The sequence below is a fragment of the Metopolophium dirhodum genome, chromosome 3 (genome assembly GCF_019925205.1).
Source record: "Metopolophium dirhodum isolate CAU chromosome 3, ASM1992520v1, whole genome shotgun sequence".
Classification (NCBI taxonomy): Eukaryota; Metazoa; Arthropoda; class Insecta; order Hemiptera; family Aphididae; genus Metopolophium; species Metopolophium dirhodum.
In genome coordinates this window covers 6,746,335-6,873,263 of record NC_083562.1, presented here as the reverse complement: position 1 = coordinate 6,873,263, position 126,929 = coordinate 6,746,335, and the positions used below count along the sequence as shown (strand labels likewise).

The 126,929-nt window shown below is 29.9% G+C and overlaps 4 protein-coding genes across 8 annotated transcripts; 2 read left to right on the top strand and 2 right to left on the bottom strand.

The window, feature by feature from the left end:
* The first annotated feature begins 53,930 nt into the window (after positions 1–53,930).
* On the top strand, positions 53,931–90,740 carry LOC132940970 (sodium- and chloride-dependent GABA transporter ine-like). 5 transcript variants are annotated; one of them, XM_061008800.1, is made up of 12 exons: positions 53,931–54,058; positions 61,255–61,717; positions 78,948–79,150; positions 79,739–79,873; positions 81,970–82,183; positions 84,573–84,843; positions 88,412–88,640; positions 89,039–89,151; positions 89,501–89,641; positions 89,779–89,979; positions 90,272–90,448; positions 90,565–90,740. In XM_061008800.1, exons 1-12 carry the CDS (start codon positions 54,049–54,051, stop codon positions 90,733–90,735), a joined length of 2,328 nt encoding a protein of 775 aa, XP_060864783.1. In that variant the 5' UTR covers positions 53,931–54,048; the 3' UTR covers positions 90,736–90,740. The 5 variants fall into 5 exon arrangements, with proteins under 5 accessions (XP_060864783.1, XP_060864784.1, XP_060864785.1 ...); XM_061008801.1 differs by having other exon boundaries at positions 54,034–54,058; positions 61,258–61,717; XM_061008799.1 differs by lacking the exon at positions 53,931–54,058 and adding an exon at positions 56,474–57,081 and having other exon boundaries at positions 61,258–61,717.
* Positions 90,741–94,166: 3,426 nt separating this feature from the next.
* On the bottom strand, positions 94,167–99,083 carry LOC132941823 (RNA-splicing ligase RtcB homolog). Its single transcript, XM_061010013.1, has 10 exons — positions 98,776–99,083; positions 98,518–98,713; positions 97,875–98,005; positions 97,667–97,793; positions 97,499–97,605; positions 96,171–96,330; positions 95,027–95,202; positions 94,824–94,958; positions 94,573–94,737; positions 94,167–94,497 (listed from the first exon to the last, which is right to left on the bottom strand). Exons 1-10 carry the CDS (start codon positions 98,869–98,871, stop codon positions 94,270–94,272), a joined length of 1,521 nt encoding a protein of 506 aa, XP_060865996.1. The 5' UTR covers positions 98,872–99,083; the 3' UTR covers positions 94,167–94,269.
* Positions 99,084–102,059: 2,976 nt separating this feature from the next.
* LOC132942104 (odorant receptor 43b-like) lies at positions 102,060–108,330 on the top strand. Its single transcript, XM_061010413.1, has 7 exons — positions 102,060–102,157; positions 102,789–103,522; positions 104,352–104,460; positions 105,872–105,976; positions 106,039–106,194; positions 107,461–107,557; positions 108,162–108,330. The coding sequence occupies exons 2-6, from the start codon at positions 102,861–102,863 to the stop codon at positions 107,521–107,523; spliced, it is 1,095 nt and encodes a 364-aa protein (XP_060866396.1). The 5' UTR covers positions 102,060–102,157; positions 102,789–102,860; the 3' UTR covers positions 107,524–107,557; positions 108,162–108,330.
* Positions 108,331–109,604: 1,274 nt separating this feature from the next.
* LOC132941779 (sodium- and chloride-dependent GABA transporter 1-like) lies at positions 109,605–119,315 on the bottom strand. Its single transcript, XM_061009947.1, has 12 exons — positions 118,924–119,315; positions 115,473–115,666; positions 113,984–114,118; positions 113,734–113,862; positions 113,297–113,669; positions 113,100–113,232; positions 112,765–113,003; positions 112,489–112,705; positions 112,251–112,403; positions 111,877–112,080; positions 111,639–111,809; positions 109,605–111,555 (listed from the first exon to the last, which is right to left on the bottom strand). The coding sequence occupies exons 2-12, from the start codon at positions 115,663–115,665 to the stop codon at positions 111,397–111,399; spliced, it is 2,106 nt and encodes a 701-aa protein (XP_060865930.1). The 5' UTR covers position 115,666; positions 118,924–119,315; the 3' UTR covers positions 109,605–111,396.
* Positions 119,316–126,929: the final 7,614 nt, after the last annotated feature.

The following is a 126,929-nucleotide window of genomic DNA, read 5'->3' as shown; positions in this document are numbered from 1 at the left end:
GTGGTCTATACACTCGACAATATTATATGGGTATATGGCCAGGTAAGTAAGCTCAAAACCAAAACTAATCGTATAAACCTTAATAGTTATGGGATATCGTTAAAGTTCATAAAATGAACAATGATAATAAATTATTCTATGTGGCTGGTACACTGCACGGTAACAATCTCTATTCTTTTTACTTTCCATTTGTAATGATTTGATGTTTTTGGCACCTAATATTATGACTTTCCCTTAATATAAACAAGTACATACAACTTTATAAACCAGATGTTTACTCTACGAAAATAAGATACATGACAATATACAGGGCGTAACAAAAAAAAAAAGACAAAAAAAATAATGATGCTACTTAAATGTATGACTAAAATTGTGAAAACTATATATGGTTAATAAATAATTTAGGAAAAATAATCATGTCAGGAAATTCCTAAATATAATATTTTGAGTTTTTGAGATCTAAATTAATTTACTCACAAAAATATTGATATTTAAAAAAATTCTAAAAATAAACTACTTGACTTAGATAAATGTTTTTACCATCAAAATTGTTCTTATAATAAGATTTACAAATTGGCTGTTTTGAATTTTTCCAAAAAGCTTTTAATTAAAATTAAATTTTTTTATTTACTGCATTAAAAAATAAAAATATATTTTTATATTATACGTGTAGTGCAAGTGACTATAAATTATATATAAAAAAAATTTTAATATTGATATTAGAAGCAAAGTTATTTCATATATCAGGTCTTCCTGTTACACTCTGTATATATGTATATAATTACTATAATTTGTTTATGACTTATACGGTATACCTATATATAATAATATATATACTTTTATGAATGAAAAATAACGCAATTTACCTACTTTTAGAAATAAGTTAATTTTGTTTAAATTCTATAGTATTGTGATATTTAGTCATAATAATTGAAACAAAACTTATTAAATTAAATATAATTTCAATCTCAAAACATGTAGCTTATAAATTAATAATAAAAACCGATGTTCAACGCATTCAATGGTAAAGTTACTAATACATTTTAAAAAACTTCAAATTTTAAATTTAATTTAGGTACCTATCTACATTATATTCACCTACTTTTATATAAATACTATATAAGTATGGAGTATATTATAATATGATGTAATTTATTCCTGATAATTATCACGCTATAGATTGTAAATACAACGTAATTATAACTTATACAAAATAAAAATATAAAATATAAGAATCAAATAGTATTGATATAGAATTTATTCATTGAATAAATTAAACACAATAAAAACAAAATGTCTAACCATTATAAAAGCGTTTTCACTTTTTATTATATGTATACCTAAGTATAGTGTATACTTATTTAAATAACCAAATTTATAATCCTTGTATGTATATATATAATATAATATCAAATGTATTATACATATACACTTAAATGATAGGTGTTTGTTGAGGTTACCGAATAAAATTGTTAATATTTTCTTAAAACCAGATTTAGTTGTGCCACAAATGTCAACATTTATTTTAAGCTAAATTATTTAACGCATAGGTATATCACTACTTAAAATTTTTTCGGCGCACCTACCTATATTTAGTATAGTTCAATGTACGTAATGGATCGTAGATATTTACCGAGTATTTTTAATAGATCAAAATTTTGCACATCTATTAGTACTACCTGTGTATAATAGGCATTAGGTAAGTTGTAATTTTCATGGCGAATATGATTACATCTTCATTTTAGAACTGTTCACGAGTTCATACAACTAATTTCGTTTAACGGCCAGTTCGTGTTAAATGTTATATTTAGAGTTCAGACGATTATACGTTATTTCAACCCAAATGGAATGTTGTACAGAAAATGTGTAAACATCTCTTCAATTTAAAAGTGCTTTAATAATATTTACAGCTTGTTTTGTATCATATAATAATGGTTCATTGACAGGAAAAATAATAAAATATAAGTCTTGTGTTCTATTCATTGATCAAACTGGTTACTAGAACTGTCCCTGAGTCATAATGATTCCAGTTAGTATTATTTTTTTTATAATATGTTAAATTATTGTTTTGACCTTCACATAATACGTACCTATACTGTCTTTTATCAGAAAAAAATTTATAATTGCCATCATTGAAAAAAATCAAACGTTTTGCTAAATTCATAAACTACACTAGGTATAGGTACTTCAGTACTTCAGTTTATTTGTATTGTGTTTAATACTGTTCATTGATTTAAATCGGTACCTAGACCACCAAGACATATTGTATAATACCTATATTGTTCTTATTCTGATCAAATCAATTTTACCTACTATAGGCAACTACAGTGCCGCAACTTAGTTATTTAGGGCCCTAAGGCAAAATTGAATTTCGGGCCCTATAGGGCCATAATAATATAATAATATAAAATGCTGCTAGACATTTTTTTTTTTTTTTGATAAAATTAAAAGGTATGATAAATGATTATTATTTTGTATAACTATTGTATTCTATAATGTATCTGTGGAAATAATATCTGTATTTATATAATTTATATTATATATTTAAATAATTTTAATAAACTTAACAATACATTAATTTATACTTAATCAAATTTCATTTTTCTTGCTTTCATATTAGAAAAATTTGTTAATATTTTGTCCATATCAATTTCTCTTGTACGACGTTGTTCGATATTTAAAACTGAAATATTGGACAGTCGTTCTTGTCCAATTAAATTCCTTAAATAGCTTTTTATTATCTTAAGTTTTGAAAAAGACCTTTCTGCTGTTGCACCCGTTACTGGCAATGTCAAATAAATTATACATGCTCCTAAAATATCAGAGTAACTCGTAGCAAAGTCGTTTTCGAGAATAAATGAGGCCGGTGCTTGGATACTATTCAAATTTTTATTTTTTTATTATTTCTTTGATTGATAGCAGTTGACTTGTTAAATCAGAACTTATATCAGATTGATACATTTTTATAAAATCATATAATCCTTTAATAGTAATTTTATCTGGTCCTAAAAGTGTTTGAGGTTTCAAAAAATTGAAAATGCTACAAACGTTATGTAAACCTTTAAAGCGATCTTTAAGTTAACATATTATTGTGTCAACAATTGGTAAAAATACTTTTACTATATAATAAATTAAACAATAAATGGAAATTACAAATTATAAACAAAAAAAGTATGCTAAAGCTATACTGAAATCACTAAGTAATAAATATCAACATAATTATAAATTATTCTACCTATTAAATATGATATGCTTATCCTCATAGTTGTTTGTATAGTTTACATTTTTACATTTTAATAATTTTGAAAAGTTTATTTAGGTTCCTGCCTGATTTATCAAATATGTCTGGATCAGTATCATCACATTTTCCAGACGATTCCACATCAGTATTTTCATTTGTTTTAATAATTACATTTTTAACACACTTGTCAAATAAAATATTTTAAAAAATATCACATATTCACATCATATTATTTACAGTTGTGTGCAGAATATAATGTTATAACTAGGTAAATGTGTAAATAGTAAACTAAGTTTTTAATAAACGACCTTCGTTTTAAGAAAATCTTAACTTCAGGAATTTTAACAACAACCCAGTATTTAATAATATATATTAATCACTCACCAGCATTATCCAAATTGTTTTTTACTACAAACATATTTAATGAACCTCTCAACTTCTTTATTTCTTTATCTTTCTTTATTCTCATTTTTCTTTTTGCTGAACCACTGAGATATTTTGACATTGTAAATATTATTAAAATAACTAATATAAGTCAAGTATTAAAGTATTAATACCAATGATTAATAAAAGTTTTTATTTATTAGTAATGCCAACTATTCAATGAAAAGTGAAAATTAAAAGTACCTAGTAGTAACTTCGTGATTATAAATGTGAAGTAATTTAAAATACATAGAGGCATAATCCATAAAGGTTAGTTAGGAAGATAATTGGTGAATTATTATTTTGTATGTAGGTACTAGGTACCTAAATATGTAAACAAAGAGATATTTTTATTCTATTTTTATTTTACACTTTTACAGTGCTTACTTTGGTTTATAAGACAAACTGAGTATTCAGTGTAGCCAACGCCACGATGATCGGTGATTTTTTCTTCATTAATCTTTTATCACAGAATAAATCTATGAAATTTAATTGATTTGCCGCCAAAGACCTTATACTTATACCACAGACTTTTCATATAGCTTGTGCCTAAATTATTTTTTAAACATAATGTCTATGTTTACCGCATTATTACTAATCGATTATGAACTATTTAATATTTAAAATATTTCAATTCAAAATATATTTTTACAAAATCAAAAACCAGAAAAAATACAATAAGATCCACCCATTATGGGCCCCATTTGAAAAATAAATTTGAGCCCTTTGGCAGGGCTTTTCCCAGCTTGCCCTGGTGGTAGTAGCGGCACTGGGAAACTATTAACTAATACTCATACATAAATACATAATACATATATATAATATATACCACGGATCATTGTTTTATCAAAAAGAATACTCATTATTTTAAAAACTAATAATATTTGTGAAAATACTTTATATAACTTGAAAAATAATAATCATAAAAAATCGTTTTTCAAAAACGCTGTTCTGCAACGATTTGAAATGATGTAAAAATATATTTTCAAACACGTATTAATAGTTTTTGATATAACTAACAAAGATTAAACTAACAATTTGATTTAAAAATAAATGTAATAATACGAAGTTCAAATGTTAAAATTAACCACCCACTTATCGGCACATATCAAATAATATTTTATACATATGTTATATTCAAAGCGGATAATATCCTACACACCATCCATATAATATCACTGTGAAAGTTACCGTTCTTGGAAGTTGGGCATCATTAGCCCAAAATATTTCATTTAAATTAAAATTATATGCAAATTTGACTGTAATACAATTTGTAAAAAAAATTGGCAACCATATGGTTGCGAGATGTATTATAGCTGAGTTTAGGGGACATACACCCAAACAGTACCTACTATATTATAATAAACAATTAATTTCCAACTTTCTAGAACGCGAGATAACTGCATGAATTTAAATTTAAAAGATAAACATAATATATTATACACTAAAAATTGTAGTTGATGTGCTTTAGGTCACAGCTGCCACTTTACTCTATACGTATATACGTTTATCGTCCAATAAATCCCATATGTGATATTAATTATTATTCATATAGGTACTCCTACTGCAGCAGTGCAACACGATAGGGTCGATGAAGTAAATTTTGATTCAAAATATTTTTCAATCAGTGGCGAATAAATTATAGTTTATACGTACACGATGCGTCCAATTATATACATCATTTAAATACCTAGTAAAACATTCGGTTTTTCTGTTCACGTTCGTTTATATAATAATAATATTACTATCATCATTAATCCGTGCAAATGCTAAACGTGTGAGGTGTAAAAGAGCGTTGAACATACTCAAACTGTGAGGGAAAAAAATAGATGAACACGCGTAACGAGTAACGGTTCTTTACACATGATCTTCGCAGATTACACCAGATTGTGTGACGATAGAAAAAAACTAAGAGCATGTCAAAAACGATAGGAGCACGTCCACTTTTAATTCGTGTGCACAGCTAGTATTCCTACCCGGCTCTCTTTGAACATTTTTGATAACGGTTTAGGCCGGTGTTTTTTTTTAATTTTTTTTTTTTTATGGTACCTACCTAAATGAACACTCCCACGTCGCATATTTATATACTTTACTGTTCGAAATGCGGATAAAAAAACACGGTAGGTATTTATTATTAAAATCACGTTATAAAAACGACCGTGGCGATTTGCAAGGTACCTACACCGGTGCAGATACGCAGGCATTAAAACACTTGATGCAGTTAACCAATCCTACAAACGCATAAAACTCGAGAAGGTTGTCGAGTGGGAGTCATTTTTTATTTCATCTTATGATTATTGATAATACTTATACATCACAATAGGTAATATCGTGCAGTTCTGCGTATGTCCTATATTTGTCTCGGTATGCACACAAGTATCTGCCTATATAATATTACTTATGTTTTAATCATATAATATAATAAGGAAAACTATCGAAATGTGGTTATCGAAATGATAATGATAATAGAATGATAATAAAAAACCCACAGTTGTGTAGATATGATATTTTGCTATTACAGAAATAAAAAGAACACATTTCGATTGTTCCACTACATATACTTCGAGTACGTATTATATTATGTATTATTTGTTTAATATTATATTATATCATGACCATGAAAGACTACCAGCCCACATAATATAGAATTAAATCCTATGACGTAATAAATTCGAGTCGGTGTTTTCGTATATAGATTATATCCGCATCGATCCGAATAATTCAATAATATAGTCCACAATAATGCTGCTCTATAATTTTCAATAATCGATGTATTTGTAACTCTAATCGCCACGTTAATCTCATACTTTCCATTACGAGTTATATATAATGCAGCACACCTTTTACCTACCGGACCTACCACACGCGCCCAACACTTAACTCTTTTAAGTTATAATGGGCATTGTCAAACTGCACTCCTCAGTCCTCACTCCTCGGTCAAACCAAAATGTTCGAACTGCACTCGGGTACAAAAAAAATTAATGTTAAGATTGCACTAGATCCGCTCATTCCTTACAAAATATTATTATACATTTACATTTCAATTGATAATTGCATGCATGTGTCGATCAATTTAGTATTTTAAAACGACTTTATATTAGGTGCAAGACGTAAATCATTTATTCATTTATAAATAAAACTGAATACCTACCCACATATTTTAATATTATTATTTTTAAATTGTAATTATATATTATAATAAAATAATAAACTTTCGATAATTTTATTCAAATTCAAATTATTCTTACAGACGTTCATTAATAAATAGGTTTTATGCAATGAACGGAATGAGTACCTACGCAGTTTAAACATAACCTTATTAAAAGCTAGTCCGATTCAAACAAAACTCTTTTTCTGTCCCGAGTGCTTTTCATATATACCTATTCCTATACCTGCAGAAACCAAACAATTTAGGCTAGATATTTTACATTGAAGGAACTTTATTTCTACAAACAAGTAGAGTTACAAGCTTCAGATAAGTGCGTGTATTATGCATACTGGTGTTAGTTGTATTTTAGCGATAGTAGCTAGGTACACATAATATGTTATTCAATTAAAAAATAATTATAATCAGGGCTTAAAACCGGTAACCGGTTTGTAACGAAAACCGGTAAAAAACCGTAAATTTGAGAACCGGAAACCGATAACCAATTTTAGTTTTGGAATGCTGAAAGCGGTTATTGATTATCGATAATCAAAGTAAATATCTAAATAATAACATCAAAGCGGTTACCTCGTATTTTCAATTCCGGTTTTATTACCAAAACTCTATTCCCGACCAATAAAATTAACGGTTTTTTGGTGGAATTTAATATTTGAATTATGTCATGAATCATGATTACATTATAGTTGAATTTAATTTTCCAGCTATTTTAAATTTTTTTCCCCAATTAATTGCCGTCGAGTATTGTTTATCTGTTGTGAATATCACACATATATATATATATATATAGGTATAAGTGTTTAACTATATATTATAAATACCGTCAGAAACGTCGTCGTTCATGATTATTTTTTTTTTTATCTTTATTTCTTAGAAATATACACATTTATATACAGTGCCACAACTTACTATAGATAGGGAACCTTCCAAGTTTAATTTTAAGCAATTTGTTTCAAAATTTTTAGGTTTTTATCACATTATACTTTGTTTTGCATACATTTATAAATAGTTTAGTATTCAATTATGACTACCAGAGCCTAAACCCTGATTCTGCATTTGTTATTTGTAGTGTTTGCTCCAAGGGTCGGTCCGAAGACTAGCGTAGAATGCTCGATCTGAAGACCTAGGTTTTGGGGGTACTGTAATATATACAATACAACCAAAAAGTTCCGTGTCAATGTATCACTCTTAGTGTCATTTTGAAAAGTTATTATATATTATTTTGGATTTTTACAGTTATAAATAAGAAAATTATAACATTAACATTTTTTTATGCAATTTATTTTTTTGATTTATGAAGATCGCCATCATCTTGATCATTTGTTTTAGACTTTAAAGCAGTTTGATAAAATAAATAATAAATATTTAAATTGTGGGAAATCGATCATTTTAAAGCATATTAAGTTATTGATTTTGTAATAATAGTAATCGTTATGTTATCAACCCACGAATGACCTGAATAAACTTTTTTAAAAATATGATTAAAAAATTGAAAAAAATTATTTTTAAAAACCGGTTTTAACCGGTAATCGATTACCAAAAAACCTTATCAACGGTTTTTAAACGATTAACGGTTATCATAGTGTTTGAAATATCTTTAAAGAAATGGCTACCGGTTACCAAAATATCAAAATTAAACGATAACCGGTTACCAAAATTTTTTTTTGCCGATTACCGACTTTATTGATAACGGTTTTAAGCTATTTATAACGATTTCGAAAAGGTGACCGATAAAGAAATACACATCATATAATTATTATTAGACCTATACGTTTTACAAGCACGGGATATGCACTGTACAGTTCACCGGTATTATTTGTTATCCGCGTGCCATTATTATATTGTTATTAAATTGTCTACCCGTTAAAAAAGTGAACTATTATATTGATTGTTTATAAGATGATCACGGCGGTTTGTTATATTATTTCTATTACTTTCCTGTGCGTTATTAAAAGTAATAAATCGCGCTTTGAAAAAAGTCTTTGTCGTGTATAGGTAATGCACGGCGCACGTCCATTATATTGTAAACGTTTAAATCATTTTTACATGGAAATAAATTTATAATAACTGTTTACCATTTGATCGAATTCACTGTGTGTGTGTTTATAATGGTCATCGTGCGCCGTATACTTAGTAGGTAGGTATATACACTGATTGGTATGCTGTATCGTTTGGCAGCCCAGGGGTCAAGCAACTCGCCGTAATTTTATATCCAATATACAGACGGCGTATACCTACTATAATATTATTATGAATATAATATAGTCTAGATAATGTTCATCCGAACGAATTTGAGCGTTGATTTTGCTTGTACCGCGATATACATTGAAATAAAATAAATATTAAGTTAAGCAAACAATTTATTATTTTCAAAAAATCGTTTTGAAAATGTTATGGTTTACGAATTTATATAAATGATTTAAAGAAATCGGGAGGTTATAAACGATGGAGACAATAATTATTCTACTTATAAGTCTTGTCCATAATTCTGGTCGGATAACAATATAGCATACGCGTCTAGGGTAATAAAAACTAACCGGATAGATTAAATAATATTATTAACTATGAAATAAAATAATATATTCTTATTTTAACATTTAACTTCAGTAAACTATCGATTACAAAGTATCGTTTTTTCATAGCACCTAAAAAAATGATATTATTATTCACCCACGTACTTATACACCTATTAAAACTAATAAACTATATATTATAATAGTTATATAGGGACTATAAGGACTTAAACGCAAGTAAATTATAATTTTATAAAATAATAAAAATATTGTTATTGGCAATTATTATTATCGTTATTGAGGAAGTATTGTAGTTCAAGAAAACAAGTAAATATCTGTACACAATATTATTTGAATTTCTGAAATTATATTATAACAAGATTGTACCTTTATAGGTCCATATATAGAAGGACAAGATTTTGAGAGCCAAAAGTTGATGAAATGGCTATTACTGAACTTATAAATTAGTTCTAGATATACTATAATTTGTTTAGTTATTTTTTTCTTGATAATTTTGTTTTTATTTTTAAAATAAGTAATGATAGGTTTAGAGGAGTTTGGATTTAAAATAGGTTTATAATATTATGCTATATGTTGATACTTCATAGGTACCTATGATATTATTTTGAAAACAATTTTGACCATGTACCTAATGAACATTAAAATCGTTGAAATTTTTATTTCATATGAACTCAATAAAAATAAATTGAAGTTTATATAATAATAAAATATACTAAACATACTATATTTCAATTATTTTAAAATAACCAAAAAAAAAGTTGAGATGCCTACTATAATTCTCTATGATTTTGCTTAAGTTTTCGTCTTAAACATACCGTAACCAAAATACTCGGTAATACTTTTTTCTAAATATATTTCATGAAAATGAGATGGAGTCAGTAGATATAATATAATCGCCGTCAATCGGGGAGCGTTCCTCTCGTTTGGAGAATTTTAACTTGTTCCTGCATCAATAATACGAAGGATACTGATATCTCAAATCATATTTTTTTACGTTCATTATAATATCGTAATATCATCGCAATGCAAATACAACTCCAATACGACTCGATCTCGACCTACTCATTCCAAAAGTACTTAACGTTACTGCATATCAACCCATATTGTGGCTTCATTCGAATATATTTTAATATCAATCGATTTTCCGGTTTTACAGTAAATATTTGTATGTCTCAATTATGTGGGTATGTATCTCGTATATGTTACACTTAATTACGGGTATATCTATATAATATTATATTGTAATGGATATAATATCATGGGAATTAATTATTAGTAAATTGTATTTAATAAGGAGCTATAAAATAAATGCTATACGTAGCATAATATGATAATGGTAAATTGTAATAAATTTTTGAACTGAATATTCAATAAAGTGAATACAAATTCAAGAACTAGTACAATTAACCTTTCAGGCTATAATTTAAAAGAGAAATAATGCTCCAGTCTGAACTTAATAATATATATTAATTGTTTTTGATCAGGTGCTGAGATAAAGTATGAGTACCTATGTATATACGTACAATTGATGTAATGATGTATTATGATTTTATATTATGATTGATCATGGATAGGAAGTTTTTTCATGCGAAATAAAGAATAAATGCATAATTACGACATTTATCTAATTTAAATAATTATTAATATGACGTAATGAATTGTACAATTTTGAAGGCTAATTTTAATTTTTAACATAAAAAGCATTTACTTAATATATTATTTATTATAAACTATTAGGATAGTAATTATAATTAGTTATTTATTTATCCTTAAATCAATTTTATCTTTAAGTTGATGCTAATACATTATAAGCAAGTGTCTATTTCGGTAATTGAGTCATAGTCATAACTTATTAATATTTTGCACAAAAAATGATTAATCAAACCCATTAATTAAATCTTCTCTTTTAAGTTAATTTATACTCAAATAAAGATTGAATGAATGTCATAACTCATTATAATAGTCATAACATTAAAAATATTATGCCTTTTAAGAGTTAAGACATGATGAGTTTTTAATTTTGTAAGAACTCAGTCTCTCGTTTAAATTAAATTAAAATATATTGTTCTAACGTTAAAATATTTATCGAATTTATATACTAAGAATATTTACTATTTTATTTAGTTTAAATTCCGAATTTTAAACTTAGCGTTATAATATGTCAAATATTTCGACATAATATCACCTAGTACCTGAATTTGTTTTTATAGGACTGTGATATATACCGACGAATCTCAATTTCAAAGTCCAATAAGATGATCAATTCACTTCTCAATATTGTAACAATACATACTGAATGAGACGTAACATATCAACGTTTGTGTATATATTAATGATGTAATAAGTAATAAACCCACAATGAAAATGAATACAATATACCATACATTATATATAGGTACCGCATAGTTAAATGAAATTGTTAGTTAATGTATTATCACTTACCATTGAAATGTATGACCACGTCCTTTATGCTAGATTCTAAATTACAGTATGATACGGTTTAATAGTCTACTTCAAATAACATATAATTACACTAAAATGTTTCTTCATACCTAAAGTAGTATAGATATCCGACAGTGGTCGGCATCTCTTGGTGTTCATTAAAGTATATAGAACTACTATTACAATGGACAAAAAAAAATATTACGATTCAAAAATAAGAATTATTATTTCCATTTTTTATTTTATTGCAGCATTAGATTGATTCACAATGCCATATCACTGCAAATTATAATAATATGTACAATGTAAAGTTATGACAAAAATAATATTATTATAAACCATATTATATGCAATGAAACAGCATAAACTATTACTAATTATTTACGTTACTAAAAAGTTTATCAGTTAAATTGTACTTATGGTGTCTAGCACAGACATACTTAGATGAGTTAGATGTAATTACTATTTTTTTTTATAAAATGCAACGTAGTGGTACCTATATGGCTATACATATATATATAATAATACGTGTGGTGCAAGTGGTGCAACATATTATTTTTTGCTCTGCAGAGCAACTTTTTACAGTGGCACTTGTTTACGGTTTTTTTTTGTTGATTCACTAATAATAAGACAAATATCTTAACAACACTTAAAGTTAGGTTTATATTAGAGTAATTTTAAAATATCCATAAACATAATATATTTTGGAAGATTTTTATTTTTTAGCAATTAATATAATATTAAATAGGTAGTATTTTATTGAAATATGTAAGCTCTTAAAGTTATTTTTCGGAAATATTATATAGGCGTTATGATTAATTCAATTTATAATATACCTAGTAAAAAAAACCTATCTTTAAATTAGATACATAATACATATTATAATATGTACCTATATTATATACATTTTAAATTTCATAAGAAAACTTAAAATAATTGCATAAACAAATTTGTTGTGTAAAAATATGTTTAATTTTTATTTTCAGGCTAGTAAAGTACTTAATACAGTACTTAGTATATTAGTATATTATTTCCCGCTGTTTACCTACCTATCTGCTTTAAACGTCAATTAAGGTAGTGCATTAATTAGATCAATTCAAAATAATCAGTAAAAATGTATGAAGCGCTTTGTCTCTGCGTGGTTTCTATTATGATATGTAGTCATTGTTAATAGACAAATTAACAATCACAATGTTTTATTAAATGAAACTTCAAATAATATAACAATACAATATAGTATATGACTGAAGCTTTTCACGAAGATACTGGCATTTTAGTAATCACACTACTTTGTAAATAATATCATAAAAATAAGTTTACACAAACATGATATTTAAATTATGTAACATTATAAATTATATTAACACCTTTAAAATACCGTTTCATATTACTAATTTCTCCTCATATTATCGTCACACCCTTTTATAATGCCATTTCGTATGTACCTACGTGTATTACACTTGTTTTTATAGAGATTTGCTCTCGGTAATTAGTTAATTAGAATTATTTCACTTGCAATAACATAGTATAAATATACGATTAGTTATTATGTTTACTGTACATAAATGATGATGATGAAAATCATTTGTATTAAATTATGTCATTATAATCAACTATGTTGATACTTGATAGTAAAATTAAAGTCATAAATGATTTTCTCTTTTATGAAACCCGCTTACATTTTATAATAATCGCTCAGTTTCAGTGTTCAATTATTGTATACTTGTTCATTTGTTCATTAAAACGAATCATTTTTAAGTTTTAACATGGTAACTTGGTTGTGAAATTAACAGGATATTTATCTTGGTTAACTTACAATAATAGGTACATTACAGTAGCAAACATTAAAAATTAAATTCATTAAAAATAAAATTAATATGAATTTATAAAAAGTACCTATACTTAAATAAATAAATATTTAATTTTATGCTGGTATACTATAATAGTCCTATTCTCTTAATACCAAAAAATTTTGTTTCGTATAATATGCAATATAAACGATCAATTTATAACATAATATGTCTTAGTTATGATCGTGCAATAAACACCAGATTCCCACTGTAAAATATACCAAACTGTAATCACATGCTACCTATGTTTGTATTGTAAAACATTTCACTCAATGCGCACTTAATACTCAGTACCTAATGACTAATTACCCAGCAATTTAAGCATAATATAGATTAATACAAAATATTATAAAAGTTAGTAATACAAGATCCTGCAGCTCTTAGTGTTATAATAACTTGTTGACGTTATGACACCGAACAAGAATACTAAACAAATAAGGAATAAATTGTACATAATATTATAGAACATGATGATGGTCAATGGTTTGTGACAGGATTCACAAACGTTCATTTTCAGTGGCACAAGTGACAGCAACAATTAGAAACCTAAGAGAATTATATAATAATTAATATACCTATAGTATTTCAGTGCAAGTCTGATGAGTCAAGACCGCGATCGTTCTTATTTAAAATTATGTCGACTTCGGTCCTTATATACTCAAAATAGTAATATTACTTAAAAAAAGTTTTGAACCGTTTAATAATTAGTGTGAATATATTAAACATAAATATTATATTGTACGCCTATACAGGCCTTGACATCTTTGTCATCGACAGCATTTAATAATATTAGACATTAAATCAGTCATAATATGATGCCACTATTCAAACATGACGAACGAATGTGTATAATGTATGCTTTATAGCATAACCTACGTACCTACGGCTTATAATTATTGTAAAGGTTAAAACAAACGTTCGACGACAAAACAATCGTATGCCACAGGAGAATAATATTTTATATTTTATATGTTTGAAAAGTGAAAATTATTTGTGGATAGTAAATTTAGTAATAAGCTCACGTTTCAATTCTATGATATCGTGCTAACAAAGGGCAATGCGTGTAATAGAATATTCACGGCCGCGTGAAAAAAAAATGTAAGTAATAATAATGATATTCTCTTTGTAATTATTGGAAAATTTTGATATTCTTGAATCTAAAGATTATTTCAGATATACTGTTTTGATATCGATCTCGCATATATTAATATTAATTTATATAAAAAATAAACATATGCGCATATTGACACGTTTATGGTTATTATATTATATCTTTCCTATAATAGGAAATTGTAATTAATATTTTACATACAATCATTATATTATTATATACCATGTAAAAATTATAATTTATAGGCTTTAATAATACATACTTTTTAAAATTATTTATTATTATGACTAAAATATTAGAATAATATCTAAATTATCATAATTTTAAAACTGCTATAATTATAATAAATATATTATTACCTATTTACTTATATTATGAAAGTATAGTAATATTTTACAATTAGTGGTTAATAAATATTAAAATAAAAATAACGTAACAAAATTTAAAAAATTAATTCGGAACCACTAAAAAGTTTGTACATTAATTATAATAGTACCTACCTAATTCTTGTTATAAGACATACAACTTATCTAACCAATTGTTGTAAATTGTAATGTAAAAAATATATATCAAGTATTGCTGCAATTATGTTGCATTGCGAATTGGGTGACGAGTTTTTCACGTTTTTCCATATAAGTATTACAATAAAACAAAAATATACGTTAACCCATCTAGTACGTCTTGTTTTATTAAATTTACTTAAAAGAAAAATATGTAGCATAAATAAATCATATGAATTTATTAATTTCAATTGTTATAATATACCATCGTCTTGTATTGTGAAAAATCGATTAAAAAATGTAATGCGGATGTTTATATAACGTTGTGGTCAATCTTACAATTTTTAACTTTTATGAATGCACTTTTATGGGCAATTTCATTGTTTGACGTATTGTTATGAAAGTTTCACTTCGTGCCATAAAAAATTTAGGACTACGGATTGCATGTTTTTGTGAAACAGTTGAAACATATGGTGTACTGTGTATAGCCTCGTGTGTTACCTAACAAATTTATATCTTAATATAAGTAGACGAGGGTTTTTATTTAAAATTTTATTTTATAAACAATTATGGATATTTCAAGCTTGATGTCTAGAATGCATTCTAATCTTAGATTTTGTAAGAGACGATTAATACATTTTGTAATCACTTTTTCGGTTAGAATAGTGTCTTAAAAATAAATTCGTGTAAATGTAACCATGTTACCGTATTATATCGATTGCATATATAGAGTATATTAATTAGTTCTTTGAAGAAACGATTTTTAATAATTGTCCTAATACAGTTTCTCTGAGAGCAAGGGATGGATACGAGTTTTGAAGAAACTTCAGATCGTCAGCAAGCGCTGTTATATAACAAAATCACACTCAGGATCGTATTTAAAATTCTGAAATCGTTTTAACATTTAATACCTATCGGCTATCATAATTCATAACACACCGATGGGGGGACAAACGCTATAACTATATAGCGAAACGAGTGTCCGACATCCGTGGTCTCTGTTGCAGTGCCCCGTCCGGGTTTTTGTAATTTTGTTTTCCAATCGAAATACACGACGGCAGAGTTCTTATACTCGGTCCGAACCATTGAATTTCAGCAAAAATATTATAATATATGTACATGGGTAGTCGGCGAATCGCTCGATCTGCAAATGATTCATTCGGTCTCGCGTGTGTATTTTCCATTCTTCGACTATACACGCCATGACAATACATGTGGTACCTGCCGTGCATGTTCTTCGCCCCACGCGTGCAGAGTTCGATTCCGTGCTCGGCTGCAAAGGTCGTTGTAAATTTATTTTTATAAATATTTTATTATTTTTTTTTTATTTAGCGAGGGCGATGAACGGGTGAATCACACGACGACCAAGGCAGTTCTTCCTTATAGAGTTCTCTCCGTTTAGGAAGATCCGCGCACCGGCAAACTGGTTCACCCACCGACGCTGGCGCAATAATGACCAATAAATATTATATAACTTTTTTTTTATTATTATTATTATTTTTAATGCGACATGTGGGCCTGCGTGTGTGTGTATAGCATAAAATTATAAATCTGATTAATTGAACCTTTGTCTCGCGAATCCCACGCGGCGTGGTCTATAGATAGCTCCGAAAATTGTCCGTCTGTGCCGTACACGTCGCATCAGTGGTAATATTGCCACACGATGAGAAATTGTCACCAATAGATCACCTCTTGGTTAATCGTCATATTAGGCATAGTTACCAACTATATGGTAGTATATACTATACGATTATAATTATATATTATACATTTATTACTGTGTGGCTATCTCTTCTTAAACTGTACACGTGCTTGTACACCAATGTTACTAATATTATATTTGATTGTCAGTTTTAACGAAATTGACGTGAATTCATCTGAAAAAAAAATGCTTCGTATCGTATAACCTAATAGACGAATAGAGATTTTCCTGGAAAAAATATAAACGCAAATACGAGTCAGTATTTTTATTTTTTTTTATTATTTATTCTGTTCCATAAAAGGGAAAATTCTTAGAGAAACCTGAATTCAGAAATATAGAAAAATTCTTTCATAATATTATATATCGTCGATCGGTAGTTATATTAATATTTACACGCATATTCAACCTTGAACACAAATTTCAAGTATTTTATTTCCATCACTACGACTAGCTAGTATTCTGAATGTTTATTATTATAAAATATATTTTTATTATTAAGATTATCATTTATATTTGTATGCATCAGTAGACGTGATTTTTATGACTGAAACTAAGTTCGTTTTTTACAATACAGATTTTTGAGCATGAGCCTAACACTTTTGTATTATATTATGTTTCTCATCTTTACCGGATTTTCCCCTTACTCGTTTACTTCACCATTACCAAATCATAAACTAGTATTATTTTATTCTAGTTGCTATTATATTATACATAATATATAACTTAACAACATTGTAGGATATAAGATATTTTCTCAGACAATTAATCATAATGTAGAGGGTATTTGCAGTGTTTCGGGGAATTGGTCAATGCACCCACATTAATATTTACTTGCATAATGTTGCATATTATACCGTTTCGGATACCGTCAAAAATGATGAATACTTAATAGTATCTAAATATTATGCTACATTATTAATATCTCTATGCGGAACATAACTTTGTAAAATCAACGTACGAACCTTAACGTAACATCATGAACGGAAATGAAAATATGTTCCGTTACATCATGCCCTGGTTATTACTGTTTTAATGATATTTTATTACTTATAATAATAATACTAACGATGGGTACCTACTATTTATACAACACTGCTGCCAATTCAAATCCGTACACATATACATATAGCTAGGCTATAACAGTACAACATATAAGTAGTATTTTAATTAAGTTAGCCCAAACAACTTTATTTTGTTTTTAAATGTGTTAAATTTCCAGCATCTACCTTTAATATTTTTTATAAATTAGTAAAATTTGATGGACCCGTGTTTATAGTACCTATTAAATTTAAAGGCGGCTGGTGGGTGCGACGACATTTTAAAGGTTTTCAATACAACATAACTATATGGATTACATTTTTTAAAATTTTACTTGATTTTCAAATTTCATAGTCATCGATTTTATTATTGAGTGTTTAAACTGAGGGTGGACCTACTCCAAAGGTACCTAGTAAGTACTTGAAGGTACTTACATAAAATAATTTATTTTGAAAATAAACCTATACTTAAACTGTAAACTCAGACATTTAAATAATAATATTTATAATAATATTAATTATTGCTAACTAAAGGAAAAATATCAGTGTGTATTTTATTAATAAAATATTTTTAAATTAAATTCAAAAATTCATTGTAATATTAAACTAAAACTTTTTATAAATATTGATAATTGCATCATATGGTATTATTATAAAAAACTATAATGCATATTATTTGAATGATAATAATATTATATTGACAATTTAAGATCATTATTCTTTAAAGGTTTCTTATAAAATTATAGTGTATCTAATAACTTTATGCTTGATTTAATTTATTTTTTTGTTTATATTATTGCGTGATATGCAAACGATTTCTCAAAAATAACTAGGTATAGATTTTCCTTTAATTTTTTAAAACTATTATTGTCACATATTTTTCACTCACGTATATATTTGTAATATAGGTAGGTACTTCAATAAATGTACCGACTCATAAATTATAAGACCTTTAAAGTTTAAAACATAATATAAATATTATATAATATATTATATAGATATGAAATAATAAGAATTATAAGTACCTATACGTATATAATATTATATACTGCTATACGCCACCAGCTATACCATTTATCAGTTTTTTGTATCAAAATAAATATAAAATGCATTACTATTAATCTAACTTCTTCATCTAAATGGTTTTGTATAATTGTATAGCTATCGTAAATAATTTAATAAAAAAAATTGTTTGAATTGATAATGTGTAATTCATTTTATTGACAATTTATACTACGCGTAGGTCGTTGGTATAGGTATAGGTATAGTTATTGGTAATAGGTACCTACTATATATTTTTTCAAACTTCCCAAATTTTGCTATTATACTATCATATATTTTATTTGTATATATCAAATACGTTTTATTAAACACAAAAGTAACCAAGTTGAATTATAATATTTAAGTTTATTCGTTCATGGTAATATTTCACAACACTGAATACAAATATAATAACGTTTAAATAAAATATGTCCGTTTTAAGCCATTTTTTTTTTATATTGTTTCCATTCTGGTTGTGTAGACCTATAATTCATCCGAGTATTTCATCATTGCGATTGTAATAATACGACGGTACTATATGAGCGTTAAGTAATGTCCTGAAATCCCAAAAATCTGACTTAAACCTAAGCAATAAATATTCCTGAAATAAAAACGATTTCCGAATCCATTGTACGTAGGTAGGTACTGTATGCAGGATCACGTATGGGGTGCCGTCCGACGAGTTCCCAAGGTGTACGATATGGACAATATACACACATCATATTTTATATTAAATAAATGATATATGTAGGTATATTAAACAGGAAATGAGAGACAGCGTTACGTGAGGAATACCAAGTGAATATCGTGTGCATTATATATTATGAAGTAATGGGAAACCAATAATCACCTGGACATCCGTCAACACATAATATATAAGTTTTATTGTATTCGCATACATCGATAAAAATAAAAACATTCAAACCCATATAGCAATGGCTATATTTAAAGACAAATCCTCCGTAGTTTTAATGTACAAATGCAGACAGATTTATGATTAGGTAAATAACATATTCAGACGGCCGAACAAAAAACAACCACTGTACCGCCAGTACCTACCTATATTATGCTGGCGTAATGCAACCAATAGTTTACCGAGGTAGGTACCTATATAGTATATTTAAACAGCGCAATAATCTAAGGTTTTAAATCTTCGTTTACATAAAATATAATATACAGACGTTTTATATTTGTACAACAAACAGGCAATTGGGTAGACATAACATGTAAGTCTCATAAACTTCTAACGCGATAGTCAGTTAATAACAACCCTCTGAGATTATTTTAAATAAATAATAATAACCAACACATGTATATATTTTACTTTTATATATCACGTCGGTATATATAGTTGGCAATTCTAATCTTTAATCGTAGAGCCAGTTAGACATAATAATCAATGATAGGTAATAGGTTGGTAACTTAACTTTACTTGACTCTTTGAAGTTAAATTAAATTTCATTATACCAGATTATATACGTCATATTAATAATTACTATAATAAGTAAAAAGTGAAAAGTAAATATTATGTTTCATGAACTTGATCGTAGTGAAACAAACAACTCATTGTCTGTAAACAACTTTTCATTATTTCAAAAAATAAAAAACAAGATTATCTTTTGCTCTTATAAGCTCTATATGCACTAAGAATGTAATAAAACAAAACGTTGAGTTAAACAAACAAATAACAATAGAACGAAACAGGCATTGATTCAACATTCTATATAAATTGTTGTGATATTTAAATAAAAATATAGGACCGGTCTTCAGAAGAAAATGCAATTCTATGAACGATGCGTGTGCTGCAGGTGATCACAATAACAGACCAGTTTTCCATTGTGGTATTTTTACTCGATATAAAATACTTTATTCGCACAAGTACATTTAGAAATGTAAAAAGTGCATAATTTTTATATTTTTTTATTGAATTTAAGAAAATTGTACATTACGTTTTATAAGCTTTTAAAAATATTTTATAATTATTATAAAACTGTACCTAATATTATTTATTCTGATATGAGTTATATGATAAATTAGATTTTGCACTTTTTAGTATCTCCCTATATCATATAAATCTTTAATGTTTATGTACCTATAAATTGTAAATAGTACGTTCATAAAACCTTACGACCATTCAAACTTCAAAGAAGTTTTTGATATTATCAGAAATATTTTATCTTACAATGTGTCTGATCGTACGTAGTATTTATCGATTTAACCATTTAGGTGTATCAACTTTTAATTTATATATTCTAGATGTATTTTACTATACTTTATTTTACCTAAAATATACATAAATTTAAATGTCTGACAACTTTAAGTTATGATACAGAAATCTATCATATTAAACTTAAATGTCACCTTTTCACAGAGAACTAAAACTCTACAAATCATAGTAGCACAATTATACAAACGATGTAGGTATTATTAAACTAACAGACACATGTCCCAATTAATTTACTTTCACTCACGACTATAACAACTGTCAACCTGAAGTGATCTAAATTGTAAATAGCGGCCAATGACAAAATTTTTTTTAATAGTTATGCAATCAATAATCATCAGTATTTTAATTACAAGGCCAAATTTATATTGTATTACGGTTTGCATATTCCTCATCAACATGTAAATAATAATAATAATAATAAAAATATGACATATTATGTAGAAATATGTAGAAATAAGTTGAAAAACTCAGACTTTTATTTAATTTAACTGTATTATAATTTTATAATATAACATAAAATAAACATTTGTATATATATAAAAAAAATAATGTAAAATATTGGAATGTTAAGTCTCGATTGTAGTTTGAATTGTGTATCTATTTGTGTCTATTATTTATGAAACGAGTACAGTCAAGAACAGAACTTAGACATTTTCTTCTAAAAAGCGAACAATTTATCCAAGCATTTAATATGCCACCTCAATAAGTATCCGGATTTCCGAAGTCCCGTGAAGTCGGACCTCCTGAATTTTAAATACTAAAAAAAAAAAATTAGAAAATAATATTATAGCAAATATTATATAGTATTGGTACCGTATATACCGTTATATATGTATTATGTATGTCATATATAGATTTATAAATTATAGGTACTTAATATATAATATAATATTATTGATTAACATATAGATAATCTGCAGATACACTAATACATAATACAACATATTTCCGTTTGTATACTATAATTTATTACTATATAAAATGTATGCGTGTATTATAATATATTAAACAATCATTATGTTTTAAAAATCAAATAGCTACTAAAGAATATAAAATATATTATTTCATTTTATTTTAATTACCAATTTATATTGAATAGAAGGTACATACATGTTTAGTATAACCATGATACACAATTAGTTTTCCATGTTTTTATAAAATTTATTACACAATACATTATTCTTAATAAAATATAAAATAATAAAAAGTAGAATATTCAATATGATTGAGTGAGGATTTGTATTTTACAGAAGCAGCAGGTCAACTAATTAAGATGTCATTTGACAAACCAGATTCTAGATAACAATTCTATTTTCTATAGGCACTATAGGTAGGTAGTTACTAGTTTTAAAGTATACAATATTCATATTACGCAACCTACATAGCTGCATAATATATTTTAAAGCATATTATGCATATTATTATGTTACATAAAACATTGCTAAGCTTAAAATATCACGTTATCAACACACGTTTTACTAAAATGATTTTTCTTATTCTTTTTTTCTGTTGGCAATTGAATATATACCCTTATTTATACACTCTTCATACACCAAGATGTGTCATCAATGTATACCAATCGCATTAGTGCATAATTTATGTTGGTAAGACTTACCAAATTGACAACTGAACGGCGACATAGGTACGTTTTTAATAAAAATTATAGGTATAGGTACATACAAATAATATGTTATTTTTTTAAAGTGTCATATATTAAATAGAATACCTAGTTATAAAATATAATACCTAATTGTACCTACATAGTATAGCTGTGTTGGCTGTGACAAGAGCCTTTTTATTGTATATGCGTCCGTGTGTGCCCCATTTCAAATTACACTGTATTTAGTTCTTTATTTTTCATATCACTCGGAAAATACACTGCTGAATATTATTACGGAGGGATCGTGGCGTTAAAAATTATATTATTATTACACGATCGTATAAGATAATAGTTCATAAATTTACAGCCGAAGTCTTGATATCGTGGTTTTAGATGGTAACTTTGTAGACGGTGGCAAAAACCGGTGAAATTCTAAGTCTGTGGTCTGCTGGCTACCGCTGTCAAATCAGCAGTGATACGGACTACGGAGTAGCGGCTGTCTCGGGAAAATCCAATGATGTTATACAGTATACAGTGACTATATACCCAAGGTAGCTTCCACCACAAAGTAAGTTTGTCAAAGATACTGTTAAGGCGCTATTACACTTCTCCCCGGTCGGTCAATTCGTCTGATCGACCAATAGATACCACAGGTCACCGCTAATTTGAAATATTCCAACTAGGTCGATGTATGGTTAAAGCATTTACCCAACGTAAAACAACTGTTACTAATAGGTATCAGACATAATATACCAAGCCACGAAAAAACGTCCCATACTCGACACAGTGATAGTGGAATTGCGACTTCAATACGTTGTAGGTATATAGGTATCAGCGAGTAGATTTTTATTATTTTCTATCTGTAAGCTCTAGTAGTTAGTCTTAAAAAAAAGGTCCGTGATCATTGGTTTTTTAACAGTTTTTGCGTCGCTGTCCAACGAGTGCGTACATACTTTAGTACTATACATAATATAGTGAAGTTGTGCAATGCGAATAAGAAATTTTGGTCGCGTTTGTTTGGTTGGCTTGAATCCATTAACATTTTGCGGGGAGGGGAGGCTAATAGTTTTAACATACATGTAAGACATGAAGAACTATGCCCAAAACCCCCTTAATCATCTAGAAAATCTAATATAATTTTGTAATATTTTAATTCTTTCATTACCTATAATATCTAGGTACTTACCTAAAATATTTTTGATAATGTTTTCATTATAAACACTTCTTGACAAGTGACTACTGTTTCTCAATATTAAGGATAAACGTTTGAATCCATTTTGAACCATTTAAGTTCTTAGCACTTTTTTAATACGCCTCATCATAGCGGTAAAGCTTCGTTAAAATGTGACTGAATTGATTGCCTTACTTGTATATTAAATAGTTTATATAGGTACATTTTGATCAATAATATTAGATATACATTCTGAATATCTCCTATAGCTTAAAGTATTTTACCGCAAGTAGGTAGGTTTGTTATAAAACTTTTAACTTATAATATAACTAATTACTCTAAGCTTCTATCACCGAATAATATAAAAAAAAATATTACATAGAATACTTGTATAATAATATTTAACTAATTATATATGTTTTAGGAATGTTACTTTAATGTCCATAATCAAGAATGTGATTTTAAAACACATAAAAAGTAATGTATATTAAACGTATAAATCTATATTGCATTAAATATCATAAAATATGCATTTAAAATAGCAAAATATAATGCACAGAAAATGATTAATTAACGAGATTCGACTAAAATCTGAATTGTGAATATCTACAAAATACTGAAAAAAATTAATTGATGCATCAATTTCAGCATTATTAGGTACCCAAACAAAATTAAAAATAATAACATATACTTTATAGATTTTATTTTTATTTAAAAAAAACATAATATTCGTTAGCTCGTTAAAATTAAATATCTATAGCATATTATCGTGTTGTCGATTACACGATGTTGCTCATGGATAGCTAAGAAAAAGATTGATTACTAAATCTAATACACCACATACTGCAACTATCGTTGACTCTAGCTTGATTCCTATGTAGGAAATATCATTACGTTATATTGTTGTATATTATGTATACGCATTTAGAACATACGAAGAAGGTTATTCTTAGGTAATTAAAATTGAAGAACGAGTTCAATTATATAGTTGTGTAGATCATGAGATGCATTACCAGATTACTTATAGGTACCTACATAGTATATATGTATTTTATAGTGGATGATATATTGTTTCATTATGTATCGCTAATAAATAATTAGGTATGATGTAGCCTGCATGATGACTGTCCGGATGTTCATAGTAATAATTTAAAATGTTCACCTGAAATAAACTATTAATTGATATCCTCGCTAACACACAAACATATTAGGTACCTACCTATACACATTAGCTATTAGGTATACGCATTGGCCGTACGTTAAAACAAGATGTATTTCCACTATATTATTATAATACATGATAGAACTGATATTTTTTGAGCGTTTAGGTATACAATAATTAATCAGTATAAAAAATGTCCAATATTTACATATTTTATTCATACGATTTCGCACATCGAGCCAGCTGCTAATGTATTATAATATGTGACGGTATAGGTACCTATATATTAATTTAAACTTGTAAACGATGGGTATATTATTATTTATGCACAGCTATAACTCTAAACATAATTTGTATATTATAATATTGTATACGATTAATATTTCATTTGTCATTTTGCATGACGTACGATGGTGTCCGCGGTAAGGGCGTTCTAAAACTCATCATAATATTATAATATGTGAGCACTAGAAAAGATAAATAGTATATATTTTATAATCAATGGTATATAAGTATAATAGCCATCTGGTATATTATTTGGTGGGAATAACAAATTATAGAGTTTTCCTCGTCGGGAACCTTAAACGCGCGTATTTCCAGTATATAGGTACTTACTGCAAAATCTATAGTTTACACAAATAGACACCATTACTAATCGCATTTTTGTGTAAAACATAATAATATATTTGAATATAATGATGACAATGATGACGAAAAACGTCGTTTATATACAATATTATAAAAAGGAATGAAAAAAAAAAATATATATATATATATATATAATAGCGTAGTGCTCGTTTTAGATTTTTCGCGTAGGGTGAACGCGTGACGGCTCGTCGCCCTCGTCGACTGCAATTTTAATAATAATCGTCGAAGCCATGCCGGTCGGTAAGACTCGTCGTCGTTGTCGGTCTCTCCGTCTCCCATATCATAATACATAAATTTTGCACGTGGTTAAGTATACCTACGGCACAAGACAGACGCGCCTCCTCTGCAACGGTCCTCGGGGCGCGGGCACGGGAAGTGGCCGATCGACGCCGCCCGGTCGACGGACGATATCCGGGAGCAGCCGCGCGCGCGATTTCGGCGCAAACGGTTACGAGGCCGACCGCGAAGGACGCGCGTTGAACCTATCCGCGCGTAGGACGACGCCTCTGGGAGGTCTTCCCACAGAGGCGAGTGTACGCGCCGCGACGACGACGACGAGTGTAGTACGACGCCTCGGCGGCAAACGCGCGCGTCAAACGCTGTGGCGCCCACGCACGCGAGGGATTGCGCATACTCTCGCAATTATTATCATTATTTATTGTTATTATTGTTATTATTATTATTATTTCGCCGTCGCGAGGCATTGTAATAATAATAATAATAATGATAATAATGATAATAATGATATTACACATGTGAGCGCAACACCCGATACAATTTGGTATTGAGGTTTTTATCCATTTTACTTTACACTAATAGTATGTCGATCATCTGTTGCTCACTCTCCCCCCACCCTATACGTCAGGAATAATGTAAAAAATAAACATGATATACGTAGGTAATGCGCGTATTGTTGTCATATGCTGTGCATAACCCTCACGACGGCCAACCCATCCCGAGAATTGTGTCTGTGACCAAGGTCGCGGTTATGGGGTATACGCTCATAAAATGTATGTCAATATTGTTGTATATGTGCCTATTATACGACGCACTTCACGTCCATTGTATAACAAGGATAAACAAATATCTACCGAATATTTTAATTTAGATATAACATTGTTTTACATAATAGGTATTATATACTGCGCAGTATCGTTTTACCTAGAGTTTTACCCCAGCGGTAAATATAACGTATATTTCTATAAAATATTTAGTTTATATGTTATATAATAACTATTATAATTACAACATAGAAACTATATTTAAATGATACATGTAAATAGATATTTAACTAATTTATTATACACACATATTATATAGTGACATGTACGATGGATATTCTATAAAGTATATTAGGTATATCGTATATGCAATTATAGACATTCATGTTGTCATTATGTTGTCTATTGGCGGCAAAAGTTGATTTTTACCTATTATGTATTTATGTGTAAATGAGTTATGACACATTCGGCGCCTTTAGATATATTGCACGCTCAATGCTCATACCTGCCGCTGTATGATTTATATAACACCTAAATGAAAACTATATGACAACTGCAAGCACGACCCAAAATTTACGCAAACGAGACAATGACAAAATATAATAGAGATGTGTACCTCTAAATGTACATCAAAATGTAAATATGCATCAATAAACATGCGAGTCACTATACATACATAGAAAATTCGGTGCGTTCAATATTTTATATAATGCTTATACTTAAAGTGCCTACTCATAAGTGTATAATGTAGTACCTATACCCACTGATGCCAAGAAGTAAATCGAAGCTCCGAAGACTTACCTACTTTTATTACCATATTAAAGTGAACCTTATTTTCTGGTTTCTTTCTTTTAACTATACTTATAATTATTGCGTTTAAAGGCGTTTTTAATTTTTTTCCCGACAGTGTCATTATATATTTCTATAAATCCGGAAAGCCATGTAACAATGACGCAGAGGAAAATTATAAAAACCTCCTGTCCCGCACCATCTGGCGCCTTGTCGCCCTATTGTTCTCGTCACATGTCGCACCTACACGAGACCAACTATACATATGTGGCGTATACATATACATACGCAGTATGCACACAAGTGTGTATATATATATATATATATAATAGTTTAATACTTAATTACGTAGGTGGGAGCAGCAATATCGCTGCCCACGTGGGTCAGACGCGACAAGACGATTGCCGCCGCCAAGAAAATTCACTGAACGCTGCATAATATACCCGTATAGATAATAACACCATTCTTGTTTCCCGGACGCTGAAAACAATATTATAAAAATAAGTTTGTAAAAACCAAACCGAAAAGTTCCAAAGTATCATGATAAATCGTAATGTCGTTATCAAATGTGGCGATGCGCTATAGTCTTGCGGGATATGCAAAATATTAAAGAGAGAGCTACTACGTGAACCCAACCCATCTCGATAATATCACCTACATCTTATAATATGATAATAATCGGTTCTTGCTCGCACTCTTATAAACCGACTATAATGTATAATGCGATGAGTGCGATTATCGGACGCCTCGCGCCGCCGCGTACAATGACAATCCCACGGCACACGCATTTGAAATATTGCACCTTTTTGCGAAACAACCCCGCCCAGGATTCATTGATGCAAACGTTGATTATAGTATATATATATATATAAATATAAATGTAGGCACTTCCGGAATAAACGGTTACACCTATACTTAGTCTTAAGAACATAATATAGGAGGTATATGCAGTTATTGCAATCAAAATTCGATTTCCAACAGAAAATAATACACAACATATGTATACCTATTGCTTATTGTTTTTTTTTAACTATTAGGCTTCTAGATATGTAATATATAGTTAATATAAATCATTATTATAATAGTTGTGTTGTTGTAGAATCATTTACAATTTTATAAAATATAGGTAATATAATATAATATGTTGTGACAGGATTGTGGAGGTGCCTATATTAATAAACTATATACAAATGTAGTTTTTAAAACATAAAAAAAAGTTAATGGATATTGTAGGGTGAGGTACTCAGGTTGTATAGGTTTAATAGTTGTTTAACCAAAAGGCAATAGCCAATAGGTTATTTCGTGACGGGGTTATTGTCCACTCTTTACGGTGGCACATTCTAGTTCATTACACACGAGTACATGACCATATTGTACAATATAACTATATAATAAGTCAATACAATATAATATAAATTATGTCACTTGTAACCATGATTAAACGGTCTCAGCGTGAGATACGTGTAACTACATAACCCATATAATTCTATATCTTTAAAGGTTAATTTTTAAACGGACAAAATAATAATATAATACGTATACCTTACACGCTATAAATACAACGCCACCTCTGCGCAGGACACGATTATAATATATTACCTACCTATCCAAAGTACCATAATACAGGACATTTAGATGTAAAACAAAAATAATCTTGATGTCAACGCGTCTAAGTATAATATTTACATATTATACATGTATATGTGGTTACTGCAGGTTATTATAAAATGCTACTTCGGGAGATAAAATTTAAAAGAATTAGGTATACAAGATTGTCGCGTACGCGTTCGAAAATAGTGCGATCGTTTTCGACGGGTTTTAAATTGTTTTCATGTCGCTCGCATAAAAAAAAACCAGTTCTCTTCGCCTATAAGGTTATTCTTTGATGACAAATGACTGGGGACCGATTCGACGTTGACATGTATAATAATAACAACTGTCCGCTTCCAACTGGTAGTCCGCCATATGAAATAAACGCCGTCAAATGAATTGCAATAACGCTGATAATAATAATAATGCGTCGAAGGTAGGCATGATGTGTTTTTTTTTTGTATGTTACCTACACACATCAAATAATATATTCGTATTATATCGTATGCGTGTAAGACCGTATAGGATAACCGCAATAGTGGTTGTGAACACGTCATGACATTCAAAAATGAATAATGTACGTATGCATAATGTATATACGAGTATATATTGTAATAGACATATAGTAATATACTTATAAGTAAGTGCTTTAGGTACTGGCTGTGGTTTATGAGCCTAAAAATGCATATTACTATCCACACGTTATTGGATATATCCTATATGAATCTATTGTTATTTACAGTAAGTAGGTAGGAGGTACCCACTACAACTATACAGTACTTCATATGATGTCCAAACTATTAAGAAAAAACCCCTTACACAGATTAATAGTACAATATAATGATTAATCATATTACGATGAAGTCGTACAATTAACATTGTCTAACGTTATAAATTATAATATAAACCTAATGTTCGTAGTGCATGTAACGATTAACCATCACTCGTCCCTTTATATAGGTAGCTGCAGGTATACCTATATATATAGTATACAAAGGCATTCTTGTCTCTCGACATCGCGTCTTGGATGATATGTACTCAAGTCTCTGGCCATTGTTGGCCAGACAACACCGTTATTATGTATCATACATAATAAACGTAAAACGAATCTTAATTTATTCGAATTGAATTCTGTTAATACGAGAAACACAAAAAATGGGTGGTTAATAAAAAAGACCTGCAAGACGGAAAGGTCAACATCCGACCAACCCAAGTGATCTGACATAATAGTAAAATTGGTTAGGTTCTATTTATAACATATAGATACGCATTCGAGCGTGTGTAAGTGTAGATTAAAAAATAGCTTACCAATTATTGTAGATTAATTAAAATTCAATAGCAACTTGAACAATTTTCATAAGACGACGTTTCATCGATACATTTTATTTTATTTTAATCAATATTAATACTCTAGTTAATACGTACTTTGCTGTATACATAAATATTTTTACAAATAACATTAAACTAATATGATGGCTGAGAGATAAACGAATATTTAAAAACAAGGTTTGTGGATTAAGATTTTAGTGTAAAGTTTTGTAGGTAGATAATTTAAACTGCTATAGGATTATAATTTAAATTATAGTCAGGTTTATCACGCGATAGAAGCCGGATTATCATTTATCGTTACAAAACTACTGCACTTAACCATTATGCACATTTATGACGAAACAAATTAACATCAAAACTTGGGAATTTTACATATTGTGCAAGACGTGTTTAATAAAATTTCTTAAACATAAAATTTGATACTCATAACATTTTGTAGTTAATGTCACTACATTAAATCCTATGTATACTGATAGATAATAATGATTTAACTTATTTTCCATAACTGTCTATAAACTATAGGTTAAGATAAAAAAATTAGTAAAATATATCTTCCTAGTTTTATCGTTAAATTTAGACAGCAAAATGATTTACAATTTATATGGGTATCTACCTAATATACTAATACAATGTTGTCAGTTTAACAAATAACCAGTCATTTCAACCCACGGACGACCACTTTCGTCTCTCATCTCACATCTATGAATGAATCTCAGATAGCACACAGAGTGCAAACCTTTGACTTTTGATCTCACTTACAATAAATTTGTTCAAAATAGTCTATACAAATATATAGGTAAATCAATGAGATACATTAATACGGCATAATTATAAAATATTATTGGTTAAATAACTTCAATTTCAAGAATTTTATATTTTTATTCAATTTAAACAACGTAAAATAATTCAAATTATAATACAACGTTACATTATTCGATGTGAAAAATTCAATCAAGTCCTTGTTCCAAGACCGGTAGTATTTCTAAATACTGAATAAAAATTAACAGTAAAAATTGTAACAGTGTAACACACACGTATAACTAGTTTTAAACTGATATTGGTTTTATTTTATCAATTGTACTTGAAAGTTGAAACTGTTTAAATATTAAAGATAATATACGATAGTATAAGTTACAAACTACGGTTGATTAATGGAGAAGCACACAATAATATTATATACTTTGATTTTATGTATTATTTATATGTACACCTAGTACTCATTTATACTTTCTTTTGTGTAACAATAATAATAATACGATTAAAAACAAAGAAATATACTGTAATTTAATATAGTATAATATAAAATTGAATAGGTTTAATATTATAGGAACCTATGGGTCAATAATTTACGAGTGAACGCAATATTATAACCGTGATTGTGAATACTATAGAATATGAAGTAATTTACCGTTGTTTATCACGATTTTTCAATACCTATATTTATAATTTATACCTTGTTATGTAAATATTTAAAAACAAATAGAATTTTAAAGATGTCTTTAATTAATATAATGTTAAAAATATAACAATAATAATTTGGATTTTTCTTACCGATGAAACTAATTAGTAACATTTCACGTAATAATAATATATAATCAACTAGAAAAATATACTATCAACCTTAGATATCAACTAATTGAAAGTATATTTCTATTTTGTTCAGATGAAGGTTTAATAGTATAGTCATGTTATATGCATAGTTACCTATTATATATTTTATTACAATTACGGAGTACATAAATACACTTTTTCAAAGGGGTACTCGGAGGTCATTAAACGATATTATTTAACAAAACGGTCTTATAGTACAATCAGTAAATTATACTTTTCTTTTACAGTTTGACGATGTTACTATCCAACCATGAATATTTAAACATACACTGGTGTTATAACAAATACAAATATTTTAAAGTCAATTAAATTATAAAGATAATTTTTTTTTATGGACCGTTTTTAATACAACTTTTATACGCGATGATTATCTACACAGCCAATCTAATAGTAATTATTACTGTTTTTATGAGGTTTTTGTTTACTACCTTATTTATTTAAAATACGTCAATTAATAGAAATAAATTACCAACATAATAATTATTATTTGTATTTATTGGTTATTATAAATTATTAACCGAGCTTGCTATTTATATATTGCACTAAAAATGAATATGATAGACCCCCAAATTATGGAAAAAATGCAACAAAAAATGATTTGTTTTTTAACTAATGATAGGTATTATTTATTAGGTACCAGACAAAACATATAAATAAAAACCGTAACAATCGCCAAGCCACGATAAGCTGCTGTGATAATTAATAAGTGATATCATTAAAACTGAAATAGGGTTAGATTTTTCTTCTGTTAATTTATTCTTTTAATACTTAACTTCCCTATGATTTATGAAAAACTTAAAACTTAAAATATAAACTTAAAATTAAAATAAAAAACGTAAAGTTTTTTGTACAATCTACAGACATTTTTCTGCTGAATTCAAATATTTTTTGAGCATTAAAATCAGATAACGTTAACTAACTTTAATTTTGTCAAAACAATAAGTAAGTGGTTGTAAAATTCGTATAATGAATTTTATATTGGTATTGAGTTATTTACTTATGCATGTGCGTACGAGAGAATTTCAATCACACTAAAATAATCATTTACAACTAACACATAGATCTTGGGCGGCTAAGGCGAAATTAGAAATTGCCTAATTGTTGCCCCTTAAATATATCCGTACCGAGGCTTCTTAATTGATTTTTGATGTTTTGTTATTCAACAAAATTCAAAACATATATATCGTGGAAAATTGGACATTCCACTGTCACCAAAACTATAATTTTCTATAGTCAATGAAATTTAAAAAAAATTTAAACTAATTTATTTATCTTACAAAGATGAAATACTATACGTAACAGAAGGTATACTTAATAGAACTGAACTGAAAAAAAATTCTTAAAAATAGAGGTTACAGTGTGACACACAGTCTCCACTCAGAATCGTTTTTCGTATGCAATGATTTATTCTTGAATTCAAAATTAACACATTAATTGATTAATTACAGTAACTTATAGGTAGGTACCTACTCAATGATAAAGGAGTCGATGTACACTCGAAAACTACTAAAGGCACATCAAAGCGATGTCCCAGGTTTTTTTTTTATCAGTATTCTACAATAATAAATTAGCAAATTAATACAAGGCTTAATTATTAATTATTTTCATATCTATATAGGGTCTTATATATTTTTTAATTAGAACTAATCTAAAATGTATTATTATTAAATTAATTGATGCAATAATATAATTTAGTCTTTATTCTCGGTATATAGAAATTGTAATTTACATAGTTGACTAAAACAATATGTATTATTATAGGTATTTGACTATATTCAAATTTAGATTGATTTATACTTTGAATGTATCAAAATCCATATGGCATATTATATATACTATGAAATATTTGGAAGATTCGCCGGCAAACAGTCAAAGTTATACTAATTGTGTTGTTTAAACTATCTATATTATTCACATGACAAATAAGGACGTCAAATAAGGTGGTAGGGTGTGATTAAATTTGAATTATTAATCGATATAAATTCTTTTTATAAGAAAATAAAATGTTGTAAGTTGTAGGTAGATAATAATTATTCTTAATCGTAAATTCGTAAACTACATACGCTGAAAATGGAAACTTGTTCTTTAGAAAACCACAAACCTCCAAAAGTACTTTTGTAGTTTTGTAGTATACAGTCAAATTTTACAAAGATTTTATGAAGCCCATAAAAATATTAAATAAAATTAATTCCATACAATTTTACTATCGATTTTGAGTCATTTTTTTAACGTGTATTTAAGTTTCAAGAATTAAAATAAATTATTCGTCATCTTATTATTTCATGTAGGTGCCTCCTAAACAGTGTTTTATTTTCCATAACATAACAAACACATTCTTTAATTCTTGTATACAGCTGGGATGTTAGAAATGATTTATTTCTTTTCTGACGATTTCCCTTTATTCGTTTAACTTATTTATATAACATCTACCTTCCTAAATAATATATTGTTTTATGGCATGATAAAATATTTCAGAAAAACATAATATGGCGCTATTCGTTCGAGGATACATTTATTTAATTATTTTAACGACATTTTTGTTATTAGTTTTTATCCGAAGAAGTACTATAATAAATTATCATTGATACATAACTGTGAAGGCAGACGTTTTAGAAAAAATTTCTAAGGTTTGTTAGTATATCAGTATGATATTAACTTAACTGCATAAAATGTTTAGATATTGTGTACCTATATATATACCTATTGCGTTCCTATCTCGACTTGAAAGCACAGTGCAAATTTCAAAAAAATTATCTCCGTCGATTCACTGCCCACTGGTATACTGATATTGAATTATATAGTATATTATTATTAACGCCATAGTAGAAACATTAATTGGTAGAATAATATGTTCCAGAATTAATTTAGCGTTGCAAAGCGCTGTTATACATTGGTAGGTACTAATGCCGGTTAGAGGTTCATTATTGTTTTCAACCGTCAATTATAAAATATTGAAAGTTGATTTAGATTAGTCAAGACTCAAGGATATGTATTTTATATACAAATTAACTGTGCGGTTTTTTCCTACCTAGATATATATAACGAGTGAAGAAAAACACTCAAGGTCGAAAGAGGACACTTATTTATTTATAGAATACATTTTATATATGTTTTGCAGCTACAGGTGTTTAAACGCGTTGTTTAAAATGTGACTTTATTTGAGACTTGTAAGTTATAACTCATAAGTATAAATGTAATAATATTATCGAGGTAATGAAGTGTTGAACAAAACAACAACTCGATTCGGCAATAATATTGATTACCATCATATACTCTAAATATTATGCTGCCTAATATATTATATTGAATAAGAATTAATACATAATAATATAACATAGGAAATACCCAATGCCAGGCGTTATTTTTCGGACTCTTCGCGGACGATTTATCTTTCCAATTTTTCACAATGCGCTCATCACATCATTAATAGGTACATGCGTTATGTTATTATTATATACTTATACCTACTCAACGTCCGACGTGTCTGCATTACCATGACCTTTATATAGGTATTAGGTATACCGTAAACGCGAATATATAATATGATGAGCATTAATAGTGTATAATATTGTATGTGTATAATTTATATACCCAATAATAATTACCGTCAAAAAACCTACGCGTTACACAACGTAATGCCACATCACTAAGTCGATATATATGTATAATAAGCATTTAAGTAATAAGAATCACGTACGTACACCATATTTACTAGCCACATAGCTATATACTACCTGTGTGATCGTACATACCGGTGTGTGGCGCTATAGCTGAAACTAAGTAAGTTCATATTATAGTCACTCGAGCGCAACGGTGGTACCCAATTATGTTACTCGTGGAACGTGGAAGTCTGCAATGTACCTATAAGTACGACAAAGATTATACTGTAGCTCCGATCGGATCGTTCGGTTTCTACAATTTTTTATTACTTTTTTTTTTAAAAAAAAATACAAAGAAAATTATGCTTTTGTATTTTGTTTGCAACTTCTGTTGGGACAATTGTTGACCCACTATGACCTTTTACCCGTGTTGCCGCAGCGTACGAACGTATTGTCTTTAATGTCTTAAAAATAATACAATAGTATATAGTAGTATACGGATTTTATTTTTCAAGAATCGATAAAATAATATTGTATAACTTTCATTAAATATAATAAACTGAAACCAGAAACCGTTCATGGTTACCAATATAACATAATGGTTTTTTACGAAATCACACTAACGTAGGTAATGATAATTATATCGGACGTTTCCAAAAAAAAAAAAATGTTTAAATAAATATTGTAACTGAATACCTAATCCTATAACTTATTTACCAATTTTTAAAACATAATAATATTATGTAAATATCAATTTACGGCCTAACTCTACATAATATAGGTGACTATAACCTAAAATCGTATACATATTATATGCCGTCACAGTGGCACTAAAACTCCTGAAGGTTCGAATAAATTTAAATACTGTAACAAGAATTAAATATATTAAACATAAAAAAACTTAAACAATTTTGCATAGTGTTCATTGAGCTATCCAGACAATAGTATTTATAATCAATTGTATTAAATTAATCAATTTTAAATATTTTAAAATAAGACTTCTATAACAATACAATACCTAATTGAGAAAACCAATTGAGCAGTCTATAAAACGTATAATCAATGGTATTTCAAAAGAAATAATAAAACGTAATAAAATATAACATTTAACTATAGGTACAATTTATGAAAACAACTTAATATCATGATGGATTATTCGAAATTAGGTAATAAACGATTTTATAGCCCGAACATAAATGATCAAGGTATAACGTATCTAAATTAGATGCCATGCATCACAATGGCGGATCCAGGGTTTAATTTTGGGGGGAGCCTCCTAAAAAAATTACTTCTAATCCATAAATACATTGCACACTTTAAAATATTTCTGTAAGTAAAAAGAGGAGCCTGTTGTCTGTTGAAGAGGTCTGGGGGGGAGACCCCTGTCCCCCCCTGAATCCATCTTTGATGCATCATCTATAACATTATAGTCATGGTAAATAGTTAGATGATTTTCTTTGATTAATAAATTATTTAATTTGTTTATTATTAATTACATAGGTAATAATAGCTAGTAATATACTATAGTAATTACTAATTAGTAGGTACCTATGATGTTAGCAGGAGTACCTACTTACTTGCCTAAAAACGAATTGAAACATTATTTATGTGTGTCAAGAACTAAAAATTACTCTGCACAAAATTAAAAGATCCATTATTTTATTAAAATAACTTTGGTTTTATGAATTTTCAAGGAAAAATTGTTTTAACCAAATTTTCGCAATGTGCATTTCCTGATAACATTTCCAATCGGTTTCTTGTTTTGCATAATGCGGTTTTCATGTCCTTCTATATTATAGTGCATTAATAATATTTAAATTTACTGTGTTATAATCTTAATGTTTTGAGCATTCGAGTTTCGGTACTTTTTCATTTTCTTGTATTTGATTTTATAGTTTTTTACCAAGAATAATTAGGTATGTGTACCTATAAAGTATCAACACTTATAAAAAAATAATTCATACATTTCAAATGCCCACAAATAGCTTATAATTAGTCTTAATAATTCCATCGTGTATAAGAAATAATAATTCAAGTTATAGTGGATTGCTTAAGTTTCTACGATTAAAATTTAAAACTTATTAAAAAGTATTAACAAAGTACATAACAAATAGCGATTTTATGAAAAATTATGTTCCCGTTTTTTCTTTAGTTTTATACCTGGTTAGTGGTTATTAAGAAAAGTATGAGGACATTTTTACTTTTTACCCCCTCAAGTAGCAACTAGATTCAAAATACATGAAAGCCCCCCTCAAAGTTGATTGTTGAAGAATTTTTAATGCTCCAAAATGTGATGAGAAAAAAATAACACACACACACATCAATAAAACCAATACATTCGTCGCTATTCGCTGCGCTCAGAATCTAAAAAAACGTTGACAGAAATAAAAAACTATAAAAATAGTTACAGAATATAACTACTATAACTATATACTAACATGTTTACATTCAACGGGCTTCGCTTAAAATATCTTATTATATAATATCCAATAGGTATATTTGAGAAGCTGATTTCTAATAAACATAAAATATATATTATATTATACGTATGTATAACAAACTCACATTTCATGTTCACCGCTATACAGATATTTTATATTTAATAACATATTATTAATTATGTTTTATCAATGTTTATAATTTTGTTAGTAATAAGGTATTCGTTTTTGACAAGTGCTCGAATCTCGACTTGTAAACATGCTTATACATATAAACAATTTACACCTAATTATAATAATTCCTTGGAGTTGGAGTATAAGGCGAGGGCTGAGGTTAAGCTAGGAAATATATTACAATTTATAGTATTTCAATTGCATAGTTTATTTTGAATGATGTAAAGGTATTTTTCTTTAGATTTTAATTACATTTTCTGAACACGTATTTTTTTACAACTTATAATATTTGAATCGCATAGGTAGTAAAATTAATTTTAAATGATGTAGGTATTCTTTTTTTAGATTTTAATTACATTTTATGTACACGTAATTTTTTTACCAATGCTCACAGTTTATTGTTTGGTATTGTGATTTTTGAAAGATGTATATTTTTATTACTAACTTAGACACAAAAGTACAAACTATTAATACTGCAAATACAACAACAATCGAAAAACCTGTTTTTCCAATAATTAATATTTGAGAATAATAATTCAAACAGATTGCAGTCTCCGGCTATATTCAATTTAAATTTATTATCACTGACGTGAATACCTACAATATTATGAATGAGCTAATATTTTACTATAAAATCTATTTTTACTAATATTTGTAATAGGAAATGAAATTGTGTATAACATAATATATTTCATAATATGTTTATATTTTATAACAGTCCAAAGTAATCCATGTATAAAAATATAATCAAATTACCTGGTAATTTACAGTGATCAATATTCAGTAAAATGTTGATAGGCGTCTGCAGCTGTGGGTAGGTACCTTCCGGAAATAGCAATGATAAATAAAAAAAACATTATACATTTTTGTGTTCAAGCACCTCAAACACACGAAAATAAAATAAAAAAAGACGTGTGATTAATAAAAGTAGACAAGATGACGTCGATTACTTGATAATAATGGTGGTCGTGTGGAAATATACGTCATCAAACGGTGGAACTTTTAGTCTAAACAGACCCGAATTAACTATTGTAAGTCTAAAAGACTTAGAGCACTAAAATTAAAAATCCATTTTTTCATTTATTGTAAGTCAAAATATACAATCTATATCAGTTGACATAATAAGTATATAACCTATATGGTACAAGACGGATAACATGAGTATGGAAAATATCGAGTAAAGAAGCCACCCTATGATAACACTTAATTGTTGATATTTAATGTTATAAAATTTATTTATTTATTTAGACATGTTTTTTTTGTTTTGTTTTTTTATTTTTTAAGTTAAAATCGTAAACGATCACTGCACCATTTGCGTTTTAAATGTCTGGGAAGGCTGCCTGAGATCGTTAGGGAGGAAAGGTTTTTAATTAAAGGGTTTGAGTGGGAGGAAAGACGGTTGTGGAATCTTTTATAAGAGCGTTTGGCTTCTTCGTGGATTAGTTAAAATAAAAAATTGAGTTGATTTAACAATCATTCTACCAGAATTTTTAACATTTAAAATAACGTTGGGAGCATCTGCGGTGTTGGCGTTCTGCATATTATATTATACAGCTCGTGCCTATAATAACTTTTATGTTTATACGAACCTATTATGTGAAGAGTCAAGATTCAAGAGTGTATTAAATGTTAATTACTAAAAAAACTACTTTTAATGTAGTTTTACAAGTACACATGATTATATGTATACAAATATACAATCATTTTTTAATTAGAACCAATCTTACATTCATAAACAAACAATGTAGACAGGTAAACAGTTATTGTTAGATGCCTACCTGCAGTATAATTACAAATGAGACGACCAGTAATAATTCCACAGGTCTTCTTAATGGTTAGGTATCGTTCGTATAGTATGCTTTATTAAATTTTTACAAAAATAATGAAATGTTTAACTCCGATCTCCCTAATTTAAAATAACCTCGTTGAACCATTATAATAACCAGGTACCTGCGTACTATATGTCTCTATAATCTATAATCTATAATATGCATGCTGCAGTAGTCTATAGGTATCTATGTTGCATTTTTATACAATAAACATTATATTTATGGTGATCAGAAGTACTTCTTTTTCGCAAGACAGTACTTTTTTTTATTGCATGTTCTTAGTGCGTGTTCAATAGTACATGAGATTATACTCTTTTATTGAAAGCATCACAGGCTTATATTATTATTTTCCATCATTTAATTATTCCTTTATATTTTATGATTCAACCTAATTCGTTTTCACATATTAGTACAATAAAATTAGAACCACATAATGTTTTTCCACCATAATACGCATGAGCCACTATAGCTGGTACTACAAGTTGTACTTGTACATTAAACATGTATACATAATATAAATAACTTCTTTTTTGTGACAGAGAAGCCGGAGAAGCTAAAATTGAAAATGTATTTATATTTTATACACTATATTATAATATGCATTTGTTAGTAATTCCTACGTCGATTTAAAACTTTTCTTTCTAGATTTAGTAAATATTTGAACAAATGAAAATAATATATCATTAATAATATTATTTAAATTGTTTATAATATCATTATTACATAATATTTATATATCATTACGTGTATGATGTATATAAATTTGTACTTACGTACAATCTAATAAGTGCCTACATAATACGTTTAAAATTAGTCAATAGGTTACTTGCCGTGTTATAAAATATATTTTAAAATGAAATAAACTGTGGTAAAAAGTGGAATTACCTATACTTAACATTCACTTCTGTCTTTTAAGTTCTAATGAGTGATGAATGATAGGTAATCAAACCTTTTACTTTTACATTTTAAGTTTCTAAGCGTAGGATTTCAATTATATTGTGAATTATTTAAATTTAGTAAGTCACCATTCATTACGCCATAAATCAAAATATTATATAGGTACCTACACATTATATACAGTCATGTAGGTACTTACGATGTATCTAAACATAAACATACGTAATATTATATACCATTACTGCAGTTTGTATGTATATGATTTGTATATTATTATGGTATATCACGAAAAAAACATTTAAACGTTGTTATATACGCGATATGTACACTAATTATTATTATTATTATTATTATTATTATTATTTATGCACTAACGCAAGCAGTAGCGTAGCCAGGGGGGCTGAGGGGGCTACAGCCTTCCAGAAATGTCAGGAAAGTTGAAAAATGCTTTTAGTGTTTGACGAATAAAAATTATGTAAAAGTTAACTAGGTAGGTATGTATTACAATTGTAATTTGTCTGAAGGTTGTTCCATAAATTTAAAATATTATAATATATACCAATGGCATCATAATACCAAATTTTTGAGGGATCACAATAGTTAAACCTTCTCTATGTAAAAAAATATCACCCCCTATAGTCTACATTTTCAAGCAAACTCAATGTCTATCACCAGAACGGTTTTGTGTCCAATATCTTTAATTACTCACCTTTTCGGATTCATACGATTTCCAATTTGAATTGTTTGTATATGTATGCACAGAATATAACAATTATGTATGCCTATTTTTGCTATAAACTATTTTGTAAAGGTTAATTAGTTTTTATTGTCACATAGTATGTACTATGTATAGGTACATTAGGTACAATATTAAAATCATCACATCATAATATTATCTAAATTTACGTTTCGGTTTTCACGATAACAGTAAATAAATATTGAACTATAGTATGTATTATATGAGTTATGGTCAATGTGTCGTATACATTTAGCTGTATAAATGAGCTGTACACTTCAGTAGCGACGTTCTAAATAAAAAAAATATATAAACGTTCAATTGAGATTTAAGATGTCTACAACAACAACCGGTACAGCCGTGTAGGTTCTTCAAATATAATACACGATGTACACCTACTCGCTATCGTAATCCAACCCACAATAATAGTTACCAAGGCCTGAGGGATTATTTATTTACCACCTACCTACCCCGTGTTTCACGTAAAGGTATATACATAGATATGTTTTGATTTTTAATTTACTACTGGTGCCTATGTTATTGATAATATTACTTGTACAAAAATTACAAATATATACCTTCCCATAGTAATATTGAACATTAATGGTAATTATATATTATTATTTATTACAATCATTCATCCACATCGTACATAATAATATGTACCTGCAAGCATTAATGCATTATAATGGGACGTATTGTATAGGTACATCATGTAATTATTTGTCCCTTTTCGATAGTATACAGCGGCGTTGTTTTGCAAAATGCTAAAAAATTAAGCACCTACCGTAAAATTCTATAACATACCTACATAATAAACTGTAATATGATATTATGTCGATCAAAATGCAAAAGTGTATTTATAGACTATAACTGCAACACTTAAGACAGCGTGTTGGATATAGGTGGTACGCATTCCTATAAATGGTAAAAGGAAACGAGCTGTAAATAATATATTATTACCCATATGCATATTATGTTGTACATATGCGGGACATTGCGGGATAAATGTCCGTTAACACCTTATACATACATAATGGGCAGTTCACAACAACTGTAAGTCTGCACTTGCATCCATCGTCTGCAGCTGAAGACATTAAATTATTTACGCGCAATCGGCGAGTGCATCTCGTCGCTTTTCAAACCGTAGTTAAGCACGAAGGTATCAGAGAATATACGTGCAATACCAATAAGTTATACACATATAGGGTGATTCATTTTAACAGTATATATGTATAGGAGACGATCCTCGCTGTCCCAGTCGGTTGTCGAGTTTTTTTTCTTCAAAATAATGTGTTTTACTACGAGTTCGGAGTATATACCTGTACTAAAACATTATATACTTGTGACGACAAGTTTTTGGAGAAAAAAATATAATTTTTTTATACTTTCTTTGATTTTTATCTATAAAACCCATCAAGACAATAATTTGTTGGCTAATAAAATATTCACCCTGTATCATATAATATGCACGTGTCGTGTCATATATACATATTATATGTGTATATACTTATTATATACATACGATTTAGATCTAAGCTGACCAGACAAGTCAAAACGGTGGTTATATTTAGGTACCGACGTCGGGTCAGATCGGGTCGTTCGTGTGTATGGTATAATAGGTGGTATATATACGTATTATAACGTTATGGTGTTTTTAGTCCGTCTCGACGTTACCTCGTTATACCAATCAATTTATGTGCTGCTTAATTAACGATAGAATAAATATATTATAATATCACATGCGCGTAAATAAATTGAATGATTGTATACCTATATATAATAAAAAATATACATTATATATAATGTTTATATTTTTAATATAAACAGAGTACATGCAGCTGCAGCATGCGTGACGTCCTAGGTATGTCGCGTTCTATACCTTCTACTCGTTTCATCGGTTCCATAATATATATTATTACCTTGGATATAGTTGGATCTAGATAATATAAAAAATTATAACCCGGCGCGTTTACAATATTATTATCTTAAAAATAACTGCATATCAATCATATTTTAAAAATCTCATCGGTACATTTATATAATAGTGTAAGTACCTATATATAAGTATGTATACTTTGCATTGATTATTGTCGACTTGACAGTGTTGTCGTCGCTTCTGATCCTTGTCGTATATTTTATAGTTGTATACTCGACCGTGTATACATGACACGCCGTAAACGTCATCGTACGCAGTACGTATACCCGACTGATATTTTTGTAAAATCGTCAACATTTCATCTGTCTATAGTTCGCTGCGGTTGCGGTGCACCATCCGTAGGATTTCGAGAGAGGGGAGCAGAAGCACCCTCGAACAACGGGCAACATTTCGATATTAATTTTATAGGATACATTATACATCATCAAACGGTATGGTACCGTAGCGACCTTGCGAACTAACATGTTAGGCATACATTTTAAATCGGACTCGTTCAATTTGATTAGGTTTTTAAAAAACGATTATTTCCATACATTTTCGAGATACCTTATACAAGTAATGAAACCGAAAAACGTGCATTAGCATTAAACAATTTGGAAAAAGCTGCAAACACGAAAATAATAACTTACTGGCCGAAAATAAAAACCCATGGTAAGGGAGGCAGCAGGCCTGGACACTGCGGCAAGAAATCATCTTCTAGATAGGCCTCCACCGGACTTGTGCAAAAATATATATATCATACATGTACAATATAATTTATAATTATGTATTACGTAAACACTATAATATATAACAAAACGAGTTAGGAAAGACCACTCTTCGAACGTGCTAAATTCCCGATTTCTAAACGAATTTTTAAGAATATACTTTAATTCCATACACAGTTCAAAAATAATTATTGGTATAACCTATAGTACCTATAGGCTATACGCTATAATAAATAGGTACTTAATATGTCTAGAAACGTAAATAAATGAAATATCTTAATTTGCGAATAATCGACAGGATATTTTTAAAATTCTTTAAGTGAAATATAATTTCATACTATAGCCAATATTAAAAAGTACCGGACAGGCTACTGCAGAGACCGGTTGTTGGCATCTCGATGCGTTTAAAATAAGCACCATTGTTCAACCACTTGATTACTATAGGTATTATAATTATATACTAGCTTCTCTGGCGTACTTTATGTAAAAAATAAAGTAAAGTTTAAAGCTGTAGAATATGACTGTCTGGTTGTCATTCATCTTCGGTGAAAACTAAAAATCGATGCCCGGCTCCCGACCTGCGGTGGATTGGGTACAGCACCACTGTACTTTTGACTTTGGTCTAAGTGCAATTCCGTTCGTTTGCAAGTGCATAGTTAATATTGTTAGTAAGAATATTTATCTCACAGTTAGTTGTTAACCAGATCAACAATCGTAACTATGTACCAGTAACTACTGACCGCCACAACGGGAATATAAGGTAGATAACTAAACTTATCCTTACAATTAAGTTTTTAATATAGGTCAGTAGTTTAGTATAAGTACAGTCTTGTTAAGGATACTTTTGAAATGTATTCAAAACACGTATATAAATACTTTGCGTAATTTAAATTTGAATTACGTATTCGAATACTGTCTTTTAAAAGTAAGTACTTATATTTGAATATAAATACAAATACTGAAATTCATTTTAAAAGTATTAAAAATACTTTACATGTACTTTTTTGTGGTACCTAATCAAAACGTTTTTACATTTATCACAAATGTACACTTAAAATTATTAGTAAGTATTTAAATGAAATAATTAACAAGTACATTATTTAATTGGTTTAAACATTTCAGATGTCACATACTTATTTTATTGTCAAGTTAAGCTTCAGCAAGGTGTGAATAAGAATAGGTAAAATATGAAGCTTATGTATTGTGTGATCTGCGTATTTAATAAAATCTTAGAAGCATTACAAAATAATATTTTAAGACCAATTTTTAAAATTGTAATACAATAAACAAAAATATTGTTCGTTGAAATACTTATTCGTTAAAAGTACTTTTTTAGTATACTTATACACTTCTCAAAAATTATTTGAAATACCAATAATGTATTTGAATACAAGTATGCGAGTACTTAAAAATACTGGACTTAGGTGCTTAGTACCTACATACGATCCTAGCAGGGGCGCTTATTAGGTGGGTACATTTAATATGAAAATTACAATTAATACAACAATAGTACAATACAATACGGTATACAATTTCCTAAATGTTAAAAAATATGCTTGTAGTTAAATATAATTTTCATCAATACGATTTTGGTTATTTCGATTGTACGAAATTTAATTCTGACGAAAACTGTTTAGTTTCGTTTTCATCCGTAAGCCAAGTACGTGATTTATGGTTGCCGGGCAGGTATATGAACAATACGATATTATTATTACCACCACAAGCAATATGGTTCGAGGGGAGTAACAATAAATTAATAATTATTTTTTTATATTTATTATTATTTAAATTATTATGACGTGTTACCACAGAATTGGTGAAATAATTATAGTAGGTACCTACTGTTATTGCTTGATAAATTATTATTATGATTAATATAATATTTCATTTGTTTCGGAACGCGCGGCGCCATCTGGCGGCACAACGCGGCGGTTGAACGGCGTCCCCGCACAGATGGCGCTCTCGGCGTCGTCACCGCCGAATCGGCCGGACGTCCTCGCTGTCGGTGAATATTTGGCGGTCTTTCTACCAGGGGATCATGCGTCGATAGCGCTCGTGCGGACCGCACGCCATAAAACGCGTACGCGGCAACTCGGCCGGTCCCCGCGGCCCGGCGGCCGTCGCTCCGCCGTTGCCATCGCGCACGCCCGTCCACGTCCGTTCATTAAATTAAACGAAATTTTCCCGTACACTCTCACGTCGTGTAAATAACAATAATAATAACAATACTGTTATAATAACGATGGCTTTTGCTGTGATTATTACTATATTATAATCAATCGAATAGAGGATTTGTATGCGCTAAAAAATACTGAGCCAACGGTATTGCCATAATATTGTATTCTAAAACGAGTCCCACGTACGAAATAAAAGTTTAAATGTGCACCGAATATGCACTCGATGGTATTGCAATATTTGCAACAATATGCTACTATGACATTGTATACCATTTAAACGATTTGTGCCGATAACTTTACTATAGTATATAACAATACCTAAACGTCCGAGAATACCGCCTAAAGTGTCCGAGTATGAATGTTTGCTAAAAAAAATTACAAAGCATAGATGAAGAAATGCATCGAAAAATTAAAAACGGCAATAATGTAAAAATGTTGTGCTACACCCTTACGAATGTCGAAAATTGCGTTAAAAATTTGTATTACCGTTATAGACAACAACGTCGTGAAATATTGTAAAGCATGTCTAATGATGGTGACGAAGTTTAAAATCCACATTTTGTCGTCGGACTCGAGTCAGTACTTGGCGATTTCCGAAGTCTGATTGCCGACGACGTCGCGGATGGGATAGCGACGGGCCGAACTCTGCTTTGAGCGCACGTGGCACGGCGACGGCGGCGTGACGACCGAATTTTCCCGCCGCGATCCGCGCGGGACCGTTTTGGACGGCGCCGTGACGCCGGCCGACCAGGATCCTATACCGCGCGCCATACGACGAGCGGTTTGAATTCGTTCTCGTCCCGTCGTCTTTCTTCTGGCGAGCGGCACATTCGAATGTCATAGGTAAATCTCATTGGTTTGATGTAATTTTTTCCGCATTTGATCGAAGCATGATGGAACTCAGAGCCTCTGCTGGTCGGTCGGTAAGGCGTTAAAATATGGTAATGTTTAGCTACGATCAGGGTAAATCATAGACGCACATCCGGACCGCCACTTCGTTATCTATGATGCGGACAGCCGACTCCAGACGACCACGACTGCGAACAGTGAACAGTGAACAGTGAGTAGACACCGAAAACGACGGGCATCGGTCGGAACACGACGCTACCCGTCGTCATCGCTTTGTGAAATACTTCGATCAGCGCCGCCGGCACCGGACCTGAATGCACGTCGACGGACGGGTCTGCCGGACTGGTTTCTGGGAGGAGGTGTGGCGCGGAGGTATTGCGCGTTACTTAATTTTTTTTTGTTAAATAGATGGACCCCTCGGATCGTTGTGTCGTGCGCGCCGGCAGGACCGGTGTCGGCGGCGCGGCGCGCGGCCCTCGTAACGCGCCCGTGTAACGAATGGTATCCTGGTACGGGACGCCACGTACGGCTCGCAACAGTTTGCTCGAGCGACCAAACGATGCGACGAATCGTATGGCAACGATGTAACGTTGTTCGTTGTTCGATGTTACGACGGTACACGTTACGATAGTTCTGTGACGCTCAATCGGTGTGTCGCCAAAAAAAAGTTATTCAGGATTTTGATGTTATCTATTTAAGTATTTTTGTTCCCGATGATTTAAGTGTGTCGCTATTTATTTGGATTTAAGTAAGGGTGTCGTCGCGAAAAAAAAGCACCATTGCGATTAGTTTACGCCGCAATTATTACTGTCGTCGGTTCAATAATTTTCGTTTATTCCACCGAAATCAAACGATGATCGCGCATTTCGTCCCGTCCCGCGATCTTTCTGCTTCACCGTTGTGTCGTCTGTAGAAATCGGAAATCGCCGCCGCCGCCGCCGCGCCACGCATCGATCGTTGGCGGCGGCGGCGGCAGATGCCGGTTAACAATGTGAGCGCGAGCTCGGAGTCGCTCAGCCGCCGTCCACCGCCTGCGCTCCTGGTACCGAAAACCTACGATTTGTGGCAGAGTGACGTAACTGCCACGTTTTGACATGGTTTATGACAGCTGTGTAATAATAATAATAATAATAATAAATGCGCGCCTGTCCTGCCACTGCTTCGTTTTTGTTGTACCGGCCACCGCCGCCTCCGTCTAGTCACGTTCCACCCGGACGTTTCGAGTTTCGAGTGGCTCCCCACCTCGGCTGTGCTCGGACCGAAGGGATTGTGGTGTTCTCACTCGCTTTTTCTCTGTCCCTATCACTCACACTCACTCTGTCTCTCTCCCCACTCTCACTCGCCCCCCTTCTAACTCTCTCTCACTCACTCGCCCTATCTCTGTCGCGCTTCCTTTTTACTCTTTCATTCTGTATCGTTTCATCCATCGACCACAAACGGGTTTTATGTCCGTGAACATTTTGGTTTCTCATATTATTATTATTATTATTATTTTCTTTTTTGTCTATCTTAGCGTCGTCTTCCAAATTTCTATTGGCTGCGTAGTGTTTTTGTTCAACAATATATGGTCGAAATCAAGGCCGTAACTGGAACACATTTTTGTGAGGGGTTTAAATTCGAATCATATATTTTTAAATAGAGGTTTGAAAAATAAACTAACTTTTGATCTTAGAAAACCATAATATAATATAAATTATTTTAATACATCTAGATAAGACTTTTGTCCATATATTATACATGATAAGTGATAATTTTACTAAATAAAATAGTTTTATTAAACAAACAAGAATTTTTTTTTTTTACGAAACGATAATTATAAGTTATAACTAGGGCTAGGATTTATATGCAATAAAAAATTGTAAAATATGCAAAAACGAGTTTTTAATTTACTATTTTACCATCTGTTTTAAAAAATAAAAACACTGGAAAATTCTTCAACAAAATGACGTAACTTGGCACTTTTACTTTGAACTTTTGGCATTTTATAAAACTTAAATTGCGCAACATACGACATATTAATGAAATAATGTTGTGCTTTCTCACTGTATAACAATGTGTATAAGTAATTCTACCAGTCGTCCGATCAAAATAAGATTAGATAGGTAGTATTTATACTATATACTTACGACAACTCAACGGATAAACCAAAACTATCGATTTCGTGAAATAAACACCATTTAAAATTCACAATAACTTAAAATAATTTAAAAATTTGAGTAAAAAAAAATCAAATTCTCAAAAATCCATGAATATGCAATTATATGCATTATGTTCAAAATATGCAAAAATATGCAGAAAAAAATTTGTTCTATTTAAACGAGAACAAGCCAAATCGTGGACAAATCCGGCAACCAATCAATTTGGACTTAAGGAATAAAACATGCAAATGCATATAAATCCTAGCCCTAGTTATAACTAATAACCAGGGACGGATCTAGGGGGGGCTCGTCCCAAACTTAAGTTGTTGACCTAATTAATTTTGCCCCCTATGACCAAGTACAGCCAATATAAATTTACAAAAGCTTATGACACATATTTCTATAGTTTATTCTATATGCTTTACTGTATTATAATAGTAATGCAATATGTATATTAAATTATATTATACAAAACGCCAACAGAATTCGTACTCACGCAATTATAATAATATACAAAAATATTATACAACTGTATTTAGTCTCTCGCAGAGTAGTAAATAGTAGTTATACCTATTATAAGTTATATGATAAATAAATTGAGCTTCATAAATCCAATTAATTATGTATAAAAATCCTACGAGGGAACTAATACCCCAAACCGCCTTCTCAAAGGCCCCTACCAAATATGGACTTGAATATTTACCATTTTCCCCGTTCCCCAACGCTTAGTGAAGCACTTCCACAATAATAGTCTAGTTAAAAGTTAGTTCTAAGTATAGTGTTAAAAATGAGCAACAAAATCTTCAACTTATATACTTAAATTAAATATAGTTTTTAATTCTTATCTACTTATACAACATTGATCATTTTAAATAATATGCTAAATGCTTGAGTGCCTATGAACTTAATTTAAATACTTTGTAAATTACTCTGTATTAATTGGAATTTACTGTATTCTGTTGTAACATATAAGTAAATAAGTAAACGTATTGACAACATTGTCTAAATACAATTAAATAATGTAATGTGTCGACAATTACTATAGAGTATAGAGTGTACAAGTGTATAAAATAAACCATAGACTGTAATGGGTAGTAATTATTTATTGGTTATAACTAGGGGCCGGAATTATATTCTTTTGCATATTTTTTTTGAGTCTATGCAGTCAGGCGGGGGTTCGAAATATTTTCAAATCATGAAACAGGTGAGTTAATGGCAAAAGTTTTTTTTGCATGTTTGGGAATATTTCGTATAATAAAGAATATTAGAGAATATATCGATTCATTCTTGTAGATGTTCGATATATTTGTTGCAGTGGCGTAAATAATATAAATTAGCACATATAAAAACATTTTAACCGACCGTCGTACAAATATGACACCAGAGCACATGGAACAAAATATAGTTGTCAACTGTTTTCAAAAATTTTCTTCGTTAAAAATTTAAAATAATTAAACATTAAATATTATCATTAATAATTTAATCAAACTTTTCTTAACATGTAATATTTTTCATATTATGTAGGTACCTATTTATATCAGGTTTTTGTATTATTTTGCCTATTATGTATTTATTTATATTGGTTTGTATTATTTGCTTAATTATTTTGCATATTTTTAGTTCAAGAGAATATTTTTATAGAAAAACGCATATTTTTTGCATATTTTATTATGATTTTTAAAGAATATTGGAAGAATATTTTCAAATTGTTAAGAGAATAATAGCATCTCATTATGGCTATTTTAAAAGAATATAATTCAGGCCCCTAATTATAACATTTGGCACGTGGCTATTGATTATATTAATTATACACAAAAAAAAAATCACAATCAATATTTGATTATGTATTTATTTTTTTTTTTTTAATTCCGGCAACATGAGCCACTGTGTGTGTGTGGTAGGGGGGGGGGGTGAACTTACGTTTTTATGTGGGGCAAGAATTCGTCACCTGCAAGAACCCGGGTGGTCTTCCATCCGGGACCCAGCGACGCTGGACGATGTCTGACCGTCGCAGCACACATTAGTAACGGCGACCGACCACCACGCACCACCATTACAACAGCAAGCCACAAACTATGTAATTTATGAAGTGTAATATTCTGAACAAATTCTAAAAAAAAAAACATTAGTTGTTCGATATTTTTTGTTTTTGAGTAATTTTAGAGTAAAACACAAACCACATAATTAATTCAATAGACTATAACCACACCATATTATAATATACTACTTTCAGGAAAAAAATACATCGTTATAGGAGATGATTACTAGACAAATAGATAATATTTTTTATTTGTATTCCGTTTTCCATTAATACATTTTTATTATTATTTGTTTTATTGGTGTTATTAGTATAACGTCAAAGTATACACTAGCTTATTAACTTTAATAGATATAGAGTACCCAGTTGGTTTCTTAGTGTTAAAATAACGCTATCAAGAAAATACTATATTATAAGTGGTAAAATTGTTGGTACATATAACTTCAGGAATACTTTAGGAACAAGCTACAGATTTTATAAAGCTTAGATAGAGCCTAAAATTATTTTTTGTCACGCCTGCACCGAAAGTTTGGTTTTCGACCACGGTTGAAGCGTTCGAAAGCGTCCTTTTTCCGTCCAGCTGGCGGTAAAGTGGAAATCCCCAAAGTGCCGGCCGCCGGGCGCGTATCCCCTGCACAACCAGAAACTAAAATGTATACCTACCACGGTTCTTACAAAACATAAACTTTTGGTTACATCTTAAATGTATAGTATAACCTCCTTGCATGACGCATAAACATGTTGCACAATATTTAATTTGCACTGTTCCTAGATAAGTGCGTCGAACGATGCGTTAGTAAGTTTATTTCACGCAATTTGTATAATAATCTTATCAGTTACAATAATAAAATATACAAAGTAAAAATTGTAATTTTGAAATAAAATAAAATGTCTTCCTTTTTTGTAGAATAGTCTATAATTGTTGCATAGATCCCTGCATAACCTTTTCCATGAACGCAGGGGCGTGACAAAAAATAGTATGTGTGGCTCGCGCGGGAAGGCCATTTCCCGCCCTTGCCACACAATATACTATTTAGTTCAAACTAGTACCTCCTCACCTGAATAATATTATTTTTACAATTAGTTAAGTATACACAATCTGGAAATAATTAATTTGTAGGTATAATGAGTACATGTGCTTGCAGTTATTTGTACAGGTTTGACTTGATACAGCAAAATTGTATATAGAAATAGAATAAAAGTAAACATAAAAAAAAAAAATATCTAGACTCTGGTTAAAAATGCATCATACAAATAATTCACAGCTGCAAAATACTAAAAATTGTTTTTTTTTTTTTTTTTTTAATATTTTTAACAAAATAAAACAAAAGTTTCGACATCTTAACGAATTAAAACTGCTCACAGACCAAGTGTCTTGTTGTATATTAAACGATGTGATGTACCATGTACAATTAGTTGTTGAGCACTAATGCAATTAGTGCAGTAAATACCGCAAATTATGTATAAAATATCGCATTTGCCCATGCCTGAAGAACAGGTTTTAAGAATACAATCTATAATATAAATTTGATGAATTCATTATGTATGCACCTAATTAAAATGTATTGAAAAATTTTAAATTACCGTGTTTAAGTTCAAAACAAAAATCTCATAATACGCAACAATACTTTCCATATTCAAATTTGGAAGAAAAATCATTCATCGCTCCGCTTAGCATCTAAGACACGATAGTATCAGTTTAGAAAAATTACAGTTTTACATTTAAGGATACATATTTAAATTTAAATAATATTTAATCATTTAGTTTAATTTTATGAATAAAACAATTTGTCTTATGAAATATTCAAATACTAGTCCATTGTAAAATGTATGTAGGTAAGCATACACATACGCTTATCTAATTTAAATTACTCTTTATATTATAATATACAATATACGTTTAGCATTATAATAACACCTTATCTGGAAAAATAAAAATTTTGCAATATTTGTCTATGAAAAGGTAACTAAACTGAAAAAAAAATGATAATTTTTACAAACATAAATATATTTTGAGATAACATTGTAATAAATTCATCTTATTCGTGTAGGCAATATAAAATGCTAATATGTATTTTATGTTATCGGTTACAAGGTAAGAAAATAAGAAATGACCTAATTTTTTGCAAAATAAAATAAAATATAATTTATTACAGCATTAAGTAAAAACCCATCGTGTTATAATATTTCAGTACATTCCAGTTTAAAACTTGTGCTGACGACTTATTTATGTCTTCAGTGTTATACAACTGATTGTTTTTTACCTAAAATATGTGAATAAAATTGTGAATCACTATTCTAATAAGAAGTATACATATTTTTGAATTTTTAATTTCTATTGCAGTAGCAGTCTACATGGATAATGGTAATTATTTGAAATTACTAATCTATAATTTATTTTCACTTATGTTTTGTTGCTAATAAGAATATACTAATAATTGTTATTTTATATATAACCTAACCTAACCTGTTATAACAGGTATATTATTGGTTTATTTCTTGTTATACTTTAAAGAATTTTTGTTTTAAATATAATGAAAAATATGCTTAAAAATATAATAAAGTTAAAATATATTCATATAAGTTTCGTTTAATGACTGACCTAACTAACGTTTCAGTGTCCATCTTCAGAGTGAACCTATAATTATTCGTCGACAAAACTGATCATATTAATAACAATTCGGTTCAACGGTTGGTAACAAAAACAGGATCATTCTGAACTTAAAATTAATAATGTAACAAACACAATGTTTAAAAAAAAATACATCTAAAAATACTACATTATAAAATAAAATAGAAACAGTATAATTAATATTTATTGCTTATTATTTTTCGTTAAAATAAAAAAAACACAAGATTATAATATTTTCGTATGTCGAATAGTTAAATATTTTGCGATTATTAAAATAAAACCACGATCAAACCCAATATGGCGATATCGCCTATTGGATTTCAAATATTTTTACCATATTATTTAGGCTATAGGTATAATCAAACTAATAATTGTATCATCTACTCACGAAACAACCTAAGTTTTAACCGCGGCCGGATCTGAAGTTATGCAATATAATTGGATTAATAATTGTAATGAATGTATTCAAATGAAATCCCGTGTACCAATGATAACAACTATAATATAATATTTGCCATTATTGGTATATGAAGTGGTTTCCGCGGTGTTTTAGACTGAATGACTTCGCGTGCGAAATACGTTAATTATACCGTATAATCACACAACATATATGTGTATACAGTATTATACATATACTCACTATAAAAATGTTTTATTATGAATTGTGCAACGGGAGAAATTTCCGCCTGTAATATAGTGCTTACCGCAGCCACATGCTTTTAAAATACACACACGACATATCTATTTAATATATCATAATATTATCATGTTTACACCTATGTAGGTAAACTGTACAGGATTGTTCTTTTAACAGTGAACACTCATTATGTGAGTTGATTTTCATTATTTTAGATTCTGAGAGGAGCGAGGAATGTAATATAGGTACTCGTTTTACAAAGATGTTATTTTTTTTGTTGTTTTTGTTGTTTTGTGTCTGTCATCACGTCTTGTCGTTTTGGAGCACAGTATTTATCATTGAGTTCAAATTAAAACATCCATTATTACGGTGACCTATTCAATAACGGCATGGTACATTTTAAGTCGATACAAAACAACGTTTTTGAAAAAAAAAAATTATAATTTTTTCAATTTTTTATCGTTATCATTTTTGAAGTTTTAATTTTTTTGAAAGACAGCGTAGGAACATTTTAAATTTGTATTCCTAAGCAGGATATTATCTGGGATAGGTATTTAGATACATCAACATTTCATTTTGAATGGGTATAGTTAATTAGTTGAGTTAATGAGCGGAGTAGTGGACCAAAATTTTGGGAGGTGCCCCTGAGCCACTTCCGCTCATCATCAATACTATAAAATACTTATAACTCACATACTTTTCGTCCAAAATTCGTATCCTAAAAACTATTCTACTTTGCAATAAGGAATTAAAAAAATACGTTTTCATTAAAACAGTGAAAAGAAATTTCGAAAATATTGTTTTACAATATAAATATTACTGGTTGTATTCAACCCGTATATAGTTTTGCACTTTTGCATATTATTTTATTCAAATGTCGTGACATTTACGCGTAGGTTGGCAAGGTTACTATTGGCAATTTGTGACCACGAACTATAAATATCGTGTCGATATGACATAAACGATTAATAATATTATGTCGTATATCGAGGTTCCTATTCCTCAGGAATACTCTCTAAGATAATAATAATATAAAGGTAGACAGTTGCGTTGCCGGTGCTCCGAAGAACCGTGATGATCGTAATTAATGATTCGGACGACTGCAGCAGACGCTGTACAGCATTTCGCATTTCGCGGCGTCGTCTGACCAGCGATTCCCGCACGGGATATACTTTCTACGATGATAATATATTGAAATAATTATAACGTGACCGCCCGCAGGAAATATATCCGGGGAGCTCGAGGGCCGGAAGATTTTCGAATTCAAATATCGAAACGCGCTAAAAAAAAAACAGTTTTTTCCTTCCCCGGCAACCGGTTGCGCGCCGTCAAATAACCAATAATCGATAACACTATACGACGACGACGACGACGGTGATAATGAAAACCGGAGCTCGCGCGATTACGCGAAATATAATATAAATAATAATAATAATAATAATAATATTATATTCTATACCGCGTGACGGTGGGTGGGGGAACAACGAGCACTCACGCGCGTCTCCCGAGTGTCGATCCGTCTGTGCAGTCCGGCGTACATCGCGCCAATCGTCGTACCTCGCGTCTACACCGAGCACACCGGCGATGACGATATTATAGACGTTATTATTTTTTTTTTTTTTTTGAACGTCAGATTTACCGTATCGAGAAAAAAATAAGTGCGATACAAAAATACCACCGTCCACTGCAAATACACAGCGCAATATATTATTATATACGCCGGAGCGTACAACCCCGGGAGACGTCATGTCCTCGCCGCACGCCAGACGAGTGAATCGAATCGCGATCATCAGACCGGGGGTGCCGGCGATCCAGCCGATTTTATAAGAACATTCAACGACGATCACAATTTCATACCGTCGTCGTGTTCGGTACGATAAGCTGATAATAATATATCGTATACGTATAATATAATACTCACCTACTGGCGGGCAACACAATCGTTACGCGTATATACACACCTAAATAGCTGCGACCATGTCTGCCGCCGGTCTCAAACGGAACATCAACAACAATGTGGTCGACACCACCGCCGACCGGAAATGGAGCCCGGAAGTCCATACGAAAATATTCATACCGCCCATTGGCGTCACGGAACCCCGGCCGAAATTTGCCAAAGGTAGGACGAGACGAGTGCAGGACGAGTGCAGCGCGCGAATCCGATGTGACCGTCTCGAACTGCACCGGTGCAGTATAATATTGTATATTATTAATTATACATCGATAGTCGATACATACTTATATATGATATTATATGACATCATTACTAATATTTTTTTTCTGTAATCTCTGCCGATTAGTAAAGTCTCTCTTCTATTATTTCATTTCCACGCCGACACTTTTCGCTAACTGTAAAGATAAGTGGTATAGGTGCCCATACTGCAGCGCGCGAATCCGCGTCCGTCTCGAACTGCACCGGTGCAGTAATATAATATTACAATATTTTATATTTATGCATCGATAGTCGATACATAATAATATAATTTTATACAACATAATTATTAATATTTTTTTTCCTCTAATCTCTGTCGATTAGTTTTTCCTCTATTATTTAATTTCCACGCCGACACTTTTCGCTAACCGTAAAGATAACTAGCATAGGTACCCATCACACATCATGTTTATAAATTTATAATCACGAGGTAATTTCGTTACGTTGTTTTATAAAGGTAGCGTGTATTGTGATTTGTGACACATACGTAGCTGTAGCACACGCATGTGACATTTCTGGTATACCAACTCGTCAACCACACATAATAATATATAATATTGTAATAGGTATACAGTTGGGCTTTGGTACGTATATTTTAGTTCAATGAACTGTTTTATCGAATTTATTTTAAAAGTAAAATAGGCAGTGTTTGAATTTAAAGTTCATTCACACTTTTACAATGAAATAACGTTTAGACGTTGAACAATAATTGACCGGTGTTTCATTATAATCAGAAAATAACGTAATTTTTTTTCGCAAACAATAAGTTAGGTACACGTAAAAAATTAAAAAAATTATTTAATTATGTGGCTTTTACAAAATTATAATAAAGCCTATTTTGGTTCTTCGCTAACTCTTGAGAAAATCTGTAAACATTTTTTTTGTCTTATACACATAGAATATACTTAAAAAATGATTAGTGAAAACTTGGAAAAATTGATTACATTATTAAAATTAAAGTATCATTACCTATTATAAGTTATAACAATACAATTATAAAATTAATATTATCTGTGTTTTGTTACATACTTTTTTAATATTTTGATTTTTGAGAAAGTATTTAGTTTTTAATTTTTTAGTTGATTATAATTATTAATAACTTTCATAATAATAAAATATTAAAAATTATTCCTGACAAAACACAGATACTGTTATTCTTTTTATAATAATATTGTTATAATACGTTATAAATTACAATATAATGTACCTTAATTTCAACAGTGTAAATCTCAATGAGTGAAAAACGGAAAGACAAAAAGTATTAAGTACTAACCATAATACGCTAGTGTAAGACAGAAAAAAATTATACTAGTGTACCCTTAATACGATATTTTAATTTGTTGGTAACTAAATCAATGTACCTAATTGAATGAAATAATGCATGTTACGTTAGGCTAGGTTAGGTAGGTATTAAATTGTTTGGGTATAATTTTGTATTTATTATTTGTTATGCATAAATACTTTATATTTTAATAATATCATATATTTACTGTTAACACACAAAAGTTTTTTTATACATTTCTAGAAAATGTAATAACAGTAAAATATAACCATAATATCATATATATATATATGTTTATTTTATATATAGAAGGAACTTTTATGAAATAAGATACTCTTCATTCATCTTCTCCATAAAATGTAGATATTTCTAAAACATTATAATGTCCGGTTGGCGGTTGCATAAAACATTAACGAACCTACGAACCTATATCTATAACTAATCTATAGGTATGTATACAGAATTTAAAACGTATATAATATACTATACATAGATATAATAGTCAGTTACCTAAAAGTTTTACGCAACCGTACAAGAATATAAAATATAAATGTAATATATATTTATATTTTATAAGTATTACCAGGATATTGATTTAAGTTAATAATTTTTTAGGTGGAGTAAAAAAACCTAGCTTTATAGTTATTATACGATTACTATATACTATATGTATTGTGAAATAATACACGATATTAGAAAACTGTCCATATAATTACAGACCAAATTATAAAATTGAGTGCGGATATTTTCTTATTTAATTCTAGAGTATAAATTATATTTATCCATAGACTATGGTACACATTATTTATCAACGTAGGTACTTATTTAATTATTTAGAATAACATGACGTATATTATACACAATGCAATTAAATATAATATCAAGTATTACCGAGCATGGTAATACATTCAGTGATTCACCAAGCATCCTCTGCCCCATTTGTTCTAAAAAAAAGGGATTTATTCAAACTCTGATTTTTAAGTATATTTAAGAAGTGTTCTTTCGTTATAATATGAGAACCGCCTATTTTATTGTAAAATGTTAAGAAGAAGATTTTTTGAAAATGTTGATGTATACCAATCGATATTTGTTCGAGTAATTTACGAGCTATTAAACTTTAAGTAGGTACTCAGGATATTTGTCTATGATAACACGTTTAGAATAAATGGAAAAAAAAATATAATATGTATTTAAACATAATATGGTATTTAAGTATATTCAAAAATTCCAAAAACCAAAATTCGAATAAATACAATAAATTATCAAAGTGGGATGTGCATGATTGGTTAATCACCGCATACATTTATTCGTAATAAAATTCCGGCGAGAAGTGTTTTACGCACATATGTCATCGCAGATTGTATCAAAGTTTTCTAAGAAAAATGTTTCCACTTGCTTCCATGTTATACCTACATAAAAATACACGTCATGCGCGACTGGAGGTTGTTTGCGGTCCATGCGAAAAACACTAGCGATGTGGTTGTGGTTGAAATAGCACAAATTCTGTATATCACATATTATATATTCCTTTGGCTTTATACACCTAATCTGCTATACAACCAAAATAATGGTGTGATGTAATTAGGTAATAGGTATATTATATCGTAATTCGTATTGATGCACTAACGCCCCTTCGCCCCCTTGTGATATATCGACTATCGAGGCTGTATTACCACGTACCTACATATTATATAATATAGGTATACCCATAACCAGAAATCAATTAAAATTATTTGTGGAGGGGGGAGGGGCTAATAATTTTTGGGTGAATAGGTAGGTTTTAAAACCATTAACATTTGGAAATTATTCTGTTACTTAAAAATCATAAAAATATTAAATTTAAAAACTTAAACCATTTATATTTAAGTTCTAATAACCGATTTCTACATTGGATGGCCACAATTTCAAACACTCCGATTTATGTAGTCTGATCGCAAACCGCATGGTAATTAGCGATGGGATTTCCTACATGTTAAATTTTAATTTTAGAATACCTATTATAGCGAGTGGTTGCAAATCGCATTCACAACACAAATTATTTATGTATGTTTTTTTCAGTAAAAATATTTAGTCATATAATTTTTATTGTGAATCTTCCTATACCTACCTAGTTCTACAGACAAGATTCATATAAATCTAAAATATTAAAACTATTTTCCAATCGTTTTTAACGGGGCTCGGTTGATTTTGTATGGGGAGGCCCTACCTAAGCCCCCTTACCCTGATTTCCGCCAATGAGTATAATACCGATTACCGGCAATTTGCCCAACGATGTCCAACCATGGCTAATTCTTTTTTCGGTTCAAAACGGGATTCAAACCAATTCGAAAAATATTTAGGCATTGAACTACTATGACTTTCTATGAGCAATACTTATCAATACCCGAATTACAACTTAGTACTTCTTTATCTTGAACGACTACCACTCCTCCTAAGTTCAAAAATTAACAGCAAATAAATATAAATAATATTATGCAAGCATTATTCAGCAACGAAGCACACGCGTTATATACATTTTCCAAGATAGACTATTGACTATATTATTACACTCTGTCCGGCGACAGATCACGCCGACTCTGCGCATCCCCACGCGACACCCGCTGCCATCGAGACCGGTTCCAATGTGGCCTCGCGTGCATGCCCGGATATTAATCGGACCGCTGGGCAGTGGTCTCTCTCGCTGGACGGAGTGGGTTTACCTAAATTATAAATTATGACAGCGAAAATGATGACTTATATCCAATTTAGATACATGATATGATACGTACCTATAATATTTACGATTTTGGGTTTTCCAGCAGAAATCGGCGCTACGGCCACTCAACAAGAGCCGCGGCGGAAGTACGTGACGACGGCGGTGTGCAGCAGCGGAAGCGACAGTAGCGACGGCGGGTGTGCGGGTGGTGGTGCCGCGGGAAGGGGCCGCCGGCATCCGGTGTCGCGGAGCGGTTCGTGCCGTGGCCAGCCGCAGACGTTGTCGCCCATGTCGGCCGGGGCGCTGTCGCCCAGCCTGCGGTCGCTCGGCGTGCCCGGCTCGCCTTCCGCGGCCGCGATGGCCATCGGCTCGGCGAACCACAGCTCGATGTACGCGTCGGCACACAACCAGCACCGGGACGCGTCGCCGCTCCGGTCGTGGTCGGACGCCGTGTCAGTCCGGTCACTGGCGTCCATCGGCATGGGTTCGACGGACGGCCGGAAGCTGACCATCGCCAAGGTGCCCACGTCGCCCGCGGAACTGCTCAACTTGGCCAGCCCTCAAACGTAATATATACCATCAAACTTTTATAGTTGATATTATTATACATTAAATATTTTAATCTCTCTCTCTCTCTCTCTTTCTGCGGATCTAAGAATTTTAACACGTCCGTGAGGGATAATGATACGCAGTGTTCGTTGAAATAACTGAGATGTAACTTAAATATTTCATTATATTGATATCAAACACCCTTAAAAAAGAGATTAATTTGATATCAGTTGCATTTCATAATTTCATACATGCACAGAAAATATCATATAACAACAAACAATTAATAAATGATTCATATAGTAATTTTTTTTAATGACCATCGGTAAATAACTGTTCAATTAATTTACATTTATAATATTATATTTATTTAAAGATATTAGGTATTTAAAATTATCAAATAAAATGTTTTTTATTAAATAATATTCAAATAATTTGAATCATACAAAAATTTAAATTTAGTACAGCCTATAGTATAGGCCCTATATACAGAAAAATATTACAAAATAATGCCCTTAATTCAATATTAAAAAGTAAATATTTTGTAAATTAAACAATTTCTTATATACAAAAAGTATTTATATAAACTTTTGTCATAAAAATTGTATGAACATTTTACGAGTTTTTGAAATTGCAGTAGACGTTTTGAAGATTTTAGGTAATAAAATTGTTAATTGTTAGTATCATGACCTGAAAACGTAATAAGTACAAGCTTTATTATAATATTATATAGAAATACATAGTTCTAACTTTCGAAGTTCTAACACTTCTAACTATTTCGAAAATGTTATTTGGATTATAAGCATTTTAAATCGATGTCCACGTGAAACTACTAATTTTTGCAATTTACTCATCTCGTTTTCAATGATAAAGATGACCAAAGATCCTTTGATCTGATTCGCTACTTATACAGCCGATCCATCACTTATCTGTCAATTAATATAAAAAGCAAAATACATCGATGTGTACAATTTACACAACAAAAAAATTAAGAAAATATTACGACTGAGGACGAAACCCCGGTTTCCCCTCCCTTGATCCCGGGCCTGTATCACTATCTGCAGTCTCTCTCACTCCGTCTTTGTCGTTATAATTATTTGGCTTTTTCTTCCGTTATTATTATTTATACAACGGCACTCGTGTGGGCTAGTCGCTATAAAGTGTGTATACCTATCGTTATTTGCACGACTTATGCACGCCCATTATAATGGCATTCTGGACGAGCCCTGGGCACGGCAACCGGCCGGTGGTAATTATTATGCGTATCGAAACTATTTCGCCAACCAGTTTTTTTTTTTTCGCGATGTTCTTGTGCGCCGAGTACCCACTTACCGCGATCGGTCAACATAATTGTTATGCAGGAAAAAAAAAACGAAAAGAAAACCGTCTTATATATGCATATTAGGTATGAGAAGAAATTGTATACTAATACTATAATGATGTATTGATATAGACACTACATTAGTATACTATTATAGTAAACAGTGTTCAGACGTCCACATACCAATGGTAATCAATAATTATACGTTATGGTAAATCTTCGAAAATCATTTTGATTTGCACCCGTTTATATAGTGCTCGTATAAAGTGCTAAAATGGTCCAGTCTGGTGGTTTTCGTCACGTGCACATATGATATATGTACCAATAGGTATCTCATTCGTACCTATTCATATTATTATTACCTATTATTAATGATTTACGAAGATTTGCTCGTTTCCGCAGTTACCGCCGCTGTACAGTGTCTATTATTCTGCGTGTGTGAAAATAATTTATTATATAGGTAATTGATACTATATTATAGGTAGTGGTTACTGGTCGTGTACGAAAATAAATCCATTAGAATAGTTTCATATTGAAATCAGTGTATCAATTCGTTTGTATTTAAATGTTATCGTCTAAATTGCAAATGTCTACATGACTACATTGTACTAATCTCGACTAGGTACATGTGAAAAATATGTTATAGAATTATGTAAGTCAGGTACGCGCAATCGCACTACACGTGTCGAATAAAAAAATCATAAGAGACTGGTCATCATAAAATAACCGTATCTATAGAAAGATAAAAAAAATTGACGACATCATTAATTGTATATACATATTATATACCTATAATAACATCATTATGATGATCATTGTTGTGTTAGGCTATCGTGGGTTTTGCTTATACAGTTGCGCCTATGTCCAATAAACGAGTTCAGTGTTCAATCGTTGCTCTGTATGTTTGTCTGACAAGGTAAATAGTTCTAAAGATCATAGTATATAATATTTACCTATGTAACTATATAAATATATAAAACCTACACCTGTTGTTGTTACTTGTTCCATTCAAACAGTGTAATTTTATTTGAAATAAACATTAACAGAATAAGTTTAATGTTTGTTCTAAATGAAAAACATACGCTTTAGGTACCTACTTGATAAAAAACTGTATCAATGTTTAATATTTAAAATTTTTCGAAAACATTCCAAATATAAAATATTGTAGAATATTATACATATATAATAATATAATATAATATAATATTATACAATTATTTTAATATATTTAAATATTTCGAATTCTCACATTTATCTATAAGACATTGTGGATCAAACGGACTTTATCGGATTATACCTACTGACAATTTGTTTTTTATGCCTACATATATATTTACATACATATAAGTTTTGTTATTTCAATGAACCCTGTTATTAATAAAATTAATTATATGTGTCTGAAATACCTCTTAACATTAATTGAAACAGAGTGTAAGCTGGTTTACTACCTACGAGACATAAAATTCTTAAGGGGATTGGAAACGGTGATTTTCTGTGAATATGTCTAACACACGTGGAACATAGGAATTTAGATGTGTTTTCATTCCAACGTATCGATTGAACTGGTGAAGCGATAATAATTCTAAAAACAGATTTTAATTTTTCATCATGTCTACTATTGAGATCGACTTTCCCACATTTTTGAATTTATTCCCCTAAATCCTAAAAAAATTCTTATGTTCCACGTGTGTTAAACAAAAAAAGAAAATCGCCGCCCCCAATCTCACTTGTACACATCATCTTCGAATAATTATTCTACGATAAATTGAGATAGCACTACATCCATATGCCATAACTGCAGAGGATTGAGAGTAGCATAATTCCATCCCTGAAATTTAGCATACAAGCATCACAATAGTTATGGAAAACTGACATTTTTAGATTGATAAATACATTTTTGAGATATTTTGTTTCCAACGTTTTATTTTTTCTAAACAGTATAAAGGAGTTATTAAAAACCAAGTTTTTGATATTTTTAAATAAAAGTTATTTAAATATGTCTTATGAATACTACTAGCAGACTACCTAAATTTGGCTAAAACATTGTCTGTCTTATTGTTGACAAACATTCGCTATGACGATTTAGGCTGTATAGATTTTACCTATACTTCATGATATGGGTAGCTATTAAGGTGCCATGGGTACTGGGTAGTTCTGTATACAATACCATCTATTGTTCGTAGAAAAAAACTATCAATGTTTTGATAGTTCAAAATTCAGACCTTTAAGCAGTCGTAAATCTAGAAAAAATACAAATAAATAAAAATCCATAAAAATTATACTCGTTATTATTTTTAGATTCTGAGCGAAGCGATGAATGTATTGATTCTACAATGATGTGTGTTTTTTTTTTTATTTTTGTGTCTGTCATCACCTTTTAGGACAGTAAAAGTGCTTGGATTTTCTTCAATAGTAACTTTTCTGATAGGAAAGTGAATCTAGTTGGTACTTTGGGGGGTCAAAAGTAAAAATTTCCCAGTAGTTTTCACAAGCGACGTGAAAAACAAAAGAAAAATTAAGGAAAAACGGGAATTTTTACGCAAAATCTGTTTTCGAGAAAATCGATTTTGGTTTTTGGTGTAACTCTAAAACAAATGACCGTAGGGACATGAAATTTTGACTGAATGTTTATATTAGCATTTTCTATACACCATAAAATTTACAAAATATTTTGACTCTTTTTGAGCTGTTTACGGCCATTGTCAGTTTTCAATTTTTTTAGTTTTTTTTTCTATAAATATCAATAAAATTTTATCTGTTGATGAAAAAAGCTTGAAAATTTAATAGAAGGCTCCTAGGTTATTGTTTCAAAGGCAGATGAAAAAAATTAAAAATCCTTGGTCACAGTTTTTAATTATAAGCATTTAAAGTTCAAATGTTGACAAAATACGGAAAAATCACGAAAAATAGCAAATTATTTTGAGTTGAGAATTCATAAAAATTTTTCTTTTTAAATCTAAGATTTGAAAATGTAATATAAGATTACTCATAAGTTTGTCTACCTTTATCAAAAAAAAAATGTCTAGAAGAAACTTAAATTAAATTTTTATGAGCGTCTGAAATTTATATTTTTACAACATTTGATATTTACTCGATTTCTCATGTAACAATTTTCTTATTTTATTGTAATTAAAAAACTAATGACTGTAGATACTTGAAAATTTCACTGAATGTTTATATTAGCATTTTCTATACACCATAAAATGTTGAAAATATTTTGACTCTTTTTGAGCTGTTTACGGACATTGTCAGTTTTCAATTTTTTTAGTTTTTTTTTCTATAAATATCAATAAATTTTTATTTGTTGGGTAAAAATGCGTGAAAATTTAATATAAGGCTCCTGATATATCGTTCTAATAGCAGTTGAAAAATATTAAAAATACATAGGCACAATTTTTTTTTATAAGCATTTAAAGTTCAAATTTTGACAACATTTATCAAATTTATAATTTATTAATTATTTTGTGGTTAAAAATGTATAAAATGTTTAACTTTTATGGGTAAAGATTGAAATTTTAAAACAAGGCTCCGAGTAAATAGGTTATATATAAATTACTTTATTCACAATAATATCATCAAATATACTTGGTAAAATCATAGGCTGACTGACCGTTTTCGCTCAGAATCGTTTTTCTTATACAATGATATTATATCATTGAATTCAAATTTAACACCATCCATTACAGTGACCCACTTGTAACCTACTGTACAGCAGAGCGACATCCACTTATCCACCTTTTTTTTTTTGTAGGCAATGAAATATGTATGTTTTTTTTCTATCGAAAATTTGTTGTTACATTTACATTGTACATAATAATATAATTCCCGCAAATTAGTTGTTATACACGCGTATATTATACGTATGCGTGCAGTATTATTATATGATATTTTTGTAGTCATAAAATACAATAGCCGCCATGTAGTAAAGTAATAATAAACCTAACCTATTATTTTCGAATTATAAACATAAAATGTGCGTACATGTACAAGTGCTGCAACCGCATAGATGCCAACATAATATACCATAATATTATATAGATCGATCGCGAAATACACTTAGACACCTACGACATTGCACCGTGCCTGTTATAGTAGATATTCGCGTAATCTCGTGGCTTATATTGCAGATAAATACGGGGGTCAGGGGCATTACCCACAGGTAAAATATTAGAGGTGTGGTCAAATTAAAAAATGTCTCAAAATGTAAGCTAAATAAAGTTTTAATATTATTTCAACATATATAATATTATGCTATGTATTATTAATTAATATTTGTGTCGTTATATTATACTAAATGCACAGTACAGTAAAAGTAAAATTATTAAACCGAATACAACCAATTATAATAAATGTGTAAATATTGTGCATATCGATATCGGTAAATAAAACCTGCAAATTTCTTCGTTTCATTCCCAACTCAGTATTTTGAGTAATATTGACAACTTGAAACTATCCTCGTACAAGTTCACCCTTTCGCGGTGGACGTTTGTTAAATTATAAGTTCGTAATTTTTCCGATGTAAGGGGGGGGGGGGCAAGTGCCCTATCTTTCAGCCCCCCAATGGTTTCCCGCGGATGTGCGTACACAAACTGATTACACGACGTAATGTTAAAAATGATTTGATACATGTCCCCGTGTCAAATAAAAAACAGGATAAGCATTTTTATAAGTCAATACTCCCGTTTTCGATAAAAAAAGATATAATATATACCTACCTGCACGTAAAATGCGTCTCTCTACGCCACCCCCCTGCGATACAGCCGATAACAATAACGAGCTATTGCGCACGACTTGTGCGCACGTTGTACCATACATTTGAGCGTACCACATTTTTATTGCCACCTCGGTGTCGTTTTTTTTTTTTTTTTTGTCTTATCGTCGTATCGGCCAGTCTCCAATAATCATATAACAAAATAGTTTATACTATTTTATCGTTATGTGGATATTTTATTATTATTATATCTGTCGAACGCCGTTGTATAGGTACTATTATAATATTTGTATACCACGTACACCTATATATATATTGTTGTTTGCGAATACGAAAAATCGACAATGCGTAACACGATTTACAGTGGGACTGTAAACTTTACGGCTTACAAACCCATTTTAATGACAGGACCAGATGATGCGATTGATTTTAATTACAACTGGTTCAGAGCATCGACCGTTTTCGTGGAACTCGCAATGAAAGTCTCCGATGAGTTCTATCGAGTCTACATTTTTCAGTTACTATTTACCTGTGAACATTTATATTACTACAGACGTATACTAGTGAACTAAAAATAGGTGAACAAATAGTGAAACGTGTATGCGAGTAAAGCGTTAAAACTGTATCACAAATTATTTATGAATAATTTACTATTTGCATCTACACGTAATATTATAGACACATTAATTTGAAGAAATCAAATACATATAAAAAAAAAAAATTCTATACTTTTTGCATTATTGGACTTATCGAATATCAATTTTATGCATTCGGTATTTTGGACTTTTAGAGTCTTAAAACGATTTGAGTCTGAGAGATAGTATATACTAATTACATTAATTTTGGATGAACATATTTTAAATTACCTACCTACGTTAAAAACCTCCGGCCATTGGCTAGTTTTCATTTTTAAATTGTTATTTTATATTAATTAGTAGGTACTACATTTGTTTTTAATAATTTATATTATTAACTATAATATTATATTACCTATAATTTATCATTATAAAATACCCGCTCTTTGTTTTCTAAAGTTTAATCACAGTTATAATAATCATTACAATAGAATTCAACATAATATTTTAATTTTCTATGGTATATAAATCATTGGAACAAATTGAAACCAATGCATTGTTATTACTTATTTGTGAGGCTGTAACAAGTAAAAGCTATAACTAATTGATTAAAGGACTGTAATACAATAATACATTATTTTATTATACCTACCTACGACTTCGTTAATATAATAATATTCTTATAAATTTAAAATTAAAAAAAGAATTTTATCTATACTCAACACTGTAATCGTATATTATAAAAAACAATTACTGGGCAATATTATCAATTCGTAGTAGGTATCACTCATATATAGTCTCATCGATATAACTTGAGGTTTGGTTATAGATAACTAGTTGGGCATGATGACACGTCGGGCTATATGCCTATTTACAATTTGTATGTTTCTATATGTGTTCAAGGTAATTGCAAACTGCAGCTATAGTGATTAGTAACTAATTAAGTTAATAGTTTATTACCTACTACCTAATATTTAGGCTTGCATCCGAAAAGATCAACCGTAATCATATCAGTCGATTTATCACCGCGTTTAACAGCGGTCAATGCCAGTAATCACCTTGAACTTACTGCGATATAATAATAATAACGCGGACCTTGTCAACGATATATGTTTTGTGCAGCCTTTTGTCGATTATAATTTACGTTTGCCATCAACTATAGGCACTATATTATTATTTATTTATTATTATTTTTTTTTTTTCAAAAAACGGATGTACAAAGATGTCATTATCGCGGTGGACAATCCAAGGTTAGAAATTGCGAATACGCACGACATGTATAAATATATTATACGTGGTGTACAGGCGATTTTTAATGGAGGGGCGGCAGATGATCCGGATCTAAAACCTGAACAAGCTTGTATCCAAGTGTAATTAAGTTCTTTCTTTTCGATTAAATGTATCCGGGGGCCAAATAAGCTATAATTATGAAAACACAATCGTATAAGTTCAAAATGTGACCAGTGGCCTAGGCAGCTCCGCAGTGGTCACGAAATAATTGTTATTTATTTTAGTTCTATTCATTAATAAGCTATAATTATGTGTATTCATTTTTTCTAAATAGGTACAGAATTGTTTTCAAATATGATTTGCTGAACGGAAGTATCTTTTTACAATCTCGTTCATTAACAGAGTATTAGGTTAGTACTTAATACTTATATGTATAAACATAATATAGCATAGGTATACAAGGTGTTTCTGCAACAAATGTCACCGTTCTATTAAAATTAAATGTCATACTCAAAGTAGTAGTTGAAAAGTAAATGTTCGGAATTTTTTTTATTCGCTAAAGCATGGGTGTTTAACTATTGATAGACATAAGTAATGCATAGTTTTTTTGAATTTAAATTACATTGACAAATGACAACAAATCTAGTGTCTTAAACAAACAACAACAATTAGGTAGGTATTCATCTGTAAAATAATATTCTTATGTGATAATTTTGTACAGTGGGTGTGAATTATTTAAATTCACGTAGGTACCAGCCTATTATGTCAATCAATAGTTTACACGTGTGCATTAGTTTATCATCTTATTCATTAAAAGGATAACATTTCGCTGATTTTTGAAAAAAAAAACACTTCTTTAATAAAATATATTTTAAAAAGTTAATTACAAGATAAAAAAATTTTGATTACACAGTGAAACCTGCAGCATATCACGAAGTCTCATGGGGACAAATATTCTTACTAGGTATAGAGAAATTAGCTAAATAGAATTACATATATTTGGTTTTAATATGGTTATAATTTATGGTTCTCAAAAATATTTGGTCAAACAGAATATTTTATCAATAAAAATTCGTTATATGGAATATATGGAAGTTTTTGAATATAATTTTGTGTTGCACTAAAAATTATTTACATTGAAATTTCAAGGATTCAAAAAATTCTAGTTTATATATATATATTTAATATATCCATATTAATAAAGTATAAAATTGTATATAAATTTTAAATATTTAAAAGGTTAAGCACAAAATTATATAATATTATAATCACATAAAAAATTATGTTTTTTTGATTTATTGTTTTAATTGAATTTGGCATTGAACACTTATAAGTTATAAGTAGTATTCATGGCATATAATATTATAGTGTGTTCGATAAAATATATATAGGTTAATTAGAGTTCGATTTTTTTAAAGACCTTTAATACTTGTGAAATATTAAAATAACACTAATTTCTGAAGAACAAATATTATTCAACAATGTGGGTAGGTACTTACTACATTTTGTAACGTCATTGGCCTTAATTAATTGTTTTATTATTTTATAACACAATTTTTTTTAATTTTATAAAACATTAAAAATTTAATAATTGAGGTAGGTAGCGTAATTTTTTATTTATTTGTATATCTTAAAAAAATGTTGTGTAGTAAAAAAATATATATCATGTATTTATAACTTAAAATACTATGTACGTATAGAGTGTCCCAAAAGGTGAATATACTTTTGACCTATTATTCAGCTATATAATGTATTGTATATTAAACATATATCTATATACACCCATTACGATAGGGAAAACGAATGGGTAATATTTGATAGACATCCCTAATACTTAAAAATGAAAATTTACATATTTGTCAAATATATATTATAGTAATCTAATTTAGATATGTCGTAAAAACTGGTGTAATACCTGTAATACTACGTATGTAATATTATAATTTACAATAAACCTGGTTAATGGTGTAGTTATATAGTCTTGTTAATTTTCCTATTCCCATTTTTTTTTTCGTCAAACGCCATATTGCTCGTGAGGCAAAGCGCGGTACTTAGGACGAAGAACCAAAATTCGTTTGTATTATTAATATTGTAAACCTAATATTGACATCACACAGTTGTTTCACGCTCACAGGATCTTTGCAGACTCTGCAGAGTGTCTACGTATAATAATATTATATATAACATAATATGTATTAACATATCTCGAACGAATGCGCCCACACACGCGCCGTCAGACATTGCGGCCGAGTATAATATAATAATAATAATAATAATTATTATTATTATTATTATTATATATGAAATTGAATAGATCGCCACGTCTGCATCCGGAATCGCGCACGGAGTCAATCGTTTCGGCAAGAGGTTAGGTCATATTATTATTTATTATATACACACAGTCGCTATACATATATCGGTATATATGACGTGTAGTCTGGCCATGTTTTCTTACGTATCCTATTCACCACACCGATACACACAATCGGGGCCGGTGTACGCAAAAATAATAGCTCGGTACATCGCCAATGTATATTCGACGCGCGCGACACAATACGAATCGAATTTGAATGTATTGAATTCCATAGCCGACACAAAAAGTTCGCGCTCAGTCATCCCGTTAGACGTGTTGAATAGATCCACGCGCGGGTGCAGTGTACGATGGTAATAATAATAAATGTCGAGTAGGTATATGCATAATATATATATATATATATATATATATATATATTACATATTATTCTGTTTGTATTCCGAGTAATAATTGACAGCCCCGGGGGCATAAAAATATATTCGCCATCGCGGCATCATCACCCGTCATCGAAAACGTATGAGTGGCGGGTATATTCAATTATTCTTCTTCTTTTTATTATTATTATTATTGTTACCTACCTACCGATTTTAGTTTAAGCGGTCTCCGACTACGTTTCGCGAGTGGTTCTTCGTATCGTAATATATCGTAGATATAGTATACATGTACCTATTGTACCTACGCGGTAAATGGTAACAAGGATTGAATCTAAGAAATTACATTTTGAGTTTCCTATTAGGATAGGTACCTATGTATTATCAATAATAATGTTATAATTTATCTTATATTTATAGTCGGACGTGACTTGGATTGGATTGAAAATAACTCAGTTAATATAAATCAAGTTAATAAAAATTAAATGCATACATTTAAGTTAAAGGTTTAAATTAACTTTGACTTTTTATCTCGTTTAACTCGTTTATATACGGGCATTGAAATTCAATGTTGTCCTCGACTACCATTCTGCTCTGTTTATCATACTTTCAAACAATTTACAAATAAAAAAAGAACTCTTTAATCCTGGAGTGGTGGTCTCAGGGGTCTTTTTTCGCCCAACTGATGGTAAAGTTTGAATCTGGTCTTAGTGGGTAGAGGGTTCACTTTAGAATAAAATTATAGCTTCTACAAATAATATTACGCACAGACAACTTCATTGGTGAGTAAGTACCTAGTTTACTTGTCAAACTTGTTTAACTTATTAGTTTTTCTTAAATTTGCAAAGAATTTACAAACAAAACAAAATTATTTAAATTTATTTGGTGATCATTGACACACTTCTCCCCTTCTTATATATTCATCATCAGTTAAATTTAAAATTTCCATGGTCGGGAATGATCAGACACACTCGAGTACTCAACGGCTCAATATACTTTCAAAAAATTATGGAAACATCACTGTATTAATAATATACGATTATGCCCTCGTGTATCATACGACATATTATAATTTATATTATATTATGTTATATGAGGGCTACTGCAACCGAGCACTTCGTAAACACTTGCAATACTTACATTTATATTATTATTGTATTTATCTGGACTAGTGGACTGCGATCGAGTACACTCATGGGGACCTCCGTGTTATATAATATTTTAAAATGTTATACGAGTTAGGTAGGTACGCCCAACATCAGTGCGCGAGTGCACCGTCAATAAAACTCATAAACACTGTATGATGATAATAATAATAATAATAATAATAATAACATAATAACGACAGTCTAGAATAATTATTAATATATATTGTGATGCGTATACGTAATATGCGTCACAATTCGTGCGCACTCGTACGAGATATATAGTTTTATTACGTACACACCTACACTAAAGTACACAGTTCATTTGGGTGGTCATTTTTTTGGGTGTAAAAAACGGAAATGCTGTGACATTCGCGATAAAAATTATATCTATACATATAATATTTAGGGCTGAATAATTTATAATTTGAACGAGTGGTTTTTGAGTTATTAAATTGTACATATTAAGGATCTCATAAGCCTTAAAAATGGTTTTACAAAAGTATAAAATAAATATAATATTATAACCCTTGTTTTATAATATTAAATAACTCAAAAGCAAATCGTCTGAATTTGGGTTAAAATACCTACATCAGCGTTGTCAAAAACTTCGTCAAATTAACAATTTGAATAAGGCGATTTTCATTGGAATAAGTTCACTGGGACATTCCTTAGTGGTATAATAAATGTTCCCTCAAGTATATTTAAATGTTCCAAAAATTAATAAATTTGAATATTCGATATTTGAGAGAAAAAATGGAGGTTTAAGCATTATTGGTGAATCGCCCTGTATACAACTATACAGCGCAGCATTCTAACGTTCGTGCAGTCGGAGATTTAGGAAAGCATCATATAACTATATAATGCGTACCGACCTATACAACCACTCGTGGCGTATTTATCCCTCGCCTTCTCGTCGTAATCGACTCCACGCCCAACGTATAACACAATAATTATTATACTATCGTCGTATATTGTTTTGATATACATGCGATACAACATTATGAATGTGTATGGTATTATGAGGACCCGAAACGTGGACGTGCTATAATAATGACCATCGTCACGGAAGCGTTTTGTGTCCGACCGGCTTATCGCACGCTCGAAAAGCGACTACCTATATTATAGGTACACTTATACCGAACAAGTCTTTTCGGAAAATCGGTGTTGCGTGATGCTTATTGCCTGTAGATATAGGTCTCGTCGACCAAGAGTACTCTATATTAAAGTCTCCGCCGCCACCGCAACGATGGCCGACGAATTTATGTTAGAAGTCAAGCAAAATATATATAGGAATATATAGAAACATCTCACGCACCTAGATGTTAACTTAATGCTATAACTTAATCAAAAGTCAAGACTTGATAATATTATTTTATAATCATAAAAATAATATAATCGCTTAATTTCTAATTGAATTTAGATGTTATTTATTTAAGATTTGAGCCGTTGATAAAAAATATATAGGAGAAAAAATCTTTATGGATTTAATTTTACATAAATCGTATATACTAAAATTCCACATAAAGTACAAATGTATTTATATGCACCTAATTCGCGAATCAATTTAATCTAATGCGCATCGTTAGATTGCATAAAAACTCAGTTATTACAGTTTACTCAATACAGATAGAAAATTAACGCGATAATAGTATATGCATTGAGTCAAAAGTGAATAACGGAAATAAGTTACTCGTATTATATATTAATATAATCGAAATCAACTTGCGATGTTTTTTTAATAAATTGTTATGTTCTTAACTCGCCAGCCTTAGGTTGCTAGCTTCGGACAATGAGGTAAAATAATATTATGTGGTTACGACCACCTGCTTTTACCCAGAGCAGCGTGCACAATAATGCAGGCAATATTATAACGGATAACTACAACTCACCTTTACTCATTGACACAGACCTCAATAAATCAGTTAAGCGCAATATACACACACACACAAGTACTTAAATCATGTTTCATATTATTGCGCACTAAATTGCATCGGTCGGGGTGGTTCGCCGAGGCAGGTGAATTATATTGCATACTTTTATAATAACAATAATGACGTGATAGAGGTTGTTAGGTATTTACGTCGGGGAGAACGTACGTACACGCTATATTAGGTGCGATCGAATTCTATAGTGCGGCGGGTTGTATCGCAATTAAACCGCAATGTGACACCTCCGTTTGAATGTGGGCGCGTATAATACCTACCTGTGTACCTGCAGTTGTAATAATTTATGTGTTTTTATAATAACTATAATAATAATAATATTATTATATTATGTTTATATTAATAATATCGATTAAACGTTAATCGTATTTCGGTATATGAAAGAAAAAAAAAACAACCGAAAGGAACGCCGCCGCATCATTGGCCGACCCGCGAGATCAAAGGTATTATGTTCGTTCAGCAGTTTACTCAGACACATTTAAACATAATCTGCAAAACGAATCTGCACGAATACCACGTGCCTACCGTATAGCTTTACAGTTTATTATCATACTATTTAACCCGTTATGCGCCTTCCAAGATTCGGTTTTATTCGTCCCGAGCTCAATCGTATTATTGCCAATTTAAAGATACATTGGTATTTTTTATATACGTCCATTAGAGTTAGGTAAAATATGTTATTGATGATGTCTGCGCGGATATCTATGTCTCGCGTATATACATGTATACGAGAAATTGGACACTGATTAGTATAATTATTAATATATAATGGATATTGTATATATTATAATATAGTATAATAATATCGCGGCATCATTCAGTTACCAGACTGCGAATCATGCAGGTTTTATAAATCGTTGATATTGGATCTACTATTCGACTTTAAACTAAAATAATTAGCTCTCTGACGTAATTAAAATATTTAATATATGCATACAATAATTGTTATTAATTTATTATGTAGGTACGTACACTTTTTTATTCTTTTTTTAACCGTCATAATAATATAAAGTTTAATATTAAGTAATCGTAAAATTAATGCGAAATTAATACTAATTGGAATAATACATTATATTGAACGGACATGCTAATTATTAGTTATCTTACTATATATATTGTGTATGATAATTGATAACATTGTTACACACCGATTTCATCCTGTCGGGCTAGGTTATATCCCGGTGCGTAGTCGTTATAATAATATATTAAAAGTGTTTGTTTATTTTTTAATTAATTTATTGTTATTCGTTTTTAAATAATCTGCAAAATGTTGCAGCATATCCCTTAGTTGGATTTACATCACTGCAATTTATTATTGATTTCATTGAATGATATTTTTAATTAATGTATTAAAATGTATATTTATGTGTTCTTGTTTTTAACTATGCAGTACTGAAACGCATATAGAAATGACGTATACGTACATTCCCCCCCCCCTCCCCCCATTAAAAGACTTTTAATTAAATGACGATTATTATAATTAATTTATTATTGATTTGAAAGTTGAAATACTTTTTGGAAACTCTTTCTCTGTGTAATTACATGTTAATTTTCACCAATTATTATTATGGTTTATATGCCATAGGTAATAACTAATAAATAATAATTTAAATAAAATCGCAAAAAAAAAACTGTGGATTTATAGCTATGTTTATTTCGTTGTAAATAAATAATTTTTTTTTCAATGATTAAGTAGAGAAAAATGTTTTCCCATATTACGATGACGCATAGAAATGATTTTGAGTTTTAACGGAAATTTCATGTCATTGAACTCAGTTTAGCAGTATAATAATGCACTCATTACTCCACCTTCGTTAAGAAAATGTATAAACGAATCAACAATATATAGGTAACACGATGACAGTATCAAATGACTATAATGAGTACTATTATTAGGGCCCAAATTTCAATTCAATGTGCATATTTTATTGGTAATCTTAGACAATGCTTTCCAAGTACATAGCTTGTTTCATGAAACAGATACTTCAACGGTAAAACTTTTATTTTGCAGTTTGTTGCACATTTGGATGTTTTTTCATTTTTCGACAATTGTATAGCTTTTTTCATTCGTTTTGTTAGTTTTAATGCATATTTGTACATTAATATACGACTTTGGACTTACTACTTTAAATTGAACTAGTTAATAATATTATCCAAAGATCATTTATTAAATTGTTTTTCTTCGTGTTTAGTTTAATAGGTTTCCTATACAAATTGTCAATTGTTCTATGATACATAGCCGCATCAATTGATCGAATTAATTAATCAAATTTCGGTTTTTTTTTAAATACATTTTTATTAAATATATTGTAAGTTATAAATTAGGTAGGTACCTAATAAAACATTGAAAAAATAATTTTATGTCAATCTTTAAAAGCATTATTGCGGCAAAACACATTTTTAACAATTTTTTTGAGAATTTTTTTTACGGTTTTTAGAACATTTAAATCCAGGCTCTAGTAATTACTAAAATAATGACTTATGCGAACATATTTGAATTAAAAAAGTGGATATTTTTAAATCGGTATAAAATACCGATACAAATATACCTGTTACAAATTATAAAATATAATTCATTTTCCACTATAAATAATGTAGGGTTCTTAATGTAATTTTGAAGTGCTTGCCAATTATATTTAATTTTGAATAATTATAAAATGTAAAAATCAGTTAAGTACTTATAGGTACGACATCATTATTATACTTTGATGTAAGTAAATGAGAATTGTTTAAATTTGTACTGTTATTTTTTTTTCTTTGTTCAAAAACGTTTCTTTTTTATAGCATTGCTGTATAAAACATTAAATCCAAATTACCTGGTAAACAAGTATAATTTTATCGTTTTTAATAGACGATCCGGTCTATTCGATACACGATTATATATATATTTTTAATAGGTAATTGTATATGTTACATAAGTTCTGCTTTTGACTATATTATGAAAAAAAGATTAATGTTCACCTTAACTTTTACTTACCAAACATATCAATTTTATAATAATAACCAATAATTACTAAACATATATTTCATAACTATAATTTTGGTTAACGTATTACGTAGGTACTCAAAATACCTACTACTGTATCTAGTATAGTAATATTTACTTTCCACGTTTAAATATAAAATATATTTTCTTTACGATCAAAAATTGTACCAATAACCAATCTAGTACTTAAGTATACAACTGTATATTAACTGTATAATGTTATACCTAAACAATTCATAAATTCATAATTATATTCAATTCAATCTCATTTGTGATTATAGGTGAAGAATATATTGTTTTTTTTCTTTTTAATTTTTTCTTCTTACATTTTTTTCCTTGAAGTTTTTTTAAGAATATTTAATAACCGAAACGTATTATACATATCAAATATATCTCAGCATGTGCGGTTATAACAATACACTACTGACCGACTTTTATACATTTTACTTAAATTAAGTGTATTTTCATTTTTTCAAATGTTAACATAAGTCTTTAGTTGATTTTATAAGATGAATATAAATGATTTTTAAAATACATTTTATCGAAGTAATTCTTATATGATATACCTATTATGTTGACTCGAATTATTATAGTTTTACATACATTTTGATTAACTAAAATAATATTTTGTTCTAATGTGTTTTCCAGATTCATTGAGAAAGACGACGGTGATTTTACAGAATGCAGCAGTTGCTCCAGGTCACTTGCCGAGTCGTTATCGGACTTCCGGTCCAGGACCAGGACTCATTATTGGCGCAACAAACTCCAATTCATTTTAGCATGTCTGGGCTGTTCGGTGGGCCTAGGCAACATGTGGCGGTTTCCATATCACTGCCACAAAAGTGGCGGAGGTAAGCTGTCTAAGTTTCTGTCAATTAATTTACGATTACACCAGGAAACTTAAAATTAAAATTACTGACATTTTATCGTGAAATGATTGCACTAAAAGTTTAATAGGAAGAAGCCAATTTATCATAGGCCGAGGGAGCCATTAATTCATGACGGCGGGGGCTTCACTATTGCAAGTTTTATTGTTTTAAATTTACAGCCGAATTAAATGGCAATGTCGACAATATTTATATAAAAAAAACAAACAAACAAACAAACAAACAAAACACAACAAAGAACTTTATTGATCAATTAAATTAAAGAAATATTAAAAATTTAAAAGTCACTTAAACGAATTATAATGGGGACAAAACAATAATTAATGGTAGAGAAAATTGGAATGTTCTAAATCGAAAGGAAATGCTTCTATACTTTGTTGTGAATGAAAATTGTTACTTAATTTACCCTATTGATATTTTAATTTTATTAACCCCATGGCATAAATTTTAGTTGCAACTTTTATAGACACATGTTATAAATATATTTTTTTGTAATAGATTTATGCATTTGTAATATTAATATAATGATTATATATCAACTATTACTTTTAGGTATATTTTTGATACCATATTTTTTGGTGATGATATTTTGTGGAGTACCATTACTGTATTTAGAATTGGCTATTGGACAGTTTACTAAACGAGGACCAATTAGTGCAATATCAAAACTCTGTCCAATTCTAAAAGGTAAGTCAATTATCTTAATTTTATTATGATTTGGAACTATTATACATATATATATATATATATATATTTAAATATTTAAATGTTAACAACAATCTTTAACAAAATATTTAATATATTAATTATCACATATTTTGGGTCAATCTTAACTATTTTTTCGTGTCAGATAAACTTCGCTGTATCATTTATCATTACTTTCGAACTCAAATATAAAGACACTTTCCTCGTTCCCGTGGAGCCACTCAACTTCGATATCGGTGCTTTTTATAAATTTTATTTTGTAGACATATAATAACGTATGATGACATTTAATACGAAATATTATGAATGATAATATTTTGTATGGCTGAATAGGTACCTAATGTCCGTATGCAATGTCAATTTGTGTGCCACATAAGACATAGTTTAACATGTCTTATAATATAACACATACATTGACTAGGTATGCATACGGGCATAAGACTTGTTTTAATATATTATAGAAGTAAATAATTACATTATTTGAAATAAAGGCAAAATTAAAAATATATTGGATCAATGTTTTTAGCTAACATATACTAGTGTATTTAAAGAATAAATAGTATATTATACATTAAATATTAATCTAATGCTTGTGAATATTATCTGCTAATAAATATTTCAATACATAATAATTACATATGTAGGTATTAGTTGTATTAGCATATTTTAACGGAAAACAAATACACATTAGCATGTGTGTGCCTCGTAATAAGACCTCAATGGAAATAGTCCATCTTGGTTCGGCTTACATTAGCAACTAGCATTCGTATTCATCGTCGTGACTCCATCAATACATTTTTTCTGAAAGCTATATTTATTATTAACTTACTGAGGTATTTCCAGTTAAACCTAAACCTGATGATTAAAAAAATATTAAGTTATGTTTTTGTGTAAGGAACTTAAAAATCCGTTAAATTAAATATTCTTATATACCTAGTATACAATTTATGTTTGTAATATACGCTTATATGCTTATTCTAATGGATGTGGGGGATCGTACCTAAATGGCTAAATAATATTTAAGGGTGGGTCTGGACGAGGAAAAACATGAAAAGCACCCTATATAAGTAGGTTGTAGGGGGACGGAGTGGCCGAGCGGACTAAGGCGTCGGCTGCGACGCAGCCGGCCCGAGTTCGATACCTTGGCCGCGGGCGGCATTTTTCTTCGGGCAAGTCACGGTGTCCGGAGAACAAGTGCCGCCATCCCCCACCCGGGCATGGCAGATACCTACGGGTGCCCAAATTAAAAATTCTGCCAAAACAAAATCACGTGTAAAAATCTACAGTACCCCCCCCCCCCTACAGTACCACAGGCTAATGACCTGAGCAGTCGAAGCCTTAACCCTAATAAAAAAAAAAAAAAAAAAAAAGTAGGTTGTAGGTACTATACAGTATACAGTACCTATATACACACATATGTCTCCATTCATACATTTGTATGATATTAATATATTATTTATTTTTATTCGTTTTCAAATAAAAAAAATAAATATTTATTATAAAATAAAAGAGAATAATCAAACTTTAGAAATAAGTATAATAGTGGTAAATAATATTTATTAATTTATAAATGAATACTAATTGTATAAAATTAATAGTATAATAAATAATAATACGTTGTTATTCATGACTTATATAAATCATAATATTTTAGTTGCATAAAAAACTAACACGGAGAAATAAAAAAAAATGAATTATTAAACTCGCAACTTGTTTATACATATTGTATAACTAAAGGGCCAGTTATTTTAATTTTCAAACACCAATATAAATAAATCATTCAGGATTTAAAATTTTCAAAGGTGCTACCTCGTGAAACTATCGTCTGAAGTCTAACCTAAGTAGCGTTTGCATGTAAAAACATAATAAATCCCAACACATTATTATATCCCCGGGTAGTACCTAGTACCTACGATTTATTTTCTAACATATAAATTTGATTTGTCGAAATATTAGCAACTAAACGTATGGTCATCATTGCGATAATATATACAAACCTCAACGCACCAAATGTCAACTGACGATGACTAACATTATGCATTACGTTCCGATTTCTGATTTCCTTTTTTTTTTTACAGGCGTCGGCTTATCCAGCGTGGTGACGTCATTTTTCGTATCCGTTTATTACAACGTGATAATTGCATACACTCTGTACTATTTCTTCACAGCGATACAGGACCAGCCTCCATGGGCGCACTGCAACAACCGGTGGAACACTGACCGCTGTTGGATGGCAGGCGGTAACACCACTAGGCCTTTGGACGGCAGAAGTCCCGCTGAAGAGTTTTACAAGTACTTGTACAACTTAATATAATTATAAAAATAACGTAAGAAAAAAATGATTTGTATTGGATAGGATAAAGTTATTACATACGTATACCTATTATTATAGCATATAATAGATAAAGTATAATACCTATACATAACACCCCACGCAATCGAACTGCAAATAATTATAAATTATAACACTTCATCATGTTTCGATCGTCACATTGAATATGGCATTATGACGTGCATTATACAATGTGTGTAAAAAAAAAAAAAATACTAAAAAATAATACTCTGCTTGGCTATCCGTCCTCGACGACCACTATTGTAAAACATGAATATCTCATTATATAATATTATATTGATATAATAATATTCAGATTAAAGTGTTTATTGCATTATAAATATAGTAATAATGTCCCACGTTTACGCTTCGTAAACTGCTAAAAACTAACCGACTTTATATCGAGACACTATAACTGTTGAAAATCATATTTTATAGTTCGCTAGATTATTATAATATCACTCGGGCAGCAGCTCAAACGATGTTACAAGTTTTGACAGGAAATCAAACAATTGACTGATGATTAATTATTGTTAATCACAGGTTTAAATACTGCTGTGAGGTGGTTGGGGGGGGTAATGACTTGACGTGCGTAGCTTGTGCCGTTCATATAGGTATATTGTATAGCATTGCCATGTTACAGGAGTGAAAAACCCCTGTTATATAGATTAATCATAGACTCATTAATATTAATCATCGGTAAATCAAGAAAAACCCAACTGTTAAGTATGAATAATACTTGCTAGTAATTCGATTTGACTCTTTAAAATTCGCAAGATCATATTGTAATAGTCGTCTGTCTGGCTCGTTCTATTTCCTCCTTTCTTCAAGGTGACCATGAATATTTTTATTGTTTATAATAAAATTACTATAAAGAATTCCATTTCAGTTTCCAAACGAAGATAATTATTGTAAAATATGTCGCGGAATTTAAATGTTTTTAGTTTTGATCGTGTACCAGTGCCATGTACCTACCAACCTATACACAGTTATTATTATTATTATTATTTATTTATTTACAAAATACAAGAATATTACATAAATAACATAGTACATAATATAGTGTACAATGTATAATGGGCCTCACTGAGCAAGCTCGTGTGGAGGCCCATGAGACTTAAAATACACATATAGTTATATACATAAAAAGGTGGATAAGTGGATGTCGCTCTGCTGTACGGTAGGTTACAAGTGGGTCACTGTAATGGATGGTGTTAAATTTGAATTCAATGATATAATATCATTGTATAAGAAAAACGATTCTGAGCGAAAACGGTCAGTCAGCCTATGATTTTACCAAGTATATTTGATGATATTATTGTGAATAAAGTAATTTATATATAACCTATTTACGTGGAGCCTTGTTTTAAATTTTCAATCCTTAGCCATAAAAGTTAAAAATGTATACATTTTTAACTACAAAATAATTAATAAATTATAAATTTGATAAATGTTGTCAAAATTTGAACTTTAAATGCTTATAAAAAAAAATTGCGCCTATGTATTTTTAATATTTTTCAACTGCTATTATAACGATATATCAGGAGCCTTCTATTAAATTTTCAAGCTTTTTTCATCAACAGATAAAATTTTATTGATATTTATAGAAAAAAAAAACTAAAAAAATTGAAAACTGACAATGGCCGTAAACAGCTCAAAAAGAGTCAAAATATTTTGTAAATTTTATGGTGTATAGAAAATGCTAATATAAACATTCAGTCAAAATTTCATGTCCCTACAGTCATTTGTTTTAGAGTTACACCAAAAACCAAAATCGATTTTCTCGAAAACAGATTTTGCGTAAAAATTCCCGTTTTTCCTTAATTTTTCTTTTGTTTTTCACGTCGCTTGTGAAAACTACTGGGAAATTTTTACTTTTGACCCCCCAAAGTACCAACTAGATTCACTTTCCTATCAGAAAAGTTACTATTGAAGAAAATCCAAGCACTTTTACTGTCCTAAAAGGTGATGACAGACACAAAAATAAAAAAATAAATAAAAAAACACACATCATTGTAGAATCAATACATTCATCGCTTCGCTCAGAATCTAAAATATCATTGTATTTTTTAACGATTTCGAGAGTCTTCAACATAGGTACATCTGATTTTATAGATGGTTACGTTTTTCGAATGATCAAGGTATACTAAATCGTATAATGACGTCGTTCCAAAATTAATATGCACAGGTGGCCTCGGGGGAGTATTAACCTTCCCCAAAAATATATGATATATGAACTAAGTACTAACTACCGGTTATAGCGACGTCCAAATAGATATTCCCTAAAAAACCCGATTTTGATACTTTGGGTGTTGTTTTTTCTATAATATTTTTTATTGCATCGTACAGCTTGAAAATGCTGCAGATCGCAAAGGACCCGAACACGTTGGGCAACGTCCGCTGGGAGTTGGCCGTCTGCATGTTCGTCGTGTCCACCGTCGTCTACTTCAAACTGTGGAAGAGCACTGAATCGTCCGGCCGCGTGCTGCACCTGACCGCCACTCTGCCGTTCGCCATGCTGGCCGTACTGCTGGTCCGGTCACTGATGCTGGACGGCGCTGACATCGGTATCGAATATTTCCTGTTCAAGCTCCGCTGGGAACTGCTGTGGGACTCGAAGGTTAGTGTCGAACACGCAACGCAAAGTGACTCTTTTAAAATAATAAACACTCGTTATTTCGTAAATTATTAAGCACACCAACCTATATTTACGTTTTTGAAAATATTTTTTTGCATACAATGAAATCATTACAAAACAATATATAAAATTAATTTTGACTTTTATACATAAAAATTCTCAAAAAAATATTCTGCTTAGGAATATGACATTGCCATGACGTAGTATGATGGTTGTCCTATAAAAAAAATGAAATACTTAAAAAAAAAATCATAACGATAAAAAATATAATTGTCATTAAAAAAATGTGGTGTTGTAATAATGATTTAAAATTGTGTAAAAAAAATACGATTTTCAAAAAATGTTTTGTATATTATATGTTTGGTATACGGTGGGATATTAATTCACGACAAGTACGGTATGTTTTTAGTATTATATACGACCACGATGACCACGAATATGACGTACATAGTACGTATAGGTAACTAAATAACCCGATCACGGACCATGGTGTGTCAGCGTACAATCATTCAGTACAATATATCCCCACAATATTATATAATATTATGGTTTTTATCGGGACCCCCCCACATCTCTCCTCACAACAAATACAACCGTAATAATAAGTCCTGTGTATTCATTACGTATATTATAATGTCCTGCTTATTTTATTATTTTTTTCTTACCAGTTTAATACCAGTTTAGACGTTATTGTCGCCGTACAAAGTGAACAAAAGTTCGGGATAAAGTTGGCGTATTACGACGATATGGGTAGAACCACTATAAGGCACTAAACCACCCAAACTACCCATATTATGTTCGTATGCATGCGCTTGTATAATATACTATACGTACTCACTACTCACGTCATTCCACCTCACGCAGTCAGACGACAAGGTTATGTCATAATATAAGTTATCATAGTAATATTTACAATATTTTGATATAAATTATAATATATAAATTAATTATGGCATAACTACGACGACGTGAGGAAAATTGTTTTCGTCCACTAAACCCATTGGATGAACTTTATTTTACTGTCCGTTGTCGACAGTTCATTCCTCGTTTAAGGAGTCATCGATTCTTTCAATCGTCGAGTTTGTTAACATTACTATATATTATAAGTAGTCTTTGTATAATATGCACTCCTAAATTGTTCGAGTACGTCAAACATGCTTTTATTATTATGATTATCATCACAGAAGACGTCAATCGTCATTTATTTTATTATTCTACCCGTAAAATATTATTGTTCCCCACGTCAGATTGTCATCTACAAACGTTCGTGATTTTTGGTTACTAGGAAATTAAATTTAGGTAAAATGGTATACTCAGATAGATTATAATAATATGCATTTTCAAACACGATGTTAGGTAAATGATTAGTAAATAGTTTTCCAAGTCAAATGAAACAAATAAAATTTTAAATTACTTCAAAACAATTGCCACAGCATACAATATTATTACGACCGTGACGAAACAAATTAGACAAACTATGGGTACCTATATACCATGAGTTGAAGTGTCCAATGTTCTTTTAAACATTGTAGGTAACTTAAAATATTTAAAAATACGATTGCCGTAATAATGTATCTGCATAATTGAAAATTGTTTTTTATACATAGTACCTATAACAGTTTATAAAGCTCGTAAACTAAAAATATAGTAAATATACTATGCTGTATTGTAATACTCAAATGCATTTTAAGTGCAGTATTATTTTCTTTGTGTGAATATGTAGATATAGATAAATGTTTGTCGATTTTTGTTATCTCGTGAACATTACCTACCTACGCATTATGTTTGATGTTTTGATTTGAGTGTATGTGTAAACATTGAATATTTTGCATCGAATTGCGACCTTAAAATTCAGACGTCCATGATAAGACCCGAGTAAATAATTTACAAGTTATTATTATTAATCCGAATGCGTGATAAATAACACAAATGTTGTATATTTATACCAGCTATTTAATAAGCAATTACAAATTAGACTAGATAACCTGGTATTAAACATAATATGTATTATGTATAATATGATTACTATATATGCCTATCCGGTAATAATGTTATATATTAATGTGTTGGTAGACAAGTCATCCTTGAAACTTGAGATGTTTAGAGTTTATCATATCTAGATTAAAGCAACATTTGTAAGTATAATAACATATTCTATAAGAATTTTAGATACAAACTACTTAAAAAAAAATCAATTTAACAATACTATAATATTCGTTTTGTTAACGTAATAAATTTTATTTTTCATTAATCTTAAACCTAAACTTTACTATTTTACAAACAATATAATATATACATGTACCACACGACACACACATAGCAACATAAAAAATACTATATTAGTATACAATATACCTATTAGGTATCTACGTTATATAACCATGTGGCATATTGACATATATACGTAAAATTAGAATTAATATTTTTATTAAGTAAAAATATGATATGTATCTAATAGCATTCTCTTTGGTGTAATTTTATTAGGAATTCAATAGGTATATTAAGAGAAAATTATAAGAATTTCCAATAAACGTTTTAAACTATGAAAAAAAAGATTATATAATATTTCAACATTTTTTGAATTCTCATCGATACAATATGTCAAAAATAACTTAGTATGAAAGCAAATTAATACATGAATTACCACACGTATAATAAATTATCATAAACAACTGACAAATAACAACACATCTTTAGAACTTTAATGCGTGTTTAAATATACCTATATATATTTAAATTCCCAAGGACTCGTACTTCGCAGTCAAACTTTACGTAGCATTATTTAAATATATTTCACAGCTTTAAGTTAAAATTTCGTGGAATTTACATAATATTTTAACGTGACATTTAAGCAAAATATTTACTATCCGACGTACAAGCTGATGATTTTTTTAATGAACACACGTTATTTGTAAGTAAATGTAACCTAGGTGTTTTAAAGGTTTTATTCTACATTTTTACAACTTTTGTAATTTACTTTGACTTAACTAATAATTATTTTTTATTGACATCAAATTTAAATATTAAAGTAAAGTACATTACATACTACATAGGCGCCTGGCACATGGCCCATAAACGTTATCTTCTATCGATAATTTATAATATTTCAAAATCGCAATTAATGTAATCGTATTATGATTTGTATTACACAATAGTGAATACAGTTATTGATATACATACTCTTTACCAAGAAATACGTTATATATTATAGGGAAGTTAATAAAGTTATTTAGCACTTAGGTAATATTAGTACTAAAATCATAGTTCTCTGTAAATACATACCATTAATTCAATTAGATAATCCATAAATTGTATTATTATTATATTATATTATGTCAATAGAGAACTCGACATTTTCATGTCTACTACCTATATAGGTACACAAAACAGAGTTATTCTATTTGATTATTTTATTTTTATTTTTTGTCTTATCTCCGAATTCACGTCAAAAAGAATACCTATTATTCTATCCAACACAGAATTCGAACAGTTTGATTTGTTCACATTTTGAATTTACGACAATATTATATATTTTATACTACCTACTTAGGTTTGGGTGAGCGCCGTGGGTCAAAACCTAAGCTCCATCGGTATCGCCTTCGGTCTGGTAATTTCGTTCTCTTCGTACAACCGTTACAACAACAACATAATGGTGGACACGGTGACCATATCACTCATAAACGGCGTATCGAGTTTTGCCGTGGGACTATTCACGTTCGCCACTTTGGGTAGCATGGCCAAGGAATACGGAAAGCCCGTGGAAGACGTCCTACCGGATGGTAAATGACACTATAATGATAATAAAATTAATAATAATTAATTAGTAATAGCAATAACTTAAGTAGGTATTTATCGTCAGTTGTGCAGTGCTATCTAAGCACATAAAAGTATACTTACTCAACAAATATTATGACACAAAAATGCATATAGATACTTAAAAACGCGAAACACTATTAAATCGCAAAATATATTATTGTGGCGAGAAGACAATTGGTTATTGAAATATAAACTCATTGTATATACAATGCACGTCGATAGGTACTGTTAAGAAGACGCGTAATATCTGTTGTCTAATTTAGCAACTAACTATCCTTGCAATAAGTGACTCATTACCAGTAATAATAGTTTATAATATAACAAATTTATTTCTTCACCTATTTTATATTGTTTTGAGCAGGACCAGGAATCGTGTTCATCCTGTTCACGAAAGTGTTATCCAGTATGCCGTACTCCACCTACCTGTCGATGTTACTGTTCTTCATGATGTTTTGTCTGGCCCTGAACAGCGAGGTAATTTAGCATAAGTATTCATTATAACAATGCCCTGCGATTGCATGCCTACGCATATCCTTGTAGAATATGTACCTAATTTCTGTTAAAACGTCTGCAAACGTAATGTAATCTCGTCAACGAGCTTGATGAATCGTAATCCCCCAGGGTACTAAAGGGGTTTTAAAAAACCTGTGTCCAAATAATAGGGGGGGGGGGGGGTTGTGGGTGACAACTCACGCAGAAGTTGTCTCTATAACTTTTGCTTAACAATATATATCCAGGTTACGTATACCTACGTCACAGCCTCGTAAAATAATTGAATTCTTGGTTTGTTTGCTGGTAATTACACTTATTTATTTCATTTCAGTTTGCCATCGTCGAAGTCATCGTGACGTCCATACAAGATGGATTTCCTCGCGCTGTAAAAAAATATCTAATATGCCACGAACTATTGGTCTTGGTGGTCTGCTTTGCTTCGTTTCTACTCGGACTTCCACTTGTCACACAGGTCTGAAAGGCGTCATTAAAATTTAGTTTTTCACTATTAACGCGTATTTGTACTTTCACTGCAAATTGCAAACACGACCAAGGGTTAGGTGCATTATATCGATCGTTTCGTCAATTTGCTTTACGTGCTGTTCACAGGGTGGTACATATTTGTTCCAAATAATCGACTATTACACTTCTACGTGGTCGGTGATTTACATTGCTTTTTTCGAAGTGATAGCAGTGTCCTGGATGTATGGTGGTAATAAAATTGTAGCGGACATCGAAAGAATCACGGGAAGAAAACCGTTGTGGTTTTTCAAATTCAGTTGGTACATTACTACTCCTCTTTCACTATTAGTAAGTATTATATCATCATATTATCGTTCGTTATACAATGCCAATACATATAAGTACCTAAAGTCACCACAAACCCCCCACAACCCTCTCTATTCTAAAAAATTATTCTTCATTTTAAAAGTATAATTTTCCATTTGGCCCTTTCTGATATTACATCGAAGTGAAAAACGAAATGCACATAATATTAAAACTTAATTTCTAATAAATATCGATAAAATAATACCTATATGACCACAGTTAAATGTCTGAATAATAATTTGATTTAACGTTTGTTTTTTTCTCGTTTCATTAGTTTGTATGGGCTTTCAGTTTAACAGACTATGAGCCACCGACCTATATGAATGGCACTCGGAGCTTTCCCACTTGGGTCCACATGATAGGGTGGTCCATGGTTATGATCTCATTGACATGTATACCCATCATGTCTGTTTATACGTTCCTACATTCCGAAGGAATGACATTTTACCAAGTAAGTTGAACAACTACAAAGTCTATTATTATAATTAATTTGTTGAAGAAAAAAATTATATGAATTAATTTTATAACGCAGACCTGCAGTTTTCATTGTACGTATTTTTTTTTTAGAAACTGAACAGATCAATAAAGCCCAAATCAAATGACTTTGGTGAGCTGCCAATTGCATCGAAAGACAACTTAAAAGAAATGGCTACTTTAATAGAATGCAAAGTCCCTCAAATACCACCTATTATTGTCTTCCCGGAAACTGTTAAAAATAGCAAATATAATAATTTATGATTGTATACCAGCGATTTTTGTTCACAATTATACCCTAAAGTTGTTTTTCACAAATAACGATTTAAATATTATTTAAATTATAATATACTGTCACTGTAACATACCACACACACATTGCCATACACCAGCTATACTATGGTACACTCAACAGGTAGGTACAACTCATTTTAACCTGTACAGTACATGCATAACTGAAAATATTCAATAATATGTGTATTTTATGTTAAATTTAACACACAACTTTTACCTACTTTATTTTTTATATCATTAATGATGCTATATGGTTACTAATCGATTCTAATGCACATTTTAAATTATAAATGATATAGTTTTGAAAATATTACCATAAAATAAAACGAATTTACTTTACACAAATTAGATTTTTTTTACTTTTATACAATACAATTTTGAACTTTTTAACGCAATCATTCACCGTACATTTTTTAATATTTATAATGAACTTAGATCTGTATTTTGTATAGTCCATAAATCTTATTGTAGGTACCTAACATATATTCGTAGTCATAAATAGATGATAATTTATTGATACTACTTATCTGCTAACTTCTAGTGCACAATCGTATTGTTGCCAAAGTCAAAGCTAAAATAGGTACGTCGAAAAAACGAGTTTTTATCAATATCTAGGTAAGTTTTTTTTATAAAAAAACACAATTGATAAATATTTAAAAGACTAACGAGTCCATACACTTCGATCAAATAACAACAATGGGTTTCAACGGATAAAACGAAACTCTTACTAATATATATTCCATGTATCCAGTGCCCCTGGACTCCCCCCCCCCTTTAAATAAAATGAATAATATGTTATAAAAAAATGCTAGGTACCTAGCTTCAGTCTGTCTTTTATCACAGAACATCTATAATATGTGATCGAGGAGTTTAAATGACACTTATACATGACTATTATTAGTACCTATTATAATTTAATATTTGTTGTGAAATTGTTTTAATTTATTTATAGGAATAAAAAATAAACTGTTTATGTAACAAAATAAAACTCACAGAGACAAATATTCTGGTCCTGAAGAACTCTCACAAGTGTTTGAAATAATTTTTGAACTTAACCTATTTGTGTTTAAATTCTAAACAGTAAACACTTATTGGAATAGTATATTGTGTGGCAAGGGCGGGAAGTGAGCTATTTTAGTCGCGGGCGACGTGTGCGGCACGAGCCGCATTTCGCCCAAGACTGAAATTGCCTTCCTGCACGAGCAACACATACTATTTTTTGTCATGCAACTGCATTCATCGATAACGGCAAAGGCAATGCAGGGATCTATGCAACAACTATACTATAATTAATAATAATTATACGACAATAATAAATTTCATGAAAGAAACGATTTGGTTTTATTTATTTTAAGCGTCACGCGTGGAGGATATGATATGATTATGAGATGTAACCAAAAGTTTATAAATTGTAAGGAACCGACGACCGTGATATAGATTTCAGTGACTGTTTGTGCAGGGTATACGCGCGTGCGCGCGTGAAATGGGCGCGCAGCACTTTTGGCCTTTTGGGGATTTCCACTATACCGCCCGGCACTATTAGGGATTCCCACTTTACCGCCCGCTGGACGGAAAAAGGACGCTTTCCAACGCTTCAACCTCTATCGAAAACCATACTTTCGGTGCAGGCGTGACAAAATAGTATATTGTGTGGCGAGGGCGGGAAGTGAGCCACACATACTATTTTTTGTCACGCCCCTGCGTTCACGGAAAAGGTTATGCAGGGATCTATGCAACAATTATAGACTATTCTACAAAAACAATTTCATGGATAACATTTTATTTTATTTCAAAATTACAATTTTCACTTTGTATATTTTATTATTGTAACTGATAAGATTATTATACAAATTGCGTGAAATAAACTTACTAACGCATCGTTCGACGCACTTATCTAGGAACAGTAGGAACAGTGCAAATTAAATATGTTTAAATGTTTATGCGTCGTGCAAGGAGGTTATACTATACATTTAAGATGTAACCAAAAGTTTATGTTTTGTAAGGACCGTGGTAGGTATACTTTTTAGTTTCTGGTTGTGCAGGGGATACGCGGCCGGCACTTTTGGGGATTTCCTCTTTTCCGCCCGGCACTTTGGGGATTTCCACTTTACCGCCCGCTGGACGGAAAAAAGGACGCTTTCGAACGCTTCAACCGTGGTCGAAAACCAAACTTTCGGTGCAGGCGTGACAAAAAATATATTAAAATACTTTTTTTTAAGTATTTAAATGGTACGCCTGTTTCACCTAATTGCATGGGGATTCATTTTTAAATAGTACCTACCTACCTGATACCAATATATCGGTTTTAATAAGTATACCTAACAAATAACAACTTAAGCATTTATACAAGTAATATATGTGTATGAATGTATCCAAAATTAAAAAAAGCTGTTATCATTTCATCAATTAATAGTTTTGGAAGGCTACATTCGGGTAGTTTATGGAGGCCATGAAAATTAAATTTACCTGTATATTTAACCAAAGTAAGTAAAGCAAAAACCAAAAAATTTAAAGAACTCATGAAAACCTTATTTAATTCACCATTATGTTACTACAGCACACAAACTGGGTACTGGATAATGGATATAGTACTACGATATCTTAAAATTGTTCGTTCAGACTTTCAGAGTCGCAGACAGTCAAACTACATCATAAAATGTCAGTTATGTATCATAATGTGGACAATATGGTATTAATAACTATAAACTATTAAATATACAGAACACAAGTAGTTAGTTGAATCATAGAAATAAATATAATATAAAACTTGTAGACTTTGAGTAAAAAATAAATAAATGTAGTATCCATCATCAGTTCATCATGTTTTGATGCAGAAAACGAACTTTAAACTTAACTTTGATGTTAGTTTCTGGTAGAAATTTCTAGATCTGATTGGTAATTTGGGTAGGTCAAAAATCCCAGTAATATCAAAAAAAGAGCAAAATTCAGAGTATGGAAATACCAAAATTGATTTTGATTTTTTAGTTTAAATTCAAAAATGAATAATCATAGAAATTTGAAATTTGGAACAAATATTTATATTACCATTTACTAGATATAATATATATTTTTTAATTTTGTTAATATTATTTACATTTATGACAAATTTGTTTCCTAACCAAAAAGCTTGAACGTGGTTAGGTGGCTAGCAATTTAAAAATATCAAAAATACATTGGCACAATATTTTTATATACATTTGAAGTTTAAATTTCAATTTAACTGTATATTTAAATGATTACTTATTTTATTAAGCTATTCAAATAGAATGAGATGTATAGCTTAATATTCATAACTAATAGTTACTAGAATATTGCCTGAACAAAATTGTAGGAATATTGTAGCACTTAATTAGCATTATAGCCAATAATAAATGGCAATAGATGCAGATAAAACATTTACATAATACGAATGTTGTTTATGAATATATAATACAAAATATACACGTAATTAGATGTAATTTATAAATTATAGAGGTAAAAGAAAACTTAATTTTAATTTTAATTTTATCCTTTGATAACAGCAATTGGTCTTAACTTTACGGTCTTTTTACTAATCCCTGCTTCATGACAAGTGTCCACTACATCAGTGACATTTTTATACGATTCAGGTGCTTCTTCCATTACCAATTTAGGTGAAGCCACTCGAATGGCAATCCCTTGTTGCTGCAATTTTTCTAATACATCATTATAGTCTATGTTCCTACGAGATTTAGCTCTCGACAATGCACGTCCCTGGAATAAAAAAACATCTCATTAATTATATTAAAATTAAACAAGTAAACAAATTGAATAAAAAAAACCACTTACAGCTCCGTGACATGTAGACCCAAATGTTTCGTTCATACCCTGTTCAGTTCCAGTCAACACATATGAACAGGTACCCATAGTTCCACCGATCAATACTGGTTGACCGGTTAGTTGGTAGTCAACTGGAATAAGAGGATGATAAGGCGGAAATGCTCTTGTCGATCCCTGAAACAATGAATAAAATAATATTGGACAAATAGAATATTAAAATACAGTAATTAATAACTTCTATAAACCTATGTTCTAAATACCTTTCTGTGCACCAATAAGTGTTTAGGTTTTCCATCAATATAATGTTGTTCCATTTTTGCAATATTATGAGATACATCATATATGACATGCATGTCTAAATCATCTGGAGTCAATTTGAATTGTTTTGCAAAAGCCTTTAAAAAAAGAAATACTAATTAATTATTTATAAACAAATTGCCAATATTGTTGTCACTATACGTACTTGTCGTGCTAAAAATGTCATTGAACTTCGATTCACCCAAGCAAAATTTGCAGCAGCTGACATGGCTTTTAAATAATTTTGACCTTCATTGGAATTGATACGAGCACAAGCTAATTGTCTGTCGTTAACTTCAATTTTGTCCCGTGCCATAGCCTTTTCCATTTCCAGTAAAGCATCTTAAGTAAAGAAAGTCTTAAATACATTTTTCTTTCCAATAAAATCATAATATTTACTATTTGGTTTATTTTTATAAATTATTATAACTAATATACTATTCAAATGTATTTATTTATCAATAATCATTTATGGCCATGTATTTTCTATATAAGTTTTGAAAATATCAGTTTTACTTTTTAGTTCAATACTTGTAAATAAATAATTTTTTAATTCAAAACTGTTCTAAGAGCCCGGATTCAGATATACTGTAACCCAGTCAATATTCATTAAAAATGCCTTTTAATTGAACAAATAAAATGCATTAAAAAGTTAAAATATGCACTCCAAAATTTTCATATAAAGTATGCAAGTATAACAAATTATAAGCTGTAACTTCTACACCATAGTAGCTGAAACTGCATGATCTTATAATGTAAAATTAAACATTTATAGAAATTAAAATTAACCGAAAACTGTCAACCAAAGTTGAATTTATGTTTTATTGTTTTAAGAGATTAAGACACTAAACTATTTCTTAAAAAATAAATAATAATTTATGTAAAATCATGAAAATATAACCTAAAAACTAATTAAATTGTAAAAATACACATTATTTTATAAAATTTAAAAAACATCATAGAACACAATATAATGTGCTTACATTGAATACCATATGACCACTAGAAAAAATATGGAAAAGCATTTTAATCTGGGCTATAGACATAAAAAATATGCACATATAAATGTACTGATCAATGGATTTACAGAGATGACTCGCAACATATTAAGATTTATTAGACAAAAGCTGAGTGGCTTAGTATGTACGGATAATTATCCACTAAGAATTTTATCTATCAAGTATCACTAAAAATGCGAAGCAAGAAAGTTTTTTATATTTTTATATTTTTAATATAAGAGGTATTTATATTGAGCTAAAAATTCAATTTTACCCACATCTTATATCATAATATAATACAATATATAATACCAGTTGCCACTTGGTGCCCAAAACCGCGACTTCCAGAATGTATCATAACACATACTTGACCAACATTTTCAATTCCCATTTTCTTTGCTGCCCATTTATCATAAACTTCATCAACTACTTGTATTTCTGCATAATGATTACCTGCTCCTAATGTTCCTAACTGTAAAAAAGCATATAAATATTCAAAAATATAAAACAATAATTTTGTTTAGCACTCAAACCAGGCATCTCAAACACGTGACCCTTGGCTCATTTTTTTATAGCTACTAAATACAATTATTAATGGACAATTGTAATTTTATAAAATAAATTAATAAAAAAATATAAAAAGGTGGGTAAGTAGGTATCGTTCTACTGTACAGTAGGTTACAATTGGGTACTTACACAGTAATTGATGGTGTTAAATTTAAGTTCAATGATATAATATCATTGTACACAAAAATCCATTCTAAGTGAAGACAGTCAGTTATCCTATGATATATTACTAAGTATTATGAATAAAGTAATTTATTAATCTATTTACGTAGAACCTTATTTTAGATTTTTTAATCCTTAGCTATAAAAGTTTAACAATTTATACATTTTCAACTACAAAATCATTTTTAAATTCAAATTGAGATAAATTTTGTCAAAATTTGAAATATAATGCTTGTAAAAAAATGTGTGCGTATGTATTTTTGATATTTATCAACTTCTAAAGTAACAATATATCAGGAGCCTTATATTAAATTTTCCAGCTTTTTGACCTAACGAAAAAATTTTTTATTAACATTTATAAAAAAAAAAACTAAAAAAATTGAAAATGTCTGTAAACAGCTCAAATTGAGTCAAAATATTTTCAAATTTTATCAAGTATAGGAATTGATTAAATAAACATATGATATAAATTTCAAGTGTCTACAGTTTTTGTTTTTGAATTAAAACAAAATAAAAAAACCGCTACATGAGAAATCAAGTGAATATTCATCTTGTAAAAATATAAACTTCAAACGCTCATAAAAATTTAATTTGACTTTCTTTCAAATAAAAAACACATCATTGTAAACTCAATACATTGATTGCTCTGCTTAGAATCTATAACTGTCATTTAGTGTCACGACTATGTTAGAAATAGATATACATTATGTTACTTTTCTGTCTTATCTTCTGATAAACTGTAATCGGATAAATATTGTATAGTATTGTAAGTAATGAATAAAATATTATTTTTTTCAATACATTTTTATGTGTAGCCAACATATAAATCTATTCAATATATTTAGCTCAGTTATTACTTTGAGTTTGACATGCCTGATTTAACTATGCAATATTCTTAATTAATAATTTACCTGTGGTAAACCTCTTTTTCTAGCCCTCATGCTAACTTTAGACGAATCTGCATTCAACATTCTACCATTTTCTTCACAATGTTCTTTGTCTTCAGCCCATGCATAACCTGATATAAATATAATTTTATAAAATAATATTTCAAATTTTAATTTACATAATTTATTTACCTTCTCTTAGAGACCAATCCATCCCCATTTCAAGTGCTTCTTCTAAGTCGTTTGCATTCATTGGTATGATTCCTTTTGACCCTACCCCAACAGGAATATGATCAAACATACTTTGAGCTAATTGTTCCTAAATATAATTGTGGAAATATTACAAATGATAATATTTTGATGGTAAAAATTAAATTAGTATTATAATTTAAAGTATTACTTTGACGGGCTGGACATCTTTTTCAAATAAGTTTGTCCGGAGTAATCGTACACCACAATTAATATCAAATCCTACACCACCAGGTGAAACAATAGATTGAGGATCATCCATATCAAATGCAGCCATATTTCCTAAAAACAAAATGAAAATTATAAAGATCGATAAAAATTAATGCTAAGTGAAAACTAATATTGTACATATTATGCATATTGCATATCTATAAGTGAAATAAATTTTCATTAATAATTATTATAAATTGTATGTATAATACTATATAAAAAGCCTAGTAAGAATCATTTGGAAATTCAACTACAGTGTACTCTCGATTATCTGCTCTGGAGAATGAACCATGACATGATCAAATGCAATTAACGCACAACCTACATTATCAACTTATCAGTTAACCCAAAAAATAAAAGGGGTTCTCATTTAATTTTTCTTAAATACTTCATATTATATAACATTACAATATTTACATAATTATAATTTTTTAATAATTTAATTATTGAATTTTTGTTTTGAATTTAGCGGTTTATCCGTGGAATTTGCTTATCTAGGAATGCTAAGCCACCCTATTACGTGGATAAATTGAGAGTACACTGTACTTTCTTACATATTTAGTAAAAAATTATTTTAAGCCAACCTATAGCAAATCCATAACCAGAGTGTACATCTGGAAGCCCTATAGATTTATGAACAATGCCAGGTAACGCAGCCACATTAGCAATTTGTTTAACTCCAGGTAAAAATCCACCGATCATTCCTGGTCGACATGCATTTTGTAACTCTTCCAGCATAAGTTTTTCCAAAAATTTATTAACATAAAATACCCCTTCAACCTATAAAAATGAACATTTTCTAATTAAAACCAAAAACTTTTTAAGAAAATCCATATACTTACCCTCATATTAGGTTGAAATCCTTTCTTTATTTCCCATTTATATGGAGATTTTTTCTCTAGATATGCTAGTTCTTCATTATACGCTCTTACAACCATTTTGTTTTAATTATAACTTAGTTAGTTCCACTACGACTATACTATAGGTATTGTACAAAATAAAGATATTATTATTTTATGAGACTTATATAATATAACATATTAATATATTATATTAAACAATAATTATTATAACTAATAACTTTATAATATATTAATAGGACTCATAAATATTAAATTCCAGAAGTACAAAATATTAATTTAAAATTGAATATCTAGAATCGAGATTCGTGATTCACGTTATCATAATAACAAAATCTGTTATCATCCGTGTGATACGATGAAAAAGACTTATATTCTCCTTGTTTTTTTAAAAGGCGGGATTTAGGGAAAAATTAAAAATTAACAGAATAAAAGTTGACATTTTGAATTGTGAATTGATCACTGTGCAGTGTGTAGAATAAATAGAACTCTGCATACCTTACCAATTACCATATCCCGATTTGGAATATTAACTGAGTGACTGACTAGTATCCTTGCCTCCACTTTCAATTTGAATTTTTTTATGAGATAATTATAACGGTTTTTTGTGAGGCATCTTGTCACCAGCCCGGAAATCCTGTAAAGCAGGCTCTTCGTGTTATATTCTTATTATTTACGACTTGGTACGTCATCTCGTATTAAGAAGTTGGATTTTATATAATAAAGTTAAGAATTGTCAATTATTGTTTACGTTTATACATTTATTTAAAAAAAGATTACTTTTAAAATACCCTTATAATTTTTAAGAAGGAGTTTTTATTAATAAAACGCTACCAGAGAATAATTACTAAAAATACTAGGATTGGAACTAGAGGTGAACAGAAATGGCACGACTGCATGGGTAACGAGTACCTACTAACGACTTACATCAAAGAATAGGCTTAGCAGTTAGCACTACTGCTTTGGCTCGTGTGTACAATGCTGCTAAATACTGTACTAGGGCTACACACTGTACAAAGGTAGTCACCGAGCAAAACGAAACAATATGCATTTTGTTATATAGATATAAATATATAATATAAGAATGGATTGGCCGCCATAATTTATAACGCGGGAATGCACATTTTGATATCTTGCGGTTTTGACATAGACCTTAAACTAAGTATAAGGTCTACGAGTTTCAAGGGTTCTTATCAATTATATAACAAATAAAAATAATAATAAAGCATCATGCTGGAGAGTGGATTGAGATCACTGTAATAATATAAAAACAGACTGTTTCTCATCCTGCACTTTCCGGACCATGACTCCTAAACCCCTTATTTTGTTAATATAGGAACGGTATATTTATTCTTATATTATCTATACGTATAACTTATAATGCACACGGGTATAGTGCATTCAAAGATTGCATTTATTGATGCAGGCGGAGAGCAAGTGCCAACACAATAATGAAAAAATTTAAAAACTACCTACACCCAAGTTATTTTATTTCAACATGACGAATATGGAATCTCACATTAATTGAAGTCGTCTTATATGGTAACCTATATTTTGGGACCAAACAGCTTGAGGATATACACTTTCTAGTAGAGGATATTTAGGGAAACAGTTATAACTATATAGAGACCTTCGGACGTGAAGAATACTGAGTAGTAGAAGAATACTAGAGCAGGCAAACAACCAACAAATATTATATGTCCAGGTTCAATCTGCGAGGGCTCTGTAGATTACCTTAAATCGATTCACGATTGAGAAAGGCAGATGCCAACACCTACTACATCAATAGGGCGTTAGTGAAACACAAAACTGCCAGTGTGGGAATGAGGAAACCTGTAAACCATAATTATTATATTATGAGAAGATACATTATCGAAATTGTTCCAAAACTTGTTTAGAAAATTACCAAGAAAAATAACATGCATTAAAAGGAAACTGCATCAAACAGTCGAAATACTTACAAATACTTAAGTCTGTGATCAATATAGTTATATATTTAATATTTATTATTTTCAGTTATTTCATATAATGAATGTAATTCACTTATAGGTAGGGGACTCGGTCATTGTATAATATTTATTTTTGGCAACTCAGACCATTCTTAGCCAAAATAGCAAAATGAGTTAAATTTAAAATATCCATATGATTTATAAATTATATATATAATGCTCTAATAAAGTTTCTACATTGTGTATATGCACTGTAGAGAATGTTGTTAAATGTCTACTTGTAGTAGTAAGTAGTTGTCTACTGTAATATGTAAATTCATGATAATATTTATTTTTCTCGTAAAAAATAACTCTATTTGTTATGTATTTTTATATGATTCATGCAATTTGATCCCTAAAAAATAAATATGAATATTTAAAAAACCATAAAGTAAAACAGTTTTATCCAAAATAAATAATTTAATATCTTACAGATTATAATAAATACGTTCTATGATCTAATCAATTGTATTTAAGGTGGGTCCACTTGAAGCGGATTGTTTAAGAAAATAATATTTATGTAAACTACTAAATTAATTTTTGTAATCAAGCAGAAAACTAAATATTTTCTTATACAGGGTGATTCATTAAGCATAAAACACTCATTATCTCAAAAGTATTAATATTTTTGAAAATATTTTTTTACATAGTTTCAAGTTGTTAAAAAACAATGTTTTTTTACTAAAAAATCATATTTTTTAATATTTTTTATCATTATATTTTTTTAAGTATTTTATTTTTTTGGATGACAGCATAGAGTTTTAATTTCATATTCCAAAGCAGAATATTTTTTAAGTTTTTTCATTCATAAAAACCGAATTTAGGGCGAGTAGTTTATTAGTTATAAGTATTTAAAGTTTCGATGGGCGGAGTGGAGTGGTATGGGGTTACGCCGCAAAATGTTTGTCCACTACTCCGCTTGTCTAAACTTTAAATACTTATAACTCATAAACTACTCATCCTAAATTCGATTTTTATATAAAAATATTTTCAAAAACATTAATACTTTTTGAGATAATGAGTGTTTTACGCTTAATGAATCACCCTGTATGTGTAATATATAGGTCATAAATTTAATTAGGCAGGTGTGTTATTAAAAAAAAAAATCAAAATTTACCTTCGGCGCTAATATTTACAGCACGCTAAGTCAGATGTAGGCGTTCAATATAATATATATATACAGTGCTATTATTACAAAAGATATACTTTATTTATATACGAACGATTGAAAATTAATTATTAAAGTATACCGTTAGTAGCGATGGATAATTATAACTTATAAGTTTGTGTTTTATGTACGCCCATTTTTCTTTTAAAATATGGTGATGGCCGTCGGTGTATTGGAAGGGACGTAAGCCATATACATTATTATAACAGTAAGTAACTAGCCAACTAGGTATAGGACTATTTACACAATATTGTTATTTTATTATCTCGGAATTACAGGATCCCTTCAGCATCCCAATAAAGATAAAGATAAACACTTAAAAAGTTACATAATACCTATATCAATAGTAGATTTAATATTTATAATATTTTATTAATTGATATGCCGTCAAATTTTAAAATACGAGCTCATAATTCATATCAATTAAAATTGTCTAGACGATTTCATTTTTAAACTTATATCTTTAATCGACATACAAACACGATCGCCAATTAGCATGTGTGTGACTTGATATCAAGATGCGTAACCGCCATATAGAAAATTATGAGTATACATATATCATTTGTTTTTTTTTATATAAAATAAAAAACTTATTGCGGTCAATAATCAACTAAATATTTATTAGTAATACCTTTGTCGCCGTCATATTTTAACCCACTTTTATAGGTATACGGAAACCAAAACCGTTAAAATTTTTTATGAAATTATAGTTTTTAATTTGACACGCACAAACATCCTATATATATTATTTAGGGTTAGTTGTGCCTTTGGTATTTTATTATTAATCACATTATACCTAGTATTTGTATTAATAATTTTATACTTATTATTATTTGTAGATATACGGGCCCGTATAAAAAGAAACGTTCATACCCTGTGGTACCACAGTGCAGCAGTTAAGGCTTTCAACGATGCAACGCATAGACACCATCAACATGTTCTTGCAAATGACTGGGTGCACCGACAGCAAGTTAATGCTTTACTTGACGTATTTCGAATTTTTGATCACGTTCTATTACTTCATCGCTGCGTACGTGTCGATTGTGCATTTCGAACAGATGAGCGTGACCATTCAGCTTTTCTCACTCTTATGCATGTTGATCGAGTGCGTGATACTGCTGAACATCATTTTTCGGCTCTACCATCAAAATCACATCCGCGAGATGCACAAGTACTCGAAACGGTTGGGGATACCGGACAGTTACCAGTCGAAGATAAACATAATAACAAAATACCACCTGATAGCTTCGAATATTTTTGTCATTTTCCCGGTCACGTATGCGATTCTCTACGATTCGGTACGCGTCGGAGATCCCTTCACGTTTCCTTACTTGGACGTGTTACCGATGCACACCTACAATCTCGTGATTTACGCATGCAAATACTTAGTGTACGCGATATCTGTGTACATAGCACACGTCGAACTTTGTTTTATAAACACGACGTTCATATATTACGTGGGCGTTTTGAAACACAGGTTAGAGACCATTGTACAAACGATCAGAGAAGCTGTTGTCGACAACGACGAACAAAAATTTAAATATGCGATCATTCAACATCAAAAGTTATTATTGTGAGTTGGAAAATGTGTATGTTATATTGATGACTGATCGATCTTGATTTTGCTGTCGAATAAGCTATTTATTTCCGTTATGATGATATACCTTCTTGAAAATAAAACTTATACGATACGCAAACATGTTATAATAATATTATATGTGTGTAATTTGTATACCTACTTGTACCTACATCTATATATTAGTGATTTTGACGAATTTTGTCAATATTTTAAAAACAAACGCATATATAAAAAAAAAATTGTACCTACGTATTTTCAATTTCAATACTTTTTATTGGACATAAGAACATTTATATAGGTATGTGAGATTTTGTATTCAATTTTCAAGCTTCTTTACTCACGAACAAAAATTTGATAAATCGAAAATAAAGTAAAAAATGTGGAAGATTTCAAATAATTTCAAATTTTTTTTTATTTTATCTATAAATAGCACAATAAAAACCAAAACATTTAAAAAATGATATCATGTTTAAATGTTTAATGCTAATATTAATATTTAGTATTTACTGAATATTGAAGTTCTCTACAGTTTTCATTTTTGAATTAGAACAAAAAACCAAAATGATTTTGTTTAATACTGGTTTTGCGTAAACATGCCGGTTTTTTCTTAATTTCTTAATATTGTTCTGAAAAGTACTGGGAATTTTTACTTTTGTCCTCCCACAGTACCAACTATATTGAGTATTTTGACTGTTCCTAAAGGTTCGTCAGACACAATAACCACATAAAACATCTAAACATCATTATTAAACCAATACATTCTTCACTCAGAATCTATAAACTGTAAATGGATGGATTACACAGTTATTTTTATTAATTTCAGATATTTTAATACAATGAAGAAAGTATTTTCAAAACCGATATTACTGTCAATGTCATTCAATGCTATATATTTTGGTTTGACTACTTCTTTTGTGATTCAAGCCATACGGGTGAGTATTCATATTTCATAAAATATAATATACAAGACCAACATTTTTATTTAACATTATTTTCTTAAAATAAATTGAATAAACTGAATAAACATAAGACGAGAAGTCCACACTCTATGATATTTTTTATGAACTTTATGTAATCGGGACTATTTGGGTAAAGGTAATAGACAGATTTTATTACCCAACCCCAGAGCTTGCAAATTGAAAAAAATAGAAAGGGAATGCAAAAAAACTGCATACCCGAATATTAAATTTTACTTTCTTGATTTTTAATTAAGTAAGTATGGTAATTGAAATAAAAAAAGTCTGAATTTTGAAAACTTCGAGAATTTGTGTTAAATAGGAAAATAATAAATATGTAACTCAGTAATGATAAGTAGGTGGGTAATTTAGCTAGCTATAATATAAAATATTAATGAGAGGGATTTGATATCACACTCAAGTGGTATTCAATACTTGAATTCATAAAAACGTGAACAGTCTCAAAATATCTATTTTTTAACTTTTCTCCTAAACTATGATAGCTAGAAATTAAAAAAATAATTTTAAATTAAATATCTTAAATATATTAAAAATGAATTATCAAGTAGATGATAAATGTGGAATAAAAATGTTTTTAAAAAAATTATTTAATTTTTCACAGATAAAAAAAGAGTTATTTTTCGCTAGATTTTCATTTAGCGAAGTAGATTTCCGAAACTGGAGAACGGATTTTGTTGTTTGGGGTCTTGTTAGATTCACATTGGATAGGAGAAGTGCAGTGAAGATTTTCAGAACTTAATCTCCAATCGTTAATTCACTACAGAGATGTAAAGCTAAAAACATCAAAAAACGCCCAATAAAATTTGTTTTAATTTTTTTTAATGTTCTGTAATGAATTAACTATTAAAGATAAAGTTCTGAAAATCTTCACTGCACTTCTCCTAAACAATGCGAATCTAACAAGGCCCCAAACAACAAAATCCGCTCTCCGGTTTCGGAGATCTATCTCACTAAATGACAATGAAAATTATATTTGTGGGGCTGCTCACACCGACATTTTTCTGGATTCAGATTGTTATACTGCTTGGGTGAGATATCAGTTAATAAATTTCTAAAAATTATAAATCAAGAAAGTTTACATGTCGATCCCTGACTTGGCAAGCGTTTTTTTTATTGATTAATGATTAGAATATAATTAGAAAAGGTACGCTAAATATTTTACAAAAATAAGTACTGCCCAACCGGTCGTTTTAAGTTAATACAATTTCTCAATCGAATTTGTTGAAAAAAATATACAATTCGACCAATTTATCGAAGTATAAAACAAATTTTAAATGTAAATATAAACAAAAATATTTTTAAATAAATTACGTAAGTAAGTACCTAATGCAATAATAATAATTACAAATATAATTATATTTTTTAGGGTTATATTAATCAAGTAATATTATCAATATGTATAGCAAGCAGTGCAGCAGCTGTTATAAATATTACAATTTATACTTTTTATGGAAGTGAGCTTATGGATTTAGTAAGTATAATATTTAAAATTTTAAAAATATGCAATGTAATTTTTGAAAATGTATTTTTTAGCACGATAAAATATTACATGTCCTTTTTGATAATGCATTTTTTTATGGAAACAAATCGTTTAAAAGCTCTATTTTAATAATGATGACGAGAGTTACAATACCGTTAAAATTTACTGTTGGTTACATTTTTACCATCAATTTAAATTTACTTCTTAAGGTAAGTGAATAAATGATGTATTATAAAATAGGTTATAACTTTATATTATGAATAACATGATGATGTTTCCTTTACAAAAAAAAAAATATAATCTAAAACAGAAATATTGATTAGAAGATAAGTCTGTGGCTGTCGGTGCTACAAAAAGTAAAATATATTAAATTATACGTAATTAATGAATTAATTAATGATTATACCTACAATAATTGTATAAATAATAATTAGTCAATACGAATAGTTTAATCTTAATACCATAAATAATGACATAAAAAGTAAAAAAAAAACTATTGTAAAACCAGTATGTATATTTCTAGCTTCTGCTTGATACAATAATCTATGGTCGTACCTACTAGCAAATTGAGTATATAGGTATTTGTTTACAACCACTATTCGATAGTACCATAGATTAAATAAGCATCTATAGTATCTACTATCGTGTATCTTACATTCAATCATGGGCCACTAGTGAGTCAAATCACTCAAATCCAAATTAAAACAATGAGCTATTAGCTATATATAAATGATTGAATTGGCGTTGCCTATTTATATTGTTATTTAATCTATGATACTACTATAATAGCTTATTTAATCAGTTGTGTACTATTTAACATAAATTACAAAGCACATACCTAACAATTGTTATTTTTTTTTAAAGGTGTAATGATTAGAAAATGACTAGAAATAACCGTAAATAACCGTTTTTAGTTTTATTTTATAACTTTTTCAAAAATATTTTGAAGTGCACAAGAATCTAATATATAAATATATATTATAATATAACTTTTATTTTTAAATGAAATATACAATCTGGTACCTTGGGGGCACAATGAAAATATGGGCTAAAATATTACATTAACATGAATGGGATTGATGAAAGAAGCCACCCAGCAGTGACACTTCCTATTGACTTGACTAACTATTTTTTAACCGTTTATTTTTTTTTCCTTTTTCCTAATTTTTTTAGTTGTTTAGGAGATCTCTGCACTATTTTTTTTTTAGTCGTCGATGAGGATTACCAGGAAGTTCGTTTGATGCTAATTCACGGATTAAAGGTTTTGTGTTGGTTATGAGACGATCATGAAAACGTTTATAGAAGTATTTTGCTTCTTATTGGACGGTTTTTTGACGGAGATCGGTGTGGAGGGTGTGATTTGTTATGTACGGGGGAGAGATAATATAACTAAAAACTAAATTTAGGAACTGAACCAAGATTCTTAAATATTATTTAAATTGCATTTAATTTATTTTTTAAACATTTCATTTTAGATTGTAAAGATGTCGTATACTGTGTTGAACGTGGTATTGTCATCGGAAACAATAAAACCTTAATAGTTGTCATAATAGCGAAATAAAATATACATAGGTGAGTTTGTATTTTTAATGAGTTGAAAAGTTAAGTTAAGTTACTCTTAATTTACTAAGTTACATTTTCTAGTTAATTTGAAAAATTTTACAAGTTTAAAAAAAAGAAAAGCAACTCTTAACTTACATTTTTCATTTTTCAAATAACTTAGAGTTAAAAAAAAATACTTGACTTGCCCATCCTTCTATTGAGTTGTATTGTATATAGTTGTCAGTCTGTGGAAAAAGTTCCGGTAAAAAAAGTACCATAATCATAGGAAAATAAGAGGTCATGTACTCACGTGATAAGTCAGAAGTCCCGAAATACTTATTCGTGTACGATTGTACTTTGTATTTTATTATTATTATATTTGATAGAACTGGTTAGATTAAATATAGATTATACTATTATTTTTACAATGGTACATTGGTACCTATAATATTATACCTATATTGTATATATTGATTATTTAATTTTTTTCCTAGGTTCATAAATCCTAACTAGGTACCTATACCATATTATAAACAATTAATAAACATATTGACAATGTATTTTGGATTTTGAGCTTTTAAAAATAACTTTATTTGTATAATATATTATAATATTATGTTATTATTTATTTTAGTCTAGATTTAATTCATCATTAGTAAGTAGGATTAGAAGTTGTCTGTGGTTCAACGACATTTCGACATAACTACGTATTTTATGACTAATATTACGAGTCACCTAGTAACTATCAGCTCTAGTGCGACGAAAAACATCACCTGTTTTCCGAGACGAGTCGAAGGCCTAAGATTCACAACACTCACTATATTCAGTAATCACTATTACTATAATAGTATAATACCAAGGTAGATAATAATTTATTATCTATTGTTAAAAAGCTAAAAAAAAACAAAATACTGTAACACTAACTATTTAACTAAAGAATTATAAAGTCATATTATATAGGCGAAATTTCAGTTTTTTGCTTGGAGGTGCTTCACATATTTAGATGAAATAGACTAGTGGGAAGGGGGGGGGGGGGCTCTGCCCCCGCACCCTCTGTTCAATTACCTTTAAAATATGACTTTATAGTTTATGTAATATTATAACAGTGGTGATCACCTACGGCCTACGATAATTTATTAACCGGCCCGCTAAAGTATTAAATCAAAATTGAAAAAAAACTTCAGTAAAAAAGGTTGGGCACCACTGCAGTAACAGAGTATACTTAACATAATATATTTATCATTTTTCCTCGCCCACTTTCCTACATTTAATATATTATAATACATTTATACATTTATACCCATTGGCTATTACTAAAATGAAAATATTTTTTATTAAAACAAATTATAACAATATAATATATTTATAATTGTAACAGTTCATTCAAAATTGCAAATTCATAAAAAAAAAACTACTATTTCCTGTATTGACTATATTCTAAACAAATTTAAATATTATTACTTATCAGTAATGTATTATAATTAGTAATTACTGATTTGTAATACTATTATCAAACCCATATTATGTTCTGTGAGTGGATCCGATATCTACTATGGAAAACACACGAATCATTGAATCGTTGTTTACACTTAAAAAAATAATTTCATCAAACAACGTTTACTGGATTATGTAGATTAGATAACTATTGATGGATTTAGTACTTCAATTAAAATACAAATTTTTTAAGCGGCTAACTAAACCCTACCAAGTCATCCCCAAATTTCGCTTATGGGGTGTAACTCAAAAACGAATAATTATTAACCGTAGATGTACCTAGAATTTTCACCAAATGTTTATGTAACATTTCTTGTACACGGTTAACATTTTCAAAATATTTAAAAACTTTTTGAGTTATTTATAGATATTTGACTTTATCGATTTTTTTTAGTTTTTTCTCTGAATGTCGATAAAGAGAAACTTTACACCGGTTACAAAAAAAAACCGAAAGTACACCCGTACAATATAGTCACGGTTTTCACTAGCCGCATAAATTAATTGTCCGCTATAGCGTGTTGACGCGTTTATTAATAATAAATAATAATCAATAATATAATAATATCAAATAAAAACCAATTAATTAGCTAGTAACATACTAAAACGTTTATTTGTGTAAATCATAATAGGATTCACAGTATAACAATCTTTTAATCTAGGTTTAACTTTTTTTTTCAACTGTAGCGTGTGCACCCGATGATACCCGATTAAGCGGAGTCCATTTTTTTTGGGGATTTTTACCTATATATTAAGCTCAACAAAACAAGCGTCGGACGAGTCGCTTCGTCCGTTTCCACATTGAGCGGCACTTGGCATCACACCGGCGGAGGATTACTGCAGCAGACCCATGCGGCAAACTCGCGTGCACGTGAGGTCCAGTCCAGTTGTTTTCAAACTCAGACGTCTCGGTTGAAACTCGCGCCGGGACGTACTCGCGGATGTCGGCCGAAGTAAATCGCGCTGCGATGTTCGGCATCGAGCTAGAACGGCGTCTCGGCGGATCTGTGATCGGCTTGACTGCTTCACGTCCGCTTCGGCGGACAAAACCCGCAGCGGCGACGTGACGGGCAGCGTCTCGATCTTGACTCCGGTGCCAACGGGAGTCATTATTTCCGTGTTGACCAACGAAATATAATTACGGAACTTTGGACTGGCATAATTTGCCACGACCATTTCGGTCGGGCCAATTAACGGACCGAAACCGTTTGCACCGAGTCGCACCGGCAAACGGTGAATCGATCGATACCGTGGCTCCTGCATCGAGGCGACAGACGGCAACCCGATATGTGATGCCGAACCCGTCTGCACCGCATGTCCGGCATTGAACTGTATCGCCTGGTCGCCGGACCGGTGCGAAATTACCGCGACTTACCAACACGATTTTACCGGTCGGGCCATTTCTTAGCCCGTCGAAAACTCTGTGCAACGCGGTCGAACCGGCGGACGGTGAGCAAATCTCGACTTCGGCCGATGTGTTCTGTAATGCAAATGCAGCGATATTCGACATTATTATAGATATGCACCATATTATTATATGTGTATAAGAAAAGTGCGTTATAACTTTTAGAATATTATAATGAATTATTCGTATAGCGTTCACTGTAACAATAATACAGAAATAATATTATGCTCTGATAGTGTGGTCTGTGACACAGAAACGACTAATTTATTATATTATTATAATTAGTATTTACTTTTACACAAGTTATTTTATTAATTATCTAAGTTAACCTATATAAGTTTTATATATGGCCATCGTCCGTTGTCCATCGTTAATTATAGGTAGAGTGATAGAATACTGGTAGGTATATACCAATACAATTTACAAACTACGGAACATTAGCTCTTTGTTAAATTTACTTAATATACAATACACTGAATAACGCGTCATATCAGTATATTTTACCGTTATATAAGTAGTTTATTTATTTTAAAAGTAGCCTAGTATAGTAGCAGTGAGCCTAAATAATTTTTATACTTGTGAGTTATTTATTCTATTAGCATTTTGTGAAGAAAAATCGGCATAACAACATACAATTCTGTATGAAACCTAAACAATTTATTTTTTACCAATTCAACGAACAATAATTTACCTTAAGAAATTAAACACTATTGTATAATGCACCTGCAATCTGCACTAGATGTAATATAAATCATATAAATAGTTTTTATAATTTAATCAATATAAAAAACTTACAAGACACTAATTATCTTATATAAATCGACTTTTACATATAAAATAAAATTCTATATATGTCAAAAATGTAGACATTTGTTTTAGAGTTAACTATTTGAATTAATAAACCAATACAATACTGCTTTCATGTAAGAATAATGGAACATTAAACACTATATAGTTTACTAAAATTGGTTTTTTATATGGTTTTACTATCATTATTGTCACAGTATACCAACGCACTGCATTCCATTAATTGTATATTATTGATTCTTTTATCAATGATGTTTTTAGTTTCTTTTTTTATCGTAATTCTGCATTTGACTTCTGGGATAGGCGTAAAACCTCGTTGGAGCTTCTAAAAAAAAATTGTATAATTGAACAAAACAAACTTATATGTTTATAACAAATATTTTTTATATGTATATTTAACATTTTTACTTGTTTTAAAGTCCCCGATTCCGTCATTAAATAGTATATAGCATATAGTGGTATCCAGACCATGGAAATCAACGATATTGTTATTCCTAATCCTTCACCCCACCATGGATATGTATAATGGTTCCCATACTTCACCGGTTCATAATTGATGATGAAAAATATAAATACCGTCTGTAAAATATTAAATTTGGATTTTATATCATAATTTTATCTCAAACAGAATATAGTTAAGTCTTACGATCATGACGAGTGGTGCAAGATAGACCCAACAGATGTACCAGAACAAATTTGGTCGAAAACCGAGCATCTGATTGACACATTCACGAAATCTATCTGCTCCAAAAAACCATGAAATGGCTATGGTCTGAAAGAAACACACCCAAAGCAACGATATTCCCGATGCCGAATATGTATCCATTAATTGAAATATATACATTCCGCCCTGGAAAGTATAAATAAATATTTCATATATTTTTTGAATAATCGTCTTAGCAATATAATATAATATAATATAATTTGTAGTTAAATCATTATAATATCAGTTCTAAAGTGCATATAATATTATAAATTATAATACAATAAATTACAGTTTCGTTGTTGGCTTATACTTACGTTAGTCACCATGGACGAACTCAACACAAACATACCTACACACACCAACAATGTGAAAGTTTTTCGTTTAGCGTGTAAGTACTTAGGCCACTTATCCGTCAGTCCAGTTATAAACGATTCGACATTGCAGAATTCACTATCAATACCAATCATCTAAATGCGAAAAATCCGAATGGATTTATATATATATATTGAGTCGTACGAAAATATACTCAAGTAATTAAGCAGCCATACCTACAGCAAGCATGACGAAGAATACGACTGCCCATATCCTCGCCCCAGGTAACTGAAGCACCACTTGCGGATAAGTTATAAATACCAAACCCGGTCCACTTTCCACGACATCGCCAACCGTAGCTCCCTGGGAAGCAGCAATAAAACCTAATATACTGAATGTAATTACACTGGGTATGATAGACGTGAGCGTGTTAATAACACAAGTTAAAACTGCATCCCTATAAAATAATTTTAAGACATTCGTATCATTATACATTTTGTGATAACATATTCGTACCTATAACAATTGTGATGAAATCGGTTGAATGATCCTAGAGCTGGTAAAGTGCCTACACCGACACTATAGCCAAAGAAAATTTGTGTTGTTCCTTCTATCCAAGTGTCTGAATTCATGAGACTCTCCCATCTTGGAGTGACTAAATACCTGATACCTTCACCAGCTCCTTCCAGCGTTACTGCTCTAATCAGTAATGCTCCCATTATTAAGTATGGAAACATTGCTATGAACCACACTATCTATTTATCATTAAAATAGTACACGTAGTTAGACATTTCAGAAGGTTATTTAAATTGTTTATTATAGTTATTACTTATTAGTTATTAGTTCATTACCTTTCCACTCTGACTGAGACCTTTGCCCAAGATGATATAAATTAAGATCCACGATAGTCCTAATAAGCACAATAGTTCCCATTGCATTCCTCCAATATTTTCAATACCACTTGTCAGCATGAGCACTCTTCTCCTACAACAATATCCCAACCCATGAAAATTTGGCAAAATTGAACATTTTGATGCACTTCACGCACTCCCAATACTCTTCGGCTGGTGTCACAGTAGTCACATTAAAACAATTTCGAAGTTGGTTCAAAAAGTCGACACCTTGTTCTGGATGAAGGACAGACGAACTGTTTGTTTCTATGTCAGTGAAGTTCAATGGAATGTCAGCATACGATAATGACTTAATAGTGTGACAAAATTCCGTAAGCTGACCATTGTTTTTGAAAACATTATCTTGCAGTACATATGTTTTATTGAAATACATTTGATTCCATGAGTCTATATTTCGATTGAGCGTCAACGATGTATTAAACATACGTTTTATTGTATTCGTACTAAAGTACTCATGAGTCATATTAACACTATTTGGTTTCAAACAATTGTCTGTATTCCACCAATTGTCTGAAACAAGTAAGTACCAAGTTGTCAATATATTATTTCAGATGAATTATTTAATAAATCTTACTACAACTTTCCCACGGTAAAGTCGGAAATGATATGAAGCAACTTGCCAAATAAAAAAATGTCCATGCAACAATAACGCAATAGTACACATCCAGTAAGAAAACTATAGTCATCGTTGCATAACCAGTGCCTATACAACATATATAAATCAATATTAAAGCACATGTAATATTAATTAAAAGTAAAACGGCTAGAATAAAATTGAATTATAAAAATACTTTTATTATTGTGTAATGAAATACAATTTTTACCAGAAAGTATTGGACATAGCTTTCCAACCAACGTCATCCCACCAGAACCCAAATACTGTCCGATAGCCACTTCTTGAAAAAAAATCGGTATTCCACAAAATACCATGGCTATAAAGTAAGTCACCAAAAATGCCCCTAAAATATTTTGAATCGTACCATTAGTAAAAATATTAAATAATTATGATGAAATAATATTTCAGAATCTACATAATATTAGGTTTTGTACAAAAAAATACAATGCTAATTTCGTAAAAAGGGAAAATCGTTTGATACGAAATATTTTAATATTATATGCTGCCATATTATAAAAAAATTAAATACTCATTGAATTAAATTAAATATTTGTTTTCTAGGTGAACCAGAATATTGATTTATTAAAAAAAATATAAAGCTATCACGTCATCGTTGTAGCCCATTCAATGGTGTTTTTACCCATCTATAAACTGACTGCCACTAAAAATCTATTTTGCTGGAATGCTGAAAGAATATTTCATATATTTTGAAAAATTCAGTCAAATTTCAGTTTGTCTTCTATTATTTTATAACATAGAACATATTATAATATTAACTATATAATATGTATATTATTTTAGTTTGTTATAATATTTAAAACATTTTTTTTTATGTAAGAAAATGTTGCTTAAACAACTAAAAATAAATAATATTTTATAGTATACTTATATACCTTAGGCAGTAGACCACTAACCTACTCCATATTTCGTATTGCCAGTGTAGCTTATCAATGTTTTAATTTTTAAAATAGAAACGTTTAATTGTCAAACCGTACATAATATCAAAAAAATTAAACCGTAAAATGTCTAATCTAACCAAACGATACGTGACGGGCGATGGCACTGTTTTCTATTGTAAATAAATCTTACGTTTTCTGGATCAAGATTGCTATGCTGTATACCAGCACTAGAATAACATAATATACAATATCTACGTTTAGTCAGTTTTAAACTGACAATAGAAATGTGATTGCAATCCACATGCAGATTCAATTACAAAATGTATCTATAGTTATAATTAATAACGTTTGTTTTAATTTTAATTTGTATTAGCATATGTCATTACTTATTATTATTATTGTTATTTATTATGTTAACAACATACAAAAATATGTTTACGGATTTTAAAATTAATTAGTACAAATACTTTAAACTATAAGGCTATGTAGCACGACAAAATAAACAGATAAAAATGTTCTTGAATTGTACTACCCTTGAATATTATTTAAATTAAATAGGTATAGGTAGTGAAAATGTGAAATAGCATTATACATATATAATAATATTGCAATATAAAAAATAATACGCATTTGACGTTAGATGTATACATAATACAGAGATGCTTCCTATAAGTCCACTAGTGATATCTGAGTCTTTTGCTTTAAAAGATAAATAAATACTTCGGAATGATAGAATAACGATAAATAAACATAACATACTTATATAGTTTTAAAAAATGTAAGTGATCAATGACTTACCTCCTCCATGTTTGTAGCATAAGTATGGAAATCTCCACACGTTTCCTAAGCCAACAGATACGCTAATACATGAGAACAAAAAGTCAAGTTTGTTACCCCATTCCTCTCTCTGTTCCCTCTGAGGTGACTGTGGTGATGTTGGCTGTTCATATGTTATGTTCAGTTTACTACATTTTTCTTCTACGTCTAACATACTGTAATCATTTTTAAAACGTTACACAATGTTTATTTATTTATTTTAAAAATAAATATTTATATATTTAAGTGATAATAATATATTAAATTATTAAACTAATAGCAGATTTGTCTAAAATAAACAATATACATACGGTTAAAAATATTTTTAATTAAATATTTTATTTTATTAAGTAAAAGCGAGAAAACGAAAAAAACATTATTACTAATTGCCCTACTAACATAATTGAAGAATTCAAAGTTTCAACTAGTTAGTTAAATTATTACCAAGGCTTAGCATATTTAGGAACATATTATTAAAGTCACAAAAAATCAACAGATTTATCATTTATAAATTCGCTTTTTCAATTTTCAATCAATAAAAAAAATTGTATAAGTGCACGACTAAAGCCTAAGGTTTATTCTAAAGTTGTGTTAACCTAATAGTAATTACTACCTTATAAGTATTTAATAAAAAAAGGTTATTTTAAATATTAATTTTACTTCAGTAAAATAAAATTTATTTTGTTATTTTGTAATAATATCATGTAGTATTGTATATTATACAAAAATTAACAGTAAATACCTATGCAATGTTCAACTTGCTTATAGGGATGTAATTTTGATGCAAATGAAAAAATAAATTTGTTTTAATCGGTAAATAATATATGCCTATAGGTAATAACTATAAAATAAAAGGAAATCGTTTTTTTTTTGTCATTAATAATAGCTACAGAAAATAGGGTAGTTGTATTATCCATCATGAAATATGTAATAAACTACCTACGCCCACATTTTACTTTCAAGGTGAATGATAAGTTAAAACAATATTCCATCATAAGTTTGACATGAATAATAATATTATCGCTTAGGTAACTACTAATGATAATATTCTAAATATTGTCACCATAATAATGTACTAAATAAGTAGGTAAAAAATTTAACGTTTATTTATATTAACGCATATTTTTTCAACAAAAAGTCAATCGGTGCACTTTATTTATATATTTTTACTAGGTACCTAGATACCTATATTTGAATTAAAATATTCTTAAGTACCTATCTATACAAAATATTATTGTAACGACGCATATTTTCAGTCACCGTATATATTATATAGATTACCTAATTTGATTTGTTTTATAATGTAGAGTGTAGACATTATACATTTATACTTTAAGCTATATTAATAATATAAAAATGTGTTCCCAATTACTTACAGACTATACAGTTTAAGCAAAATCAAGGTTGAACATAAATGGTTCAAATGTTAAAGTTCATAGTAAGAAAATATTTACTTTTTTTTCGACAACTTTTTATGATTTGCATTTTGCATACTTACCGATTTACTAATTAGGTATAGTGACATTTTAGTTTTTGTATCAAAATATAATGTGTAAACTATTAGAGTAGCATATTGAATATTAATTGTAATTTTGTAATTGAAAGTTATTAAGTAATATCTAATATTTAACTGTAGCGAGCATAATTTTAATTTTATTATAATTTTATTTATGATAATGCTATGAACTTAAGATATGTCATAATAAGTGTTACAAATAATTAAATATCATCAAAATATTATTAAATATTTAGTTGGATTTTCAACAAGCAGTGGATAAAAGTATACCTACATACCTATTTGATTATTTTGATTTCCGTATAAAATGTATAAAATAATTTCTTAAATGAACTTTTGTCACGCGAGCAATAGGTAGAACATCGGTCTTTTACGACATTTTTGATTAGTTTGTTCAGATAATTTGTGTATAATATCTATACAAATTTTCTATACTCAGATTGTTGTGCGTATAAAAGTGGTAGTTTAATGAATAGTTATAGTACTTTTTATTTTATTCAAATTGTGGTGAAAGTAATAAGTACTATTTGTACTAAGCTGTATTTGAGCAATATACACCACAAGATGCGTACGCACTGTACAACTGGGTACATAATATCAAATTGGACAATTGAAATGGAGTAGACGTTTTCCAGTCTAAATAATTGGTATTTTATGACAAAGCCTTGAGTATTTTAATTAAGCGCACTTTAAAATTATAATGACCTTTCCAATCGGTCCTTTATAATTTTTATACTCTGTATCAATGCCAATAACAGTTATTAAATGTCGAACTGGTACTTTTTTGGATGAGTTTTTTTTTAAACCAATTTATCAATAGCTATTATTAAATATGGTATTTTAACTTTTGTCTCTTAAATTAATATGTGCGAGTGTCGAGTGTGTGGATTATTTGACGTGTGAAGTATAGTAAATGAATTACCAATAAAAGTAACTTCTATAGGTAGCGATTGATATATAATCATATCAACCAGTTATTATTGACTAGAAATCAGAGAAAAGCCGTTCACTAAACAATATCTTTGACGTATACAGGGGGTCCAGCTGTGTGTGTCTATGTCAATATATTGTTGTATAAACGAAACAAAGAGTGATAAATAAAAAATTATTAACGTGCAGAACATGCAGCACACTCTATATAGTACAATATAATATATTATGATCTTATGATTATATGAATTGTTTGAAAGTAATTTTGCATCTTCTCGAGAAACTATTAAATTTGTCAACCCACAGTGCCAAATTATACTTTACGAGTGTCGAGTAATTATTGTCACGGTTAAAATTGTAATTATTTATTACTATTATTGTTTTAACTATTTATCTTGCAATGATTGCCAATGTGGCCTCCTATTATTTGGCGTATAATCTAAACTGGTAGGTAATTAAAATCTTTAATTATCTATTCCGTCGATATAAATATGCTACTATACTGTATATTATATTCAAGAATAATCGATAATAATTATTAGACAATTTAAATTATAATATACGTACATTATGTTCATGTATAAAAAATAAGAATATTAAGTAAAACATTTGTTCGTTACAATTTCTAATTTATCATGATAAATGATTAAGACTAAGTAAAATTTATTAAAATGTAGGTACGCGGTATGAAGTTTAACATATTTCAATAAGTTTTAAATCTACAAGGCGACAACAAATTCAATGGCCTGTATAGAGGAGGTCGAAACCCGACAGTAATATAATATTATGTCGACGCTTTTGTTATTATAAGATATTTAGATAGCTAATTAAGTAGGCAGGTTTCCCTGCTGTATAAGTAGGTACCTATACCTACTATAAATACTATAATACAAACGTAAATACAAATATAATACATTGTATTCGGTGTATGACGATTATAATCAATCTGTATCTATAATAATATTAATATACTTATAATATACGTACGCAGAGCGATGCGATGAATATGATATAATATTATGCTGTATATTGATGTGGTGGACGAGTACCTAAGTGTAGCTGGTATAACAATAGACGTGACAAAAAAAAAAAAAACACCGTCTTGACGAAAATGAGAAAACACTGGAATGATTGAAAGCGAGAAGAAAAGAATTGAAGAAAAATCGAAAAAAAATTCAAAAAAAATCAAACGTTTTTAATAGTTTTATACTTCTCCATTTCTCGATTCGAACGTGCACCGTTGCCGCGGCCGTCAGCGGACGACTATATAATATTATTATGTACTAATCCGACCACCCCGCGAACATGACTGGGCGCACGGACGAACTTTTCGCCGTCCGTGGTGCGCGCGTATCCGCGGTCGCCAAATTAATGCGCGTACCTCTATACATCGCCGAGTGTCGCCGACGTCTAACTATAGTACCACAATAATTATACAACACTGCGGGTAGTACAACCCGACGCGAATTTAAGATTTATTTTTATGGTGGTCGCAAACCGGTGATAATTCTACATTAGGTATACTTATATAAGTTATAACTGATAATGTATACTATTATAATAATATAATATAACCACCCACCCGCGGTCACCCCAAATTAATGCGCGTACCTCTATACATCGCCGAGTGTCGCCGACGTCTAACTATAGTACCACAATTATACAACACTGCGGGTAGTACACCCCGACGAGAATTTAAGATTTATTTTTATGGTGGTCGCAAACCGCTAATAACTCTACTTTAGGTACACTCATATAAGTAATAACTGATAATGTATAAAATAATATAATATAACCTCGAGGCGAGTACAAATGTTGAGCGTAGAACATTATTGTAGCATTTAATATAATTTCTGCAGTGTGACAACATTTTTTATCAGCCGGTTCGAGCGAGGCGTAACTTTAGAAAAAATGTACCGCATTGATTCTAGATTTTAATTCTTAAAACATGTGTTCTAAAAATGGTAAATTTATAAACCATAATACATTATATCTATAGGGTTCGAAGAACTCTTAAACTTTAACTTTTAATTCATCAACAGTATTTGCGACTTTTGAGCTGTATTTAGGTATACAATTAAATGTTTAATACAACAATATTATGTTGTATCTGGATTTTTAAGCGTGTCTTCAAAAATATCAATTGCATTTTTTACATTTATCATTGAACTTAATAAATTTAGCTTAGAATTTTGTAGCTGGATGCTTAAAGTCTTCGTGTATACAAATAAATTGGCCACGGTTTCTAATGCAACTATAAACTCACATCTATAATATAATAGGTATATTCATACTTATAATAGTTAATTGGATAAAGTATAAACAATATTTTCTTTGAAAAACTACAATATTTGTAATATTTTCGTTTAGTGCAGTGCCTAAAATAGTGTGTTTTAGTGGTATTGATGTAAAGTAAATATGTAATAGCCCACAGAACAAAATAGATAAAAATCCAAATACGGTGGATGCTTCAGAAAATAATTGCATGTTATGCATTTGTCAATTTGTAAATACATTCGTTGAAAATGTCGAGCCCTGCACAGTTTGTATTCATTTTAGCGAAAAAAAATCAATTTTGTCAAATAATGATTTTAACGAGTTTTTCCCATTTTGTATTATTGTTTTTTAAAACTACTGGGCAATTTTGACTTTTGATCCCCAGAACAAAGAACCATCATCGAAATAGAAGCTTAAAAATTTTTTGTACAGTTACCTATGAGTGTAAACTGTAAAGTAAAGTATTACATTTTCAGACAAATTTTTATAAACCATTGGTCGAATTATCTTTTAATTACCATTCAAAATAATAGAAAAAAATGGAAATATATATGACCCTCTGGTGGAATATTGGTGATGTATTGATATAATATTTTGTGTGCTACCTATAGTGGTTAACACGGGGATGATGTGTATCCAGTTTCTTACAACTGAATCCTATAGCCTTTGTATAGGTAGGTGGGTCCTAAGAAATATCCTCAGCCATACATACTATTTTAAAGATAGCCGCGACTGGGGTTCACTCGTGTAAGCGTTAAGGTCAAGTGTTTTTTTTTTTTTGTTTGTCTGCATTTTTCCGTCTCGCAAACGTCGCTATATTACGCTATACAGTCACAGCTTAACATGCGGGAGTCGGCGGGAGTGGACAAAGACGTATACTGATGTGATCTGAAGTGACGTCGGTGGTTAGGTTTTGTTTGCTCTATTCGATTTGTTAACTGCGTCTGTTTAGGCAAACAACTATTTAGGCAGGGGAAACGGGAGCTCGCTGATTAACTCGGCCGATCCTGATTTTACGCGCGAAAACCGTTACATATATACACTGTACAGACTGAACTCTGGTCTTGCCGATGATTGGCTCGAGTGTACCGTAGCAAAGTCGCTAAACGTCGTACAAAAATAGTCTGACAAAATCGCGTCTTACCTGCAGCAACAAACGCACATAGCGAAAACCGTATACCAACACACACACACACACACACACACACACACACACACACACACACACGTCATATACTAAAAACATGTGAATATGCGACCCGGTGCTCGTTACATAAAGTTCAAGCGTAGCGTATACTCGACCATGATTTATAAATAGACGTTTAAAAGTCATACACGAGCAGACGAAAACCGTTTAAGTATGTTTAACGGTCGCATTATAACATGCATATAAGTACCTGCACAGTACTAAGTTAGTGGTCATGGTGATGTCTACAACAGTTATCCACATTATATCATCGGTGACGGTGACGGACCATCGAATCAATCGATAATCGCGCGTGCGTGTTAAACACCTGAACGCGTTAATTCAGTTGGCCGGAATTCGATATTAAATCGGCATCGATAGAAAAATACTCGATAGCCTGAATTATTAATTAATTATGATTGATTCGCGCGATGTGTCGCGGAAATTCGAGCGTCGCAAAAACGACGGACAAAATGTTTTTATTCCTAGTCAGAAACGAAAATATATGCCCTGCAGTGTATACGTATAGGCGCAATGATATTTTTAAGCCTCGATTCAATGATTCTATCAGGCGTATTTTTTTGAGTTTTTCGTCATAGCTTCTATATCATAATGTCTATTATTAAAACGTTGCGATTTGTTTCGGCGCCAAACCCGCGGAATACAATATACATATACTTAAGCATTTTCGTCGTTATATATACATAATCGCGGACGGGGAAGGTCACGGCGAGGGTGTTCGGCGTGGTTGTGTCTATTATATTATTATATTATAAGGATTCGCATGTTCTATCTATGTATTATATTATATTATGTATACCAAGTGTATACTGTATATAATATATACACGCACGTACCTATAGTAATTAATTTAACCTCTCGCACACACGACGCACATTATACGTTCCTATACATATAAGTACAATATAATGTCATACACCTTGAACTCTGTGGGATTACGCTTCAAGTGTTTATCGTAACCTCGTTTATTTTTTTATTATTATTTTAATTTAATTTCGCGTGATCGATAAAAAAAAAACGGATGATGCGCGTGAACCGGCCGCTGCTGCAGTCGCAATATATTGCACCGATTATAATATAAACGGCCCAGGCAATAATGAGACTGGAAAAATAGGATCGTTAAAGATGCATATTATTATTATTTTTTTTTTTTTATTACTTTAAAGCCTCAACAACTATGGTTATTAGCTTACATATTTCAAAATATTACTTATATATACAGGTACAATTTACAATACATTTTATAATATTACAATAAAATTATTCTTGGTATGTGCAATTAAAGTAGGGGAAAACATCTAGGAAAACATATGAAATTATATGAGGTTATAAAGTTTGGTTATTTTTAGGAAAGATAAAATATTAATAGAATTTTCATAATCCGGTCCGAGTGCTTCGTAGAGGTGTTCTGGAATGTTTAAGGAGGTTCTGGTATCTGTAAAATGTCGGCAGTGTAGAAGGACGTGTTTGATAGTTAGAACTTCTCCGCAGGTTGTGCATTGGGCAGGATCGTCGTGTCTCATGAGAAAGCTGTGTGTAAGCCACGTATGCCCGATTCTGAGTATATTAATTATGACTTCGTGGCGTCTCTTGGAAATGAGTGTTGGCCAAGGATTGATGGAAGGTTTGATTTCATTTAACTTTGTATGTGATGAAGTCCAACGATGTTGCCACTGTTGCAACGTCAGGGACTGTATTGCTCCCTTGATATCTCCCAGAGAACAAATTTGCACTAAGGAAGCTTCAGGGGAGGTTATAGCTCTTTTAGCGTAGGTGTCTGCTGTTTCGTTGCCATGGATTCCGGTATGGCTAGCATATTATTATTATACTCTGTTCGAGTTATAAGAAACCTATATACAGTCGGCGGCGGCTTGTGAGCAGGGGCAATACTACACGGCAGATAAATGACTGGATGGGGATGACAAATGGGTGTTGCCTGACTGCGGCCCGACGAAAACCGGTCGCCGCAGACTAAGTTTCTCAACTTGAACAGAGTATAGTACTGTCCGGAGTAGAAATGGAGAACAATTAGTGAATGCGAGAGGAACATATATGCGGAGGTGATTGGTGGTTGCGGCAATGGACCGAAATGGCCCGTAAATAAACTCAAGAAGAAGAAAAATATAAGATGATAGGTATTAAAGGCCCTCGTAACGGGTCTGTCGAACAACTTTACTGTCCTCGAACCGACCATACTGTTTGCCAAACCGATAGTTAAAAATCTAAAAATAGGTTTTTTTTTAAAAAATTATTTATCAATGATTTCCAGAGAATATAATATATATGCCAATACCGTATTATGAGGAATCCGCAGTGACGTCGACACTTATTATGGATCCATTATATTATACATTATACGCGTATAATTAATCTTATTATCGAGGCTTCAAAAGTTTGATCCTTTCACTGCGTGACAACTACTAAAAATCATAATATTATTATAAAAGTACGATGACGTTTGAATTAATTGACGTCACTGATGCAGTAAACTTAACCGTGCTGTAAAACGACTATAGGTATATTGCAGTGGTTCGCAGTTATAGCATTGAGCCGCGGCTAAGACTTAAATTGGATCGGAGATCCCTTTTCGGTATATTACTATGGACTATTATGGTCACGGAAGGTTCCGCTTTCTGTGTATTCGTAGACGTAGACGGTTCGATTTTGTCTATGCCTGAATAAAAATAATAGAGCAATTCTTTCTTGTGTGTGTCGTCTGGTCAAGCACGACATCGGTTTGGGTTTTGGGAACCACTGATATATTATATGGTACATAATATAGAGGTGCTTACTGCTTGTATAATTTGTATAGTTGACAACGGTTAGCGTGTTTACGAAAAGCGTTCGTTCGCTTTCGCCGTTTTAAACCTATTTAGGCGTGTATATACAGTATACTATTGTATAATAATAAAATAGGTGGTCAACAAAAAAATTAATCATCACATTAAAGGACCTACTCCTGGGGTCGTACACCATGTAAAATATATATTATGGTAGGTGCACATTATACAGTTGTTTTGAAACATCTATATTGATTTTCTCGACCCTCGCAGCCCATTTACACCGTTGTCGGACACTGCCGAAAACAGCATACTTAAATATACATATTATACCTACAAAAAGTCATTACCATTTGCTTTTATACTTCGCAACTGGGAACCGCGCAACCTGTCAATATACAATAGGTATACACTTTACGGGTTTGAATTATTTATAGCACGCATTTGACATATTATTATTGGTATACAGTGTTCACTAAACCTACACCGTCGTTTCTCAACCTTAAATAGGTCGAAAATAATGTCAGTCACCTCACGACCCCCTTTTAGTAAATACTAATTTGAGCCTAATTATATTTTTTACCAGTTACAATTAATATTCTATCACTAATGGCCGTTATGGGACAAATAACTAGCATATATACGATTGTTACGGATATACAAACTTTTAATTTTAAATGTTAAACAAACATAAGCATATCATTAAACTAAATTATTAAAATAAAAATAAATTACTGATCAAGCATTTAATTATTTCTAACCAGTGTGCCTATAACCATGTATAAAAAAAAGATAGTTTTAAAGTAGGGAACACTGTTTTAAAAATTTCAAACAAAAAAAAGGCCATGATCTGACCCCTTACGCCACCCTTGTATACGCCACTGTATTACAGGGTTCGTAAACATGAATTTAGGATTATAAGTATCTATCAGGGGCGGATTAACCCACTGGGAACTCGGGAGTTTTCCCGATGGACTGCCCCCCTCCCCCCACCACGAAATAAGCTGTTTTAAATTTTTTTTTTTTTTTTTAAGTATTTAATCACTCTTAAATAAAATTTTTGATAAAGATATATAAAATAAAAAAAAAAACCTATCTTGTGCGCATTTAATCGTTGGACGCAACTTATCTGGGTAGGTAGGGAGGTACTAATTATATTTTTGGATGCAAGTATATAGTATGCACTGTACTGTGTACCTATAGTCTATATACTGTAACCTAAATACCCCAGAATAAATATAATATATACCTAATAGTAGACAGAAATATTGTTTTTAATAATTTGTTAATAAATAATAAAATTAAATGGGTAATTTTTTTATGTAATTGGACTTTTGACAGTTAAATTTAAATTACATATTTACATAATAATAGCTAAAAATGAATCGTTGTAGCACAATATTAAAACTTCAAACTTGTTTACATTAGGGATATTGTTGCAAGGGCGTCCGCAGGAATTTGCCAAGGAGAGGGTAAAATATTTCCCTTTTTACATTTTTTGTCTCACTAACCTATTATAGTGATAAAGTATTATTGTGGCATTTGGTGGCATTTTGAAGTTTTTTTCATTTAAATTTAAAATTTTATTTTGAAATTTGCACATGTTTTTACATGATTTTTATAATAAATATAATATGATCTAAACATATGTATATATAAAAAAGAGAAGTACATTTTTAGTTTAGATTAAAGAAATCCAAAATGATAAATTCTGTCTGTATAACTTATTTACAATCCTTTAAAAGTGTAATATGTATATTACAATTTATACCAAATTTATATTTTAGATTCTGAGCGGAGCGATGAATGTATTGATTTTATAATGATGTGTGTTTTATTTACAAAAGAAAAATTAAGGAAAAAATCTGTTTTCGAAAAAATCGATTTTGGTTTTTGGTGGAAATCTCAAACAAATGACCGTAAGTACATGGCATTTTGACTGAATATTTATTACTAACAGGTGTGCATAACAGCATTCTCAGAGATACATCAATGTAAGAAAACATACCTATCAAATCATTTTTTTATGTTTAATCGAGTATATTATGTACCTAAATGGTTTTACTGGTTTAAGGTTTTACATATTTTAAACTATTTATTTTTGCACATTTTGATTAGGTTAGGTTAGGTAACTCTGATAAATACATAGGTAGTTATAACTTATATTGTAACTTTAAGTATAATTTATATTGTATAGACATAAGACATATAGTGTACCTATATTTACTTCCAACTGTTGAGGTTTTTTCACCAAACAAGTCTTGAATTTTTTTGCATTTGTTAACGACGTTAAGTTGTTTTTTGTGTTTTAACAAAGTTTTTTTACGATTTTGACTACCACTTAGCTCTTTTTTATCGGCCATTATTATAATAATATAAAAGTATAAAACAAATATAATAATAAATAAATAATCAACATTTAACACTCAACAGCGCTGAATAGTGACAACTAACAGAAATAATATATTGCTATAAATACATTGGTTGTTTAAAAAATAAATTTCAAACAGCATAATTCTATATATATATAATACTATCATACTAAATTATATTATATAATACAGTTATAAAAATAATTAAAATTAACATTTTAATAATTCACAAGTAAACAAATTTCTGACCACAACATTTTGGCGCCCCCAAAATACTGGCGCCCGGGGCAGTTGTACCCAACGCCTTCCCCCTAAATCCTGCTATTGTCTAATAGTAAAATAAATTATCTTAACAGC

What these genes read in the sequence shown, in the direction of transcription:
- LOC132940970 (XM_061008798.1), top strand. Translation starts at nt 56,940, where the DNA reads ATGTCTGCCGCCGGTCTCAAACGGAACATCAACAACAATGTGGTCGAC. An exon ending in ACTCTGTCCAATTCTAAAAG is followed by an intron (nt 79,874 to 81,969) that starts GTAAGTCAATTA and finishes TTTTTTTTACAG; the next exon opens with GCGTCGGCTTATCCAGCGTG. An exon ending in CTACTCCTCTTTCACTATTA is followed by an intron (nt 89,980 to 90,271) that starts GTAAGTATTATA and finishes TCGTTTCATTAG; the next exon opens with TTTGTATGGGCTTTCAGTTT.
- LOC132941823 (XM_061010013.1), bottom strand. Translation starts at nt 98,871, where the DNA reads ATGGTTGTAAGAGCGTATAATGAAGAACTAGCATATCTAGAGAAAAAA. An exon ending in TGGTTATGGATTTGCTATAG is followed by an intron (nt 98,006 to 98,517) that starts GTTGGCTTAAAA and finishes TTTTGTTTTTAG; the next exon opens with GAAATATGGCTGCATTTGAT. An exon ending in TGACATTTTTAGCACGACAA is followed by an intron (nt 94,959 to 95,026) that starts GTACGTATAGTG and finishes CTTTTTTTAAAG; the next exon opens with GCTTTTGCAAAACAATTCAA.
- LOC132941779 (XM_061009947.1), bottom strand. Translation starts at nt 115,665, where the DNA reads ATGTTAGACGTAGAAGAAAAATGTAGTAAACTGAACATAACATATGAA. An exon ending in TTGCACCACTCGTCATGATC is followed by an intron (nt 111,810 to 111,876) that starts GTAAGACTTAAC and finishes AATATTTTACAG; the next exon opens with ACGGTATTTATATTTTTCAT. An exon ending in AATCGGGGACTTTAAAACAA is followed by an intron (nt 111,556 to 111,638) that starts GTAAAAATGTTA and finishes ATTTTTTTTTAG; the next exon opens with AAGCTCCAACGAGGTTTTAC.
- LOC132942104 (XM_061010413.1), top strand. Translation starts at nt 102,861, where the DNA reads ATGCAACGCATAGACACCATCAACATGTTCTTGCAAATGACTGGGTGC. An exon ending in GAAGTGAGCTTATGGATTTA is followed by an intron (nt 105,977 to 106,038) that starts GTAAGTATAATA and finishes TGTATTTTTTAG; the next exon opens with CACGATAAAATATTACATGT. An exon ending in ATTTAAATTTACTTCTTAAG is followed by an intron (nt 106,195 to 107,460) that starts GTAAGTGAATAA and finishes ATTTCATTTTAG; the next exon opens with ATTGTAAAGATGTCGTATAC.